Here is a 144,179-nt window from a genome sequence, read left to right on the forward strand (position 1 = left end):
AATTGTGCTAGTAATTGTGGCGTATAACCTGCATGGTTGAAAACCACAAGATTGGAATCAGTTGGATCGATTCCACCAATTATTGATAACAAATCCTTCTTTTGGGAGGGATAGTTCTGAAGCGCCTAGAGTGTCAACATAGCAGAAGGTGACTGAGCCAAATCTTCTACTATGTTATAGTTTTGTGTAGCTCGAGCTCGAGGTTTAAATGTCGATTTATGTACAACTCCCTTAGGTGGTTTTATTGTTAACTCTGGTGCAATAGGTGGTGGAATAGGATCATTTGAAGTTGAAGTCAAAGAGTTAGGTTGATCAGCCTAGTTATTTGACGATGATGGTTGATTTCCATAATCTTTACTTGGTGTTGACAAAAAAACTTCAATTTTAGGCTTAGAGGCAAATATCATAAGCACTTGGGAAGTGGAAGCATGGTATATAACAACCATATTTGTCTCCAGTTTTGGAAAAGGATCAGTCAATACCGCGGATGTATTAGAAGTATTCAGAAGCTTTGAGACTTCGGATTGGTGAGGACAATCTCATGTAAAATGTTCATCATTATAGATCAAACACGGGTAACGGGGTTTCCTAGCCGAAGGAGAGGAATCAGATGATTTCTCTTGAGGGGAATTATTTTGTTTCTTCTTGTTTTTCCCCTTCTTCTTACTTCCTGGTTGCTTTTCATTCTTGCCTTTGTCAGATGACACGACATTGATTTCGGAAGTAAGAGTGTTATTAGGCGCATTTGTAGTTTTATTAGAAATGGAAAGTATTTGACGAGATGGTCTACCTAACATTTGTGTGCTCGAAGAACCAATCACACCGTCACTGGCATGAGAGTCCTTACTCGATGGTGGAGGAGGAACAGTGAAAGCTGGTTGGGGTGCATTCAGGATCTTGTCATAGAGCGTGCCAGACTATGTATAAATCAAGTCCAAATATTGGGCATGAGAAATTACTTGCTCTTCAGTGACAACTCCACATTTTGCCACATCCTCAGTGATAGATGGCAACAAGGATTTTATAAACCACTCATCCAAAAGCTGATCAAGAACATAATTTTTAACCATTCGATGACGATGACGCCACTCATAAATATGATCAGAGATATGAGTAACGGTAGTCTATTTAAAGTTGGTTAATAGTTCCATTCTCGTTTCACATCATATGGGTAACTGGAAGTGGATTAAAAAAGTGGTAGCTAAGGCAATGAAGTTATCAAAAGAAGCTCGTGGTAACTCAATGTACCACTTCACAACCGGACTAGTAAGCGTTCTATGGAAAAGACATAGTCTAACTAAATCATCATTCAAGGAGTTTGATGAACACCATAAATGAAAATTCATGACATGGTTGGATGGGTCTTCTCCAGGGTTTCCATTTAATTTGGAATATCGAAAGGTAATTTATGATGAATCACCGACCACCAAGGTGCATAATGAATTGGGTCATTGGTGAGCCAGTTTAGATCTTGTAATTCAAATGTCGCAACGAAAGGCAACTGTCTATTGAGGTCAAGTTGAGCATATCCAGGGTAAGATGGGATTGCCTGGCAATAGGCCTTTGCATACCAGCATAAGGCATCTGCTACTGGTAACCTTGATAAGTGTAAGTTTGTTGAGAAAATCTGACATAAGGTTGTTGTTTAGCACTGTGATACATTTGTTGTTGTCCAAACCCAGCATATGCTTGTTGACTAGGACCTGGATAAGCTTGCTGCTGACCAAACCCAGCATAGGCTTGTTGACCAAGCCCAGGTTGAGGTTGGTATTGCTGGAATTGCTGCTGTTGATATTGGGGCTGCCAAGGCTGTTGAAGCAATTGTTGTTGTTGTTGATACAATGTTTTTTTATTTAACGGTTGTTTCCCACCAATGTAAGGTTGACTGGGTTGTGAATACAATAAACTAGTGTAAGTCTGAGTCATTCCTGTAAAAGGTAAACTAGCCTAAAGTTGTTGGGCTCCAGACACAAGTGGTTGTTGTAAAACTACCTGAGAAGGCTAGATCTATATACCTGAAACTTGGGGGTCTGAGGTTGAAGGGCCAGCTTGCACAGGTTGAGATAAAACAATCTGAGCTTGTGATTGCAGTAAAGTTGCAACGACAGGTGTTGTAGGTGTGGATGAGATAGATTGCATAGGTTGTGATGGATACACAAGCCTAGGTTGAACAAACATGGTTGGTTGCCATTGATAGACAATCATTCTAGGCTGACCTAAAGACGACGACATACCGACATATGGTTGCCCCATAGAAAATGGAGGATAAGGAGAATGTGCATATTTCTCTCCATATGGGGGTAGTCCAGTGTAAAGAGGATACATAGGATGGTAGCCAGATGAACCAGCTTGATGTGAACTTGATGGGTCCAGCTGTTCGGTATTTGTTAATGAGGAACCATATAAAATTTCACTAGACAATTGTGAAGACCAAGGGCTAGAAGAAACACCTGAATGGGTTCCCAATAAAGATTGGTAACCTGATGGGACAAATGAAACACCATACAAGTGTGACTAAGGTGTTGTAGTAAACATCGAAGAAGTTGTGAGAGAAGATTCTGCCATAGCTGTAACAGATGGTACGGTTTGGGATGTTGACTCTACCATAGTCAAATGTCCAAATAAATTTCCTAACAAATCAATGGGTGTCTGAAAGTAATCAAGATCAAAAGGAGAAGTAAAATGAGGAGTATGAGGATACAGATAAAGTCCAGTTCCAAAATGGAATGGAGTTCTGGGTGATTCTACCTCAGGTTCCTCTTCTATCAAAATCAAACCAGGTGGAAGAATTTCACCATCTGGTTTGTAATAGATTTTTGGTACTTATTGCTGAGATAAAGAGGAAGTCTCGATAGTTACGGATGTATGAGGATGTACCGGTAGATCTTCTTCTGGTAAGGTAACAACTTTTGATTGTTCATGTTATCACCCCAAGAAACTCACCTAGGTTGTATATCAGTGATGCTCGGGAACATTACAAACTCAACAATTTTTTGTTGGATAAAATGATGGATGAATGAAAGAAATGCTGCATATTCAAGCCAGATAACCACTCCTATTATGATTTACCCTAGACATGGGTGAACACCCCCAACTACAAGGCTTTTAACCACCAATTACTCATAGCTTAAGGATAAGATGATGATGGAGAAGATTGACCACACTAGTAGATGCACAGGACACTGTGATGGCCGGCTGCAACCAGTTAGGAGGTCTGTAAATCTATTATCTAATACACAGACAGGATGACAGCTCTTTGGTATTCAACAACAGACACCAGCAAGAAATTTCAATGATACAACTAAATTCTAACATAGAGGCGGGATGATGGCCCCTCTGATGCTAAACATTCACAGACCATCAAACACATGCAAAGCAGACACAACCTAGAACATAGAAGAAGTGAAAAGTGAGCAAGTAACAGAAAAAGAAACTTGTATTGATTGGAGATGGAGACCAGACACTGCAGGTCACATAGCAGTTATAGTCTCCAGAAGTTGAAACTCACAGCAAACTCACACTCAGCTAACACTCATCAAACTAATTACATCGGTTTTCTCAGTATATATAGAGTTTGTCTACAAAAAATCTCTGCTAGAGTATGCATGGAGGTGTCTTAATGGATCACCAACCACATTTATAATTTGATATGGGTTTTCTGATTCATTCTGATTGTTTTAATGGATGAAGATGGCCTTCTGCTGTTCTGCTGTACTTCTCAAGCAGGTGGAGTGGAATTCCATAACTGATAAATGTGCTGATATGCTCGAGGCTGGTCCTTTTTTTCCTTCAGCCATTCTGTCTTTAAATGCAGTTGGTGGGGAGTAATGGCGCAGATAGATAACCATCGTTGGATCACAGAGAACAACGGCGGAGATCGACTTGGAGGAAAATTTCAGGAGGAAATGGGAGCGAACAGACGAGAGCCGTCAGATCACTGGCGGATAGATCCGACAGCGGGGAAGCGATCGCAGTATCACATTGACGGAAGCCATGGGCATAGCCTTAACACAAATGGTTGCGATATGCGATAGCGATCACATTGCATCGCAACATAACATCACATCGCAACATCGCAACGTGGAGGGAGACAAAGGGCAGAGCCAAAAACACACACATAGATGCGATATGCGATAGCGATCAAATCGCATCGCAATATCGCATCGGAGAAGACACGGAGCGTAACGGAGAAAGTAGGGCACGGATGCGATTTGCGATAGCGATCAGATCGCATCGCAATATCGCATCGGCGGAAGACAAAGGGTGAAAGGAGGCAGCGGGGCTATATAATTTATGAAGGCAAGTAGTTATAAAGGGTTAATACTTTAGCGCCGGGGATTAAACGGGTTATTGGGGCTTATGAGGTTTATAAACATGAATGCCCAGGAGCTAGGAAAACAAGGGCTTTAGGTACTTTAGATGAAAATGATAGAATTTTATAGAGAAACAGAAATAACAGGGATTTAGAGAGTGTAAAAGAAACGAAGGGGGAAGGAAGAAAACACCGTTGCCAGCACCCATTTTAACACAAATCAACCACCAGTTCTGAACTCAACCTTTTAATCAGTAAGTCTATAGCAGGGCTAACACTGGCTCCTTCTGTGGACGAGATCCTCCCTGTGAGGTCTCAAGAACCTGTAGACCACTGCCTTCCTAGCTAAAAATACATTAGGCAAAATTACTAGTGTTCCATTGGGCATGGAGTCAACTTCGCCTGCAAAAACTGATAACAATAAAATATTTACAACTTTTAAGGCCATAGACCTTAAACAATATAGATTTTCAGAAAACGCCCATTGACTGGGCCATAAAAAAATGCTTCACCTCCCATACTTTTAAGTATGAAGGTATTGTCTCCTTGAATTTGTGAAATGATGAAAGGACCTTTCCAGAAAGCGTCAAATTTCCCATGATTGCCTTTCTTTTCCTTCAGTGCATCCCATTTTAAGACCAAGTCACCAATTTGAAAACTATTTGTTTTTGCCTTCTTGTCAAAGGCTTCCTTGGTCTTTCTTTGATGTGCTGCAGCTTTCTCAACCAACTGTTCTCTAATCTGATGCAATTCTGTCAAATCAGTGATTCTGTTTGCCATATCATCTTCAGCATCTTTCTCTTCTTGAAGGAATTTTGCCAGAGGGAGGGTAAGTTGAATTGGAAATACAACCTCAGTGCCATATACCAGCTTGAATGGAGAAATCCCTGTAGATCTCTTAATGGTCACTCTTTCAGCCCACAGTGCATACTTGAGCTTTGAATCCCAGTTCCTTTTATTGTCTTCTAACAGTTTTTTGATTATCCTGATCAGGATTTTATTAGAGGATTCCGCTAGACCATTTCCTTGTGGATAATAAGAGGTGGAATGAACTAGTTTAATGCCCATTGCATCACACATTTCCACCAACTCCTTTGCTCTGAAGGCTGCTGCATTATCTATGACTAATTTGTGTGGACAACCAAATCTGCTGAAGATATTATCTGTTAAAAACTTCATGACCACATTATGATCAGCCTTCCTTGTAGGGACTGCTTCAATCCATTTGGTAAAATAATCCGTGGCAACTAATATCCACCTGTGCTGGCCACTAGAATGCGGATTGATTTCACCAATGAAATCCAAACCCCACTGCTGAAAAGGTCCTTTTGCAATTATTGGCTTCAGGGGCAGGGATTTCAGCTGCTGCTTCCCTTCAAATCTTTGGCACCTGTCGCAAGCTTTAACAAAAACCAATACATCAGAAAATAATGTGGGCCAATAGTACCTAGCTCTGAGAATTTTCTGAGCTGTAGTTTTCCAATAATGATGCCCTCTACACTCGCTGGAGTGAAACTGCTGCATGACTTCTCTTCACTTCTCTTTGTCCAGACACCTTAGGAATATCTCGGATGGATCCATCCAATAGAGTAGGGTATTATTGATGCAATATTTTGCTGCCCTGAGTTTTAACGTTCTAGCTTGACTTGTGCTTAAGCTCGAAGGGATTTCTAGCTTCAACCAAAAACCAATTATTACAGCATATCAATTACATGAAGCTAGATTCTCGGCCACCGACTGTTTTTTTCTTGTTTCAGCTGCGCTTTCCTCTTCCTGTACTTGACCATCTTCTGCAATCGTGCCCAGGAGATCAATGTTTAAATGTTTGCAATTTTCTTCAGCCAACAACTTGGCAAGCCCCTGACCTCTTACCAGCTTGGTGGGCCTCAAGTCTATGTTAAACTCAATCATTTTTGCAATCCACTTAGCCCTTCTTCCATCAGCATCAGGTTGTGTTAGGACGTCTTTAATTGCAGCCGAAGGCACATATGCAATTATCTTTGAATGCAAGAAATAAAATCTGAAAGCTTTTAAGGATTTAATAAGAGCATATGCATGTTTCTCTATAATTTCATACCTTAGTTCAGCATCCCTCAAATTCTTGCTAAAAAATGCCACTGGATGGTCTGAACCTTCTTCATCTTGCTGCAACAGAATGACTGCAATGGTATCCTCAGAGGCAAATGAAAATAGGTGAAACTCCTTACTATAGTCAGGACTTATTAATGTGGGAGCTTCCATAATAGCCTTCTTGATGAACTCAAAAGATTTTCTTGCTGCTTCAGTCCATTTTACCTCTGATTCTTTTCTCAACATGGAGGTAACATGCTTTACTAGCTCAGCAAAATGAGGAATGAACCTTCTTACAAAGTTAATTTTGCCCAGAAAAGATTGAATATCTTTCTTTGATCTCGGTACAGTCAAAATTTGAATTGCCTTGACTCTTTCTAGGTCAATTTGAACACCTGCAGCAGACACAATATGTCATAACAACTTGCCTTCATGTAAGGCAAATTGTGATTTCTTTGGATTGACTGAAATCCCAAACTCCCTGCACTTTAAAAACACTTTTTTCAAATGCTGTAAGTGATCATGATGGCTGCTGGAATAAACAGTTATATCATCAATGTAGATGAGGACAAATTTGTCCTTCTCTCCCACAAACGCTATATCCATATCCCTCTGAAAAGTGGCTCCAGCATTCATCAATCCGAATGGAATTATGGCATACATGAAAGTACCCCAAGGAGTGGTAAATGTAGTCTTTTCTTGATCATCTGGGTGCACAACAATCTGATTAAAGCCTGAAAATCCATCTATGAAAGACATTACTTTGGTTCCTGAGACCTTTTGCAGCAAATGCTCCATCTTTGGCAAAGGATAATTGTCTTTTTTTGAGCATTTGTTCAAATTTCTAAAATCAACGCACAGTCTGATTTCTCCATTCTTCTTCCTTACCACCACCAAATTAGCTACCCATTTAGAATACCTGAGGGGCACTATGATCTTGGCAGCCAGTAATTTTTTAATTTCTTTTTCAATTAATGGAAGAAGCATTGGGTTTATTGGCCTCAGCCTCTGTTTAAAAGGAATTGAATCTTTCTCAAGACGGATTTTGTGCTGGATTATGTTCTCGTCATATGTTTTCAGATCACTATATTCCCAAGCAAACACATCAGCAAATTGCCTCATTAATTTGCAGTATTTAGAACTTTGGTCAGCTGACAAACGAGTGGACAAATTCACATACCTAGGCTGACCTGGGCTTCCTATATCATGCTTACAAACTGCAGATTGATCTTCTTTTTGAGCAGATTTGTAAGGCACATCATTTTGGTCAAACAGTCTCTCAAGAGGAATTAAACCTTTAGGAATATGGTTACTAGGAAGCTGGACAATATTACTTTTGCCAATCTTACTTCTAAGCTGGGACTGGGGATTTTCTAACAAGGCATCATTTTCTTGGTCAATTTGCATCTCAGAAAACTCATCAATGAATTGAAGAAATCTGTTAATCTCACCATCATCATCAAAAACTTCTAATGCAGGACATTGTCAGGCAGGGATGGTCTATATTTCATTTGTACTTCATACACTAGTTTGGGATGCATTGGGGGATTAAATAAACTAGCAGAAACAACAAGGGAATCAACGAGCTGATTTTGGCTTCTAGGAATATATGAGATACAGAAAAAATTGAAAGAATCTCTCATACTCCATACCTCATCTCTGTATGCTTTTAGCCTTGGGTGCTTTTCTTGAAATGTTCTATTGACTTGCTGGATTATCAAATCAACGTCTCCAAACACCTTCAAGTTCTTGATTCCTCTGTCTTTCGCTGCATTGAGGCCCAATAGCAGTGCTTCATATTCTGCTATATTTTTCGTCACTTGAAAAACTAGCTTAAAAGATAGCTATATGCTTTCTTGTTGTGGAGATACTAGCACCACCCCTGCTCCTGCAATATCCTTGGTACATGCTCCATCAAAGAACATCTCCCAAATTTGACTTCCTTGCTCTTGCTCAGCCTGAATAATTGGTTTCCTGATTTGCATCAAGGCCTTTTGAGATTCATCTATTTGGAGAATACATGCTCCAAAATCAGTGTCCACTGCATATATATGATGATTTGTAGGATTCTTCTCATCACTGATGATGTATGCCAATTGTGCTTCTCTATATAACCTCCTGCTTTCTCCTCCAAATACTGGGACAGTCGCATAAGATAGGTCATTCTATAATGTCCCACCTAGTCTCTTAATCCATCCTCTAGACAACAGCATGCCAAACTTAGGAGGGACATTTGCCACCACAATATCCATCATCATACTCTTCATATGCAGTTGGGTAAGGGTAATGGCTAGATCCTTAATTAATCCAAGAAATTTCACCTTCCTTGAATCAAAAGAAAATAAATCATGATAGGGTCTAGTGATATCAAGGCCTAACTCTTCCATGATAGTATTAGGCATTAAATTGTGGTTGGCCCCTGTGTCTAGTAGACAATTGTGGAGGATTTTATCATGGATGGTTAATGAAACATAGAAAGATGGAAAATTATTATCAGCAGGTTGAATCATGGGGCTAAGCACAACAACAAGCTTGTCATCTTGCAAATTGACTGAGTCAATGGAGGTTTGTTTGGTCTCTAGCTCAAGGGCTTCGAGGATAGGCTTTCTAAATAATTTACTCCTCACCAACTCAACCAGAGGCACAAATATCTTAAATTTTTGGACCTCTAACTCAAAGCTGAAAGAAGAAAATGATTTATCAACAATTTTTACCTCTTGAACTAGAGCTTTGAGGGTGACAGGATCAGATGCTGGTCTTCTTTGCCTGATCCTCTGCGGTTCTGCTTGGACGGCAGCACTTTGTGCAGGATCCTCCTTGGCATTTTTTACATTAGATCTTAGGTTATATCTCTGCTGTTGTTCACCAGATTGCAGAACAGCACCCCTGTCCCACATCTGACTGTTTTGCTCTTGCAGCAATGACTCTTCATATTCAGCCAATGTTAAAAATGCAGCGCTACCTTTATCTTCCATGCAGTGAATTTCATCTTCATCCTCTTCAAATTGTTGCTCCTCCATGACTACATTCTAGAAAGGAGCCTTAACATTCTGATCTTCTTTTGACTCTTCACCCCTTTGCATTATTTGTAACTGATCATTTACTCTTCTGAATGGATTTGGATTTCTTGGAACAAATGTGTTCTGCTGCCTTGTTTTTCCTGAATTCTGGTCAACCTTAAGCTTAGAAATTTCAGCATCCAACGACTCTATCACTTTATACGAGATGTTTTGGATTGAATGGGAATCTTTATTTGGACTGAGATTCAAAGGGGAACTAACTGAACAAGGGGCTGAACTAATCTTTGAAAGTTTCTGCTTATTAACAGTGCTGACTTGCAAGTCTTCAAGCTGTAATTCTTCAGCTACAATTCTATCTTTCAGAGATGAATTAGATTTCTTAGGCTTACCTGATCCTGATGCCCCTTTTTGTGAAGCTTTCTTCAATTTAGTAGTCCTTTCAGGTTCATGTACTGGTTCAGCCAGAGATTTCTGAGGATTTCTTCGAGTGTGTCTCATAAACTAAGCCAGAACTTCAATATGGAGTCGCCAGACAGATGATTACAACAGAAATACTGTGTTCAAACTTTGTCTGTCATCAAAGCTTGAAACTATGTCATTCTCCTAGGGAAGCTGAGCTTCGATTCTCCTCTCCCCGGCAACGACGCTAATTAATGTTATCACCCCAAGAAACTCACCTAGGTTGTATATCAGTGATGCTCGGGAACATTACAAACTCAACAATTGTTTTTGGATAAAATGATGGATGAATGAAAGAAATGCTGCATATTCAAGCCAGATAACCACTCCTATTATGATTTACCCTAGACATGGGTGAACACCCCCAAACTACAAGGCTTTTAACCACCAATTACTCACAGCTTAAGGATAAGGTGATGATGGAGAAGACTGACCACACCAGCAGATGCACAGGACACTGTGATGGCCGGCTGCAACCAGTTAGGAGGTCTGTAAATCTATTATCTAATACGTAGATAGGATGACAGCTCTCTAGTATTCAACAACATACACCTGCAAGCAATTTCAATGATACAACTAAATTCTAACATAGAGGCGGGATGATGGCCCCTCTGATGCTAAACATTCATAGACCATCAAACACATGCAAAGTAGACACAGCCTAGAACATAGAAGAAGTGAAAAGTGAGCAAGTAATAGCAAAAGAAACTTGTATTGATTGGAGATGGGGACCAGACGTTGCAGGTCACATAGCAGTTACAGTCTCCATAAGTTGAAACTCACAGTAAACTCACACTCAACTAACACTCATCAAATTGATTACATCGTTTCTCTCAGTATATATAGAGTTTGTCTACAAAAAATCTCTGCTAGAGTATGCGTGGAGGTGTCTTAATGGATCACCAATCACATTTATAATTTGATATGGGTTTTCTGATTCATTCTAATTGTTTTAATGGATGAAGATGGCCTTCTATTGTTCTGCTGTACTTCTCAAGCAGGTGGAGTGGAATTCCATAACTGATAAATGTGTTGATCTGCTCGACGATGGTCCTTTTTGTCCTTCAGCCATTCTGTCTTTAAATGCAGTTGGTGGGGAGTAATGGCGCAGATAGATAACCATCGTTGGATCACAGAGAACAATGGCGGAGATCGACTTGGAGGAAAATTTTAGGAGGAAATGGGAACGAACAGACGAGAGCCGTCAGATCACTAGCGGACAGATCTGACAGCAGGGAAGCGATCGCAGTATCGCATTGACGGAAGCCAAGGGCATAGCCTTAACACAAATGGTTGCGATATGAGATAGCGATCACATCGCATCGCAACATAACATCACATCGCAACATCACAACGCAGAGGGAGACAAAGGGCGGAGCCAAAAACACACACATAGATGCGATATGCGATAGCGATCAGATCGCATCGCAATATCGCATCAGAGAAGACACGGAGCGTAACGGAGAAAGCAGGGCACAGATGCGATTTGCGATAGCGATCAGATCGCATCGGCAGAAGACAAAGGGTGAAAGGAGGCGGCCGGGGCTATATAATTTATGAAGGAAGGTAGTTATAAAGGGTTAATACTTTAGCGCTGGGGATTAAATGGGTTATTGGGGCTTATGAGGTTTATAAACATGAATGCCCGGGAGCTAGGAAAACCAGGGCTTTAGGTACTTTAAATGAAAATGACAGAATTTTATAGAGAAACAGAAATAACAGGGATTTAGAGAGTGTAAAAGAAACGAAGGGGGAAGGAAGAAAATACCGCTGCCAGCACCCGTTTTAGCACAAATCAACCACCAGTTCTGAACTCAACCTTTTAATCAGTAAGTCTATAGCAGGGCTAACAGTTCAACCTCAAGATCCAAATTTTTTGGTTAAATAACATGTCTAGGTTGGGATTCGTGAATAACTTCTGGTTCAGAAGTAACTTCTGATTGAATAGTGATAGGTTCAGGATGAACTTCTAGTTGAACTGATTTGGGTTTAGAAGTAATTTCTTGTTGAAAAACTTCAGATTGAGAATCAACTTGTTGTTGAAAAACTTGGGTTACCGATTCACTAGATTCAATTCTAGTTTCCTCAGGTAATTGTGGAGATTCCACTTCAGTAACAAATGTACCAGTAATTGGAGACTGCAAAAGCCGGAGCTACGAAAGATGAACCCTACAGCCGCCGCCGCCGCAGCACCCTCGGCCTCCGTTTGGCCTCGGCTCACGGCCGTTGAAGGGGCAGATCCATTCCAGATAAGAAGGCCGGAGACGAATCAGGCATTGAGCAGAGTTACGGAGCCGAAACCCAACTGCGAAGATGCAGCCGCTGTCGCCTCCCTGTCCTCGGCCGCCGCTTGGCCTCTGCGTGGACCTGATGCTGAAAGGAGGGCTCGACTCAGGATCTATTGGAGGCGTGAACCCGAGTTGAAGCTCCATGCGGAGGTTGAGCCGAAGGAAAAGGCGAATGTCCATGCGTTGAGCTCAGGAGCGCATAGCCATGGCAGCTCTGGCCCCTCCATTGATCAGGGGCCTCTCCACAGATTGGTCGCCCTTCCCTTTGCAGCAGATCCGAGTTGGAGCAAAAGATACCTCAGGCAGAAGATCTCTTCTCTCCTGCTGCCTCCTTTGCGTCAAGAGATGGGAGACTCAAAAGATTCTGGCCCCGTGCTGCTCCAGAAATCTTTTGAAAATTCCTCTGCCCCCTTTCAGGTTCAAATAGCACAGATCTTTGGCAAGACCATTCTGCAATGGGTAAACCCTACAGATCTGGTGCAGAACCTCAAAGCAAATCTGGAGCACAGACTTGGGATCCCCTCAGCCCTACAGAGACTTATTTTCCAAGGTAAACAGCTCGAAGATCCTCTTCCTCTCTCTTTTTACAGCATAAAAAGCAACAGTTCTTTAGTGTTTTCCTTTCGCTTGAGAGGTGGAGCTGCAGGGCAATCCTCTTCTGCTCCTCCATACTCCTACAAAGCTGCAGTCCGCTCTGAGATACCCGCAACCCCGGAACCTCCCAAACCCAAGCCTTTTTTGGTTGACAAATTGGAGGAGGTTCCCTCTGTTGAGATCTCCTACTCTGACCTTGCAGACGACACCCAAAAATTTGTTGAAAGGGCCATCATCTGCAGATTCAATGGGCTCTGGCCACGCTCAAAGGATCTTTATGACTGGATCAATGACAACTGGACTGACCGTTGTAAGGTTTATTTCTATGCAAAGGGATATTTTATAGTGTTGTTCGATAACCCCGAGCACTACGAAAACACCTTAGAAGAAGGCCCTTGGTTCATGGGTTCAGCAGGCCTCTTCTTAACTCCATGGTTCCCAGACTTTGACCCAGCTTCCGCAGTCATCACTAAAGCCCCTGTATGGATCAGACTTCCAAATCTCCCAATACATCTGTGGCGCACAGAAGTATACAGGCAAATAGGCAACACCTTGGGTTGCTTTTTAATGGGAGATTACAAGAGGGAACAACAAGGTCTCTATACATATGCTAGAGTATGTGTGGAGCTAGATTTAAGCAAGGGATTGCCAGAGCAAATCAATCTCAAGATCAATGACTCTGTTTGGACCCAGTTTCTAGATTACGAAAACACTGCCTTCCGATGCCACCATTGCCACCTAACAGGGCACCTGCAGAACTCCTGCCCATCGCTGACAGCAAGAACGAAAAAGGGCATATTCGCAAAATCCAAACCCAAGCGTTGGGCTCCCTGTCCACTGCCGCCAGCTGGGAGCTCTAGCTCCCCAAGTATGGAGGATGAGGAAAGCGATTCAGAACCGGACCAAGCGCCTCAGCCGATGGTTCCGCCCACGGATACTATGGAGCACACCCATGTCACAGCAATCTCCCAGAAACGCGCCCATGAGACTTCCTCCTCTGAATCGGAAAAGGAGTTCCCGAAGATAGAGAATTCCAGTCTTCAAGTTGTTCTAGCTCATTCTCCCCATGATGGCTGGACAAAAGTCAACAAAAAGAAAGGGAAAAAACACTGTGTTGTAGTTTCTGACCCTCTGGGGTAAAAGTCTGTTAGTCAGTCTTTGCTCTCAAATTATTTGATGTAGCTCTGAAATTGAATCTTTCCTCCGGGACCGAGGTTGATGGATCCATCATTTCCGGTCTGCCGGTCTCTTGCTTCTCCTGATTGTACTATATTTTACTTAATAGATTTAGTCTTTATCGAAAAAAAAAAACAAATGTACCAGTAATTTTAGAAGTAATTGGGGTCACAACACTTACCGGAATAGGTGTTTCTGGTAATTCAGATGAAGAAACAGATGTTTGTGAAGTACTGGATCTAGTCAAATGAGACCGCTTTGACCGGATGGGTGTAGCTTCAGGTGGTAAAGACGGTTTACTTGCTGCTCTCCGCGAATGACAGGGTAAGGGTTGATTTTCCTCCACGACTTCTGATTGATTTTATTACAAAAAAGAAATAAACAAAAAGGGGTAAGTTAGGCAAAAATATTTACCAAGCAATTGTGAACTGAAAAATACCTCTTGGCGAACCAAGAAGTACGGGCAGGAAATCTCCCCGAATGTTGTGTTCGGTGTATCACAGTGTACAAGGTGGCCGACTCGATTACCTAAGGATGGATAGAAACCTAGTGTTGTCCTCCCATATATACCCAAAAGTACATGGAGGCCCAATCCGTATTAGCATTGTCTAATGCGAAACCGCACAGTGAGAGCATTCCCATATACTTTATGTATTGTAACACCGCCCTATATACCCGAAGGTCCGTGGACAAGCTACGATATACTCACATACATGGAATGAGGTATCACACTTGGAATGTATCACATACAAGTTAGCGACAGCTGCTATGTTTTACGACGCCAGAACACGTCTCTAGCCTAGAACCTCTAAATGTTTTGCGTTAGGTGACAATGCTCCATTAGGTTAATTGATGTTAATTTTAAGTTGATATTGATTAAGAATTTTCATTTCAGGGTTTGCCATGTGATGTATTTTGAATTCCTAGAATGCAACTAATATGATAAGCATCATTTTAATTCAATTTTGACAATGAAAACCTTAGCTAGTAGGGAAAGAGCAATCAGATTTTTGTAATCAAAGAAGAAAGAACACATCTAATGCAATTTTCCTAAACCATTCCTATGAGTACACACAAAATTTTCAATTCACAATGTAAGTTTCTCTTTTCAATTCCCTTAATTTTGTGATGAACAAAAAGAGACTAATGCACATACAATCAATCAATCTTTTTGCAAGAACGAAGACTTTACGACAATTCTGTTTCGAAAGAAATGAATACTTTTATGACACTTTCTTTTGAACAAAGATGAATCGACTATAAGCTAACTTTGACAATGCATTGATAATGATAAGGAAATAATTTAAGAAACACTAAACAATCAAGGACAAACTAGGGTTGGCAAAGGAAACACAAATTGATTTTAGAGACACAAGCATCATTGACCTTTCAACAAGCAGAAACAGAAGAATATTTGGAAAAAAATCAACTCAAACGAGGGATTTTTGTCCTAAGGAGGATCAACGCAGCCTTGAATGGGAGACAGTGTGCTTCAGAGCACTGTCCTCAAGCCAAGGGTGCTCTGTAGCACTCTGTCTCTAGACCAAACCTGTGCTGGTGCTAGAGAGGCCATCCTAGGGGCTTACAAGCACAATTTTCACCAAAAAACACTTCAAAAAGGTTGAAACAAGATCAATGGAGGAAAGTAAGGTTTACTAGAGTGTACTAGGATGAAGGTAAAATACCCGGAGTGAAGATCGTTCCCCAGTGGAGTCGCCAATTTGTTATGAGGAATTTTGCATCTACGGATAAATACTAATTCCCTAGGTAGGTAGTTATACCTAGAACAACAGATTTAAAGTGCTTATCCTTTTTCTATAGATGATAAATAAGACAAGGGAAACAAAGGACCTACTTGTTCTTTTGCTTTCCTTTTGTCTCCTTTGTATGGTTCCCGTCGCTCCTCTTCAAACTTAACTCGCTTAAAAAGTACCTGCAAGCATAAATAGAAGATAGAGAACCAATCAAAGCAAGAGATCTATCAGCTATAAGTAAATGGAATCGGATACATTCACACATATAAACATCATATATCAAGATAAGCATATGGAAAAAGGTGTAAATAGCTTTATTAAGTAGAAGGAGGAATTACAACCATGAAGTCCGATCCATTGTCACTCTTCCAGCTTGGGTTCCAACCAACATCACATCAATAACATAGCACTCTGGCAGCATAACAATACTTGCTTATAATCTCAATCCTCACACCAACAATATATCCTTACAAATTCTCAAAGTCCAGCCCCTGATCACTTAGATGAGTGCTCAATTTACAGGCAAATGGAGGAGGTTTGGTCATAAATGAGGGTATGGAATGGCCTTCCAAACTTAGAGTTAGTTTCCATGGAGGAAGGGATGAGAGGATAGGAGGTTACCTAACTCATTCCATATCCAATTTTGAGATCATAGGAGATGATAAGTGTGGGAATATTCTAGATGGATCCAGAAGATAAGAATATTCCCAAAACATTATGTGAATTTCGCTCAAGCTCGCCCAGCGTAGGTCAAAGTGGGCCTAAGTGCTTTGGAAAGCACCCTGACATGGGCCTACTTGCACTGAAGCACACTTACCCCTATCCAAGGCTGTGCTGGTCCCTCAAGGAGGCATTTTTGGAGGTATTCAGGCCAAGAAACTCTTAGGGAAGGAGGCATTCAAAGTGTTGACTTGTATAGGGCATGTAGCAACTAATTAGGGTTTGATGAGCCCCAATGGTACTAATCTCAATGATGGGAGTGATGTGCCCAAATGGATCTATAATAGGTTGGTGTTATTTGGAGGCCATCGTTAAACATTTTGAGGTGTCATATACCACCATCGACAGATCTGCCAATGACGCCGTCGGTCGGGTTCGATACCTGTCAGTGTTTATATATATATATATATATATATATATATATATATTCCCTCTGCCGGGTTGGTTGATGGGGTTTCACTGCTCATCGGTCGATGGGGTTTCACTCCTCATCGGTCGACGGGGTTTTACTACCCATCGATCGACGATCTGTATTTGATTTTTTGTTTTTGTTTTTTCTATTATTATTATAATAGCCCCAACAGTTCAAATCCCACCAAAATTTTTGGGGCTAATTAGAAAAATTAATCAAAAGAAAAATTGGTCGCCACCAAATTTCGTGAAGGTGCAAAATGTTACCTAGTTAAGAAAACTGACAAGTTACTCACTGGGTGCCATGTGGTGCATTCTGATTCATCTGTACTGCTAACTGGGTCGCTAACTATGCTATTTACATCACCTACCGTGTCATCTTCTGATTGGTTGCTCGTCGACCATACCACCATGTCAGCTTGTTGATTTTAGCAGACATACGACTGACATCAACATCCATATGGTTGACATTAGTATCCGTACTGTTGATGTCAGCACCACATCATCATTCATGTGGGTCTTGCTTGCAAACTTTTTAACTATTTCTTAAAAACTTCAGCGGGCCATAACTTTCTCATACGATGTCGGATTGAGGTGTCATTCATTCTGTTGGATTCATAATGACGATATCTTTGATTTGAGATTGTTTTCACTACATTTCAAGGACTTTGAAAATTTATCCTTTTAGGATCCTCCTGGATCATTCCTCCCCATTGAGGAGATTTTGGTCTAATATAGACATATTTGGGAACTTCAATCCCAATCTTATATGTTGATAAACTAGGGCTCTTTAACCCCTAAAATAGTTGTTTCATACTTTTTTCATACCCTAAAAGAACATGGTCATCTGATTACATCATTCCCCAAAAGTTCCACCTGAAAAACCATCTAGAATTGGCCTAAACTGGACCATATTGACTGCTCCACTGTCAAGGTACGATGCATACTGAGTTCTAAACTAGCCAAGTGTGATCCATACTAATGAGGCCTTCTATAGGGTGTGATGAGCAAGGATGGACAAATGTCCGGGACATTTTGCTAAGTGGATGGTCAAAGAATCTTCTAGAAACTTCCCCTCTGACACTTGCCTCTCTAAATTCACCCCAAAGATGAGTAAGAGATCTAAACTTCAGTTATCTCCCCTCTTGTGGAACCAAATGTAACAAGTGGAATGACACTAATCAAACCCCAGAGATGACTCACACCCTTGCACACATCTATAAATGGATCCCCCATCTAAGAGATCCAGAGGCTGGAATATTGTGAATTGCAAGTAGGTGCTGATAGTTTGAGGAAAGAGCATTGTATTGTTGGTGTGATCTTGCTATTTCATGAGATGAAGAGGGCTTGATGCTGGATCAGACAACTGGGTTGTAATTATCCCTTCTATTTAATAAAGTTCTTCGAGTTTTCTTCCATATAATTGTGCAATTGTGAATGTTATTATTTGTGAATGCCATTGTATGTTCATTATATTTCTGATTCCGTAATGATTATGATATAATAGATCAAGATGCTTTGACGGTTCTTTGTTACTGTGTTTCTACAAGTACTCTCCAAGTGGGATAGGTACAGAGAGGAGTTGCGAGTTCTGTCAAGGGGGAGAGAGATCAAGCAAGGAGTTAAGCGGAAGATCCAGGTTGGTTCCTTTGTCTTTCTCTTATCTATTATACATAGAAGAAATCATGAATTGCTTTAAACTATTATTTCTAGGACAACTGCCAAACCTAGAGGGCTAGTCGATCGAAAAGACACTAGTTTTCCCAGAAACAAATTGGCGACTCCACTGGGGGATCAAATAGATGTTTGTTTGTTGTTATTGTTTGTTTTATAAACTATAGACGGAGCCTGAAGTCAGCCAGGTAGCCTTCGAACTACTCTTGCTTTGCAATTGCATAGTAGATGAATGCTGCTTTAGTCAATCTTTAGTTTAGTTTATGAATTAAACATTTGACTTACAAGCATTCTAGATGCCCTTTTGGTAGCTCAGTAACCTCTCAAGACATTCCTCTGTACTTTTCTCTTTACTGTCCATCATAGCTCAGCTTAACTCACTAAAATCAGCTGCAAATTTGAGCCAAAACCCATTTCATTTGCGCTCCCTGGCCCATCGCACTGTCTGTCACTGTGAACCATTATGAATAGCACTTCCCGAGTGTAGCAGGTGTGATGCATCCGTGTTTCTGTGAAGCCCAGGTACAATGACTGATTGAACCTATTTCCATTCTTGAAATTTGGGGTTTTTGTCCTTGTTTTTAGTTCTGTTTAGTTGATTTGCTGCCTATGAACAATGCCTCCTTACTGAACCTTCCTTGCATCGCATAGATCAGCCTCCATTGATTAGGATTAGTAAATATTTTTATGTATTTTTCCATCATTTACAATCCTTTGTCGAAAAGTTGCTTAAATCGATCTGTCGTTTTGGTACAAAAAGTGTCGTAACTGTCGTTTTGTGTCAAAAAGAGAAGTGTTGTTGAGTCTTCCTTCCCTGGATAGTCGATTGAACTTTTGGTCATGTATTTGATTTGATTTGTTGATATTTGAAGTGTCGAAATCATTTTCTATTCGAAATTGAAAAGTGTCGTTTAGTCTTCCTTTCTATTTTGAAAAAAAAAATGTCGAAAATGTCCTTTGAAAGAAATATTTTAGATCTTTGCTATATTTAGTTTTCTTTTTTGGGCATTTTTCACATTAAAGAGAATGAAAACAAATACATGCATTTGCATTTGCATTTAGTTTGTGTGCGAAAAATGATTTAGGAAAATGCACTAGTGTGCGCTCTTCGCTCTTTGTTTGAAAGAATTGTAATCTTCTTTTCCTAGGAGCTAGGATTTTCATTGCTCAAAATAAACAATGATTGTTTATCATTGTAGATTGCATTTTTAGGAATTTCAAATTAACATCATGCAGTGAACCATTGAAAGGAAAACTTAGGGGGCATGCACCCTTATCTATTTGGCGGACGAACCTAGCTGAAAAGATAGGTTTCCCTGTAGGTTATGTGATTGGTTGTTAGGTCCCTATAATACTAGTGATTACCCCATTACTATTGTAGTTGTATCCCTTATTAATATTGTTGAGCCCCTATTGTCCCCATATTTTATTGTACCCCATAGAATCTCTCTATTAGGGTCCCACCCTAACCCCCTTATTTATGTAGTAGGATCGAGTCATAGTTATAGTTAAGTAAGGAGTCAATAAAGCCCATATTAATAATTGTAAGTGGTTAACCCGCAATTAATGACGGGACCACAATTAGTTGCAAATGGGCCATGATATTAGATAGATGGTATTAATAAGAACCATGGTATTGATCCATGGTATTGCATGTATGAGTCATATATAAAGGATAGAGAGTCCCTGCAAGGAGCATCGTGTCTTATTTTGTAATCGAGCTCTGCTCTATTGGAGGTTGCCCCCTCGAAGAGGCAAGTGAACATTGCTTTCTGAATAATAAAATACTTGCTGTTGTTTCTCACTATTCTATGTTCTAGGTATATTTCTTCACATATTCTGTATTTTGGTATCATCTTGCAGGTTAAGAGCATAACAAGTGGTATTAGAGCTCTTTCCAGGGCCGGTGGGATCTCCAATTCTTAGCAATTTTTTTTTTTTTGGCTAGAGACGTGCTCCGACATCTTTAAACCACGGGATCTGTCATTGAGCGCATAAACCTGTGGATTTGGGGAGGCATGCATGCAGGAAATAAAAGAGGTGGTCACGCTTGTTGGACTCCCTTGTAACCCCTATGGGTACCCCTTCGAGTAGTAGCGCATTAGATAGAAATGTGCACGGACTGTCTTCCAAGTACCCTCTGGGTATATCGAAAGCCCCCTAGCTCCTTTGAAACCTCGCCATAGATAAACCATCGACCGTCTTGCTGCTACAGTACACCGAGAACAACACTCGGAGAGATTACTCGCCCGTACGATAAGGTAGTTGGGTTGTACGACTAAGGGTACGGTTGATCCTCCTTAGTTAGAGCCTTGAAACATTGGGCCGAGTACTACTGTCAGACCCTTATGTAAATTGCGATTTGTAGCACCTGACACTCCTCGAGACCATAGTTCCCTTTTCTATCTCGGGATCACGTATAATCTCTGCCAGATCAGATCTCACAAGTGGGGTTGCAGCAGCAGCAGACATCAGTCCCGCAGTTTTGAGTTAGCGGACCAGCCTTTCCAATCCATCAGATCCACAGCAGCAATCGGTGCCGCCTCTCAGAGTTATCTGATCAGCCATTCAGATCTCTCAGATCCACCAGATCTGAGTAGTTGTGTGGGGTTCCTATACCGGGGCGTGATTTTCGCAAGACTTTTGGTAGCATTGACATTTTGGGGATTCGGCTACTGCAGTATTCCTAAGCAAGGAGTAAAACTCCGTTAGGAGTTTTCAGAAAAATAAATAAATAAATAAATAAATAGATAAATAAATAAATAAATAAATAAATGTCTGAGACCCCCTGGGGCGCTTATTGGTGATCTAGCCCATAAGAATCAGGACAACGAGCTGAGCAAGGTGGTACCACTCAATTGTTAGTGAAAAAAATTCGGGCGGTCCCAAATTTCAAGTACATCGGATCGGTGCATGGTAGAAACTAGAGCTCAAGCTATGGCCAATGAGAAGATAGACAAACTTGAACAATCCTTGCAAGCCATCCAAGCTCAGCTTGACAAACTAACTGACACACTCTCTAAGGGCAAGGAGGAAGCCCACAAGGAGGCGTATATTGGCAATGGACACAATGAGGGTGAGTCTAGCTGCTCTCTTCACCTCTGAGGCACCCACCAACAATCCCGCCCGCGACCTCCCAAGCTGGATATGCATAAATTTGATGGTTCTCACCTGGCCGCATGGATAGCACAAATGGAGCAGTATTTCAATCTGCATAACATCTTAGATAATGAAACTTAGCTTATGGTGAGGAGAATATACTTGGACAATGAAAGATGGCAATGGTGGGAATGGCATCGACGTTGCAATGGAAGTTTTATTACTTGGGCCACCTTCAAAAAAGCTCTTACAGAGCGCTTTGACCAGGAATCTTCTTTTCTGGGTCGTCTCACTAAGCTCCGACAGACTGGCACAATGGATGAATATGCTACAGCCTTTGAAGCCTTAGCTTTCCGCACTAGGGATCTCTCAGATGCGTTCTACACGGAATGTTTTACCAGCGGTCTTAAAGAGGCCATATAAGCCCACGTCCGACTACACCACCCTCCCACATGGTCGGAGGCTTTCAAGGTAGCTCGTAACGTGGAACGTGCATTAGCAGCCCAAGCCATTCACCCAAATTTCACCGCCAAGGGTCGCCCCCCACAGGCTCACAACACGACTCAAACACTTAAGGTTCAAAAGGTGTCACCTAGATAAATGGCCGAAAGAAGAAAACAGGGATTATGTTACTACTGTAATGAAAAATACTCCCCAGGTCATAAATGCAAGGAGCCTAAATTTTTTCAAATTGATGCCACTGATTGCAGCTCCTCGGAGGAAGCCCCACCACTTGAGGAACCGACGGAGGTAGAAGAGGACAACCATAAGGACAATTTCCCTGACGAACCAGTTATTTCGCTGCACGCTTTGGCAGGGATTTCTTCACCTCAAACTCTCAAAATCAGAGGTTTTATTAAACATCACCCAGTAGTAGTCTTGATTGATAGTGGAACTACACATAATTTCATCCATCAAAAAGTCGCGGAAGCAGTGCATTGTTTTGTACGAGCAGTTTCTAACTTCCAAGTCCAAATTGTGGATGGGGGAACAATGAAATGTGAAGGCTGCTGTGAAAATGTCAAACTTCAAATGGGGGATTATCAGTTGAAGACCCACATGTTTGCCATACACATGGGAGGGTGTGACATTGTCCTCGGTGCTGAATGGCTTCGCACTCTTGGGCCAATCACAATGGATTTCTAGGAGTTATATATGAGCTTTAAGCAGAACAACTCCACACATACCCTCCGTGGACTCCAGGTGGGAGCTCCCTCTATCATCAGCTCACATAGGATGGAAAAATTGCTAAAAAAGGGCCATCATGGAGTTATAGCTCAATTTAATGCCATCCAGGCCATCGAACCCAATTCTTTGCCGATTCATCCTGAGATGCAATAGATTTTAAATAACCATATGCCAGTCTTTGACAAGCTTCATGAGCTTCCACCCTCGCGAGGGGAACATGATCATAGCATCACCTTGGTTCCAGGGGCCCAACCCCCAAATGTGCACCCATACAGATATCCGTTCACCCAAAAGAATGAAATAGAAAAAATAATCAAGGAACTTTTGGAAGCAGGTGTCATTCGTCCCAACATTAGTCCTTATTCATCACTGGTGGTCATGCTGCTCAAGAAAGATGGGGAATGGTGGATGTGTCCAGACTTCAGGGCCCTCAATAAGTTGACAATCAAAGATAAATTTCCCATCCCTGTTGTTGATGATTTGCTAGATGAACTCAATGGAGCTCAATTCTTTACTAAGTTGGATCTTTGCTCAGGCTACTACCAAATTCGCATGAAGGAAGATGACATTCCAAAGACTGCTTTCAGAACTCATGAAGGACATTATGAGTTCCTGGTCATGCCATTCGTTCTTTGTAATGCCCCATCTACTTTTCAGAGCCTTATGAACCACCTTCTCAAACCATATCTCAGTAAATTTGTCCTTGTCTTCTTTGATGACATCCTCATCTATAGTTGCACTTGGGCCACACATCTTCAGCATGTAGATCTGCTCTTGCAACTGCTCCGCAAGCATAAATTATTTGTTAAGATTTCCAAATGTTCTTTTGGCATGGCTGAAGTTGAGTATTTGGGCCACATTGTGGGGCATGAAGGTGTCAAGGTGGACCCCAAAAGATCCAGGCAATGCAGGATTCGCATCAACCTAAGACCTTGAAGAGCATGAGAGGATTTTTGGGTCTCACAGGCTATTAACGCAAATTTTTCCGCAATTATGGTCGCATTGTGAAGCCCCTCACTCAACTCCTCAAGAAAAATTCATTCTTCTGGAATGATGATGCACAACAGGAATTTACAGCTCTAAAAAATTCCATGTGTTCCACTCCAGTCTTAGCACTACCTGATTTCACCAAATCTTTTGTCATTGAATGTGATGCTTCGGGTACAGGTATTGGGGCAGTCTTAATGCAGGAAGGTCAACCCTTGGCCTTCACAAGCCAACAACTAAGTGGGAGGAATCTGGGACAATCTACCTATGAGAAGGAAATGATGGCCATCTTACATGCAGTAGATACCTGGTGACCTTACTTACTAGGGCGACGTTTCCAAATCCGCACAGACCATCACAGTCTTAAATATTTTTTGGAGCAACGCCTATCCTCCCAAAAACAAAATAAATGGCTCGCCAAATTGCTGGGATATGATTATGAGATCATTTACAAGTAAGGGCACGAAAATAGTGTAGCAGATGCATTATCTCGCCAATTTGAGGAGGAAAGTACCTCGCTCGCAATTTCCCTTCCCATTCCAGAATGGATTAAAGAGGCTCGCAGGGAATGGTTTTCACATCCCTGGCTCTCCCAACTCATTACTCAATTGCAGGCGGATCCAAATTCCACCAAGGGCTACTCGTGGCAGGATGAGATTCTTCGCTACAAGGATAGAGTCGTAATATCACCAACATCCACCCTCAAAAGCCACATTTTGGCAGAATTGCACTCATCCCCCATTGCAGGACATTCAGGCTTTTAGAAGACATATGCTCGCATTAGAAGATCATTTTTTTGGACAGGCATGAAAAAGGACATCCTTACTTTTGTAGCGGAATGCGATGTCTGTCAACGCCACAAAGGGGAGATAGTTAAAGCACCAGGCACATTACAACCGTTGCCCATCCCGACATCTATATGGACGGAGGTTTCTATGGATTTCATTACAGGTCTTCCAAAGTCAGGAAACAAGTCAGTCATCATGGTGGTTTTGGACCGACTTTCTATGTATGCTCATTTCTGCGCCCTACCCCACCCGTTTACACTGACTTTGGTCGCTCAATCTTTCATGGATCAGATCCTCAAATTGCATGGCATGCCCACTTCTATTGTGTCTGATCGTGACCCGATCTTCACCAGTAATTTTTGACAGGAACTCTTCAGGCTACAAGGCACCCAACTAAAACTCAGTACTTCCTATCATCCACAAACGAATGGTCAAACTGAAGCCATCAACAAATGTCTGGAAACATATCTTAGGTGTTTCACTTCAAAAAAGCAACATCTATGGGTACAGTGGTTGCCTCTAGCTGAATGGTGGTATAACACCAACTATCATGCCACCACCAAAGTGACTCCCTATGAAGCAGTTTATGGTCAACTCCCTCCTTCCCCTACTTCTTATATCAAGGGGTGCTCCAAGGTACAAGCAGTGGATCAACTCCTACAAAACCGCACAACCATGCTCGCCCATCTTAGAGAGAATCTTCATCAAGCTCAAAACCACATGAAGCAACAGGTAGATCAAAATCACTTAGAGCGCCAATTTCAAGAAGGGGATCAGGTATTTTTGAGGCTGCAACCATATAAGCAAACTTCACTCAAAGACAAGGGTTGTCATAAACTATCTCCAAAATTCTACGGACCATATCAAGTACTTCAGCGCATTGGAGAAGTGGCCTACAAGCTAGCTTTGCCACCCACTGCAAAACTCCATCCAGTTTTCCATGTATCATGCCTCAAGAAAGTGATTGGGAACAATTGCAGAATTCAAACCAGTCTACCTGAATTGGATGAAGAAGGGTCAATCTGGCTCCAACCTGAACAGGTCCTAGACACACGAGAATGACACCTACGTGGCCGCATGATTAGGGAAGTCCTCGTCAAGTGGAAAGACACCTCTTCGGAAGATGCAACCTGGGAACCAGCCACTATTCTTCAGTAGTTTCCGCAGCTTCAGCCTTGAGGACAAGGCTATTCTTAAGGGGGAGGGCATGTTAGGATCCCACCCTAACCCGCTTATTTATGTAGTAGGATCAAGTCATAGTTATAGTTAAGTAAGGAGTCAATAAAGCCCATATTAATAATTGTAAGTGGTTAACTCGCAATTAATGACGGGACCACAGTTAGTTGCAAATGGGCCATGGTATTAGATAGATGGTATTAATAAGAACCATGGCATTGATCCATGGTATTGCATGTATGAGTCATATATAAAGGATAGAGTCTCCCTACGAGGAGCATCGTGTCTTATTTTGTAATCGAGCTCTGCTCTATTGGAGGTTGCCCCCTTGAAGAGGCAAGTGAACATTGCTTTCTGAATAATAAAATACTTGTTGTTGTTTCTCACTATTCTATGTTCTAGGTATATTTCTTCGCATATTTTGTATTCTGGTATCGTCTTGTAGGTTAAGAGCATAACACTCTCTATTGTTATTTTTGTGGCTTTATATTATTATTGTTAGGTCGGTTGGGTTATATTGTGACTCCATAGACTCCTATATATAGAAAGGAGGTTTTGTCATTTGAATTATCCAATAATTGTTCATTTGTGTAATGTAAAGGAGGTTGCCCCCTTGAAGAGGCTGAATTCTAAGGCGTTGATCTCTCTTTTCTATCTTTTTGTGAGCTAGTTTCATAACATTTGGTGTCAGAGCTTTGGATTCTAGGGTTTCGCTTCTCCAAATAAGTCATCGTGGAATTTTCACTATAAATTTTTTATGTGACGTTTCAGAAGCGGAAAAAAAACCCATTTGAGACGAAATTGCACTGAACCTTGGGTCCAAATTTCAGATCTTTTTGCACTATATTTGCGGAGATGTGATCTGAGGAAGTTGGTCTTTTTGCAGACTCCTAAATTACATTCCAAACAAGTGACCTGGGGAAAACCGTCATAACTTTCTCTCTGAGCATCGGATTGAGATTTTATAAGAAGGTATAGAAAGAGGACGGAATGTAGTTTCTTGTAGATATTTTTCAATGCCATAGGTTGAAACAGTGACACGTGGCACTTCATACAAGTTTGATCTTCTGGAAAGGTCTATAATTAGGTCATCTTGGGAGGTTGTGCATAACTCTTTCTTGGAGAACCCAATTTGGATAAGACTGGTGGCATTGGAAAGAGGACACAGAGGGCTACTACAAATCGAAATTTCAAAATTGGATGATCTGAAATTATAGAGATACATCAGATTCAATATCAAGCTCCTACAAATTGAAAAAAGGTGTGTAGTTTTTCTAAATTTTTGCTTAAGCTTGGTTTGAAAAATTAGTTTGAAGGAATTGAAAGGGCATATTAAAGCATTATTATCAGTAATTGATGCCCCGAGGAAAGAAAATGAAAACACCTAGTAAGCAACCTGAAAGCTCTAGCATGACTCATGAAGAAGAGGGAGAAATGCAACATGATATATCAAAATTACGAGACCAAGTGAAACAAGTGTCACTTGCACAAAAAGCAGCAGAATCTAATATGAAAGATGTAGAAGTTAAGATGGATGGTTTAAAGAAAGGTGTAGAAGCTAAGATGGATTGTTTAAAGAAAGGTGTAGAAGCTAAGATGGATGGCATGGAAGCTAAGATGAATGGTATGGATGCTAAAATGGATGGCATGGATGATAAGATGGAAGAATTGAAGATAAATATGAATAAGTTGCTACAATAAATGGTCACTAATGGTGAAAGGGTAGTAAAGGAAACTCATGATGAGAAAAAAAAAATGTTAATCATGATTCCATAGACTCTAATGTTGGATCGAAGACCCACCATATTCCAAAAATCGATATGAGGAAGTTTGATGGCAAGGATCCCGCAACATGGATATTATAGATGGAGAATTTTTTTTATCTCAATAATGTGCAAAACACACAAAAGGTACGTATTGCAACTTTATATTTAGAACCAAATCAGTTTGTATGGTATCAATGGCTTTTCTCTCGTAAAAAAATTATCACTTGGGAAATTTTTATGGAAGAATTGATAGCACATTATGAGGATACAAAAAGCAACACTTTTTTTAGCCAATTGATAAGTCTCAAACAAAAGGGTTCAATAATTGAGCATATTGAAGAGTTCCAAAAATTGAACATAAGGGTAAAAAATATTCCAGAGGAGCATATGATTGATGTGTTCATAGGGACTCTAAAGGATAATATCCAACATGATGTTTGCCTTTGGGAACCTAATTCATTAGAGAAGGCATTCAGGTTAGCAAGAAAATGGAAAGCAAAATTATGGCAACCAGGAAGCATACCAGTCACAACTATAAAGATGGAAGTGTTATTACCCCTAGCCTTCCACAACCTATAAGGTTGACACCACAACAATTGGAAGAAAAAGGAGCAAAGGGGCTTTGTTGCAGTTGTGATAGCAAATACACTAAAGGTCATAAGTGTGCTGAGAAGAAATTATTCTACATAGATTGTGAAGAGGAAGAAGAAAAGGAGCAAGAAAGGTCAAAGGAAGAGGATATACTCCAGGAACAAAGCCTAGATAAAGAATAAATGAATCCGACTATATCTTGTAACGCATTGGCTGGAATTACCACTCCTCAAACCATCAAGATAGAAGGACAAATCAAAAAGAAAAAGGTAATAGTGTTGATTGATTCAGGAAGTACCCACAATTTTATTCATTGTAAGGTAGCAAAAGAATTGAATTGCTTCATATCAAGCTATTCATGGGAGAATATGTGTTGAATAGCCCAATGCTTTCCATTCCAATGGGAGGTGCTGATGTTGTACTAGGAGTCCAATGGCTACAATCCTTGGGTACAATAGCTTTTAATTTTCAAGAACTTTTCATGAAATTTTCTTCCGAAGGAAAGGAAGTTGAATTAAGGGGTATTGCAGGGAAACCAGGAAAGATAATCAGCTCTAATGATATGACAAAGCTTCTAAAATAGGAACAAAAAGGTGTAATTGCTCAATTATGTTCGGTAAATGTTTCCACATCAGAATCATCTATTTCTCCAGATCTCAAAAACGTCTTGGAAAATCATTCCAAGGTATTTGAGACTCCCAAAGGTCTCCCACCTATTCGTGATCATGATCATGCTATTCATTTTATTCCAAGAAGTGTTCCTCCAAACATCAGGCCGTACAGATATCCCTATGCCAAAAAGAGTGAAATTGAACGTATGGTTGCAGAAATGCTAGAGGCTAGTATAATTCAACCTAGTCAAAGTTCTTTCTCTGCTCCAGTAGTATTGGTGCACAAGAAGGATGAATCATGGCGCATGTGTCCGGATTATAGGGAGCTCAACAAGCTCACTATTAAAGATAAGTTTCCCATTCCTGTCATTGATTAATTACTGGATGAATTGCATGGATCAATTTACTTCACCAAGTTGGATCTTTGTTTAGGATATCATCAAATCAGAATGAAGACTGAAGACATTCCGAAAGCAGCATTTAGTACTCATGAGGGTCATTATGAATTTTTGGTCATGCCTTTTGGCCTTACCAATGCACCTTCTACATTTCAAGGTTTGACGAATTCCATTTTCAAACCCTTCCTTTTAAAATTTGTGTTAGTATTTTTTGATGATATACTAATCTACAACAAGTCTTGGAAGGATCATGTTGAACATGTTGACAGGGTGCTACAACTATTGGAGGAGAAACAATTATATGCAAAAATATCAAAATGCTTCTTTGGAGTACAAGAGGTGGAATATTTGGGTCATATTGTATCTCATGAAGGAGTTAAGGTAGACCCTAGCAAAATTAAAGCCATTAAGGAATGGAAAATCCCCACATCCATAAAGCATCTGCGAGGATTTCTCTTGTTGACAAGGTATTATCGCAAGTTTGTTAAGAATTATGGGAGAATAGCAGCACCTCTAACAACATTATTGAAGAAAGATGCATTTTCATGGAATCCAGAAGCAACAAAGGCCTTCGAACATCTTAAAGAGGCAATGTGCCAAGCACCGGTCTTAGCTACACCATACTTCACAAAAACCTTTATTGTGGAATGTGATGCTTCAGGAAATGGAATTGGTGCTGTTTTAATGTAAGATGAAAGACCCATTGCTTTTGAAAGTCATCTAATCAAGGGAAAGTTTTTACACAAAGCTATTTATGAGAATAAATGTTGGAAATACTACATGCACTTAAGAAATGGATACCCTACCTAATGGGAAGACGCTTCAAGGTAAAAACGGATCATGATAGCCTTAAATAATTTCTAGAACAAAGATTATCCTCTGAAGAGAAACAAAAGTGGGTCACAAAGATGTTGGGTTATGACTTTGAAATCATCTACAAAAAAGGGAAGCAAAATGTGGTGGCAGATGCACTCTCAAGAAAGGATGAGGATGTGGAAGCATTGTTGTGCTCCATTTCTATTATCCAACCAGATTGGATAAACGAAGCAAGGGGGGAATGGAAGAATGATGAAGAAGTATGGGCACTTATTCAAAAGGTACAACAAGATTCCAGTACATCTGATACATTTAGCTGACAAAATGATTCGTTAGGTACAAAGATCACATATACCTCTGTAAGAATTCGCAACTCAAACAAAAAATTCTTATTCAATTGCACACTTCTCCCTTAGGAGGGCACTCAGGATTTTTAAAAAATTACCACAGGGTTAAGAAGGAATTTTTTTGGGATGGCCTTAAATCGGATATTCAAAAGTTTGTGGAGGAATCTTTGGTTTGCCAACAAAATAAAGTTGAAACAATTAAGACCCCGGGTCTATTACAACCTTTATCCATTCCCAGCCAACGTTGGGAGGAGGTTTCAATGGATTTTATCACAGGTTTACCCAAGTCTGAGGGAAAGAGTGTCATCATGGTGGTAGTTGAAAGACCTACCAAGTATGCACACTTTTGTGCATTATCACATCCATTTAAAGCCAGTACAGTTTCTACTGCATTTATGGAAACAATTCAAAAGCTACATGGAAACCCAAAGATTATTGTAAGTGACAGAGATACCATTTTCACTGGAAAATTCTGGACAGAATTATTTTCTTGTCTGGGTACTCAGTTAGCTCATAGCTCATCTTATCATCCTCAATCTGATGGGAAAACTGAGATAGTAAACAAATGTTTGGAAGGATATATTCATTGCTTTGTCACTTATAAATAGAAACAATGGGTCAAATGGTTGCCTCTGGTTGAATGGTGGTATAACACTTCCTTCCATACAACAACAAAAATGACCCCATTTATGGCACTTTATGGATATCAGCCAACATCCATCACATCATATTTAAGAGAAAATTCTAAGGTTCAAGCAGTGGAACATCACATTGAACATCAACAACAAGTCCTCCAACTCTTAAAGGATGACCTCGTGTTGGCACATAATAGAATGAAACAATAGGCAGAACAACATCGCAGCGAACGAAGTTTTGATGTAGGTGATTGGGTATTCCTACGGCTACAACCATATAAACAAATGTCCCTCAAGCAAGCTAAGAAGGATAATAAATTATCACCAAAGTATTATGGTCCGTACAAGGTGTTGCAAAAGATTGGTACTATGGCATACAAATTGGAGCTTCCTGCAACATCTCGAGTGCACCCAATTTTCCATGTTTCATGTTTAAAGAAGGTTATAGGCGACAAGTTCATAGTTTAAACAATATTGCCAGAACTTGACGAGGAAGGAAAAATTATATTGGAACTGGAAGCAGTCACAGAAACAAGAACTCGACAGCTACGAAATCGATCAATTTCGGAGTATCTCATCAAGTGGAAGAACTTATCCGCTGAAGATTCCACATGGGAGGATGAGAATTTGATACATAAGCATCCAGAACTACTCAAGTGTTGAGGACAACACTTTTTGAAGGAGAGGGGCATGTTAGGTCCCTATAATACTAGTGATTACCCCATTACTATTGTAGTTGTATCCCTTATTAATATTGTTGAGCCCCTATTGTCCCCATATTTTACTGTACCCCATAGAATCTCTCTATTATTATTTTTGTGGCTTTATATTATTATTGTTAGGTCGGCTGGGTTATATTGTGACTCCATAGACTCCTATATATAGAAAGGAGGTTTTTCATTTGAATTATCCAAGAATTGTTCATTTGTGTAATGTAAAGGAGGTTTCCCCCTCGAAGAGGCTGAATTCTAAGACGTTGATCTCTCTTTTCTATCTTTTTTTGAGCTGGTTTCATAACATTTGTCTGAGACACCATTCACCTTTGTCTGTGCCATAGACGAAGCCCAAGAAGTGTTTTGTCTACTCTGTGGACAAAACCATCCTCCCGTGTGAATTTCCCTGTAAGTGAAGTGATTGGTCCGACACACCATTCACCTTTGTCTATTTTGCGGACAAAGCCAAGGAAGTGTTTTGTCTGCTCTGTGGACAAAACAATCCTGCTTAACCACAGTGATTTCCATAGGGTTACTAGAGACTCTCCTTTTCATCATGCTGGGGGCATGCAAACCTTTTTCGTTTTCATTTTCTAGCTTTTTAGCTTTTTAACTTTTTAGTTTTGTCTTTTCTAGCTTTTTGTTTTGTCATTTTTTAAGCTTGCATAAAAAGAAAAACTAAAAACCAAGCATATGTTTGTTCGTTTCAAGCTTGTAAAAACAATGAAACCCACACCGAGCATAGTTCCCCCATGGTTCAAGCTCATTAAAAAATGAACCCGCCTTTAGTAAATAACCTCTGTGATTGCCATGTTATCAGCCTTTTGAGCCTTGGTTGTGTACCTCCCATCACCTCCATTCTTTTGGTTGATCATATGCTTCCACTTGGTTGTTTACTAGAGGAACAGTTGCGACGAGTGGTCCTGTTAGCCAACCTCTTCCTAGAAATCACCATTTTTGAGAAGTTCCAACTTACCCGAAACCAGTTGCTACCCTAAACACCACTCGTTCCTCAAAAAACGAGCCTTCTTTAAACCCTTTTCAGACTCGTTAAATATGAAAATATTGTCTAGTGATTGGCCTTTCCAGCACGTTAAAGTGATTGGAAGAGCCATCCCTCTTGTATATTTTAATATTTTTCGGACTTGAGGGATTATCTCACGAAAAAGTTCGAGCGCATGTCTTTTTCGGCTAGTTAAAGTGATCGAAAAGTCATCCCTTTTGTATTATTTTAACCTTTTTCAAACTTAAGGGATTTTCATACGAACCTTAAACTCGAGTTTGTTGTTAAACTCGTTAAAACAATAGCGACAAACTCGTCCAGGCGAGAAAAAGTTTCATTTTCGTCCCTTTTCAAACTCTCTAAACATGAAAAGGACCGAGTTATCTTTGTCGTTAAACTCGTTAAAACAATAGCGACAAACTTGTCCACCTAGACAAGAACGAGTTTCACTGTCGCTAGACTCGTTAAAACATAGCGACAGGTTTTCCCGAAGGGAAAATTATAGAACAAGCACATGTTATCCTCCTCAAGCTTGAAAAAAATAAAGAGGTACTGGTCAGCAATGACTGGGGAGAAAGGGAAGAAAACGTGAAAAATTTATGGTAGCAGGTCGCTCGTGAACATGAAACTTTCACTCCATCACCATGATTGAGTCGGGTTGGGTTATTCTATTCACCGGTCACTTCACCATTGGTCTTTCACACCATCCATTTTTGGGGTTAACGCTACCAATCCATCTCAGTGTCACCGATATGTTCAAGAGAAGTCATTTAGTTTAGAATTCACCATCCAGTTAATGCCTCATCCACTGCAATACCTTCAACCTCCATTTTTCATGACTGCCATTCCTAAACCTTGTGTTGTCAGATCGTTTTCTCCTCCAGAATATCATTTGCTTCGTTTCGTGTTGTAGATGTGGGATACATCAAGGCCCTCCTACGACGAGTCACTTCTTATTGACATCAGCTCATTATTGAATAAGTTGACTTAGAAACAACCCTTTCAGTGCTTTGAAGCTTGCATGCCTCAATGGCAAGTTTCTCACTTCCGGTGACAGGGTGACATCAATGGCCTTCGAGCGAAATATTTTGCATGGTGTTTGACATAAGATCATATATGCACACCACGTGAATTGTACTGTAGTACCTTGAGGGTCATTATCATTATCGGTGATTCCTCTCGTGTCTGTTAACAGCTAACATTATTGGCTGGTAATCAGGCGATGTTTTTCCATGTTCAAATTTAGAACATCTTTTCACATGGATTAACTTGTACATCGGGTGAAGATTGAACGAGTTTGAAGACCCCGGATCTAGTTTCATCCATCCAGGCTGCAATATATTCAGCAATATAAAGACATCAAATGTACACAGAAGCTGCACAGATGGTCATCCAAGCCAGGGATGATGACTCTACATATGAAGAATCACCAATTTGCAAATGCAGACGATTATCTGTTCTATGTACATGAAATGAATTTATAAAGCTAAGCATGGGAATTCCCACCTCAGCTAGATCATGAAAATTATATTATGATGATGTATTGTATTGTATCTTATACAGGTCACCTTCTAGTTACGAAACCTCAGATCCTCATGATAAAGCATTTCACTCGACATCAAAGATTTACGACTTCATGCTTTAGGGGGCAACTGTTATAGACATATTTGGGCACTTCAACCCCAATCTCATATGTCGATAAAATAGGGCTCTTTAACCCCTAAAAGATTTGTTTAATACCCTAAAAGAACATGGTCATCTGATTACATCATTCCCCAAAAGTTCCACCTAAAAAACCATCCAGAATTGGCCTAAACTGGACCATACTGACTGCTCCACTGTCAAGGTGCGATGCATACTGACTTCTACACTATCCAAGTGTGATGCATACTGATGAGGCCTTCTATAGGGTGCGATGAGCGAGGATGGACAAATGTTTGAGATAGTTTACTAAGTGGATGCTCATAGAATCTTCTAGAAACTTCCCCTCTGACACTTGCCTCTCTGAATTTGCCCCAAAGATGAGTAATAGATCTAAACTTTAGTTATCTCCCCTCTTGTGGAACCAAATGTAACAAGTGGAATGACACTAATGAAACCCAAGAGATGACTCACACCCTTGCACACATCTATAAATGGATCCCCCATCTAAGAGATCCAGAGGCTCGAACTTGCTACCATTCCTTCATCTGCACAACAAGTGCACTGTCAAGCCACATTTCCTTCTCCTTCACCTTTGTACTTCAAATCCATAAGTGACGAATCAACACATGCATTCTATGCAAACCTTTAGTACATGCTTTGTAAATTGTATACAAGACCATTCATGACTTCAACAACCCCCATACTTTCCAAGAGTTGATAACGCACTTTTTGGTCAAGTGTAAATCAAAATCACAACAGAAACAAATTACCAAGCTATCAACAAAAGGAAAAAAACATCATCATGTTGCATTCGTAAGTGATGGAAAATGCTTCATCACGTTTACAATCATTTCACAACATGTGATTTACAAAATGCAACCATGACAAGCTAATATATCTAATAGAACCATCTCTCACTCAACAAAGTGAATGGTTCATTTCCTTGTGGTTGATTCACTTATTGAACATCTTCACCATTTGGTTCCTTCATAGGTACTTTATGGTCATGGAGTATATGACATGTGGCTCTTTGATGTCCATCCTTGTTGTAGTGGCTACAATTATTCTTTCTCCTCCAAAATTTCTGGATCATCTTGGAACACTTATTCCTGGTACACCTCTGATGAGGAGAAATTCCTATGGAATCCTCACTATCACTAGAATGTGATGAGGTACTCCCATCATCTGTTGTTGATTGGTCACTGGTTGTCCTAGAGCATTCTCCAACCTCCTTTCTGAGATATCCAAGTCCTGCATAGCAAGGCAATTCCTGCACTTTTATGGGATTTACAATGCCCTAGCCATTAATGTCGAGGCCCATTCCTTGATACCCCATCTTCTTCAATAATTTTGATCGAATTCTTTTAGTATGTTTCTCAAAAGCAGCAAAATCATAATCATAAAAAGGACATGAAGTTGAAGAATCACTTTTTACCTCAGGCTTGTTATGCTGCAACCTTTCCAAGGCATCCTCCTTGGCTTGTAACTGACGTTGTAATCTCAGTTTCTCCTCCTATGCTTCTTGTAGGAGTTTCCTTAGTTCAACATTCTCTGCCCAAATTCTCTTGTTGATCTCCTCAAGTTCTTGGAGCCATGCAGTCTTTTGTGCCCTTCTCATCTCTGGCACAATATCTGCTGAAATCTTTGTCTCATCACCTGAAGCGGAACCTTTGCCAATAGGTCCATCTTCTACAATCCAAAGAGCTAAAATCTTCATCTCATCACTTGAGTCTGATGCTAGGTCAATTGGTCCAACACCTAAAAATCCTGCAGCTATGATCTTCTCGTCATCCTTTGATTCAAAATCTTGGTCTTGATGCACAATTGCAACTATCTTATGCTACTCCTTCCTGCCATTTCTCTCTGGCCTCATGTTGGGAACAGGTCCCCTGAGGTCAATTTTGGGATTAAAAGCCCAAATTTTGGGGCTAAAGGCCCAAGTTTTGTATAAAGAATGTAAAGTCTCCGCATTTTGTGGTCGCGGAGCACGAAGATGTAAATAGTCAAAAAGGGTTTCCACCCTTAGTTTATATAGTTTGTGTCAGCTTGATGAGATCTTCCCTTGGTCAATGGGCCATGGGAATGTATAAAAAGGGAGTCTTAGAAGAGTCTAAGGCAGTAGTTTGGTAGAGTTCTAAGTAAGTTTTTGGGTCTGTGAGAGATAAGACTGAAGAGTCTTAGTGTAGGTAGAGGCTCTATAGCTAAGTACGCAGAGGCCTAGGGTGGAAGTTTGCAGCTGAGTGCACGGACCCCTGCAGTTGTGTTCACAGGGAAGTTAGAGTATGTACTAGAGATCTGAACAACCAATAGAGAATTATTCTGGAGATATTTGTGTATGAGTTTTTTTACTTATGTTATGAATGTTTTCTATTATGTTATGTTGAATACTAGGTTTATGAGTTAATGTTATATTGATGCGCGAATCTATGTATTTTACTTTGTTATAATAATGCAAGTAAGAATATCTATTTATGTGAAGATAATCATAATTCATGTTGAAGTTAACCGATACTTAAGCTAATCAGGGTAGACGCAGAAGTAAGGATAATTACAGAGGCACACAAGTGTATGAATTGACTATTTAGGGTCCGTGAAGGATGAACGGAGACTTTCGCAGAGGATTAAAGGACGAATAAGAGAAGTCCATTGATAAGCCCTAAAGGGCTTATAGGTCTGTGCGAAGGAAGGGTTAGGGTATAAAACCGACATCACAACCATCTCAGGGTGCGGAAACTTGGTTCCTGCATCCCCCCATATTGCTTCGAGTAAGACTTCAGTCCACGCTCCGGGGATTGATGCTGAAAGGGCCATTAGTGTAGGGATTTTCTTGGCTAACTAACGTTGAACTTGGGTCAGGGCCCATCAAGCCAACAAATGGTTCCGTTGTTGGGACCGAGATTTGCATAACGAGATGTGTGATGTCGCATCATTGGAATCCAACTAAGAAAGAGATCAAAGATTGGTTGGATAGAAAGATCCATGAATTCGCGGTGCAAGAGAACAGGAATCCGCGATTGATGAAAGAAAAATGGTTGGACAGATACATGTACACAGAAATACACTTGATTTTTTTCTTTTCCTTCCTAGTCGAGCTGTATGAGTGGATCATGAAATTGGTAGATGACCAAGGAAGGTGGAGGCATGGTGGTTTAATAGTCTGGACCCCAGAATTAGTACGAAGAATAGAAGCCTTTGAAGATAAGATCGCGTGCGCTTTCAATCATTGGCTTGATCGTATCATAGGAGGGTTCATGACAGAGTTCACGGTCGATACCTCGGTTAGTTACAATGAAAAAGAGCACCGCTTCTTCAAGGGTCCATGAGATAAGTATTTAAAATCATTAAATTCATGGATTAAGATGCTCTTGTGTGAAAAGCGGGTTATGCAGCTACCTTGATGTTTGGGGCAACGCGAAGTGGAAGGACATTCAGGAACAAGGGAAGAACAGGCCCTGAATATAGCCCACTAATTGAACCCCCTCTATGTAATGACGAGGAAGCAACACAGGCATCTTCGCAGAGCATTGTTCAATTGATAAAGCAAGGGTTCTCGTGAATACCTCATCCACCCACACCACCTCCATCTTCACCTCTGCCGCATATGGCTTCGCCTACACCACCACCTCTGCCGCATATGGCTTCGCCTACACCACCACCTCTGCCCCTAGTCAATGTGGCAAACTCCTTAAAGCTACCTGTGTTCAAGGGAATAGGAAATGAAGATCCATACCAGTTTTGGTTAGTCGCAAAGGTTGTATGGGAAGCTCAGGGTATCACGGATGATCAAATGAAGAAAGCAACGTTGGTTAGTGCTTTGCAGGACTGCACACTAACATGGTACATTAAGTACTACACTGATAATCTGATGTCCATGTTGGAAGATATCCAGATTGCGTTGAATAAGGAATTCAGTAGACCAAAGTCTGAGGCACAATCAATTGTGGGATTCAAAGAGATCATGATGAAACTTGGTGAGACACCCCGGGATTTTGATTGGAGATTGAAGTGTACGATATACAAGGCTAACATGAACCTGACTGATGGGCAGCACCATGAATGGTTTGTGGCTTTGCTCCTACCTCATCTAAGGGTTGTGCTATCACAAGAGAAGATTGGGACGCAGGTGGAAGCTTTGGAAATCGGGATGACATTGCATGAGACACCAATGCAAGATTCTAATCTGGGGGTTAAGTAGATTCATGCACCATTGCAGAACCTTTGCATAGAAATGCAAAGTCTGAAGAAAGATAGAACAGCTTGGCCCGAGGCACGCAAAGAAGTTTGGTGCCTGAAGTGCAAAAGCCAGGGGCATGACAAATATCACTGCCCATATTTCAAAAATTATGTTGCAACAGTGGGGCCAATGCCTCTAAGGTCGGAAGCTCTAGCAGGCCAAGTCTAGGACCTGCACGATGATGTGCTATCTGTCAGACAGCTGGAAAACATGTGACAGACAATTGCCATTTTCTGCAAAAATTCGTACAGACACCGCAACAGCTCTTCTGTAACTTCTGTCAATCAGTGGGTCATGATGAGTGCAATTGCTGTAGTTATGAATTAATGATGGATAGAACACCTGCATACAGGGTGCAGGCAGAAACGTGACCTTTAGACTAGGGTGCTGGAGGAGTGCAAGGTGAGTATCAGGGGCGCAGATGAGGCCGAGGTGGAGGAGGACCTGGTAGAGGTCAAGGGAAGGTTATTTATTACAATTGTGGGGGACTAGGGCACTACAAGTGAGATTTCCCGAATTTGACACATCTGTCATTCTGCTATTGTACTCAGTTTGACCATGCAATGGAGGATTGCCCTATATTTTTGGCTAAGATACACGAAAAGGGGGCGTAGCCTCAGCAGCTGACTCAGAACCTGCAAATGATGAGGGTTGAGCCTCACGAGGAAAATCCTAAGGTAAATATTATGTTGCAGAGTGGAGCAACGACTAGTGAAGATAAGGGGAAGCAGCTTGAAGAAGGTGAGTGGGTCCACAAAGCACCAGAAAAGGAGACCGGGTTTGATCTAGAACACGCAAAAGAAATGTTTATGGAAGAGAAGAAAAGCTTTGCTGAGGCCTCTACCTTAGGGAGTTAGGAGAAGCCGACTGAAGAAATGGACCCATCCATGATTACCACGTTCTTGGAGACCTGCATGAAACTGCTACACAATAGTAAGGCTGTGAAGGGACTGTAGGAGCTAATCAATAGGTGTGCTGGGAAGGAAAATGCTACTGATGGACTGTGTGTAGTCAGAAAGATTGGCAGGAATAAGACGATAATGGGGCGTGAGATGAGGTTTACTGCACAGATAGGCGAATATGAGATGGATCAAGTTATTTTAGATTTGGGTTAGATGTGAATGTTTTGTTGAAATAGACGTGGGAGAGAATGGGGAGACCCACACTACAGTGGTCTCCAATTCAGGTAAGGATGGTGAATCAGCAGAAAATCATCCCAATGGGGAGGCTGCAGGGGTAACGGTTGATATTGTGGGTGTGAGCACAGTAGTTGATTTTGAAGTGATAGAGATTGTGGATAACAACAATCCATACCTCGCGCTCCTTAGGATTGAGTGGGCCATTGACATGAATGGGGTAATCAATTTGAAGAAGTAGAAGATGATATTTGAGAAGAAATCACTCCGTGTAGTGGTGCCACTGGATCTTGTAGAAGGACCGCGCTATACTGAACTGGTCCACGATTATGAAAGTAATGACAATTTGGACCAGATTTACTATATAACGCCGTGAGATCAAGATTGGGTGAATCCGATAGTAGACAGATGTATTGCATGGGACTGCGAAAGTTCCTGCACATCAGATTCAAACGAAGAACTGGAGCACTGGCAGAGTTGACTGCATGAAGTATCTACGCTGCATTGTAATATGGTGACCAAGTCATTGCGTTGTGTATCATCAGAGGTAAGAAATTTGCCTTACTATGATGGTTTAACTGATGTTGATCACTTTTTGCATGCACTTGAGAGAGAAGTGCTAGAGAAACATCGCTTCTAGGCCCTGGACTGGGCACTGCGCATTACACTTGCGAGATGGTGGGGCACACACAAGGAATTTTTTTATGATTGGAACGTATACAGAAAAATGATGAGAGTGCGGTTTGGTCACCCACAAGTGTGGCTAACAGAAAATTATGATGGGAGGAATGATCTATGCGACCATTTTGCCAAATGGACTGAAGTGTATGGAGTGAAGACTCAGCCAGAGTGGGTCCATCTATTTTGTCATACCTTGGATGTTATACCAATGAATTGGTACTTGGAGACAGTGTTGGAAATAATACTGAGAGGGGGGGGAGGGGGGGGGGGTGAATCAGTATTATCAGATCAATCAAACTTTTCAATTTCATACTCAGAAACATATACGCTACTTCAATTAAGTGAACCCGCGTGTACACGCTACTGTGTCTAATGAAACTCGCGTATATCCAGAGATCTTATAATTCAGTTAGCTTAATCTTCAGTAAATGCATCAGATCATTATTAAGCATATTAACAGTAAACAGGTGCAGAATAATAGAACAGAACATCACACAAGAGCCACACACATGAACACAAAGATATAAGGTGGAAACCCAATGTGGGTGAAAACCACCTGCTGCAAGTCATCTCAATCTTCTTCTTAATAAGAAAATCCTTTTACAATATTTGTACTGGTGCAGTCTTATACCAGTACGGGAGCTACAACCCCCTTTGCTCTTGTACTAGCCGATCCATTTACTAGTACGCAGGCTGCTACCTGCTACAATGCTCCAAAGATCTCCTTTAGCTTTTGTACTAGCTTAGATACTAGTACGTAGGTGCTTGCCTACAATCTTCTCACCTCCAGGTACCACGTTTCATCAATTTTCAGACTGGATACACTGAAGCACAACACATAATCTGTAAGGCCACTTTTCATCCAATTTTCATACTGGACCCATAACTATCATTGAAGCTCAAAACAATCATCAAACTCTGAATCACTGAAACCCTGTTAACAACAGTCACCAGAACACAGAGCAGACACAGAACTCTGTAATAACCATCAGATCCATCTGCAACTTCAAATATCAAGCTTTACAATGTATACGCTACTTCGATGAATCAAACCCGCGTGTATACGCGCTTTTACCAAAGACAACCCGCGTACAGATCTAAAAATAATTTCTCATAACTTGCAGCTGTACCAGACATCAGTCATACTCATAACACTTATAGAACAATACATGCGTCAGTATGTAGATCTAGAATAAGCATCATAAAGATAGTTCATTTCAAACCATTTGATCCCGATCTCTCCTTAGATCTAGTTCTCCATCAACCGGTGAGATCTCTCCTTAGCTCAGATCAAGCAATGCATCATCAACCCATAACCCTGCATACTGGATCTAATGCTTCATCAGATATTCAAGACATTTCAGATACCCTTGCCTAATGATTTCCTTCCCCTTATATAGTCTTAGGCCTTGTTAAATACCAAGAGCCAAAACCATAGAAATCCAATACCATCAACTTCAAAACTAGGGATCAACACGTCCGCCGAGACGCCAAGGTCCAAAACCATAGGCACAACTTCCGAGGAATAACTGCCATGGACCAAAGGTACTTTTCCACATACACGCTCGTTTGCTGAAGCCAACCTGCGTGTACACGCGACTTGGGCTTAATGAACCTGCGTGTATGAACTTTCTCTTCTTCTTATAGTCTGATCATCAATTCCTTGCTGTTGACCTTCTGTACTATGATTTGTCATCAGTGAGGTTTGCCATCAAGGACAACACTTATCTCATAATGCCAACAATCTCCCCCTTTGGACTTGATGGCAAAGCTAACTTGTCACACTTAGAACTATCATCTGATTCCTTTGAGCTGTCCTCCATCAGTCACATCTGATATCTCTTCTGAAGATTCATCATCTGATTCCTTCGAGCTGTCCTCCATCAGTCACATCTGATATCTCTTCTGAAGATTCACCCAGTTATACATAAGTGAGATATTCTTCTATGAGAGGGTTGCCATCAAGTACAACACATGCATCATAATGCCAACAATCTCCCCCTTTGGACTTGATGGCAACAACACCAAATCACTCTCCCCCTTTGACATCAAGGGCAAAGGGTGGACCAAGATATTCTCTTCCTTTGCTGAATCATTCCACTGTCCATACTCCCCCTGAGTACCTGCTGAAATCTCTGAATAATCTCCCCCTTTGTATATGCCAAGGTGTACCAATCTGTCCATGCTCCCTCTGAGTACATGCTGAATCTCTGTACCGCTGAAGTGTGTTGTTCATGCTCTTCCTGACTGTAGGCAAGATCTACAAAAGATGTTCTTCAAGAAGAACATGACTCTATACATCATAAAAGACCTTCCTATCACCAAAGACTCATACATACATCCATCTCTCAACTAAGTGAGGATATACAAACATTGACTCATCTACCCAACCAAGTGGGGATACATCAAAAGTTTACATATGACAACCAATCATATTGCATCAATCATCCCAGGCATAGTGGGGAAACCAAAATAGGCCGTTACATGACCTTGACACCATGAAAGAGATACCATAAAAGAGATACATGACATAGAGACAACAGATCTAGACCAAGACTTATGAAAACTGATATTGCCAGCATCTTATCAATCACCATTCAGATCAGCAACCAAGAGATCCTTTTGTTCTTCCTCTGACTTTGTTTCACTTGAAATCAACAACAACTTGTGAACTAGAACCAAAGGCTTCTAAGATAATGCCAACAATGCATCATTGGAAGATTATCTGCTCCCCCTGAACCTGTGCCAGATGATCTCTGTCAGACCTATATCAGACTTTCTGCAACCAACATCTGTCACTGCTGATTTCCTTAAAAACTCCATATACGCGTCTGTATACACATAAACAAGCGTATATACGCGGATATCCCTTACGCAACACGCGTACACCATATACGCGACTATCCCCTTGTAAAGCGGCGTATGCACGCGGATATCCTTTAAACAACACGCGTACACAAATTTCCATATCAGCAACCTGTAAATGTCCTGTAGAGAATAGGTCATCAACCTATAACAAGGTATGTCTGCATCAATTCATCCCTTTGAACAGAATTCAGAGTCATTCATGTTGTATCATGTGTGAAACCACCATAGCCATTTCATGAAGCTCTTCATGATCCAAGTATCATTACTTGGGAACATATGCATCAATTAACATATGTAAGTATAAACCTATCATCATATAGATAAGAACTCATCACCATGTCTCCAATAAAGCAACTTTGAGTAGTCATCCATGTATCAGCATTATGTATCTTGAGCTCAAGCTCATTTGACAAAACTTCTTGATATCATCAACAGCAACAATCCTTATCCACAAGAGTGCCTGCATCATAACTGTATGATTTTTATGCATATGACAACAGCAGTATATGAGTGACCCATCATCAAGTGAGGAAGATGTATATTCAAGCTTTGTACTTCTCCTTGTCCTTATGAAGATCACCATGTAAGCACCATATATGCATCATCAAAGAATCATCCATAAATCTGATCTGAACATCAACTATGTAACTCCAAGAATCAAATGAGAGTTTATCATAGACAACTCACAATAGCAAGATATATCATTTAGCCATATAAGAATCATCACCAAGGATTATTAACCATAATGCCAACAATGAATTACTAAAGGCATATGCTCCCCCTCAACTAGTGCCATCTGTTAGATCTGATCATGCATATATCAGCAATAAGCATCAAAACATCATCATCCTCAAGTTAGGATCAAAACACTTCTAGACATCATACAAGTAACAAAAAATTTCCACACATCCTCAACAGACTGTAACCAATAGAGCAAATAATAGACTGAATCATATCAGATCCTTTTTCTGATCCTGTCCCCACTGCTTTTCCTCAAACTGACATATACGCGACTTTGCAGTGTTTAACTCGCGTATATACGCGACTTCCCTTTAAGGAACTTGCGTATGAGATTCAGGACACTGAAGTTTTACACTTTCAGCTCCCTCTGAGTCTGATATGTCTGTGCTGTGCTGTGTCTCAGTACATTGTGCTGACTGTACTTCCTTCTTCCTCCATATCTTCAAGTGTGATGAGGTTTTCTTCTTTTGGTGTGATGTCCATCCTTTGTTCCTGCATTCCTTTGCTATATGTCCAAGCTTGTTACATGCATAACATCTAACATGTTTCATATTCCTCTTGTAGCAATCAGCAGCTTTGTGACCAAACATATTGCAAGCAAAGCAATATCCATTAAAGTACCTTGAGTGTGATGATCTTTCTGCATGATGGTCTTGAACCCTTCTTCTTCTACATCTAGCTGCAACATGTCCAAGATTATGATATACATAACATTCAACATTATTCATAGGAGGAGTAAAAGATTTTCTTTGAGGAGTCTCTTTCCTTGATTGTTGATGGGGTTGACCTTTCATCTCCTTGTTGATCATTTTAAATTTCTCTTTAGAGTTCCTTGCCTCACCTTGTGAACTAGATTCACCTTCAACAGATTCATGAAAACCAAGACCGGTCTTGATAGCAGGAGACCTTTGACTACTAAGAATATCATCCAAGACTTTAGAACTATCTTGAAATCGTAAAAGCTTATCCTTTTCTTCTAGTTTACCTTTCAAGATATTTACCTCAACCTGAAGCTGTTCTTCCTTTTCAAGAGATTGCTTTTTCAAATCTTCTTCATCTTTCCTTCCTTCTTCCATTTGTTCCCTTAGTTTGAGAATCTCCTTTTCTTGTTCTGCATTCAGATCCTGCTGCATTTGACGAACTCGGAAGGCACATTCTAGTTGAGATTTTAAGCTGATGACTTCATTTTCTTGTTTTTCAATTGCTTGATGTAGATCTTCATTTTGCTTCCTTGATTCTTCAAGATCTCCCTTTAGTGAGAGGATTGTAGCTTCAAGATTTTCATAGTAGCTGGATCTATCTTTGAGTTTCTTGATGGTTGTGCTTCTTTCGTTGACTTCTTTTCTTAATGATGTCACTTCATGCTGCAATTTTTGACATTGGTCTTCCTTGTCCTTGAGTAGCTTTCTTACCTTGTTTCCTTCTTCTAGTTGGGCCTTTAGTTTGGTAACTTCTTCTTTGAAAGCACATTCCCTTTTGTTCAATAGATCTTGTTGATCTTTAACTTTGTCTGTAAGCCTTCTAAATACTACCTCTATTTGATACTTTTCTTGCTCACCTATAAAAGCATGTTCAGTAGTTTCACTATCACTTCCATCACTTTCACAAGGAAATATAGCAGGAACATCAGAGGATAACATATTCATACCTGATAATGATTCTGAATCTGATTCTGAATCTGAAGAGCCTCTTATACCTAATCCCCAATCAATTCTCCCACTGTCATAGTCCTTCTGAGATGTTTTCTTCTTCTTATGAGCTTTCTTCTTAAGCTTCTTTCCCATTGTTCCATGGATCTCCTTCAAGCGATCAAGCTTCTATCAAAGGACCTGCTCTGATACCAATTGTTGGAAATAATACTGAGAGGGGGGGGGGGGGGGGGTGAATCAGTATTATCAGATCAATCAAACTTTTCAATTTCATACTCAGAAACATATACGCTACTTCAATTAAGTGAACCCGCGTGTACACGCTACTGTGTCTAATGAAACTCGCGTATATCCAGAGATCTTATAATTCAGTTAGCTTAATCTTCAGTAAATGCATCAGATCATTATTAAGCATATTAACAGTAAACAGGTGCAGAATAACAGAACAGAACATCACACAAGAGCCACACACATGAACACAAAGATATAAGGTGGAAACCCAATGTGGGTGAAAACCACCTGCTGCAAGTCATCTCAATCTTCTTCTTAATAAGAAAATCCTTTTACAATATTTGTACTGGTGCAGTCTTATACCAGTACGGGAGCTACAACCCCCTTTGCTCTTGTACTAGCCGATCCATTTACTAGTACGCAGGCTGCTACCTGCTACAATGCTCCAAAGATCTCCTTTAGCTTTTGTACTAGCTTAGATACTAGTACGTAGGTGCTTGCCTACAATCTTCTCACCTCCAGGTACCACGTTTCATCAATTTTCAGACTGGATACACTGAAGCACAACACATAATATGTAAGGCCACTTTTCATCCAATTTTCATACTGGACCCATAACTATCATTGAAGCTCAAAACAATCATCAAACTCTGAATCACTGAAACCCTGTTAACAACAGTCACCAGAACACAGAGCAGACACAGAACTCTGTAATAACCATCAGATCCATCTGCAACTTCAAATATCAAGCTTTACAATGTATACGCTACTTCGATGAATCAAACCCGCGTGTATACGCGCTTTTACCAAAGACAACCCGCGTACAGATCTAAAAATAATTTCTCATAACTTGCAGATGTACCAGACATTAGTCATACTCATAACACTTATAGAACAATACATGCGTCAGTATGTAGATCTAGAATAAGCATCATAAAGATAGTTCATTTCAAACCATTTGATCCCGATCTCTCCTTAGATCTAGTTCTCCATCAACCGGTGAGATCTCTCCTTAGCTCAGATCAAGCAATGCATCATCAACCCATAACCCTGCATACTGGATCTAATGCTTCATCAGATATTCAAGACATTTCAGATACCCTTGCCTAATGATTTCCTTCCCCTTATATAGCCTTAGGCCTTGTTAAATACCAAGAGCCAAAACCATAGAAATCCAATACCATCAACTTCAAAACTAGGGATCAACACGTCCGCCGAGACTCCAAGGTCCAAAACCATAGGCACAACTTCCGAGGAATAACTGCCATGGACCAAAGGTACTTTTCCACATACACGCTCGTTTGCTGAAGCCAACCTGCGTGTACACGCGACTTGGGCTTAATGAACCTGCGTGTATGAACTTTCTCTTCTTCTTATAGTCTGATCATCAATTCCTTGCTGCTGACCTTTTGTACTATGATTTGTCATCAGTGAGGTTTGCCATCAAGGACAACACTTATCTCATAATGCCAACAATCTCCCCCTTTGGACTTGATGGCAAAGCTAACTTGTCACACTTAGAACTATCATCTGATTCCTTTGAGCTGTCCTCCATCAGTCACATCTGATATCTCTTCTGAAGATTCATCATCTGATTCCTTCGAGCTGTCCTCCATCAGTCACATCTGATATCTCTTCTGAAGATTCACCCAGTTATACATAAGTGAGATATTCTTCTATGAGAGGGTTGCCATCAAGTACAACACATGCATCATAATGCCAACAGACAGAACTCCACCCTGGCACTGAAGAATGGGATGTGTTGCGCCAAGGATTTTTGATGACATTCAGCTTTGAGGATGGGTTTGAATGTATCGACGAAGTATTGTAGGAGGTTAACTCAACGATCTTCAAGATACCGCAAGATCCTCTAGATTTGATTCAACTTGATTAGACTACCCAACTGAGCCATGCACTAGAGTGCTACAATGTACCAGTGGAAGAAGAAGATGAAGACCCGAGGAAGATTAATATTCTAGAGACTGAAGGTCACCGCGAAGTTGAAGGACTGCAGCTAGAGAACCCAGACATAATCAAGCCACTCAAAACTAGACATGTGAACATTGGCACGGAGGTAGAGCTGAAGTTTGCAAAGATTGGGGACTACTGGGACTGTTAGGATTCAAGGAAACTCTCCTAGGTTGTAGCTCGGAGATGCCTGGTAACATATAAATTCAACTATTGTTGCAAGGTTTAATGGAAGGAATGATGGTTTGGTTCAAGCCAGATAACCACTTCTACTTTGTTTCACTCTAGACATGCATGAACACCCTCAGACTACAAGGCTTTAGACCACCAATCAGCTGCAACTAGTACAGAAACCTGCAAATATAATCTATTAATGTGAAGACAGGATGATAGCTCTCCTGCATTAGATAGAAAGAAACCTGAGCAACCTATTCAATGATGCATTCAAGATTCTAACATAGAGATAAGATGACAGTTATCTAGTGCTAAAATTCAACAGATCAAGAACACAACATATCAGGTACAAGCTTAGAACAGAGGAAAATGGATAGTGAGCAGTTAACAGCAAAAGAAGCTTGTATTTGCTGAAAATGAAGATGAGACGTTGCAAGTGACAAAATTTCTATAGTATCCAAAAGTTGAACCTTACATCAAATGCCAACCTTGATTACATCTTTCTTCTGGGTATTTATAAGTTTACATTACAATGGCACTTGGCCGTGTAGGTATGGAGGGGTCATAATTGACCACCAACTGCATTTAACCGCTGGATGGAGTCTTTGAATGAAGTTGCTTGTTTCAGTGGGTGAATCCGATCTGTTCAAGTCCTGTGCTTTCCTTTAGGCAGTTGGAGTGCTCATACCGGTGGAGTCCATGACTAATAAATTCAGTTATAGAGTCGTGCTGTGTCCTTTTCCCCTTTGGCCATGCTTTCGGTTTAACGTGGTTTTTGGAGATATCACTATAATTGATGCTGGTAGAGCTAGTCATCTCCTTCTTCGGGAAACAGAATGGTCATAGGATGTGGAATGCATGGGTACATGGACAGTTGGGATGAGAGAGAAGGATGACCGTCGGATCAGGGAAATGAACGGCGGAGATGGCTCAGCGGAGGCTATCGGTCGAGGTGGGAGTGGGGTATGTTAGGGCCGTTGGATCTTCAGTGGATAGATCAGACAGTCATCGAGTGATAGAGTTGTACGGGTGTTTAATGGGCAAGGGCGATTCGGTCGGGCGGTAATGGTTTATCGCACCGCTTTCAGGCGCTGAGTGGTAAATGCCTAGGGCCGAGCAATTCCATTCGATGATTGACACGTAGCAGCGGATGAGAGAGAAAAACTGCTCTCATCGCGTGCTATTGCTCGATCAAGCTGCCAACGCGATGTATGTGAAGACCGTCAGATCTTGGCGGAGGTGATCTAACGATGGAGAGTGGTAGAGCGGGTCGCCTTTATCGGGTGTGATGGGAGCCATTGGATCGGCGGGGGTGATCAATGGCGGGGATGCGGCGTGATGAGTTACGAACGCGCGAAGACATATGGTAGGGTTTTATGGGGGCTTTGGGGTTTTGCGCTTGGGGCTGAGGCCAAGGGAATTTTGTCAGGTTTTAGAAGGTTTGTTTAGGAAATGAGAAAGATTAAAGGTGAGAGGGGTGAGGAAAAAGGGAAAGTGACCAATGTAAGCTCCCTTTTGGACACAACCCATCAGACCAGATCTCTTTCCAGCATTAGAAAATCAGCGCTGCATAGCAGAGCTAACACTGGCTCCTTCTGGGGATGAAAGCCTCCCTGTGAGGTTTCAAGAACCGTAGACCACTGCCTTTCATACAAAAACAAGATCAAAAATATTTCCTAGTGTTCCATTAGGGATGGAGTCTAATTAAGCCTATACTATGACTTGAAAAATGAACATATTTACAATGCTGAGGCCTAAAGGCCTTAATTAACATAAACTTTCAAAAACCGCCCATTGACTGGGCCATCAAAAACTGTTTCTCCTTCCATACTTTGCAGCATGAAAGTGTTGTTCCCCTGGACCTGAGCAATGACAAAAGGTCCAGTCCACAGAGCATCGAACTTCCCATGATTGCCTTTCTTTTCCTTCAGCGCATCCCATTTAAGAACCAAGTCTCCAATTAGAAAATTTTCAATCTTTTCCTTTCTGTCAAAGGCTTCCTTGATCCTCTTTTGATGAGCTGCAGACTTTTCAATCAATTGTTCTCTGATTTGATGCACTTCAGCCAAGTCACTAATCCTCTTTGCCATGTCATTTTCCTCATTCTGCTCTTCCTGTAAGAACTTGGCCACAGGGAGGGTCAACTAGATTGGGAATACAACCTTAGTGCCATATACCAGCTTGAATGGAGAATTCCCTGTGGATTTCTTGGTGGTCACCCTGTCAGCCCACAATGCAAACTTCATTTTGGAATCCCAGTTCCTTTTGTTGTCTTCCATCAGCTTTTTGATTATCCTTATCAGGCTCTTATTGGATGATTATGTCGGACCATTACCTTGAGAGTAATATGATGTGGAATGCACTAGCTTAATGCCCATTGAGCCACACATGTCCACCAATTCTTTTGCCCTGAAGCCTGCTGCATTGTCTATAACCAATTTGTGTGGATAACCAAAACTGGTGAAAATATTTTCTGTCAAGAACTTCATGACAACATGGCGATCAGATTTCTTAGTAGGGATGACCTCAATCCATTTAGTGAAGTAATCAGTGGCTACTAAGATCCATTTGCGCTGGCCACTAGAATGTGGATTAATTTCCCCTATGAAATCCAAGCCCCACTGCTGGAAAGGGCCAGTAGCATGTATTGGCTTCAAGGGTAAGGAATTCAACTGTTGTTTTCCTTCAAACCTCTGGCATTTGTCACAGGACCTTACAAATCAAAAGACATCAGAAAACAGAGTGGGCCAATAATACCCAGCTCTGAGGATCTTGTGGGCTGTGGTTTTCCAATAGTGATGTCCTCCACAGATGCTAGAATGAAACTGATGCATGACCTCCACAGATTGTTCTTTGTCCAGACATCTTAAAAGGATTCCAGATGGATCCCTCCAATAAAGCAAGTTTTCATGAATACAGAACTTGGCTGCTTTTAGCTTAACGGCCCTGGCTTGGCTCGAACTAAGGCCTGGAGGAACTTCTAGTTTCAACAGAAAGTGAGCTATTTTATCATATCATTCACATGAAGCTATATTTTTAGCCAACAACCAATCATGTCCTTGTGCTGCTTTTTCTGTCTGTCCATCCTCTGAATTTGTACCCATGCAGTTTATGTCAAGAATTTTGCAATTTTCTTCAGCCATCAACTTGGCAAGGCCCTGGCCCTTGAAAAGCTTGGTGGGCTTCAATTCTATGCTGAATTCAATAAGCTTTGCAATCCATTTAGCCCTTCTTCCATCAACATCTGGTTGCTTTAGGACATCCTTTACTAAAGCAGAGGGCACATATGCAATTAACTTGGAGTGCAGAATGTAGATTCAGAAAGCCTTTAAAGATTTGATAAGAACATAAGCCCATTTTCGATAATATCATACCTTAGTTCAGCATCCCTTAAGGTTTTGCTGAAAAATGCCACTGGATGCTCTGAATCCCCATCATCTCTCTACAATAAAACTGCTACAAGGGTGTCACCAGAAGCAAAGGAGAAGATATGGAACTCCTTGTTATAGTCTGGGCTGATCAAAGTGGGAGCTTCCATAATATCTCTTTTGATGGCTTTAAAAGATCTTCTTGCTGCATCAGTCCATTTGATCTTTGATCCATTTTTCAGCATAGAGTGATGTGCTTTACCAATTTTGCAAAATTAGGAATAAACCTCACAAAATTTATTTTTCCCAGAAAGGATTGGATGTCCTTTTTTGATCTTGGGACAGACAAGGTTTGTATTGCTTTTACTCTCTCTGGGTCAATCTTGACACCTGCAGTAGAAACAATGTGTCCTAGAAGCTTGCCCTCTTCTAAAGCAAATTGTGACTTCTTAGGATTCACTGATATCCCAAACCTTCTGCACTTCAGAAACACTTTCTTCAAATGATACAAATGATCTTGATGGCTACTGGAGTATACTGTTATATCATCCAGGTAGACAAGGACAAACTTATCCTTTTCTCCTACAAACGCTATATCCATGGCTCTCTAAAAGGTAGCCCCAACATTCATTATCCCAAAGGGCATCTTAGAGTACATAAAAGTGCCCCAAGGAGTGGTGAAAGAAGTCTTTTCTTGGTCATCTGGATGTACAACAACTTGGTTATACCCTGAAAATCCATCCAGGAAAGACATAACTTTGGCTCCTGAAACTTTCTGTAGCAAATGTTCCATCTTTGGCATGGGATAGTTGTCCTTTCTTGAACATTTGTTCAGGTTCCTAAAATCAACACACAACTTGATTTCTCCACTTTTCTTCCTCACCACTACCAAGTTGGCTACCCACTTTGAATATCTCAGAGGAACTATGATTTTGGTAGCCAACAACTTCTTGATTTCTTTTTCAATCAGAGGGAGGAGCAAAGGATTTATGGGTCTCAGCTTTTGTTTGAAAGGAATGGTGTCTTTCTCCAATGGAATCTTATGTTGGATGATATTTTTGTCATAAGTTTTAAGGTCACTATATTCCCAGGCAAAGACATCAACAAATTGCTTCATTAAGGTGCAGTACTTAGAACTTTGGGCAGCAGACAAATGGGTGGACATATTTATATACTTTGGATGATCTGGGCTCCCTATGTTATGCCTATGGACTGCAAACTAATTTTCTTTTTGGGCAATCTTATGAGGCACATTGTTATGGTCAAATAGCTTCTCTAGAGGCACTAGCCCTTTAGGTATATGATTGCTAGGCAACTGTACAATGCTGTCTTGGCCAATTTTGTTCCTTAGCTGGGGCTGGGGACATTCCTCCAAGGTTTCATTCTCTTGATCAATTTGCATTTCAGAGAATTCATCAATGACTTGTAGAAACCTAGTTACTTCATCATCATCCTAAAAAACTTTCCAGTGTTGAACATTATCAGGCAAGGATGGTTTATATTTTACCTGGACTTGATAAGCCAATCTAGGGGGCATGGGAGGGATGAACATGCTAGTAGACACAACAAGGGAATCAGCAAGCTGATTTTTAACTCTAGGAATATATGAGATACAAAAGCTATTAAAAGATTCTTTGAGTCTCCATACCTCATCTCTGTATGATTTCAGCCTGGGGTGCCTTGCTTTGAATGTCTTGTTCACTTGTTGAATGATGAGATCAACATATCCAAACACCTTTATGTCTCTGATTCTCATGTATTTGGCAGCGTTTAAGCCCAATATCAGAGCCTCATACTTTGCTATATTGTTGGTGACCTGAAAAGTCAGTTTAAATGACAGATGTGTGCTTTCTTGGTTTAGAGACACCAGGACCACTCCTACTCCTGCAGTTTCCTTAGAACATGCCCCATCAAAGAACATATCCCAAGCCTGTGTCCCCTCCTCTTCCATGGCTTGGCATACTGGTTTCTTGAGCTACACCGGTGCCCTATAGGATTCTTCAATTTGGAGAATACATGCTCCAAAATCAGTGTCCACAACGTAAATGGGATGATTAGTGGGATTCTTCTCATCACTGATGATATAGGCCAGTTGAGCTTCCCCGTATAGTCTTCTACTTTCTCCTCCAAAAACTGGGACAGTAGCATAAGACAAGTCATTTTGCAATGTCCCACCCAACCTCTTAATCCACCCTCTGGAAAGTAGCATACCAAACTTAGGGGGGACATCTACTACCACAATATCCATCATCATGCTCTTCATGGGCAGCTGAGTTAGGGTGATAGCTAAGTCTTTAATTAACCCTAGACATTTTACCTTCCTCGAATCAAAGGAGAACAAGTCATGATAAGGTCTGGTTTTATCAAGGCCTAACTCTTCCATGCATGGAAAATTTTAGGGGCGAATTTTCGCCCTTAGGTGAAATTAAGTGGTTTTAAATTTTTAGTGGGCGAATATTTTGTATCATAGTACATTTTTACAAATCGCCTCAAATAGCCCACCTTATTTTAAGGGAGAGGGTAAAAAAGGTAAATTTAGCCCTTGAAATTAGGAGTTTTACAACCTTCCATTCGCCCTAATTTTCAAGAATAGGTTTTATTTAAGTGAATCTTATGGGTCAAACATTTTACAAATCGCCTCAAATAACCCACCTTATTTTAAGAGAGAGGGTAAAAAAGGTAAATTTAGCCCTTGAAATTAGGAGTTACAACCTTCCATTTGCCCTAATTTTCAAGAATAGGTTTTATTTAAGTGAATATTATGGGCCAAATACCATATTTATAAAAGAGGTATGGTAAATTAATAAAAATATAAATAAATGAGAGGTATGGTAAATAAATAAAAATATAAATAAACTAGACATATGGTAAATAAATAAAACCTCTTTTTATATTTAGTCCATAACTCTCTTTCTATTTATGAAGGCTAAAAAAAGAGGTTCTATTTAATTGAATCCTATGGGCCAAATACCATATTTGTAAAAGAGTTATGGTAAATTAATAAAAATACAAATAAACGAGAGGTATGGTAAACAAATAAAACATTTTTTTATATCTACTCCATAAGTCACCTTATATTTACGAACACTAAAAAATGTGTTATATTTAGGTGGAACCTATGGGCAAAATACTATGGGCCAAATGCCATGGGCTAGATTATTATTAATACCATGCAAAAAAAACATTACTAACCCTAATATTAGTATTAATAAAAATAAAAATGGCACATGGTATTGACCCATGGTATTCACGTGGAATGTAGCCTATTTAAATGGGGGAATTAAACCAGCTTAGATCCATCTTTACTCTGGATCTACTAAACCCTGAGAGGGATCAAATATTGTGATATGCAAACTAGCATAGAGTGAAAAAATATTTGATCCCTCTTGGGGCTTGGTGGATCAAGAGTAAAAATGAATTTTGTAATTTAATGTGTGTTAAACATTTTAAATTGGTTAAAATAAAAAATAAAATAAAAATCAATTATTAATTTTATTAATTTTTATAAATTACTAATAGTAATTTTTAAGCTCCAAGTTTGTGATAACCCATGGTAATACCATGGTATTCATGTGAGCATAGACTATTTAAAGGGGAAATTCTATCATCTTAGATCCATCTTAATTCTGGGTCTACCAAGTGCTCAGAGGGATAAATAGATTTCATTCCCCTAAGAGTGGTAGCTGTGGAGTTAAGATGGATATAGGTTGGTTTTTATGATAATGAAGATATTAAATAGACTTAGGAAATTATATTGTAAAAACATCTAAAGGTGAGTGGTTAAAGCTACATTTAGTCACTTCACAAAATTTAGTAAAAAATACCAATATCTCCATTAATATTGGTTTTTAACTTTTTCTGATTTAACAAAAAAAATTCAAAACAATTAAACCTTATCACTCTTTCCGCATCACCCTCGCAGAAGCTTTCTCACCATTTTTCAAACATTTTCAATATGATATCTTCATGAAAAAGTTTAGGTAGTGATGTTGGATTAGTTGTTTGAAAAATAAGCTGCTTTGTACAACCTTTCATCTTATGTGTTATTCTTAGTTTGTCCTAATGATCTGTAGGGGTTGGAGCCACTGCACCATATTTTCCTAAAAGGTGGAGATTGTTCACCAAAAAGGAAATTAATCTACATGTTACAATGCTGTTAAAAAATGACCTATGAGGGTAGTGAATTATGCTAATAAGCAATTTAGATTGGGAGAAATGTAACTAGATTTTATTATTTAATTGAAGATTTCCAATTAAAATAATAATAAATCTACATTTATATATTTATATATTGATTGGAAGGATTCTCACAATGGTCACTTCTTTCAATTAGATCCCCTTCAAGCCTTTGGGATACCTAATACTTTCTTATATAATATAGTTGAGGCTTGCTACTTGTTGGCGTGTTGGGGTAAACAAACTTGATGGGTTTTTTTATTTATTTTTCAGTTGGAGTCTATGGAATAAGAAAGAAATTTGATAACTTGAGAAAAGTGGTAGCTTGAAAAAAGTTGTAGAGAAAAGATTAATCTCTCCTACCTTGAAAGAACTCGTTGTCAATATCAACACCTACAAGAACTTTGTTGTGGAATATTATCAAAACTAATAGAAGGATATGAAAGAGTGTATTGTAAGAACCTTGACAAACACAGCCACTGAAACTTGGAACATTGTTTGTAGGAAGAGAAAATTATGTTTCTTTTTTCCAAACATGTATGTTAGTATATTACGGTTTAATGAATATGTTTTCTTATTATCATATATGGTTTCATACTTTAACAAAACATTCGCCAAGACTTCACAATGTTTTATTATTTAGTAAAAGATTTGCCAAGATCTTACAAGATTTTATAATTCAGTGAAAGATTCTCCATCACTGTACAAGATAATATAATCTGGTGAGAGATTCGCCAAAAAAATTATATATACATATTATATTATGGATAAAATTGCCTCCCATTTTTCCTATGTATCATGGGGATTAGCCCATTTATTATACATATAAATTTAGGGTGGTTCTTAAAATTTTCCCTGCTTCCACGACAGCTTTGGGCATCAGATTATGGCTGGCACCTATGTCCAGCAGGCAGTTATGGAGGATTTTGTCATGAATGGTCAAGGAGACATAAAATGATGGGGAATTGTCATCAACAAGTTTAGTCATTGGGCTAAGCACAACTGTAGGTTTATCATCTTATAAATTCACATAGTCATTGGATGTTTGTGAGGCTTTCAGCTCAAGGGAATCAAGGATGGGCTTCTTAAAGACCTCACTCTTTACAAGTTCTATCAGAGTCATAGAAATTTTTAACTTCTGGACTTCTTATTCAAAACTAAAAGGGGAAGGAGACTTGTTAAGGTCTCTCACCTCTTGAGCCAGTGTTTTGAGGATGATGGGATTGGTTGTTGGTCGCTTCTGGTTGCTGATCTGTTGCTTTGTGGGGACAACAACTCTTTGGGAATGATTTTCTTTGACATTACTCGTTCTTTACCTCAAGTTATATCTTTGTTGGTCTTCAGTTTGTAGAACAGCTTCTCTGTCCCACTCTTGACTGGTCTAGTCCCTGAGTAATGACTCCTTGTAGGCAGCTAATGTCAAAAAGGCAGCACTGCCCTTATCTTCCATGCAGTGAATCTCATCCTCTTCATCAAACTGCTCCTCCTCCATGACTACATTCTGGAAAGGAGTCTTAACCCTTTGTTCTTCACTGGCCTCTTTGCCCCTCTGAATGATCTGCAATTTTTCATTTTCTCTTCTGAATGGATTTGGATTTCTAGGAGCAAATGTATTAGGAAGCCTTGCTTTCCCAGAACTCTGCTCAACCTTCAGTTTGGATATTTCAGTAGCCAATGACTCTATCATTTTAGTCATTTTGTCTATTTTGGGTTTTGAAGATGAAGAAGAAGAGGAAGACTCACCTCTCTGCCTCCTTCTATCAGCATGTCCTTTGAGTTTCTCTGTAGCCATGATATTGGATTCCACCTCCAAGGTTGCATCTTGCATTTCAGCTAGAGAGGCACATCTTCTCTCTCTTAACAACAGGTAGAAATTAGAATCAAAGGCATTGGCATAGGTGAGTTTGGCAGAGGTGGGGGTAGGCTTCACTTTGGCTGGTATCTTGCTATACATACGATTGAATATTTTATTAAATTCAGACAATGACTCCCCATTTTCCCTTTTCAGGTTACCAAACTCAGTATGGTAGTATAGCAGGTCTTTCTTATCTCCCAAATGCTTTAAAAACACATCATCTAAAGCTTCAATGTCTGCTATAGACCTAGGAGTCAGTTCTTTGAACCACTTTCTAGCCTCTCCATCAAGGCTTTGGACAAATACTCTCATCCACACATCATCTTCACTGATATCTAGGTTATCGGGATAGCTGTAAAAGGACTCAAGGTGTTCTTCAGCTGTTACTCACTCTGTACCAGTGAACTTAGTCATGTATTTATGATATTCTCTTACAGGCATGGCATTCAAAGGAATAGGTAGGACCAGGGGTCCATACCTAGCAACTATGATTTTTTCCATTTTGGTGGGTGCTTGTGGGCCTCCCATGACCGGGGTATATGGAAGGGTGCTGGTAGTTTGAAAGGTAGGGAGTTGAGAAATGACTGACAGGGCTAAAGGAATCTGATGGACTGGAAGGGAGGCTTCCTTTGGATTGAGATCCAAAGGGTAACTTATTGAACAAGGAGCTTTATGAATCTTTGAGAGTATTTCTTCATTGATAGTGCTAGGCTCTATATTTTCGACATGTGCATGCTCAGTTACAAGCCTTTCTTGCAGAGATACATAAGATTGTTTAGGCTTACCTGATCCTGATGCTCCTTTTCGTGATGTCTTTCTCTGCTTGACAATCTTCTCAGGGTCAAGTACTGGGTCAGCTGGTGATTTTTGAGGATTTCTTCGAGTATGTCTCACAAACTGAGCCAGAACTATGATGTGGAGTCGCCAAAAGGTTAGTCCTCCAGTAGAGTCGCCAGATAGATGATTACAACAAAAAATGTGTCCAGATTTTGTCTATCATCAAAGCTGGATCTATGTCATTCTCCCAGGGAAGCTGAGCTTCAATCTCCTCTCCCCGGCAATGGCGCCAATTATGTTAGGATTCTAGGAAACTCTCCTAGGTTTTAGCTCGGAGATGCCTAGTAACATATAAATTCAACTATTGTTGCAAGGTTTAATGGAAGGAATGATGGTTTGGTTCAATCCAAATAACCACTTCTACTTTGTTTCACTCTAGACATGCATGAACACCCTCAGACTACAAGGTTTTAGACCACCAATGCTCACAGTTTTAGATATTAGATGAATATGGAGAATACTAACCACACCAGCAGATACACAAGACCATGTGATGGCCAACTTCAACTAGTACAAAAAACTACAAATCTAATCTACTAATGCAAGGACAGGATGATAGCTCTCCTGCATTAGATAGAAAGAAACCTGAGCAACCTATTCAGTGATGCATTCAAGATTCTAACACAGAGATACGATGACGGTTATCTAGTACTAAACATCAAGAGATCAACACAACGTATCAGGTACAAGCTTAGAAAATAGGAAAATGGACAGTGAGCAGTTAAAAACAAAAGAAGCTTGTATTTGCTGAAAATGAAGATGAGACGCTGCAAGTGACAAAATGTCTACAGTCTCCAGAAGTTGAACCTTACATCAAATACCAACCTTGGTTACATCCTTCTTCTGGGTATTTATAAGTTTACATTATAATGGCACCTAGCCCGAACGTATGGAGGGGTCATAATTGACTACCAACTACATTTAACCACCTGATGGAGTCTCTGAACGAAGTTGCTTGTTTTAGTGGGTGAATCCAATCTGTTCAGGTGCTGTGCTGTCCTTTAGGCGATTGGAGTGCTCGTACTGGTGGAGTACATGACTGATAAATTTAGTTACAGAGTTGTGCTGTGTCCTTTTCTCCTTTGGCCATGCTTTAGGTTTAATGAATTTGTTGGAGAGATTACTGTAACTGATGTTGGCAGAGCTAGTCATCTCCTTCTTCGGGCAAAAAAATGATCATAGGACATGGAATGCATGGGTAGATGGATAGTTGGGATGAGAGAGAAGGATGACTGTCGGATCGGGGAAATGAACAGTGGAGATGGCTCGGTGGAGGCTATCGGTCGAGGTGGGAGCGAGGTGTGTTAGGGCCGTTGGATCTTTAGTGGATAGATCGGACGGTCATTGGGTGACGGAGTTGCACGGGCGTTTAACGGGCAAGGGTGATTTGGTCGGGCGGTAATGGTTTATCGCACCGCTTTCAGGTGCTGAGTGGTAAATGCCTGGGGCCGAGCAATTCCATTCAATGATCGACACATAGTAGCGGATGAGAGAGAAAAACTGCTCTCATCGTGTGCTATCGCTCGATCAAGTTGCCAACGTGATGAATGTGAAGACCGTCAGATCTTGGCGGAGGTGATTTGACGGTGGAGAGTGGTAGAGCGGGTCGCCTTTATTGGGTGCGACAAGAGTTGTTGGATCGGCGGGGGTGATCAACGACGGGGATGCGACGTGATAAGTTACGAACGTGTGAAGACATATGGTAGGGTTTTATGGGGGCTTTTGGGTTTTGTGCTTGGGGCTGAGGCCAAGGGAATTTTGTCGAGTTTTAGAAGGTTTGTTTAGGAAACGAGAAAGATTAAAGGTGAGAGGGGTGAGGAAAAATGGAAAGTTACCAATGTGAGCTCCCTTTTGGACACAACCCATCAGACCAGATCCCTTTCCAGCATTAGAAAATCAGTGCTGCATAGTAGAGCTAATAGGGACGATGCGACAGTAGATAAGGTTGTAGAATTACTCCGCGAATATCAGAATCTGTTCCCCATGAAATCTTTAGATTTGAAAGGGATAATAGGAGACTTGGGTGTCATGAAGATCACAATAAAATTGGACACGAAGTCAGTTAAGCAAAGACCTTACCACCTCAATCCGAAGTATAAAGAGAGGGTCCATTTGGAGTTGGATAAAATGCTTGCAGTAGCTATCATTGAACTAGTCGGGGAGTCTAATTAGGTAAGCCCAATGGTATTTCAGGACAAGAAATAGAAGGATGAGATATGGATATGTGTAGATCTCTGAAAGTTGAATGAAACCTGTGTGCATGATCCCTTCCCAACTCCATTCACCGACGAGGTGTTGGATAATGTTGGTAGCCAAGAAGCATATTTGTTTACTGATGGGTTCTCAGGGTACCATCAGATCAAGATCGCGCCAGAGGATAGGTGTAAGACGACCTTCATGACTGAATGGGGATGCTTCTAGTGTACTGTGATGCCTTTTGGGCTAAAGAACATGTTGGCAATCTTCTCGCACGTAGTCATCGCAACGTTCAAAGATTTCATTCACAAGTTTCTGGTGGTATAATTTGACAATTGGGCAGTGTTTGGACTGGTAAAGCACCATGTAGAAATTTTGCGCTTGATGCTAGATACATGCCAGAGGTACCAGATTACACTCAATCTAAAGAAATGTTTGTTCCGCGTCCCTTTTGGGATCTTGCTGGGTCACGTGGTATGCAGATAAGGCTTGATGGTAGACCCGATGAAGTTCGCGGTTATAATCAATTTGGACGATCAAGAAGTGTGAAACAACTGCGTGCAACGTTGGGGCATACACGATACTATAAAAAGTCCATCAAAAGCTATGCCCAGATCGTTGCGCTGATGGAGAAACTATTAAAACAGGATGCTACATTCTGTTGGAATGAGGAATGTCATAAGAGCTTGTATGTGCTCAAAGAGAAGATGGTCACTGCGCCGATCCTAGTCTTCTTGGATTAGAAGGAGTTTCATGTGCATGTGGACACGTCATGTATTGCACTGGGAGCAGTACTGACATAGGCTGGTGAGGGAGAATTGGATCATCCCATAGCGTTCGCAAGTAGGAAGCTATCTAAAGCTGAGAAGAATTATTCAACGACAGAGCACGAAGGTCTGGCTATGGTATATGTGCTCTAGAAGTTTAGGCACTACTTTCTAGGCAGACACTTTAAGATGTATACAGACCATTCTACATTGAAGTACTTGGTGAACAAGCCTGTGTTGGGGGGGAAATATGTAGATGGTTGTTGTTGTTTCAAGAATATGATTTTGAAGTTATTGTGAAGCTAGGACGATTGAATGCTGGGCTAGATCATCTGTTGCGCATTGAAATAGGAGAGGAGCCTACTAATTTGGAGGAAGGACTACCTGATGCACAGCTCTTTACGGTGTGCATGGTGAACAATCAATTTGAAGATATTATACACTTCCTGGTGACGCGAACTACTCTAGAAGGATATATTAGCCAACAAAAGAAGGAATTGGTGGTGCACGTGCCATACTTTTATGTCATTGCAGGACACTTGTACAAAATGGGATCAGATGAAATACTGCGACGTTATGTGCCAGAATTTGAATGAAGCAGCATCCTCATTGAGGCTCATGGAGGAGCTGCAGGAGGACATTATATGAGTAAAGCAATAGCGCAGAAGATTCTATGCGCTGGGTTGTGGTGGCCGACATTGCATAAGGATTCAAAGTGTATTTTAGGGCATGCGATGCATGCCAAAGGACTGGAAAACCATCGGGGAGGGATGAGTTGTCATTGAATCTGCAAATATCATTACAACCCTTCGAGAAGTGGGAAATTAACTTTGTGGGACCAATTCAGCCTCCAGGAAAGAAGACGGGTGTGCAGTACATCATCATCGCGACTGAGTAGTTAACCAGATGGGCAATGGCGTAACCTGTGAAGGATTGTACAAGTGCAACAGTAGCAAAATTCATATTTGAGTATGTGCTGACAAGGTTTAGCTGTCTAAAAAATTTAATGACCGACTGTGGTACGCATTTTCTTAATGAGAAGATCAACACGATGATAGAGGAATTTCAGGTTTACCATCAGAAGAGCACGCCATATCACCCACAGGCTAATGGAATGGTAGAAGCATTTAATAAGATTCTAGAGAACATGTTGATGAAGGTTTGCAATACACAAAGAAACGACTGGGATGTGCATGTACCCGCGGTGCTATGGGCTTATAAATCAACTTGTAATAAGTTGATTGGACAAATACCTTTCAGGCTGGTTTATGGCATTGAAGTTATGATGCCAATGGAATACATTGTACCTAGTCTATGCATCATGATGTTCACAGGAATGGTTGATCGTGGAGCCATGGAAGAAAGGCTCGCACAACTGGCAGAACTGGAAGAATATAGGTTTCTGGTTGGATTACATCAGCAAGTTCAAAAGGAACACAAAAAGGCATGGCACGATCGACATATCAAATTGCACATCTTCATGGTAAATAATTTAGTGTTATTATATGATGGCAAGTTTGATAAATTTCCAAGAAAATTTTGGGTGCATTGGCTGGGGCCCTATGTCATCAAGGAGACTACTGATGGTGGAGTAGTTTAGTTGGTAAATTTGAATGGAGAGTCATTCCTAGGGAGGGTGAATGGTAGCTGATTGAAGACATACACCAGGGATTTGGCCAGCTGACTATATGGTGGAAGCACAGTGTTAGCACTCCAGGTAGCTGAAAGGAGGCGAGGGACTATAAACTACATTGCCTGGTTTGTAGATTTGCGTGATTGGGGTACTGCGTGGAATGGAGGATTGTCATAGTGTACTGCAGCCAGAAAGTGATCGTTATGGTCACTGTTCATGACTTGACAGTGGTAAAATGGCTAAATAGAGTGAGGGGGTGGAAATTAAGTTGGAATTTTCAAAAGCAAGATCTTTGAAAATCTGCGCCACTCTTGCATTTATGAACCGATTTTGGGGGGAACGGTTGGATTCAAATTCGAAATTGCCTATAAATTACAGATGGCCGACCAATGAAAAACACTTGGAATTTTGAGAATTGAGGTGTTGAGCTATCAGGTGCGCATGAACCTTGATTATTTCGAGGCTTTGGTAGTGAGTGCAGTGTTTGAGAAATTGCTGAAGGAGACTCAAGAGCTTTTAATTGGCATTATGTCAGCACCCATGGAGACTGCAAGTGTTGGGGAAGCCATGGCAGCTGAAGGAGCTTCCCTGGAGGTAGCGAGTGCAGAGGTACCTGTAGAAGTACCCAAATCGCCAAGGTCACCTAGGCCAAGGCCTACGCCACCCAAAGAAGGTCCCAAGATGAAGAAGGATAAGCAGAAAGCAACACAGTCGGTGTGTGAGTCGCCAAGGAAACACCAGAAGAAAGACAAGGCTACTGCATAAGAGAAGGCCAAGGTAGTAGACCTGGAACCTGACGAGGACATAAAGGATGTTGGTGTGGGCGTAGAAGACGTTGACACGGGTACACAAGGCGTTGACGTTGAGGGGGCAGACCCTATCTCCAATCTAACACCATATATCCCTTTGCACTGAGGCAAGGTGAAGGTACCAAAGGACATTGACAAGAACAAAATCACATTGTTCACCCCGTTGCTGCCAAACAAAATCACATTTGAAGGACTGCGCTTGGCGTGTATCCCCCTTTTGAAGCTGGACGACTGGGATTTAGTAGATACAGAGCGTTTCCGCACTTGGCGACTGATACATTCATGCACCGCGTCTTCTATAAAGACTCTGGTGTGACCGCGCTAGAGCCAAGACCAAGATTGTTGAACCTGCTATGGGTATCACATTACAACCGCATGCCCATAACTTTGATAGTGATCAAGCAACTGTTATGCTTGGTGCACGATGGGTGCCTGTGGTTAGGAGTTTCGATACCAATCACTTACATGTTGATCCATAGGATCAGCTTGCTCCTGCACTCAGGTGTGAACCCGACCATGGCATTTGGCGGAAAGTTGGGTGAGCGCGACCTCACCGAACGAATGAAGAACAAGTTTAAGCTTGCCAATAAGCCATGTGGCTACTCCATCTCTAGCATAACCGATCCTGCTGTTAAAGTATCCACTCAAATTTTGGCGGGGAAGATTATGAGGAAGTGTCGCGTAGATGAAGTACTGGCACCAGTGGTTTATTTAGCAGCCCAGTGCACGAAGGGCATACAATTTAACTGAGCATGCTACCTCTGCAGCGAGTTCCTTGCGAACTGTCTAGAAGCACAAGATCAAAGCAAGACTTTCCACTATGCATGGCTGCTGCTATCTATTGTACTGGTTGCATGGGACTTACAGGGGGACAGTCAGTTTCCTCTGATTACACCAGAGATGCTAGAAACAACGAAGTTCTCTTTGCTCTGGGCCATGGAGGACCGCCAAAGGATCAAGGATAGTAAGATATTCTAGATTCTCATGGAATCAAGCATTTGCGCCACCATCAACCGCAAGCAGTGGCTCTCACTAACTGTCTTTGAGCAGTTGTCTGACTATGTGGAGTTCAAGGTGAACTTCCACTGTGTGTCCATCAAAGCGTGGAAGGACCCCGCACAGAAATGGTATGATCTTCCATACCTAGCGATGGATGATGCAATCACTGCAGTTCAACAGAGTTGGCTTGTAGAGTTTCGTAAGGCCTCAAACTTATCAGCTGGGACTACTAAGTATGCTGTGAAGCAGAAGAAGGAAGATGCTAGGTTAAAAATGGAGTAGTTGGCCGAAAAACGAAGGAAGGAAGCTGAGGATAAAGCCACAACATAGCGCACAACCAAAACAACGGAAGAAGAGGAGGAGGAAGAGGATGACTATGACTCTAATAGGAGTCAGTAGTCACCTTCTCCATAGACAGACGAGAAGGAGCAGCGCTCAGAGCAAGGAGGAGAGGACCCAGAGACTACTCCATTCTGGTTTAAGTGCACACAGGAGAACGAGAAAGTAGGGCCGCAGAAGAAGTCCAAGGCCAGCAAATCATCATTGGACCTAATAACCTTGATAGAGGGTGATTTGAATGATATCAGTGATATAGTGAGGGACACGACTGTGGAACTGCTCCAGCAGTTTGAGCAGCAGTAGAAACAACCCTTGGTCACCATTCAAATGGGTCTGCACGATCTGTAGATCTAGGTGACTCAAGTGTAGACCACTGTAGGGTGGGGCAGCGCGACGTCAAGCAATTTTTCATCGGGAATCTCAGATACAACAGAGATGGTTCGTACAATGGATCCTCGAGCTATGAACTATCGGATGGAGCATTGACCATAGAAGTAGAGGTTGATAGGGCCAATGCCAGCGCCATCAAACAAGTCAGGTTAAAATTGGTCGCGCTTCCAAGTGAAGCCCTTCACACCCTGCTAGATGGTGTGATCACATAAATAAGAGCTCGAGAACAATGCGCTTTGAATGTTATCAGTGAGCAGAAGGTGAACAATGCACAGATGTTCACCGAAAAAATCATCCACGATTGATCTTCTTAAGAAGATCACAAAAAATAATGAGTGCACAAGAACTGTGGTGGTTGAGGCATGCCGAACTGTTCCAGAGTTGAACATCCCTGAAGATGCATCAGTCGACGCAAGGATCCGAAAGCTCACTGCAGGTGTGCGCGAGGCACGAACAAAGTTGGCTAAGGTTCAGTTTGAGTTGAACCTTAAGATCATGGAACTTGAGTTGAGGGCCCAGCCCTCGACTCCACGATAAGTCAGAGAGAAACGCGCAACTGTTGTAAAAGATGTTGTTGCAGCTATTGAAACCGCAGTGAAGGATTGCACTACGCTCTTTGAGCAGGCACTCAAAGTAGTGACTAATATGTAGGAAGATCCCAACCTGAAAAGACTAAAAACTGAGGCATGGGAGTTGTAGTAGAAGTATGATGAGGTCAAAGTGATGACAAGCATAATCGCCATCACACAGAGGTTGGAAAAGTTGCAGGAAGCGAAAGCATTAAAGGAACAGGTGGATGCAACTCAGCGCAAGGAGGCAGTACTGAAGGCTAGATTGGGGCCTTGGCTGGAGGAAGCCTATGTACTCACTTCCTCCATTGAAGGGAAATTAGCCAGTCTGTAGGTGACACAACATAAAATACAGGTAGATAGCGTAGAACCAACGATGGAACAACTAGTCAAGTAGGTTAAGCAGGTAGCGACGCAGTGTACTGCCAAGGTTGTAGTCGTATCGGTGGAACTCAGAGGTCTTTGCGATAAGATCTCTAAACTGGCCAAGTGACCCGGGATGAGTCACCAGATTTGTGTTGGGGGCCTCTTGGGAATGGTTCCCCTGGGGTTAATTTTGGGGTTAAAAGCCCAAGTTTTGGGGCTAAAGGCCCAATATTTGAGGCTAAAGGACCAAGTTTTGTATAAAGAATGTAAAGTCTCCGCATTTTGTGGTCGCAGAGCATGAATATGAAAACAGTCAAAAAGGGTTTCTGCCCTTAGTTTAGATAGTTTGTGTCGGCTTGATGAGATCCGCCCTTGGTCTACAGGCCATGGGAATGTATAGAAAGGGAGTATTAGAAGAGTCTAAGGCAGTAGTTCGGTAGAGTTATAAGTAAGTTTGTGGGTCTGTGAGAGCTAAAAGAGAAGAGTCTTAGTGTAGATAGAGGGTCTCCAATTGAGTGCACATAGGCTTAAGGTAGAATCCTGCAACTGAGTGCACAGACCCCTGTAGTTGTGTGCACAGGGAAGTTAGAGTTTGTACTGGAGATCTGAACCACCAATAAAGATAATTATTCTTGAGATATCTGTGTATGATTTATTTTACTTCTATTATGAATGTTTGTGATTATATTAAGTTGAATATTGGGTTTATGATTTAATGCTATATTGATGCGCAAATATATGTATTTTACTTTGTCATATGAACGCAAGTAAGAATATCTATTTACGCAAAGATAATCATAATGCATGTTGAAGTTAACCGGTACTTAAGCTAATCGGGGTAGACACAGAAGTAAGGATAATTACAGAGGCATGTAAGCATCTGAATTGACTATTTAGGGTCCGTGAAGGAGAATCAGAGACTTTCTCAGAGGATTCAAGGACAAATAAGAGATGTCCATTGACAAGCCCTAAAGGGATTATAGGTCTGCCTGAAGGAAGGGTTAGGGTATAAAACCAACATCAAACCATCTTAGGGTGCAGAAACTTGGTTCCTGCATACCCCATACTACTTCGAGTGAGACTTTAGTCCGTGCTCTGCGGATTGATGCTGAAAGGGCTAGTAGTGTAGGGATTTTCTTGGCTAACTAATGTTGAACCTAGGTCAGGATCCATAGATCCAACACCTCAATTCCAGATGCAGTTTCCAGTAATGTTCCTCGTCATGCCCTTCTTTCTCACAATGAGTACAAGAGGGTTTTTCTTCTCTCCTCTTAGTTGTTGCTTCCCTCTTTGGATGGTCATCTTGCTCATGCTTCCCCCTGATTTCAACATGTGCAACCTTCACACTAGCTTCATCAAGAGTTTTAGGTTCAAATAATAACAATGAATGACACAAATAACCATGCAATGAGCCAATGTATTTCATCAATGTTTGAGGAGAGTCCAGTGGAACATTTAATGGTAATGCGTGTTTCATAAATTCTTCTGTAAAATTTTGAACATTTTGACCTTTACTGTGTTTCAAATGTTGTCATTCCATCATGTCCTTCATAATGTAGCCAAATGGGTAAAATTGTCCTCTTAAAGAAGAAACAAACTCAGACCAAGATGAAAGAAATTTACAACTATTCTTACCACCTTTATGCAACTTTCCTTCCCATCATACAAGAGTAGTGCCACTCAATTGAAGGGATGCTAGCTAGATGTTGGCCTCATATTCTTTGATTTGTTGTATGATACTTCAATCTCTATGATCCAATTTTCTAGCTTTTCTGCATTAGCTCCTCCACTAAAGGTAAGAAAATCAAACTTGACATCGAGCTTGAAAAATGGATTTTATGAGCTTTTCTACCTTTAGAATGATGAGAATAGGAAGAAGAAGAACTTTCACTAGAAGATGGAGAGGGAGGTTCAGGAGGCTCTTCTCCTCCTCCTTCATGATTCACCGAGGCATGATCATCTAGTCCTTCCTTCTTCTCTAGTTTCGCCATTGTCTTCTCATACTTTGCAAACAATTTGCCCACTTTTTCTTCCATGGTGTAGAAATCCTTACGATAATTTCTCTCTTCCTCCAATCAAGCATCTTCATCTGCCATTTTCCTTCTTCGTGTTGCACACCCTGCTTCTGGATCAAAGGACTTAAGTTTTCCTTCACCTCTTTGGAGCTTTTCCTTGGTTATCATACACTTGCAATTCACATCAACAAGAAAACTGCTCTGATACCAAACTTGATCCTGATCTTTTCACTTCAAAGATGAATACATAATTTCATTTAAAAGGGAATGTTACCATAAGATGCATACACATAAAAGAAGCAAAAATAAATGTCAACCATGAGAAGCAAAGACACAAACAAGTTGATAAGAAAGTTCACTCAGGGTGGGATGTTTCCGGGCCCTACTCAAAGTGGGGATACCTTTTTCATTAATATTCATTGCAATCAAATTAGATGCATGTACAAGAGACACCTTATACCTCCACTTATGGGAATGGCATGAAAATGCACACCTCTGCTAAAGAAAATTACTGCACCATTGAATTCCTCGCGGAAAATCATGAAAAATGACTATAAACTCGACCCCTTTCTGCTTCGGTCAAAAGTTGGACCCCCCCGAATCTTAAAGATTCCTTCTCGTGGGTTGACTAGAATTTGGCTGCTCAAATGAAGAATCTGATCACATCATCATGTTCTTGGCGAAAAACTAAGAAAAATGAGTATAAGTTCAACTTGGTTATGAAATTGTCAAATTCAGACCTCCATGGAATATTTCAGATTCCATGTAGATTCATATGTCAAGGTTTCACCTTCATGGTTCTGCCATCAATAGTATGTCTCTGGAAAATCTGCTGCTAAAATCATTAAACCATATGCACCATGAGACTCCTAGAGAATTTCTAAGTAATTTGAATATAAAGTTGGCATAATCTTGATACTGTGAAAATTCGCCTCCAAGGGAACCTTTTAGATTCTTGTAGAATCTCGGTGGAATATTCCAAAGAATATTCTCTAGATTATCTTCTTGAAATTCGTGCCTGGGCAGGTCCCCCGATGCATAGTTTCAGCATTGCACAGTTCCATCAACGCCTCACTGAAATTATTCCACACAACCTCTCTCCCAGTGCCCTTCGGCAACATTGCTTAAATATATGTACATGGGTGGACTTATTAATGTGTGTTACCTATGGCCCATTGGTAACACTTCGGATTTGGTACCGGATGACCCGGGTTCAAACTCATGGAAATTTATTTTATAACTATTTTGGTTGGTGGTTGGGGTTATTTGGAGGTTGTTGTTAAACGTTTTGAGGTGTTATATAGCACGACCGACGAATTGGACGACGACCTCGCCAGGTGGGTCTGACACCCGCTGATGTTTTTGTAGAAATGAATGTGTAGATTCAATATTTCTCATGAAATTTGCTAAATCACAAGACTTGATGCCACTTTACTGATCTGCGGAAGTTAATTCACCATTTAAAATAAGAATCATAAACATGCAAAAGGAAACATCACACATGCATAGAGATTTATCTAGGGGAAAGCAATTGCTCAAAACCCCTTACTATCTATATTGCATTAATGAGAGAATATAGAAGAAAGACAATGCTTGCTCAAGCCTGAGCACACCCTGCAAGTGTATAGTCTATCCCTCTGCTTGACTAACTCAACGTGGCCCAACACATAGCCAATTTCAAGCCTTCCCAAGCTCCTACTTCCTTGCATTGTACCTTTGGGAAATTGCCCCTATTTTTTAGGAATTTCACACCAAGGAATTGTGCAATAGCCTTAGGTCCATCTTTGACTACATGCAATACCTGTGCACATGGGAATATGCTACAACTGATAGTACACTACCTTGAAATATCCATCTCAATCGGGTAACTGTAATTCTTAGAATGCAAAAATTATTTTGGGTTGATTGATCAGTTAACTAGTTGATCACTAAGTGTGTTTGAAGTTCCACTTCCACAACTTGACCTCCAATAGTTCTTCTGAAATTTAGAACTAGTTAAACTGACAATAACTCAAAGTAACTGTAATAGATTTCTACAAATTAGAAATCAATCATGTAGAACTGAACTCAAGCTTCTCCAACTCGAGTTTACTGAGTTAACTAAGTGATAAGATCCATTTCACCCCAATTAACTACCTCCAAGTATTCTACTGAAATAGAAATTCAAATTTTAATCTAGTTTGACCAAGGCAAAGTCAAAACTAGATTTTCTTGCTTCATTTTCAACATGATCTCTCAGCAAGAAATGGATTATCAGATACCCAAATCTTGCTTCTACGGAACATGAATTTTCCTCTTAACAAAGCCTTTGTCAAAATGTCTGCATCTTGTTCCTTTGTCAGAATGTACTACAACAACATAATCTACCTCTAAACACAATCCCGTAGATTGTGACACCATATATCAATATGCTTGGATCGGTCATGAAATACATGATTCTCAGGGAGTTTTATATAAATCTAATTATCATATTAAATCACAGTAGGATCCACCATTTGAGCAAATAACCCAAAAATATTTTTTCACATCTAGATTGCCTCACATGTAGCTTGAATTGCAGCCATGTACTCTGCTTCTGTTTAGATGAGTTCCATAAATCTCTACTTCTTGTTGTACCAAGAAACTGTTGCTGACCCAACACTGAAAATTCCTCCTGATGTTCTCTTACTGTCTAATGGATTCCCCACCCAATCTGCATCCCTGAGTACTTACAACTTCACTTCCTATGTCCGTCTGTACCAAATAACAAACTGAGTAGTACCTCTGAGGTATCCCAGCACATGCTATGCTACCTCCCAATATAGTATGGTTGGCTAAACCATTGCTTGAATAATTTGGTTAATATGTTTGGTTGTGTGTTCACCAAATACATAAGTGAACCCACAAACTGCCTGTAAATGGTAGCCTCCACTATTTCACTTGAAGTATCATCCTCTTTCCTCCAGTTTCCTACTAGAGAAGTCTCCATGGGTTTGCAGCTGTCCATGCAAAACCTTTGAAGTATCTTGCTGGCATACTTACCTTGAGAGACAAATAGTCCTCCATCACCTTGCCATACTTCCAATCCAAGAAAGTAATGCAAGAGTCCCATGTTCTTCATTGAGAATTCTCTTGCAAGATCCTCTTTGAAAGATTTTATCAACTTCTCATCACCGGTTAAAATTAAATCATCGACATATAGCACAATAATCAATAATTTACCTTCAACCATAATGTGATAAAGGTTTACATCTACTTCACTTTTGGTGAAGCCCAACCCAGTGAGATATTTTTCATTCCTCGTGTACCAATCACGAGGTGATTTCTTGAGTCCATACAATGCTCAATTGAATTTTGAAACATGTGACTCTCTTTTGAAGGTATCAAACCCCTTCGGCTGCTCAATATATACCTCCTCCTCAATAACTCCATTGAGGAATATTGTCTTCACATCGATCTAGTGGATCTTCCACCCCATCTATGCTGACAGTGATAGAATTGACCTAATGGATGAGTACCTTGCTACTGGAGCAAAGGTCTCCTCATATTCAATTCCCTCAACCTAAGAGAACCCCTTGGCCACAAATTTGGCCTTGTGGCTCTTTATGATTTCGCCTGTTGCATGCTTTACCTTGAAAATTCATATCAAACCAATCATTAATTTGTGTGCTGCTAGTGGGACCACTTCCCAAACACTGTTTCTGACAATGGAATCATATTCATGTACCATAGCATCAACCCATATATGTTTCTCTACAAATTCCTCGAATGGGGATGCTTCAGTCTCTACAAGCTCACTCATTAGAGCCATGTAGCCAATGTACCAATTCAGTGACCTCCTCTTCCTGTGCTATGATGTGGGTGCTCCCACATTCTCTCTAGAATCCTGCAATAATTTTTTAGTTTCCTTTGTTCACCTCCTTCCTACTCTGGATGTATTTGCTTGAGTGGATGTCTCCACTCTCTGTTCCTCTGCTTGTGGCTGCTCTACAACTTCCCGAGGTTATTCCTTGGATCCAAAAGCTCCAAATCACGATGCAACTGAAGCTCCCTCTCAAGAGAACACCTCATCGCCTTCTCCTCCTCAAATTCCACATCCCTTCTAACCATTGTCATCTTGAGGGATGGAAAGTACACACGTAGTTATGAGGTGTTTTTGTGTACCCCACAAATATGCCCAACTCTACTATCGACTCTAGATTTTTCCTTTCTTCCTTGGAAACATGAGAGTAAACTGATGATCCAAAGATATTGAAGTGTGAAACATTTGGTTTGTTCCCTAAAAAAGCTTCATCTGGTGTACTCATGCCAAGAATCCTGTGAGGAATTTAGTTATGAAAATAGACCGTTGTGTTGCATGCTTCAACCGACAAGTGTAGTGGTAGGCCTTGGTCATGCAACATTGCCCATGCTACTCCCACAATACTTTTGTTCTTCCTCTCATCCACCCCATTCTGTTGTCGGTTATGGGGTGTTGTCAACACCTATCGAATGCCTTCATTAGCGCATAAACTTTTAAACTCATTCGACACATACTCACCTTCATTATCACTCTTAGGATAACAAGTGCTGGCACAACTACCAAGTTTCGTGATGAACTTGGTCAAGTTGGTGTTACTGTGACAAGTGCTTTAAATTCAACGAATTTGGAGAATGTGTGGTCTTTGTTTTGCATGTAGTAGATCCAACACTTCTGTGAGAAATCATCTACAAATATAAAATAATACCTGTGCTTGGTAGTGGAGTTTGTCGAGAAAGTTCCATAGACATCAGGATGAATCCTTTCAAGGAATGCATGTGCCTTGTTGTCTTGATCATTGAAGGTGGATTTGTGTACTTCCCCATCATACACCATTTACATGTATCCCACTACTCTAGTGCTCCTTTGGGGAGGTCTATAGAAATCTGCTACATGATCTTCAAAGCGCCATGATGCAAATGGCCAAGTATTCTATGCCATATTTCACTGACATCTCGGCTCTACACCTTCTCTGCTTTTGTGCTCATTGTCGCATAATATTCCACATCTAATTTGTAGAGGCTCTTCACTTGAACCCCGAGCTGCTTCACTTGTCCTGTGGCGATGTGTCTCAGGAAATGTTTCCCTTTGCTGAATATAACATCATAACCATGCTCTTCCAACACAGCTACCGAAACTAGATTCTTCTTTAGACCCGGTATAAACATCACATCCTTGAGCCTTAGAGGGGAGCCAGAATCCCTCTGAAAATTAATTGTATCGATACCAGTTGTACTATACCTTCCATCATCTCCCATCTCGATGTGCATCTGGAGATCCTTCTCCTCCAAGTCATTGAAAAATTATTTGTTCCCCATCATGTGGAATGAGGCACCACTATCCAGATACCAAAAACTACCCATCATTGTGCTTGACATGCATGCACTGAGGGTAAAATCAAGCTCAACTTTGAAGCTAAGGCTTCACCTGTTGTTCCTCCTGTAGTCTTCTTTCTTGCATTGTGTGGACACTTCGTTGCATAGTGCCTGAATTCGTGACAGTGAAAGCACTTGATTCTGGAAAAGTATCTCTTCTTGCTCCCTTGACTCGAATATGATTTGGATTGGGAAACTTTTCCCTTTCCCTTTATTTTCCTTTCCAACCAAGGCACAGTTCTCCTCATCCTCACCCTTGGATGAGGTCTCATATATATTGTTCTACCTTATCTCCTCTTGTACCAAATTAGAACAAAAGAGTTCCCAATTTGGTAGCTTCTCCATCCAGTTCATTGAAACCTTGTAGTTGTGCCAGCTCTTGGGAAGGCCTAGGAGGGCTAGGCTCATCAAATCATCCTTTTCTACAGTAATGCCAAATTGACCAAGTTCATCATGACAGTGTGTGAACCTACTCAAGTACTGTGGAATGGTCTCGTTCCTTTGCATCTTGATATTTTGAAGCTTGTCCTTGAGTGCCAATTCTTGTGCTCACTAATATTCTAGAACAAATTTGTCAGTTCTTGCCACATTTCATACAAAGTCTCTTTCATGTAGATATTGGATACAACATGGTCTCATACTCCTTCCAATATGATCCTCCTCGCCTTGGCAACACACTTCTTCCAATCTGCTAGATTCAATGCATCAACTGTTGTTGGTTTCAGAATATCATTATAAATGAATTCCTTCAACTTGTTATCCTCTAGTATTGCATCCATGTGATCCTTCCATGTAACATAATTCGAGCTTCCCACAAGGGCATATTTGAACCTTAGTCCATTGAAAACCATCTTCTCAGTCCAGAAGAAAACTTGCAACCTGATCTGCAACCTCGAACCTCCTGCAATGACAACTTCGAAATCTTTGCTTAGAGCGATTCTAGGTCTGATACCATGTAGAAATTAATGTGTATATTAAATACTTTTGATCAAAATTTTCTAAATCATGAGACTTGAAGCTACTCTACTAATCTACAAAATTTAATTCACCATCTAAAACAAGAATCATAGACATGCAAAAGGAAACATCACACATGCACATAGATTTATCTAGGGGAAAGAAACTGCTCAAAACCCCTTACTATCTATATTACTTTAATTAGAGAATAGAGAAGAAATACAATGCTTTCTCAAGCTTGAGCACACCCTGCAAGTGTATAATCTATCCCTCTGCTTGCCTGACTGAACCTGGCCCAATACATAGCCAATTTCAAGCCTTCCCAAGCTCCTATTTCCTTGCGTTGTAACCTTGGGAAATTTCCCCTATTTTTTAGGAATTTCACACCAAGGAATTTTGCAATAGCCTTAGGTCCATATATAACTTAATGCACCACCTATACACATGGGAATATGCTACAACTGATAATACACTGCCTTGGAATCTCCATCTCAACTAGCCAACTTGAATTCTCTGCATGCAACAATTATTTTGGGTTGATTGATCAATTGACTAGTTGATCATTGAGTGTGGTTGAAGTTCCACTTCCACAACTTGACCTCCACTAGTTCTTCTGACAGTTAGCACTAATTAAATTGGCAATAACTCATATTAACAGAAATATATTGCTACAAATTAGAAATCAATCATGTAGAACTGAACTCAAGCTTCTCCAAATCAAATTTACTGAGTTAACTGAGTGACAACAGATATGTCACCTCAGTTAACTACCTCCAAGTATTCTGCTGAAATAGAAATTCAAATTGTAATCTAGTTTGACCAAGGCAAAGTCAAAAGCTAGATTTTCTTGCTGCATATATATATATATATATATATATATATATATATATATATATATATATATATATATATATATATATATATATATATATATATCTATATATATATATATATATATATATATATATATATATATATATACATATACACACATATACACACATATATACACATATATATACATATATACACATATATATACATATACATATACACATACACATACACATACACATACACATACACATACACATACACATACACATACACATACACACACACACACACACACACACACACACACACACGGATATCTATATATATATATATATATATATATATATATATATATAAACTCCCTTCGTTGGGCTAACCGAAGATCTCTATTTTGTTTATTATTATTATTATTATTATTATTATTATAGCACCAATGGTTCAAATTCACGTCGAAATTTTTGGGGGTTATTAGACAAATTAATCAGGCGACAATTTGGTCACCACCAACTATCGTGAAGGTGGAAAATGTCACCTAGTTAAGAAAATTGGAAAGTTGCTGACTAGGCATTCCATGGAATATTATGATTCATTTGTATTGCTGACTGGGTTGCTAACATCATACCAACGTCACTTGCCACATGTTGTCTTTTGATTGGCTACTCACTGACCATACCTCCATGTTACCTTGCGGACGTCAGCAATTTTACAACTAAAATTATCATCAGTACGACTGATGTCATCATCCATACTGCTGATGTCAGTGCCACATCATCATCCATGTAGGTCTTACCTGCAAAATTTTTAGTCGTTTCCTAAAAACTTCAACGAATCATAACTATGTCATACGATGTCGAATTGAGGTGTCATTCATGTCATTCGATTTAAAATGGTGAGCTCTTCGATTTGAGTTTGGTTTCACTACATTTTAAGGATTTTGAAAATTTGGCCTTTTAGGATCCTCCTGGATCAATAACCTTCCACACACATGTTATATAGACCAATCCATAGCCTCAAGATTAATTACAAGAATAAACCATTTCTAAAGGAAAACATTCAAGAGCATTTCTACACAGGAATTCACATTTCATATTGTTAACATGAGCCATTGTTTAACATAGTGAATAGATATACCAACAGGTCCAAGAGAAAAATTATTCATTAACATAGATTTCAATCTCCTCATGCTCATGAATTTTGAGGTTACTTTCAAGAACAGAATATCAATAGGAAAATGAATCATTACATAATTTTGTACATAATATAGTGACATTACTTATTCATACAGGAAATAACACTCCTCAACATTAACTTAGCATTGATTCAACACAATAAACAGAGACATAATTCTCATAATCACAAAACATAAGAGTATACTTATCTTATAAAAGATATGGAAATTGAGAGTGGGACTCTAACTCTCCACCCAACCATAGACAAGCTACAACCATAGTTTCTTGTAGTTGTCACTCTCGAACTAGATTTTGGTTCTTGAGGTGGAGTGATTTCGAGGGGAAAATTTAGCCAATATGGACAACTAAAATTAGATGTCACAAGGCCACTCTACCTTCATCCACTACCCTCACAAGCTTCCACTAAATATTTCTAGATTCTTTAGACAAAATTAACATCCATGGAGGATACCACAACATAGAGAGTCTCAACTCACTTTCAGGAGAAGAGAATCCACATCAAGTAAAGTTCATCCATGTATAAGCCACTGATGGGAAAAGAATTCACCTCTCCAGGTGGTTCATCAATGAGTCAAGCACAAAAGCTTAAGCCCCAAGGTAACTCTTGGTGGTTCATCAACCCTCACAAGCACCTGTGTGTCTATTCCCAATCCAATAGGTTCATTAATCCACAAGCTTCTAGTGGGTTCTTTAGCCTTACAGGCAAGCCACTACTCTTTAAAATATTTTCACCCATTAAGCCTATGCGAGAGTTATTTAGATGGTTACTTTCTCCATATATTTATTTATATGGATCTTGACCACTGCTCTCTTTGTGTTTTCACCTATGCCCTTGGAACAATTTTTCCCACGATGCTCTACCCAATTTCTCCACTGTGTATGTGTTTTTTTTCCAAAAGGAGTTATCCTCCATTCACTATATATGTGCTTCCCTTCCTTTTTTTCTCTACAACCCATGTGTGCGTTCTTCAGCCTGTCACCAGTGATCAAATATTCTCTTACAAGTTGTTAGGGTGTCAAGTCAAATTTTTGTCATTTCAGCGAGTCTTCAAATAGAAATTTGGTCACCGGTTTTTGTGTCTAGGTCACTGTTGCTCCCTTAAATTACTCATGCTCTTCATCACTCATCATGGTCATTTTATTCTTCAAGGTATATTATCTTCATTTTAAGTGTCTTGGGTCATGAAATGGTTAAATTCCTCATTTTAGGTCATGGTCTAGGGTTTCACTCCATGTGTCATCATGATGCCATATGTAAAAAAAAAACATGTCCATCATGTGAGTCAGTGGGTAAAGGGATTTAGCATATTAGGGAAATAAAAATAAAGGTAAAGGTAATGTTTTATTTCAAATAAAACAAAGTTGCAGTACACTACCTCGTCTCATCATTTCTCTCAGGGACAATTTTTCTTCAAAATATGTTTCTGACCAAACGAAGAAGAATTTTACAAAAGTGAAAGAGGTTTTTCTTAAATATAGGCCAAGGAACAAAAACCTCCTTCAGTTTATGTACATGTGTTATGATTTGAGAGACATGCCCAAACTACACTTGCTATAGGAGAGTTGCTGCACTTCTGGACAATTTGACTTTAAGACAATTTTTCATGTATTTGGAGCAGGTGCTTGCGGTGCTTAAGGACTCTATTATGTATCAGACATCTTGATCATTCCAATGATAACTTAATATAGTGATTTGGATTATTGGAAGGCATCCAAAAGTGCGATGGAAGTTGGCGTTGTGCTTTTGTCAGAGACATGCTGTGTTTTTGGAGTGACCTTAGGAAAATCAATTTTTATCCTTGATGGAGTGTCCAAATTACATTCTTGAGGAGTCCATCTTTTAGCATACTTCAATAGATTTCCAATGAGCTATCAAGTTCTCAATTCAGAGTAGTTTAAGGCCTCCAAAAGAAGGTTGCAATTTGGCATTATTCTTTTGTGAACTGCACTATGCTTCTGGAGGTGGTGTTGTGCTTCCATGAACTGTGCTACGCTTCTGCTAACTGCACTGTGCTTGTGACATAGTAGCCCAAAAATCAACCAAACTCACCCAAATTTAGAATTTGAGCTTGCATTCCTACTTCTTGCTATTCTAATCCTATTCACAAGTAAGTATCATCCTTTTACTCACCTTTTTCCTTTGGCAAGATAAATGCTAATGCAAGTTTTCTTCATCTAGGGTTTAGGTGAAATTTTCATGCTGCAAGCACTAGTGTAACTGATGGATTTGGTTAGTTATGACATTGAAAACATGTAAATTTTTCACCTCATACCTCTGTACATGTATAAATCACCCTATCATTCACTAATCAACTCATCTACCCTCAGATTACCTCACCTTTACACAAATCGTGGCTCATACCTATCATTTTGGGCAAATTTCCTAGCAAGATTGTTTTTTGAATTCTCCTACTCAACTCTCTCTCTCTCATTTCACTCCTATAAAACTTCCTAAGTTTTCTACCACCCCTATCCATCTCCCAAAATTCCCCTATCATCATCTCTCTTCCCTAACTCCCTCATTTCATCATTTCCTTCCTTGAGCTAGAAAATAGTCAGCGTAAGACTAAACAACTGATCATGGAGAAAGAGCAATCTAAGGTGCTGCAACAAGGAGGTAAAGGTAAAGCAATGTTAGATCCAGGTGAACATGATGAATAGGAAAAAAAAGTTGCAAAGAAGAAACCAAGGACCAAAGGACTCAAAAGGGCATTGAAGGAGGAGAAAGAACATAACCTACTAGATGAAGACTTAGACATTGAAGACAGAATTGCCTTGGAGATCAATGAAGATAGAGAGTATTGGCTAAGTAAGGTCAATGACCACGTATAATCCCTTCTTTACAAGGCCAATATGGATAATCATCTATTGAGACACATGGCCCATCATTATCAGGCCAGAAACATGATATGCAACATCAAGCTCAAGTAGTTGAAAAATAAGCTAAAGGAAACCCTAAAGGACAAAAATGAGAGGGATAACTTGGAGATTCTTGATGAAGCATTCATGAGGGCTTGAACTACCATATTTTTCACTTCATGACCAATTTTGAAGGTTTTCTGAGCATTTTTGGTTTTTTTAGAATTTTGGTGCCAAATTCAAAAATTGGGCTAGTCACAGAAGCGTAGTGCCTTGGCGTTGTGCTTTTTCCTTAGAGATCCAAATGAAAAGTGGCTTACATTTTTTGAAATATAATGACCTCCTCTCAAAACCCATTTCATCATATTTCTTAGACAAGGCTCAAATTTTGAGAAAAAGGAGAAAAATGGGTCAAAAATCATCATTCTGCCACTCTTTTTGACAGGTGTTGCACTTCTAGCTACACCTTGGGGGAATGAATTTTTGGAGGCCTTCCCATTGGTAATTTTAAAATATTCAAGGTGTTATGTAAAATATAAAGGAAAATATAGTTGACCATTCTCTCAAATCACAATTTGGACTTCAGGAAGGCACCTTAAAGTGGGCTCAATGTTGGTGTTGCGCTTGTGCAGATTTCTGAGTTTTTATTTAAAATTTCACTTTGTAATTTCCTAGTTTTTTAGTTTGACTTGTTCAAAGTGATTCAGTAGTTCAAGGATTATATTACGTAATCACGAATAAATAGACATGATAGGTTGTTTTTATGGTTAATTAGGCCTCATAAAGGAAGCAAAACTCAAAACGAAGTCTAAGAGAAGAGTTTGTATTTGACCTTCTCACTCTCACCTGTTAGTTGGGAGAATCTTGGAAAATGTTTCACCACTTAGGAATTTGACTCTTGAAGGTGGGGAAGCTATTTGATTGAGTCTATATGTATCATTTTTCATTCAGAGAGAAGGGTTGGACTTTTGTGGAGAAGTATTGCATGTTTATGTTCTCTTCAGCTAATACAGGAACAGTTGTAGTTGTCTTTCAGGAACTCTAGTTTAGCGAGTCTATGGTGTTTGTTTACTCTTTCTATCAGTTTATAATGGATAAATCATCTCTCTTTACATGCTTGATCTTATTCCTATGAATTTCCTTGCAGTTATATAGACAAGAATCTTGAATTTAAGAGTTGTTTATGTGCAATTCATACTTGTGTTTCCTTTCTTCTAAAGCTAATGAATTCATGCTTTCACATGCTCATTAGTTTCTTTTAAGCTCACAAATCTATACTACATTGACAAACACTCCAATTTCACAATAACACACTGATATCTAGCTCCTATTTATACTTGTCTCTGCATACTTGAAGCCTAGACCTAATTACCTACTCAAAACCCTAGTTCAACAAATCTTAAAACTTAAATTCACAAGAACTAAAAAAAAACATATATATCTAGCCTAATACTTGTCTCTTCACATATATTCATTCACAAATCCTTTGAGGGATCCCTCTCTGGCTTAGTAGGGCTAGTTATTGAGCTGAACGTGGTTTGAGGTTACCTCTTTCGATCTCCTCCTCAGCCTAGGAAATTGTAGAGGATAACATGCGTGAAAAAAAAGAGGGGTGTTTCCTCTACTTAGAATAGGCATTCTTGACTTTTCTTTCCCCCTCATAGACTTAATTTTGTGCCTACCTAATAGACCAAAAATCTGTCGTTTTCCACAATGGCACACAGTCAACTGCCTTGACAACCATCCCATGCTTGTCTTTAATGTTTTGTCCTCTTATTACTTGTTGTTAGAGCTAAAGGACACTATGTATGTACATCATTTTTCTAGTTAATTTATGGCACATTCATCCCATTTAAATCACTCAGCCAACCCAAGGCTGATATTTAAAACAACCAATCTCTCAAGCAATCTCCTTCCTCAAGCAATCTGGAATTTGTGTCCCTTTCTCTCATCCCTTTAAATTAATTAAAATTATTTACAATGAGGTTATATTAACCAAGGGATGTCACTCTTTACATTATAAAATACACTAAATTCTACAACATTAGATGAAATTGTTTTTCAGATTTGTGTGGCAGAATAAGTGTGTGCAATAAAAAATATAAGTGTGTTGTGATGTTCCACACTTCTGCATGCATTCTATCTCTGTGCATTTCTCCCACATACCTTAGTGAAATAATCTTTCATTATGCGAAGTGCAAAGGTTTCCTTATAAACATGGTACTCTAGATCTTTCATGACACATCAATCCCACATAATGCATGCCATCTTCCTCCACAATGAATTATTGATCCATATCTCTGTATTCTGAATTTTTCTTCCATAATGTTTCGTACTTCTGCATGCATTCTCCCTCTACACAATTCTCCCACACACCTTCCTTCTGCACAATACTAATTCTTAAATTATTGAAGCCAACAAAACTACATCTTAGTTCAAAACACATTAGCACATCTCTCAAAGAAAATATTGTTGAAACAAATAACTCCACTATTCTCCCTCCAAATTTGTATAAGGCCCTTCACATTATCAAATGAATTAAACACTAGATATCGTACTTCCGCATAGTGTGTTATTAAGGCTATATCTCTTTATTAATCAAATAATTAGTGTTGAACAAAGGATTACCATAAGACATTAGTGTTTATAATATATTATATTACGTAACCATTCTAATGATAAAAGGTAATGTAAAAATTGTTAAAATAATTTATTATTAGAGCATGCAAGAAAAGACAAGTGTGCATCACAACCATCTATGGAAAACTTGTGCTGAGATAGAAATGTTTTTGAAGATGCATGCACTTCGAGTGATGGATATTGATTACACTATGAATGAGTTCACACTTAGCATTGAAGAATTAATTAATGCTTAGTTGTACTATTAATATCTATTCAATGAATCGATACACAATGACATTATCACTTACGTGATTAATGGAATTTACTATGATGCATTGTGTAATGATTATTGGCTGCAAACTTATCAATAAAATTGTATCTATCAATATTATAAAATACTCTTTTAAAAATTTATTCTGTTAATCGACGCGTAATCAACACATTGTTTAAGTGCTTAATAGCTTAAACACTATTTTTTAAAAACACAAGAATACGCACAGGTTTCCACAACCAGTATGCCTCATAGAAAATTGAAGCGATGTGCAGATCTCCTTTGTACACTTATATTTGTATATTTATTTTCACAATGGAAGCTTCCTCCTCGTCTTCACACTCCACACATGTATAATGATTATTGGTCATAAACATATCAAGAAGAATGTATTTATTGATATTATAAAATAGTCTTTTCGAAATTTATGGAGTGAATCGACATGTAATCAAAATACTTGTTTTCTTTGCACACTTCTTGAACACATTACCTTGTTTGCTGACAAAAATTTAGCGACTATTGGGTATAGAAGAATAATTGATATGTAATAAGGACATTGTAAAACCCTAATTAATATTTAATTCTATGATTTCTAAATATATTTTAAGATATTAATAGCAGGTACTATTGATACCATAAGCATCTGTAGCAGAGTAATGATAAAATCATTATATGTTTAGATCTTATGTGAATTCAAGTATATTGAATTTTGCTAATGGTTTTTATTTCTTGATTCTTGTTTATTCGTGCTACAGAATATTCACATTTTTACATTGTTTAGAGTATGATTAAATTGTAACAGATACCTCTAGTCATGTTATTTGTCCAAATTGTAACAAAATCACAATGAATATAATAAAGAATCTACTGTTATTTGTCCAAATTGCATGAATTACGGACTTTGTTCTCATTCCATGTATTTCAGTTACTGCTTACTAATTTTCCTATTAACAACAAAACATGAATCTTAGAATGATTTAATCAATTAATACCACATCTTTGCACTCCACAAATTGCAATGTGAGGCATAACGATTGCACTATTATCCTTAGTTAAGTTTTTAATATTCAATAATTTGTGTTCCAGAAAATTTGTATGTGCAGATGGGTATCGATACGAAAGTGTAAAAAAGAATGAATGAAGGTTATGTCACACATACTTCCACTCTGTTAGAATGGAAATTGGTAGCGGAGCAATGTTTATGCATGGATTCATTGAATAAATGCTGAAAATAATATTTTATAATATTGATCAGTTTTTTAAAAAGAAATAATCATTATATAATTTCAATTTACCGAATAAATGGTTATGTTTACCGCAAAGGGAAATAGAAAAATATGCAAATTAAGTTATGGAAATATTTTAAAATTAGGGAAATATTTTTTGGTCTGCAAAAAATTGGGAAAATAATATTTTAAACCCAAAGTAGAGAAATGGCTAAATCAACAACGATCTACATTAACATAAGGTATAGCCAATGGATTAAAGAGATGCATATAGATAAATTTCATGAATGGAAATTAAATGTTGCTTATATAGAAAATATGATTATATGTTATTCATTTTCGAATTTGATGACGAACTAAGGTGGAATGCTTATATGCTTTGGTTTCAGTATTTTTTGTTATTATTAGCTCCTATTATGTAACTTTTCTTTTGCAGTCTGTGACTATTCATTTAAATAATTTCTTTTGGAACTAAGTCCTAGTTAATTGCAATGCAAGGCTAAGTGGGTTGTTGGTGTGATTAGCTGATATGCTATTTTGTTTAATTTAGAATATTTATTTAGTTTATCTCATTCATATCATTATTATATTCATATCTTTAATGTTTTTTGGTAAAAAACAAGATGCCACGCAAATGAGGTAGAGTGAGGCATGGAGTTGGTGAATGAGCAGAGTCAAGTCAATGCCATCATGAGAGCATTGGTTAGGGGGACATTATAGATCCTAGATCTGTCAATATATCTTATTTTAATGACTCTACATTTGAGTAACACGACATTGGTAATGATCTTGCATATCTCAAAATTCTTTTGGAAGGATTCCTAAGAAATCAACATGATGAACACAATATTATTATCTCATTCATGAATGATCTCCAACGTAACTAGTGGTAGAAACATGTACACTGTGAGTTTCAGCTTCCACCGTCAACAGGTTTAGAAACAAAGAATCTTGTTCCATAAATACCCCTCATAGTTAATAGCTTTTGGGTATGTATCGATCCTAAAAGTTTTTTGGATCTATGTTTATTTTCCTTTTTTGGCAGTGAAGAAACTTTTCATTAAATTGTTATTGACACTGTAATCCTCTTTTTTTTTCATAAATTAATACTTAGTTTCATTTACAATTGCTTCTAAACTGATACTTTATTTAAAATTTGATGAGATGACCATTTATCTCTGTGTACTTGAATTCATTTTTAGTCTTTAATATCTTATGATTCACACTTTATTTATCTTTAGCGACTGCTTCGATGGATTACAAATATTTTTTGTTTCGCATATTGCACAACATCGTGATCAAATGTTTAAAAAGGAAAAAAAAGGTTTAAAATGAAAGCTTCTTCTGGATTAGTAGCGATCTCAATTATAACAATGTCAGGGAACTCAATAACAAAATAGCCATTCACAAAATTAACTTAGATTTGTGTGCACTACGGGGGAAGAAAACACAATTCGATATAGTCCATGCTCCTTAACAAACTCCTCCACCCTTAATTTCTGCATACAAACTTTCTACCGCACTTCCCCCACAGCCTTTCTCCTTTCTCCAAAAATTAATTACAAAGAGTAATTTAGCATTAACTATTGCAAAATGAAATATGGATTTTTTCAAAATGCTTTGAAAAATAAAACCCATAATTTAATGTATTATGAGATCCTATTTTCAACTTTAGCAAAATAATTTATTACATCATAAGTCCCTGTTGTTTTTAGAAATTGATAAAAACGTATTATTAAATTAATTTGATTTGGTCATAAAGTTAAAGTTAAATTTGATTTGTTCATAGTCAATGTTTCATTGTGAGGAGCTTTCCTTGTGTGAAGCGACTTGGTTTGAGTGAAACATCATTGCCTTTTAGCCAATTGAAAGCAATGTTAAAATACACGAACAAATAGATAAATATTTCTAAACACATGTTTATTTGGATATTTTATATCAATTTATTTAATTAAATAAATACAAATTTTGATGAACTGTATTATTAAAATTTGGAAAACCGCAAAATATCTAAACAATATATGCAAAGTGTGACAAAGCCTTTATTATGCTTCATCCACATTATCACATATATGCATTACGAAAATTACAATGTCAAGTATAACCATTTCATTATTAAAACAATATAAGCACAATTACAAAAACTAATTGTGAAGATAAAGTAATTGCTAGTTTTGTTTTACCATTATTGTTGAACAAGAAAATGTGTATCAAATAATGTAAAAGTTGATGATTTGCAGTTTGCAAAAGAAACATAAGGAGGAGGAATTTGATTTTAAATATTTTATTGAGTATTTTGCGACGTTTTATCTATTGTGTGAATTTGAGTGGGCTAATATATTTTATGCATGGATTTTTTGGTTGTGCAAACTTTGAAATCTCCACACTTACTTTGTATCAAGACTGAAGTCTAAATATTGGCACCGAATATGTCACATGTAGAAATATATATGAACATATGGGACATTGTGTGGTAAATTCTTTATTCCTTGCTTCACATAGTTATTTTCCTACACATCTGTTTCGGTATATGGACAAAATCTATGCAGAGATTGTCGCAATAATTGTGTTTGAGAGTGCACTAGAAAGTGTATGCAAAGAGAGCATGTGTGAAGTAAGGAACACAAATAGCTCTACACATGCTACCTTTGCATTTTTTGATAAACACACATCAGTTACAATGTAAATTATAGTTGCAATGTTCAATTTCAGAAACTGCTAATGTCTAATCCATTCAGAATAGTAAAATTTTTCAATTTGATTTTCAAATTTAGTTTTTTGATAGCAGAGATTCATTGTGTGTAGATTTCTTTGTGCGGAGCTTACAATGAAGGATTTCATTGTGTAGAGGAATATTATAATAGTTTTGGAATGCTAGTTTTAACTTACCGTATAATGGTAGAAACTATATCGAGTCACAAATTGTTACTTAATTGACTTATTTGTACGATGGTTCGTATATCCATTTTCCCTCGCAACATTTCTTCCTCACAAGGATTGAAAACACAGTTCATTTAATATTGGATAATATGAGTTCAATTAATAAACGTGAAATCACTAATGCACTTAGTATTCGGTAAACATCAATACCAAGGTTTGTTCACTCTATTTTTGTGGCGAAAATTGACCGACAGAAAAATAAGTTAATAGAGCAAATTTCCTGAATACACATTATTCATTGAATAATTAAAAAACGACTTGTATTTATTACCATGAGAGTTTTAGTTAATCAAAATAGAATGAGATTTGGGATATTAATGGAACAACATGTTGATATCGATTTCTAAAGTGCATTAAACAGAGCAATCATGAAATGTAATCATTTCAATTGGACTATCTTGAGTTGGAATTTAAGAAAAATAGATATGATTTAAAGTAATTGATAACATAACAATATTTACTGATTACAAACTAGGAAAATTAGTACTAGCCAAATTGATGATGGTCATTGGTTAATGAATACCATTGAAATTGATAGTAGTTAAATGTCCTTTCAAAACTTTGATCTCAATTCGTGATTTACATGACTTATCACCTTTGACGCATTATATGTAGGCTTGTTGGCTCTGAACTAGTTTCTAATAGCTTTAGGAAAGAAATTTTCCAATGTTTATCTTGTTGTAGACTCGTTAGTATTGAATTCTCCATTAAAAGTTCTAGGAAACTGACGTGCTTTGTTTCTTCTGAAATTGATAAGTGTTTTCAGGATTTGCTTTATCATTTGTATATTTGTTTTTGAATTGTATACCAAAAATGAAACTAATGGCCCTAAGAAACAATGGCAGAAGAGGTATATGTAGAGAGCCAAGATATCTTAATGCTTAACCAAGATATGTTAATGTTTAACAAACATAGTTTAAAGCTAATGGATAAGATATTGGAGGTTCCAAAAATTCTTAGGCAACTTGAAGATGAACTAGACATTGTAAGAACATTTTTAGAAGATCTCTTGCAAAACATTAATGGAGCAATCAAACCTCCATTTTTGCAGCATAATTGGCAGAAGCATTAACCTCTAAGAGCAATGGTTGATTAATAAAGAACTATTTACCAAATTTTGCCACTTGCTCAACCAATTTTGAAAGTCAGTATATGTTAAAGAATATATATTGTAATCTTATGGGCACAATAAAAAAAACATATTGGAACATTATGGAATATACACATATGTATACATGAAAAATATTTTCTAAGTTATGGCATAGTCTTGGTTATTCGTTTTACAAATTTGATAAATCAATAAAATAGTGTAAGAAATCACATTGGAAAGAAGCACACACAACATAGGACAATGAAAAACATAGTAAATAATGTTAGTAAATAACATAGTACAAACATCAATAGTTGATAGTGTGGGTGAAGTGGGGGCGAGGGGGGGTTAGGAGAGCATTATGCGGAGTATGAACAAAAAAGAGACTAGGTGGGTGGGAGAAAAAATATTCCTCTACACAATGTATCAACATAAAAAATTCTATGAACTGCGTAAAAGAAAATTCTGGAATATTGTTGAATATATGCATATGTATACATACAAAGTATTTTGTAAGTGATGTAGTACTCTTCCATAGGTCATTTCTTCAAAGAAACATTTGATTTTTGTATGATAATGGTTCGTTTAGAAATTTGTTTAAATTTTACGTGACAAACACTTTTTGATAGAAATTAGCTATAATAACAAGTTATTATAAATATGTAAATGTATTACAAACAAATGGAAATGCATTTTCTAATATTGTTTGATTAGTTCTAGGATTTACAATTTTGATAAATTAATAAAACAATTTCTGATTTCAAGCTTTTGTGATCCATATTGAATAATTAAGAAAGAAAAAAATCGGTGGAAATCACATAGGAGAATTTTTGTCAACGTGTTTCAAACCATCCTGTGTGGTTTATCTTCAGGAAAAGATCAAGAGGAAAATCATGGCACCAACTTAAATAGATAGAAATGTAGAGACGCTTAGTTAAGGTAATGGTTATAATAAATGACTAGTTTATCTCTCTCTCTCTCTCTCTCTCTCTCTCTCTCTCTCTCTCTATATATATATATATATATATCAATTATTAGGATCAAATTATATTAAATAAAATATAATAATAGGTTATGGTTCAAAATATAGTTGAATAAATAGAGTAAAAATAATCATAATTTCAAAGTCAAACCTCAAACAAGGTGCGAAGTCCAAAAAATAATAAAAGGAGTCAACACCCTATTAATAAATAATAATATAATAAATGGAGCCAAGGCCCTATTAATAAATAATAATAATTTATTGAAAAAACATAATTAAAAAATATTCACTCAATGTAAATAAAAACAAACTAAAAATAATATAAATAAAATCCAAACTAAAAATAATAAAAATAAGAAAGACTAATGAATCAAGGTCAAACATAAAATAAGGGCCTAAGGCCCTACAAATAATTCAAGGAGCCAAGAAAAATTAAAATAATCAAAGACTACACTTGAACTCTAAAATATTGTGACCAACATGATAACAAGTTGTGGAAATACACAGATTAGGTCTGATAATAATTTTATGTTTCATTATCAGTTGAGATGAGCTATGCTAGGGTTGTTGCCTACAAACCCTGAATCATGCCTGAAGTGATGTTTTCTCCCTGATTGGTCGGCTTGTCATTTGACACGTTGTTGACAGTGAGGAATGTGCATGCTTGTGGGGAGGGGAGAGATCCCCTCCTATAGGAATATTGTTGTTGGGGAATCAGGTGCTTAAGGCATAGCAATGACTGCAGGCAGTCTAGATGGAGGTGGTAAGGGCACCCCAGTTTTGGGTGCTTAATGGAAAGCACAGATGAGAGGCCAATTCCTCCTGAGAGCAGTCAAAACGCTGAGAGTTGTAATCCCTAATAACAAATTGGAGACGTACAGAAAGTTTATGAAAGATCATGCTTTGATCTGCAATTTTATCGGGGTTTCGCCCATTAAACGGGATTTGGTGAAATGGATTCAACTCAAATGGCATCCAAAAGGACATATTGAACTAAAGCTGGGTGTTATAAGCTTTTTCACCATGATTTTTACCAGTTTGGAAGATAAGGAGAGGGTTTTTGAAAATGGGCCTTATTTTTTCTATAATGTTGGGCTCTTCATATGCCATTGGGAAGAGTGCTACAACCTGAACCAAGAGAAATTCATGGCAACCCCAGTGTGGGTTCGGTTATTTTCTTTTCCGGTAGATTTTTGGGATCCAGAAATACTGGAAGGAATCGGGAACTCTATAGGGAGCTTTGTGAAAGTTGCAGATTCAACCCACCGAGGAAGGTATACTTCCTATGCCATGATTTGTGTATACATGAATATAACAGAGCTGCTACTAGAATTTATTGAGCTAGAATACCAAGATGAGCTATGGCAACAACCCCTAGATTACGACCACATTCCCTTTCGGTGCCGAGGATGCCATGAGTATGGACATCTGTATCGTGACTGCCCATTGAACCAGCCAGAACTCCAGGAGTTTCAAGTAGCCAAAGGCTCAACCAAGCCTTGGGAAGATGCAAAGGGTTTCCAGGAAGTCCAAAGGAAAAAGTGCAATCTATAGAACCCCCAGACTTCGACTTAGCCACAACCCCGAAAAGGCCTGAATAATACCAACAAATATGTTGTTATGACAGAGGAAGGAGAAACCCTAGGAGAATCGATTAGTCAACCAAGCAAGGGAAATCAAACAAATCCGTAGAAGGGAGGAAACAAAACCAAAAGAAAGGTAGAAGATGAATCGTAGGAGAAAGAAGCCCTGACCCATTCAATTGTTGGGGCCTTCGTTTTGATTTTGAAAAGATTTTGATTATTTGGCTTGCCAAAGGACGAGGAGGAAACGAGTGGTGGCAGCAATGATTAGGTTGCGTGAGGACAATTGGACAGTAAAGCAAGAACAGGAAGTTATAGAGGGGTTGTGAAAAAACAACAGTAGAAGACAGAGGCAACCAAGCGGATAGGAAGGAGGAGTGGCAGCCGAGGGAAAGAGAAGCTGAGTGGGAACTAGCAATCCAGGTGGCAGGGGAAATACAAAAGGAGAAGGCCCGTAAGGAAGAGGGTTTGGTTGGTTGGTTATTGTTGTTGGAATTGCAGATGGGATAGTTGGTTGTGGCAGGACAAAACTAGAATGCAGGGACATGGCTAACGAGGACCCCTGAGTTAGAGAATGAGCCTATGATTCTATAAATGGGTATTCCTTGTAATCATCTGTGGCGAATGTCAATATTTCATGTTATAGTCTACTACTGAATTAATATGAAGTAAAGTCCAAACTGGTTGCTTAGCATGATGCGTATGGTTGTTCATGATTTGGTGACCCATTTAAAATTTTAAATATCTTGTAAGATTCATGCATGTGGTAGTTTCTTAGTATTGGATGGTACGTTGTTATCTTGTTTATGTATGTGATGCTACTTATATATTAACGGTTGACACATCCTTGATTCCATGACAAACCCTTCTTAGTTCTGGTCACGGCACGCCTTGGGTGAGACTCCTTACCCCTTGGGTAGGGTGAAAATATGGCGTTGTCCTAGGCTATAATGATCCATTGTTGGCTCTCCGTGCTTTAACCTAAGGTCTTCTCCCCTGATGAATATTTTGTGCCAACACCAATGGAACAAACTAACATGGAGATTTATGGACATAAGGAGGATCTCAATACAGAGGAACATGTTATGCGAAGGTTGTTGAATGAATGGCTCCATCTGGATGAAAGGTTCATCCCAGAGGATCAAAAGCTACTATACAGAGAGACCTTTCAATAGAATAAATGCAAACAAGGGGCGATAACTATAGACCAGCCTGACCAATTGGGTTCCCAACTAAGTCAGGGGGTTGATCCAAGTCTCCATGGAAAATGAGAGAAAAAACGAGGAAGAAATAATTTGCATGAATCCATTCAGATGGTAGGCGAGATGTTGGTTAAATCGGGAAGGGTGGTACCACTATCTACAGTGTTCCACCAACTTAACAAATATTATCAATGATAATTACATCCTGCAATGTATGAGGCCTCAATAATAGAGGAAAACATTGGTGCCTGAAATATAGGCTCAAAAGAGATAAACCAAGTATCATGATGATTCAAGAAACTAAAATTTCGAAAGCCAGACTAAAGGATATTGTCAAGGGTTTTAAACCCCAATATGAGGTAGTAACTCAAGATGCCAGGGAAGTACTGGGGGTCTAGCCATTCTTTGGGCCCTACTTTCTCGAGTTTATGGGCCTCACATTCCAGGAGAAAAAGGGGTTTTTCTTCAAAACCTCGGTAAAATTAGAAGGGTATATCTAGAAGAAATATGGATTGTGGGTGGAGACTTCAACATAATCCCATCTCTTGATGACAAAAAAGAGGGTATCGACTGACTAGATGTAGACACGAAGGCATTCAGATATACCATCTCAGACCCACACCTAGTGGACATGAAAACGAACAATGGAATCTACACTTGGAATAACATGAGGGGGGCGCACATCAGATTACCTCACGCCTAGATTGCTTCATGATCTCTAAGAAGGTGATCAGTTGTGACATTTTCTTGAGGCCTCTATCCTTTCTTACATGGGATCAAACCATTGACTGATCAAATTGTAGATTGACTTCAAAATCAACTGTAAGAACCTCCCCTTCATATTTGAATCCTTTTGGTTAAGGGACTCCACACTAATGAAGAAAGTTGAAAGCTGGTAGGAAGAAAGTGATGTGAAAGGAAGAAATTACATGCATACTTTCCAGCTTAAGCTGGAGAATCTCAAGAATCAGATTAGGAAATTGAATCAGGAAGAGTTTGGTCACATCATGAAAGACCAACATTAGTTGAACAATAAAATCAAATAAATTCAACAGAAGATCATCAATCACGGAAGATCTAAAGAACTAGTGGAGGAGGAAGGGAGAGTAGTTGACAAGCTAGAAGAAAGACGAAAACAAGAAGAGATCTTGTGGAACCATAAATAAATAGTTTAATGGATTTGAGAAGGGGAACGAAACACCCGCTTCTTCCACAAAGCCATGATTCAACATCGAAAACACAACATGACTTTCTCTCTTAAAGATGAAGCGAGGAATATATTGGTTCAACACAAGGAAATGGAATATTTAATAGACAATCACTTCCAATTCTTGCTCTCTAAACCTACTCAGGATAGATCAGAGGCCATCTAGAGAATCGCATGTAACATCCCTCAGCTTATATTCAGAGATCAAAACCTTGCCATCATGCAGGAAGTTACTTTGGAGGAAATAAAGGATGTTGTCAAGGGCATGGAAAAAACTAAAGCTCATGGATCAGATGGCTTCATGACTGAATTTTACCAAGCTTCTTGGATTTTCATTAGGAAATATATCCTGGAAGTGGTGGAGGAATCACATCGTAACTAAAAGTTGTGTCCTATCCTTAATGCTACTTTCATTGCTTTAATTCCTAAAACGTCTAAATCCAAAGATCCCCAAGGGTTTCAATCAATCATGCTATGTAATATCATATATAAGGTTATTTCCATGGTCATTGTTAAGTGCCTGAAGCCCATGCTCCCAAACCTTATCTCTCTTGAAAAAATAAGCTTTGTGAATAAAAGATATCTTGCATGATTTTATGGAAGCCTCAGTTACCCTGATTAGTAATGCCAATTCTTGCATTTTCTTTTTCAACACTCTAGTGAACACCCAACCCTTTTTGGCTTGGGTGTTGGGCTTTGGAATTGGGTCCCTTCCCACCAAATATATTGGCATGTCATTGGCATTTAACTCCTTAAAAACCTCCCCCTGGAAGCCTCTGCTCCAAAAGATTCAACTGAAGCTTAGCAACTGGGATTTTAGGAACTTCAATTTAGGTGCTTGAACTGTCCTCTTAAATTTTTTTCTTCAATCCATTCTGATTTACCAGCTCTCAAGGATGACTGCTCCAAAGACTTCTTGTGTAAAGATGATTGAAAATTTAATAAAAATATTATGGGGAGGGCTACATCAGTTGAATAAATGGTCATTAGTTTCTTGGTCTAATCTCACAAAGCCTAAGATGGAGGGGGGCCTTGGTCTCCGAAACCCTTACTCCTTGAATCAAGTTATGGGAGTTAAAATCTGGTGGCGACAGATAAAAGGAGGCCCAGAATTATGGAAACAAATCTAGACCAAAAAATATGGTATGTCTATATGGACTGAAGATATCCTTAAATATCGAGATCCCCCAAAGGTTCTTCAATATGGAACCTGGCAGCACAGAATAGTGATCTCATATTAGAACATTTTTTTTGGGAAATCATAAACGGAAGAACAACCCTGTTCTAGTAGGACTCTTAGAAACTAAGAGAAGGGATGTTTGGTAGACAAGATCTGGGTGAACTCTTCCTGTATACAAATAGATCAAACTTTTGTACTGTTGACCAATTTCGGAAAGCCACTCCAGCAGGAAACAAATGGAGACAATGGAAAGAACCCAGGGACTAGCCAAACCCTCCCAATTTAGAGCAATGGAAGCAACTGGATTGAGAGCTACAATCTAGGAAGCTCACAATTTAGGAAGGAATAGATATCCTCAAGTGGGGATACAACACAAGGGGTATTTTCAATATCAAGGAAGCTTACAACCTCCAGGCTGGCTGGGGTCAAAATCATCTTAATCCAATTTGGAATAATATCTAGAATGGTGGTTTGTGGACAAAAGTAGCTTACTTTCTATGGTTGTGTGCAAAGGTTTAATACTCACTTGGGATCAACTTTAGAAGGGATGTATTCGTGGACCTTCCTATTGTTTCTTATGTGGACACTACAATTAGGATCTAGAACACCTCCTAAACTTGTGTGCTTTTGTTGATCAAAAGTGGAGATAGTTAGAGGACCTTTTTGGTCGTCTTAATAGAGACCATAAAAGCATTAAAGAAACTATTCTCCTATGGCATACAGGGGTTTTCTCAAGTCTAGTTCTTAATAGAGCTTGGGGATTAGCTCTTGGATTCCTTCTCTAGACTATATGGTGTTAGTGTCAATTAGTTCAGCCTATTACCAGTGATCAAATATTCTCTTACAAGTTGTTGTTAGGGTGTCAAGTAAAATTTTTGTCATTTCAGCCAGTCTTCAAATAACAATTTTGTCACTGGTTGTTGTGTCTAGGTAACTGCTACTCCCTTCACTTACTCATGGTCTTCATTACTCATCATGGTCATTGTATTCTTCGAGGTATCATATCTTCATTTAAATTTCTTGGGTCATGACATGGTTAAATTCCTTAGTTTAGGTCATGGTCTAGGGTTTCACTCCATGTGTCGTCATGATACCATATGTAAAAAAAAAACATGTCCATCAGTTAATTAAGTGGGTAAATGGAGTTAGCAGCTTAGGGAAATCAAAATAAAGGTAAAAGTAATATTTAATTTCCAATAAGACAATGTTGCAGTACACTACCTTGCCTCATCATTCCTCATAGGGACATATTTGCTTCAATATATGTTTATGACAAAATGGAAAATAGTTGTACAAAATTTAAAGAGGTTTTTGTCCATTATACTCCAAGGAACAAAATACAATTGCTATGGGAGAGTTTTTACACTTCTCAACAGCTTGAATTCAAGACAATTTTTTATGGGTTTAGAGCAGGTTTTGGAAGTTTTTGAGGCCTCTATTACGTAGCCAACATCCTAATCTTTCCAATGGTACCTTCAGATTGTGATTTAGATTAGTGGAAGGAATCCAAAAGTGCTCTACAAGTTGGCACTGTGCTTTTGTTAGAGAAACCCTGAGTTTTTAGAGTGACCTTGGGAAAATCATTTTTTCTCCCTCATGGAGTGTCCAAATTACATGCTTGAGGTGTCCATCTTATAGCAGACTTCACGAGCTTTAAAAAAGCTATCAAACTATCAATTTGGAGCAGCTTAAGGCCTCCAAAGGTGGTTTGGAAGACCGGAGCTGCACTTAGGAACAAAGCGCTGCGCTAAGAAGAACTGTGTTGCGCTTTGGCACTGCGTTCAGGACAGAGTGCCCAAAAATCCTTCAAAAATCTCCCAAATCTCAAATTTTCACTTGCAAGCTTGATTTTATTGACTTCTAATCCAAGGGACAAATCACTCTTCCACTATTTCTTCACTCATTTTCATCAGCTTCCAAAGTTCATATCCACCTTTTTCAAACCTCCTCTATCATTTTGTCAAAATCCACCTTCATATCACTTCATTTCCATTCATACCTCACAGTTTATTTTTCATTCAAATGGAGGTGGGGTCCTCTAGCAAATCAGCAGAGAAAACTCAAGTACCTAAGCCTGAGGTGACTAAAGTGTACAAGAAGGGGAAGAGGCTTGTGTTTTCTTCTCGCAGAGAGAAAGGGGCCAAGCCTTCTTCATCAACAAAGCAGGAATCAACATCAAAAGAGAAAGACACAGTTGAGCATGATTTGAACTAATTTATCTAGAGACAGAGGATCAGACCACAAACATGTGAAGGAGATAGCAATCAATTTGGAAATGCCAAAGTATGTTATATCATTCCTTGAACAAGAAAACAGTCAACTCAAAGCAAAGGAGTTGATCCTCGAAAAGGAAGAAGCCAAGTTATTGCAGCAAGTTGGAAAAGGTAAGGAAATCATGGAATCAAGTGAGCTTGAAGAATCAAAGGGGAGAGGAAAAAGGAAAACACCAAGAACAAGAGGCCTCAAGAAAGCAAGAGGAGCAAGAACAAATTCTGCTAAATGAGGACCTTGTAGAAATTTTGAATAATTTAACACATATTCAACAGAGATTATCCTGATCATGTACTATTGCGGAATACATACACAATACATAAGCTCCTCTACGTTGATCATCAATATAGCAGCATCAATAAAAATAAAACATCAAGAGCATTCACACATTAACACAGTATGTAACCCGAGGAAAGCATCTCGCTAAAAACCCCACACTATGTGTATATTAATGATTGAGACCATGTAACATTACAAAGTACAATGCTTATCACAAGCAATCCAGTACTAGCTCCACCTGTTACACACAATACAGCTAAGATCTGATCTCCAAATCTATTCCACTGCTTGCCTGCCTCCACTGCTCAATACCTGCTCAAGAATTGAATGAGAATGGTCTACCAAACTCGTATGTCACCTCCAAAGAATCACTCACAATGTGTAAGACGTGAGCAGAAGCTACAAACTGGGCAAATACATGAGCAAACTCATTGGCATACTCAATCCCTTGATTGTGCAAGATCTGATGCACAACTATAGTCACAACTGATAGCAATCTGATTCTCTAACACCTGTCCCTGCTGAACTGAACATGCACTGACATGCAACTGAGTTAACTGATGTATTATATAGTTGTATTATGAGTTAATAATTAGTTTAACAACTCATCATTAGTCTATTTGCAGTTAGACTAACTACAACTAGTTTAACCAAGTCAAACTGAACACAACTCCATCAACTCCACAATCAACTCCACCAAACTCAACTGATTGAGTTCTAACTGAAGTCATGCATGCAACAACTCAACTGACTCATAAGAAAAGCGTACTTCCTTCTGACGGTTGCATGGGCCACATCTGTAGCTCAAACTGAAGTGCTCCAAGAGAATAAGATCAAGTTTATAGTCCAAATATTATTATGAGACAATAATATTTGACTTTTCTATTTTTGACAACTAGTCTAAAAATAGACTTTGATCACCCACACTGTGATCACTCACACTGTGGTCACCCACACTATGGTCACCCACACTGTGATCACTCACACTGTGATCAAAAATAGAACTTGCGCCATAATTTTCCTGCGGGCCCACTTAGTGAAGGCGACTCTTTTCACTAAGCTCCATCATCTTGTTGCAATCTCAACACTCCCTCTCAACAAGATATGGATTATCAGCAACCCCTATCCTGCCTCGTTGGTACTCGAATTTGCTCCTGGTGAGAGCCTTCATCAGAATATCAGCATCCTGATCCTCCGTTGGAATGTATGAAAGCAACATGATCCTCCGCTGCACACAATCTCTGATATGATGGTACCTGATGTCAATATGCTTAGATCTATCATGAAATACAGGATTAGCCGAGAGTTTAATGCAACTCTGGTTATCACAGTAAATAACAGTAGGATCCAAATGAGAACCGAACAAACCAACCAGGATCTTCCTCATCCATATAGCCTCGCATGCAACCAAACTTGCTGCCGTATACTCGGCCTCCGCTGAACTGAGTGCCATGGATCTCTGCTTCCTGCTGTACCAAGAAACTACTGTCGATCCAATACTGAAGACCCCTCCTGATGTGCTCTTTCTGTCTGTTGGGCTCCCTGCCCAATCTGCATCCGTGAAGCCACATAGCTTCACCTCATCCTCCTGTCTGTACCACAAACCATATCCCTATGTGCCTCTCAAGTAGCGCAATACATGCTTGCCCGCCTTCCAAAAGAGCTTGGTAGGCTTAACCATAGCTTGTGAAAGCTGGTTAACTGCATAGCATATATCAGGTCGTGTATTGACCAAATACATCAGCGACCCCACCAACTGTCAATAAACAGTGGCATCCACTTCTTCTCCGGAAGTGGCATCCTCCTTCCTCCAACCTCCAGGAAGAGGAGTATCAACAGGCTTGCAGCCATGCATGTTGAACTTCTCTAGTATCTCCCGAGCATACTTGCCCTGAGAAACAAACAGTCCACCACTGCACTGCCATATTTCCAATCCTAGGAAATAGTGAAGGAGGCCCAAGTCCTTCATCTCAAACTCTGTAGCAAGATCCTTCTTGCATGACAGTATCAACAGCCCATCACCCGTTAGAATCAAATCATCAACATACAGTACAATGATAAGCAACTTACCCTCCACCACAATCTGGTATAGGTTAGGATCCGCCTCGCTCTTGGAGAATCCAAGTCCTGTGAAATAGCTGTCTATCCGTGTGTACCAAGCACGTGGTGCTTGCTTCAACCCATACAGCGCTCTCTTGAGCCTGCACACATGCGACTCGCTGCTGAAGACCTCAAAGCCTTCGGGCTGCTCAATGTACACCTCCTCCTCAATGACTCCATTGAGGAACGCAGTCTTCACATCCATCTGATGAATGTGCCATCCCATCTGCGCTGAGAGAGCAAGAATCGTCCGTATGGAAGAATACCTTGCGACAGGTGCAAAGGTCTCCTCATAATCAATCCCCTCTATCTGTGAAAAGCCTCGGGCAACAAATCTTTCCTTGTACTTCTCCACACTCCCGTCAGATGCCTGCTTGACCTTGTAGATCCATCTCGAACCCACCACTGATTTCCCTTCCGGTCTAGGAACAATCTCCCATGCACTGTTTCTGACAATAGAATCATACTCTTCCACCATGGCGTCTACCCATGCGGGATCCTCCACAGCTTCCTCGAAAGAGGATGGCTCAGTCACAACACACTTGCTCATCAGAGCCATGTATCCAGTGTACCGATCAGGTGACTGTCTCTGCCTGCATTGGGCTGTAGGTGGTCCTACAACTTTCTCTGCATCTTGTGCCAGTCGCTCAGCTTCTGTCAAGTGCTTTCACCCTCTGATGGTTGGCGCTGCATGAGTGGTCTCTTCCACTCCATGAACCTCGTCCTGTGGCTGATCCAGGTCCTGAAGCTCATCCTTAGGAACTAATAGCTCCTCATCTGCATGCAAGTGTAGCTCCCTCTCAAGCGAACACTTCATGGCTTTCTCCTCCTGAAATTTTATATCCCGTCGCACAACAGTTTTACCACTGTCTGGCAAATACACACGATAGTTGTGGGGCGTATCAGTGTACCCCACAAATATCCCAACCTCTGCGGTCAGCTCCAACTTCTTCCTGGCATCCTTCATCACATGCATGTAAACGTTAGCACCAAAAATCCTCAAATGAGAAAGATCAGGCTTCTTACCAGAATAAGTCTCCTCAAGTGTACTCATGCCAAGTATCCTATGAGGACAACGGTTCTGCACATAAACTGCTGTATTGCATGCTTCCACCCACAAGTGAAGGGGTAGGCCCTAATCATGCAACATTGCCCGTGCAGCACCCACAATCGTTCTGTTCTTCCGCTCAGCTACCCCGTTCTGCTATGGGTTATGGGGAGCTATGAGCTCTCTACGAATCCCTTCTTCCTTGCAGAAATCCATGAACTCGTTCGAGATGTATTCACCACCATTATCACTCCTAAGAGCCTTCACCTTCTTCCTTGACTCCTTCTCGACCAGTGATTTGAATTCACAGAACTTTGAATATGTCTCGCTCTTCTTCTGCATGAAGAAGATCCAACACTTACGAGAGAAATCATCAACAAAAATCACATAATACCTGTGTTTTTCTGTCGAAGCAACTAAGGAAGGTCCACACACGTCTGTGTGAATTCTCTCAAGGATCGTCGTGGCGCGACTATCCTTCTTGTGAAAGGTGGCTTTCACAAACTTCCCCAAAGTACACCCCTTGCACTGATTTGACTGCGCAAGTGTGCCTTTAGGAAGCCCTGTAGTGATCTGCTGTAGTATCTTCAAGGCTCCATGGTGAAGGTGACCCAATCTCCTGTACCACAACTCGCCATCATCCCGGCTCACCAATCCTTCTGCCTTGCCCGCCATTGCTACGCATCCATCTACATGCAACTGATAAAGGTTCCTCACTTGAACCCCTATCTTCTGGGTCTCACCAATTGTCTTGCTACGCAGGAAAGCCTTTCCCTCGCTGAAAACAACATCATACCCCTTGTCTTCTAACATCGCCACTGAGATGAGATTCTTCGTCAATCCTGGAACATGCATGACTTCCTTCAATACGAAGGGTTTACCAGACTCCCTCTCAAAGGAAATGGTACCAATACCGGTCGCACCGTATCTACCATCATCGCCCATCTCGATGTGCACTCCAAGATCTTTGTCCTCCAGATCAGAGAACAAATCTCTATCTCCCTTCATGTGAAAAGACGCACCACTATCCAAGAACCACATTGATCCCATCACACTTGAAACCAAGCATGCGATCAATGAAAAATCAAGCTCAAACTGTGAGGCTAGAGCCTCTCCTGCTGAAGATCCAGCAACCTGCTTGTTCTTCTTCTTCTGCGAACAATTAGTGGCATAGTGTCCGTGCTGGTGATAGTGAAAACACTTCACCTTGGACATATCCTGCTTCTTGCCTTTCGCACCAGACTGAGAAGCTTTCTTGCTCTTCCCTTTCTTTGCTTTGGCAGCCAAAGCACAATTCTCTTCATCAGATACCTTTGATGAAGATCCATTCTCACCTTTATTGTTTCTGAGTTTATCCTTGAGCGCCAGGTCGCTCTTGCTTTGGAATAACATTTGCAATCCGTTGAAAGGCATTTCAACAACAGTGCTGCAAATTCGAATTCCACCAGCTCCAACTCAACTACCTCGGATCTAAGATTCGTGAGAACACAATATTTCTCGTACAGAGATTGACTGTATGGGCATTCACCGGATATCTCACCTTCCAAAGGAAGGATGAATCCAGAGGCTACCTGGCCCGATTACAGACTCTGCCTGAAGAAATAGAATGTAAACACTTCTTGAATAGTAGATCTGATGATCAATCCTCGCTTGATATCCTGTAAAAATCTCTTCTACAAATCAAGCAGCTCTGATACCATGTAGAAACTTTTTCTACAATTATCTAGCTCGCTCCGATACCATGTAGAAATTTTGAATAATTTAACACATATTCAATAGAGATTATCCTAATCATGTACTATTGCGGAATACGTACACAATACATAAGCTCCTCTATGTTGATCATCAATATAGCAACATTAATAAAAATAAAACATCAAGAGCATTCACACATTAACACAGTATGTAACCCGAGGAAAGCATCTTGCTAAAAACCCCACACTATCTATATATTAATGATTGAGACCATGTAACATTACAAATTACAATGCTTATCACAAGCAATCTAGTACCAGCTCCACCTGTTACACACAATACAGCTAAGATCTGATCTCCAAATCTATTCCACTGCTTGCCTGCCTCCACTGCTCAATACCTGCTCAAGAATTGAATGAGAATGGTCTACCAAACTCGTATGTCACCTCCAAAGAATCACTCACAATGTGTAAGACGTGAGCAGAAGCTACAAACTAGGAAAATACATGAGCAAACTCATTGGCATACTCAATCCCTTGATTGTGCAAGATCTGATGCACAACTATAGCCACAACTGATAGCAATCTGATTCTCTAACACCTGTCCCTGCTGAACTGAACATGCACTGACATGAAACTGAGTTAACTGATGTATTCTATAGTTGTATTATGAGTTAATAATTAGTTTAACAACTCATCATTAGTCTATTTGCAATTAGACTAACTACAACTAGTTTAACCAAGTCAAACTGAACACAACTCCATCAACTCCACAATCAACTCCACCAAACTCAACTGATTGAGTTCTAACTGAAGTCATGCATGCAACAACTCAACTGACTCATAAGAAAAGCGTACTTCCTTCTGACAGTTGCATGGGCCACATCTGTAGCTCAAACTGAAGTGCTCCAAGAGAATAAGATCAAGTTTATAGTCCAAATATTATTATGAGACAATAATATTTGACTTTTCTATTTTTGACAACCAGTCTAAAAATAGACTTTGATCACCCACACTGTGATCACTCACACTGTGGTCCCCCACACTATGCTCACCCACACTGCGATCACTCACACTGTGATAAAAAATAGAACTTGCGCCATAATTTGCCTGTGGGCCCACTTAGTGAAGGCGACTCTTTTCACTAAGCTCCATCAACTTGTTGCAATCTCAACAGACCTTGACCTAGAGGATAGGATTGCCCTTGAGGTTCATCAAGATAAAAAATATTGGCTAAATAGGGTAAATGAACCTTGGATAAGCTCCTTGAGAAGGAAAATAGGGATAATCAGTTGCTCAGACACATGGCACATCACTATCAAGCTTAAAACATGATCGCTAATGTCAAAGTAAAACAACTTGAAAATAAGCTCAAGGAGGCCAAAAAAGACCAAAAGTATGAGGGAAACTTGGAGATGCTTGCTGAAGCATCTATGACGGTTTAACAAACATATTTTTACACCTTCCCTCCAATTTTGAGCAAATTCTGATCATTTTGAGTTTTTTGTGAAATTTTGGTCCAAGTTCAGAAAATCAGCTTCTCCAGTCCTCAGGCCTCTATTTGAGGAAATATCTACAATTTTTGAAATCTATTGTCATCCTCTAAAGACCCATTTTCTCATATTTTGCAGAGGTGGATTAGTTTTGAAGGAAAAGGCAAAAAAGTGGCAAAAAACTAATTCTGGACCATTTTTTGATAGGCATTGTGCTTTTGGAGCGACGTTGGGAGAATGGATTTTGAAGGTCTTCCCATGCTCTAAATTCTGAAATTCAAACTCTTTTGGAAACTAGACTTGAAGTGCGAGTTTACCATTCTCTCAGATTTTAATTTTGACCTTTGGAAGGCACCTACAAATCATCTCAAAGTCGGTGCTGCGCTTCTGCACTTTTCTGTGTTTCAAATTGTAAATTTCAGTGTGTAAATTTCTAGTTTCTAGTTTGACTTAGTCAAAGTCAAGATTCTCTATGTAATGACACTATTTACGAGGGTAGGTGATGTAGGAATGAATAAATTTATATCATAGGTAGTTTTTTATGCTTATTAGGCCTCATAAAAGAAGCAAACTCCTAAAAAAACTCTTCATGAAGTGTTTGAGTTGCACCTTCTCACTCTCACCTATTGGTTGAGAGAATCTTGGAGTCAGTTACTCCACCAAGGAATTTGACTCTTGAAGATGGGAAAGTGATCTAGGAGATTCTATATGTATCATTTCACTTCAGGAGAAGAAGGTGGAACGTTTTGTGAAGGAAGCTTGCATGTAAACATCTTTTCAGCTAATACAAAGACATGTTGCAACTATTTTGAAGGAACTCTAGCCCAGTGCGTTCATGGTGCTTGTACTTCATTCATTTTGTTTTATCATGGTCTAAATATATTTATCTACATTATATCTCTTCTTTCTATGAATTCATTATAATGAAATACTCATAATTCTTGTTTCTCAAGCTCTGTTATCTAGTTTTCATAGTTATGTGCATGTCTTCCTAAGCTAATGAAATCATGTTTATTTATGCTCATTGGTTTCTTAAACACTATATCCTCTATACTACATTGAAAAATACTCAAATTACACCACGGCTTCTAATATCTAGGTCCTTCTTATGTTTCCTCCTACACTCCCACAGCCTAGACCTACTTGTGGCTCCAAACCCTAAGTTCAACAAACCCTAAAAACCAACTTTTCACAAACAAACAAACAAATACACATATATAGCCTAAAATTCATTTTCTTTAAAGTCATATCACTAATAAGAGACTTAGATAGATCCCTCTCATGCTTAGTAGGGCTAGCTATTGCGCTGAAGTGGTTTGAGGTTACCCTTCTCGATTTCCTTTTCAGCCTAGGAGATTATAAGGACTAATATTTTTGGTGTCATTGCTGGGGAACGAAAGATCATATCTTCCCTGGGAAAGTATAGATCTGATTGTTGATGGTGAACAGTGATCAGACAGAAGAAAGGTTGTGCATCTTTCACCCGGCGACTCCAGTGTCGAAGAATCCAAAGGTTCATAATTTTCATGGCGACTCCACTTTTCAAAAACTGGTAGTTTGAAGAACTTCTTGGTGTCTTAATTGTTTTCAAGATGGATTCAACTGCTCGAAGGTATCCTCCTATGAATCGAGCTCATATTCCTGGTTTTACGAATCAAATTCCTTGCATAGATTGGAAAACTAATTTTCCCAAATTCATAGATGGAAACAAGGATGAGGCTATTCTACATCTAATCAAATTTCATTGACATATACATAAGCTTAGGATTAAGTTTCATGAGGATTATTTGATGAAAATGTTTATGGCTACCCTAGAAGGGAAAGCAAGATCATGGTATGAAGGATTGAAGCCATGTAGCTTATTCTCTCTTAAATAATTCCACACAACACTCTTTGAGTTTTATGTAAAATATCATCATTCATTCTTGTTGTTAGAAGATTGTTGTGAATCCTATGAAAACTTCATTCAATACATTGAAGAAACTTTTGGTGATGAAGAATGTCTAGATTATGAGATCATAGAGGCCCTTTATGAATATTCTTCCCAAAAAAAACCAGATATTAGCTGCTTTGATACAAAGGATCATTCACAAGACACATCAACTCCTTCTTTGCTTGAACATGAAACAAATATACATCCTAACAGTGAAGAAGAAATTGGTCCAAGTGAGAATTATGAAATTGCATGTACAAACAAATTAAGCAGTGAACCATCTAATGACAATGATCATCTACTTTTGCAAGGAAATAGTGAACAAGAAGTTGTTTCCCTTGATTCTTGTGGTAGTCAAATTGATAGTCTTCCTGTTGAAGCACATGAGGAATTAAATATACTTGAAGTAGTGGTTGCATTTAAAGTTTTCCATGAGCATCCAAAACCATGTTTTTTGGATGAGAGGTATGAAGATAGTCATCCACTTGTTCTTTCAGATTGTTCTTTCTCTGAGGTTTTATTTCAAGATCAGGTTTGGGAAGACTAAGATGAGGTTTCTGATGAAATGTATGAACAAGGATCTCTAGACATTCACCGCTCATATGTCTCCCCAGCTCATCCATTTTCTGAAGCACTATTTCAAGGGAAGATTCATGCAAATCATAATTTTAAATTGACTAGTGTGAAGGTTTTGGACAATGTAATTATGGCAGAGAATAATCATCAAACATTACAAGCAGATTATGAAGAGGAAAGCAATGATAAAGAAGATGTTGTTTTAGAGCTACTTGCACATGATGATCTTCCTCCAGATTTAGAAAATGAAGACTGTGCTTGATTTCTTATGACTTTCAATATATGCTAATGTTCCAAATTATTATAGACCCTATTGCCAATTTGTTACAGCCATCTGGAAAGATGAATTTTCTTGTATTTATGGATCATGAGCACACATTCAGTGGACACTTATAGTTTCCTAGCTTTTGTTTGTTCTACCTACTCAAGGAAAGTACAAGAAGAATTCAAGTAAGAAGCCACTTGCTGGATTGGTTACACTGGAGGGATCATTACACATGATTGTATATACATATTTAGCAGGTGGGCAGTTATCATTAGGATTTGAAGCCCAACATGAAGGCCCTACAATCCCAATGGTCTGCTGCCATAAGTAAGTTCAGTAAGTATGTTTTTTGTAGTCAAGTTAGTTAGTTTTCAGTTTGAGTTTAGTCTTTGCATGTTGACTCCATTGCCCAATGAATAAGGCTACTTGGTCTACAATGTTCTTGACACCTCCAAAGAGCTGCCATCGCCAGTTGGAGCTAATGTTAGTGTCAGTCAATTCAGCTTGTCACCAGTGTTCAAATATGCTCTTACAAGGTGTTGTTAGGGTGTCAAGTCAATTTTTTGTCATTTCAGTGAGTCTTCAAATAAAAATTTGGTCATTGGCTCATTTCACTTACTCATGGTCTTCATTACTCATCATGGTCATTGTATTCTTCGAGGTATCATATCTTCATTTAAATGGCTTGGGTCATGAAATGGTTAAATTCCTCATTTTAGGTCATGGTCTAGGGTTTCACTCCATGTGTTGTCATGATACCATATGTCAAAAAGAAACATGTCCATCAGTTAATTCAGTGGGTAAATGGAGTTAGACGCTTAGGGAAATCAAAATAAAGGTAAAGATAATATTTAATTTCAAGTAAGACAATGTTACAGTACACTACCTCACCTCATCATTCCTCATAGGGACATATTTGCTTCAAAATATGTTTCTGACAAAATGGAGAATAGTTGTACAAAATTGAAAGAGGTTTTTGTCCATTATAGTCCAAGCAAAAAAAACCTCCTTCCGTTGTTGCACAGGTGTTATGATTTAAAATAAATGCACAAAATAAAATTGCTATAGGAGGGTTGCTGCACTTCTCGACATCTTGACTTCAAGACAGTTTTTTAGGGGTTTGGAGTAGGTTTTGGAAGTTTTTGAGGCCTCTGTTGCATAGCAGATGTTATCACTAAACAAATTTCAAAGGAAAAGGGTAAGGTAAGAAAGATTTGTTCTTGGTTATTGTCATGCTCCTTTCATGCATAAGAAGCACTTGGCAAACTCAGGGTCAGCATACATAAAAGTTCTTTGAAGGCTCAAGCAAGGCAAGAAAGTTTCAAGGCAGATGAGAAGGACATTTCAAGATAAAGAAGCTCAAGACAGTCAAATTTGGCATGTAAGCTGTGTTTTTGAAATTACAAAGCAGTTTCGTAGCGCGCTACGAAACTGCTGTAAGTGATGCCTAATGCACAACAGTTTCGTAGTGCACTACGAAACTGCTGTAGCTACATATTGTGATTTTATGGACCATTTTTGTAAGACAAAGGGAAATATTATTTGAAGAGGAGGGTCTGAAACGGAGCATTCACAAAGTATAAGTGTCTAGCAAAGGCAAAACAAGGAAAGGAAAGACTTTTATGAACTCCAAAGTTTTATGTTATGAAAAGAGCAGTCGACTTCCAAGGGGATTAACAAGCAGTTAAAAACTCATCTCTGAAAAGTGAAAGAGTTTTTCATTCCTAAGATTCTCAAGTACAAAAACCTCTTCCACTTTCTTCAAATCCATTATTATTTGAGAGAAATGAATGATCAAACTTGTGCTACGAAACTGCTGTAGGTGCAGTTTTTTCACAGGCATATTTCTCTGTTTGACACCTGTTTTTCAAAGAAATATTCTGGACGGTAGGAAATGTGTTTCAAAAAACCAAGAGAGGTTTTTGTTAAGCATGTATTGGTTCACAAAAGCCTCCTTCAGTTGTTCAAAATACATTGTTTATGAGAAGTTATGAGCTCTGTCCCAAGACCTATTTTTCAGCCAGAACAGAGCAAGGGACAGTTTCCTAGTTTCTAGGAACAACAAAAGGATGAGTCATCAAGGGCCAACTGGAAGGTTATGGGCTTCATCAAATTCGACTTCATGGAGTTTTATGTGTCAAAAGGAGTTTTTAATGCTTAGATAAGGTTGTTGTAATCATGATAAGGAGTTACACTCCTAGTTGTATTAGGTCTCTACGACTGCTAGTTAGGTGTCATTTGCATTTAATAGTTAGTTTTGAGTGTCATTAGGTGTCAGGTCAGGTAGAATTCGAATTTTCCTCATCCTAGAAGAGGAATCTAAGTTGTGTAAAGAGCTCTATATATAGCAGAAGAGCTGATGTACAAGGGGTTGGAAAATTTTATGGAAAAGCTTGTATTTGGCCTATGTAAGACTCATTTTCAGTAATACATGCTTGACTTTACTTCTCAGGATTCATGAAGGATTTTTTATGTTCAGAATATGTGATGTTGTCCTTTTCTTAATTCTTACAGTGGTATGGATGTATAATCACTCAGAATTCACTGAATGTGCTCTGACTTCCTGTATACATTTATAAACTGTGTGGTCCCATATGAGTTTATGTTCTGAATGTTTAAATGCTGAATGCCCTGACTTCCATGTAGGGTTGAGTTCATTGTTATATTGAGGTGTTGTTGACTCCATAAGCCCAATGGATAGTTTTGTTTAATGTGTTTCCACCATTCATATTTTTCACAATTGTTCTATAAGAGTTAGCCATCTTATCTTTAATCAAAATCATTAATCCATCAAGAGAGAGCCCTCTCAGGTTGAGGAGGCTAAGCCTCAGCCTAAAGTAGGTTGAAATAGTTACTTAGAGTCAACCTGACCAGCAGCCTATCAGGATCTGATTTTGAGATAACAGCAGACATCCTAATCTTTCCAATGGTACCTTCAGCTTGTGATTTGGATTATTAGAAGGCATCCAAAAGTGCTCTACAAGTTGGCGCTGCGTTTTTGTCAGAGAAACCCTAAGTTTTTGGAGTGACCTTGGGAAAATCAATTTTTCTTCCTCATGGAGTGTCAAAATTACATGCTTGAGGTGCCCATCTTATAGTAGACTTCACGAGATTTTCAACGAGCTATAAAGCTCTCAATTGGAGCAGCTTAAGGCCTCCAAATGTGGTTTGCAACACTGGCACTGCGCTTAGGAGGCCGGTGCTGCGCTCAGAAGAATTGCGCTGCACTTTGGCACTGCGCTGCGCACAGGACAGAGTGCCCAAAAATCCTTCAAAACTCTCCCAAATCTCAATTTTTCACTTGCAAGCTTGATTTTATTGACTTCTAATCCAAGGGAAAAATCACTCTTCCACTGTCTCTTCACTCATTTTCATCATCTTCCAAAGTTCATAGCCACCTTTTTCAAACCTCCTCTATCATTTTGTCGAAATCCACCTTCACATCACTTCATTTCCATTCATACCTCATAGTTTATTTTTCATTAAAATGGAGGTGGGGTCCTCTAGCAAATTAGTGGAGAAAACTCAAGTACCTAAGCCCGAGGTGACTAAAGTGTACAAGAAGGGGCAGAGGCTTGTGTTTTCTTCTCACAGCGAGAAAGGGGCCAAGCCTTCTTCATCAACAAAGTAGGAACCGACATCAAAAGAGAAAGACACAGTTGAGCATGAGTTTGAACTAATTGATCCAGAGACTGAGGATCAGACCACAAACATGCAACAGACTATCAAGGATAATGATTACGAGATCAAGGAAATAGAAATCAATTTGGAAAGGGCAAAGTATGTTATATCATTCCTTGAATAGGAAAACAGTCAACTCAAAGCAAAGGAGTTGATCCTAGAAAAGGAAAAAGCCAAGCTATTGCAGCAAGTTGGAAAAGGTAAGGAAATCATGGAATCAAGTGAGCTTGAAGCATCAAAGGGGAGAGGAAAAAGGAAAAGACCAAGAACAAGAGGCCTCAAGAATGCTTTGCATGAGGAGTAAGAACAGATTCTGCTGACTGAGGACCTTGACCTAGAGGATAGGATTGCCCTTGAGGTTCATCAAGATAAAGAATATTGGCTAAATAGGGTAAATGAACAATTGGAGAAGCTCCTTGAGAAGTCAAACATGGATAATCAGTTGCTTAGACACATGACACATCACTATCAAGTTCAAAACGTGATCGTCAATGTCAAAGTAAAGCAACTTGAAAATAAGCTCAAGGAGGCCAAAAAAGACTGAAAGGATGAGGGAAACTTGGATATGCTTGCTGAAGCATCTATGAAGGTTTAAAAAACATATTTTTACACCTTCCCTCCAATTTTGAGCAAATTTTGATCATTTTTAGTTTTTTGAGAAATTTTGGTCCAAGTTCAGAAAATCAGCTGCTCCAGAAGCGCGACACCTTGGCGCTGTGCTTTTTCCTCAGGCCTCCGTTTGAGGAAAGGTCTACATTTTTGGAAAGCTTTTTCCATTTTCTAAAAACCCATTTTCTCATATTTTGTAGAGGTGGCGTAGTTTTGGAGAAAACGGCAGGAAAGTGGCAAAAAACTATCATTCTGGACCATTTTTTGACAGGTGCTATGTTTCAGGAGTGACCTTGGGAGAATGGATTTTGGAAGGTCTTCCCATGCTCCAAATTCAAAAATTCAAACTGTTCTAGAAACTAGACTTGAAGGGAGAGTTGAATATTCTCTCAGATTTTCATTTTGACCCCTGGCAGGCACCTAAAAATCAGCTCAAAGTCGACACTGCGCTTTTTCCATTTTCTATGTTTCAAATTGTAAATTTCACTGTGTAAATTTCTAGTTTCTAGTTTGACTTAGTCAAAGTCGAGATTCTCTATGTAATGGCACTAGTTACGAGGCTAGGTGATGAAGGCATGAATAAATTTACATCATATGTAGTTTTTTTATGTTTATTAGGCCTCATAAAAAAAGCAAACTCCTAAACAAACTCTTCATGAAGTGTTTGAATTTCACCTTCTCACTCTCACTTGTTGGTTGAGAGAATATTTGAGTCAGTTCCTCCACCAAGGAATTCCACTCTTGAAGATGGAAAAGTGGTCTAGGTCAGTCTATATGTATCATTTCACTTCAGGAGAAGAAGGTGGAACTTTTTGTGAAGGAAGCCTGCATGTAATCATCTTTTCAGCTAATACATAGACAGGTTGCAGCTATTTTGAAGGAACTCTAACCCAGTGAGTTCAAGGTGCTTTTACTTCATTCATTTTGTTTTATCATGGTCCAAACATATTTATCTACATTATGTCTCTTCTTTCTATGAATTCCTTATAATAAAATACTCATAATTCTTGTTTTTCAAGCTCTGTTATCTGGTTTTCATAGTTTAATGTATGTCTTCCTAAGCTAATGAAATCATGTTTATTTATGCTCATTAGTTTCTTCCACACTATATCCTCTATACTACACTGAAAAATACTCAAATTACACCACGGATTTTGATATCTATGTCCTTCTTATGTTGCTCCTACACTCCCACAGCCTAGACCTACTTGTGGCTCCAAACCCTAAGTTCAACAAACCCTAAAAACCAATTTTTCACAAACAAACAAACAAATACACATATCTAGCCTAAAATTAATTTTCTTTAAAGTCATATCACTGATAAGAGACTTAGAGAGATCCCTCTCATGCTCAGTAGGGCTAGCTACTGAGCTGAAGTGGTTTGAGGTTACCCTTCTTGATTTCCTTTTTAGCTTAAGAGATTGTAAGGACTAACATATGGAAGGAGAGGAACAAAAGTATTGTAATTCCCTCCTCCCACATCCACCCAAGCAACTGACTAGCCGAAGTAAACATGCGATGAGAGGCCACTATGATATGGTTTGACCTCCTAAGTCACATTAAGGAAGTGGAACCGATAGAAACACACCATAAGAATATCCAACATCATAAACTGAACCCTCAAAGGACAAGTCAACCACTTAGACAACCTGTCCTTGGGTCCCATTGTTGTTTTAGGTCTCTTGGGCAATAGTCGCTCTCATGCTATGAGTAAGGAAGCGACTAGAAACCTAAAGTCACTCTCATAGGCCTGCCTCCCAGTGACTGTGGACCGGAATTTCCAGTGTTGTGCCAACGACCCTGGGATTTAAGCTACCTTTTTAGGCTTAGAGCCCAGGTCACTTCCCAGAATTTATCCATCTCTTCAATTCAGTAAGATAACATGGAAATGATAGTACTAAAGAAAACACTTGTTCAAGACCTTGAGTGGACCCCTACTAGCCATGACAGGAATTTCATCAAACATATTTCAAATGTGTAATCCATAGGTGTAACTCACAGTTCTGAGCATAAGGGTCTCATAATTAGCTGAGAATCGCTAGGAACCATTGATTCCTCTATGCATCAACTGCCATTCCATCCATTAGGTCATAGGTACATTGAATATTCAATTATAAGTAAAAACATGATGAGAGACACACATGGTTGTTGTCATAAAACACATACATAACCAACATAATAGTAGCATAAAATACTCATGAAAGTACAACCATATAGACCACATATAATCCATCAAGGTGCTCATATAAATACAGGGAGAAATAACCTTTCATTAATGATGAAAATCCAAACCTGGGATGGGAATTCCACGTTCCACCTGACCGTAGAATCGTTGAGCCAAATCTCTCTTCAGCCATTCACCCCCTTACCATATTCCAAGCATGAATGTAGGATCTCATATAACACATCAATCAGAACTTAGCTAGGGCTTCCAGAGGCCATCCACCTCAACCCATCAAATAGTGATTCCACCTCATGGTTGAAAATCACAAAACCATCATGAGATTGGTCTTCATCCAAGCCTTCTAGGGATTCTAGAGCGTTTGTTCCAACCAAGGCTTCCTAGGCTAGTAACTCAACCCACAGCTTCCGTTGGGTTTCAAGAGCGTTTTTCCAACCAAGGCTTCCAGGACTAGTAACTCAACCCACCAAGGGCTTCCAGAGCATTTTTCCAACCAAGGATTCCAGGACTAGTAACTCAACCCAAGCTGTTACAAGGCTTCTAGAGTGTTTGTCCAACTAGGACTTCCAGGAACTAATAACTCAACCCAAGCTAAGGAAACATGAGAACCAGCCAAAAGCAAACAATGAAAATAAACCCACAATCACCATGGCTATCTAGGAAATGGAAAGGCTAGGTAATCCACTTTCAATCTAGACAATCCTCCATGCCAATGACATATCACAACCAAGAAACCACATGCATGTGCCATGCATGCCAAAACTAGTGAAGAAATCATACATGCAACTCAGTACCTGCAAGAAAATCCGATGTAACTACTGATCCTAATGCCTCCTTGCGCTTTCCTACTTTTCCTTTTCTTCCTTTCTCCAAAAATCCAAGTATGCCACACCCTCCAAGAGTGGTCCATGAAAAGTCTCAGTGTCCAAGAGTGTGAGAGAGGGAATAATGAGAGAGAGCTCCAACACTGAACTGACCAAAGGTTACCAACTGATCCTTAGAAGCATTTTTATGGGTGAGGCCTCTATTTTCTTCATTTTCCATTATTTTCCTTCATTTTCCTCCTCACATGCAACCTGTGACCTTTCACCTCCCTTTTCTCATAATTTCCATTATTTTCATAAATAAATGTGCCAAAAATTCCAATTTTCCTTTCCAAAGCCTTAACCATTTCCTTTTCCAGTTTTCTTAGCCATAAACAACCAAACGAACACCCCCTAGGATGTCTTGCCCAACATTCATCTTGGAATAAGTGTCCCATCGACCGTGGTTATTGTTTTTAACTTTTATTACATGGAATTTTCACCAGGGCTGTTACAGAACCCTCCACCTTGGGGGACACTGTCCTCAGTGTTCAATCACACGTATACATCAACGACCCATTGAAAGAAGACATACTGCTCATGGATATTTTTCCACAGTTCGATGCAATATTTACAATGAAAGGTCTAATCAAGAGAAAAACATCATTACAACATGACAACATACCACATAGTGGAGCTTTATAGCACATCTCATTATGGTATTTACAATGATCATCCTATTGAGTGCCAACTCATATGTCATCATAACATCATGATAACATAACCACATGATAACATAATAACATGACACCCATACCACATAGTGGAGCTTTATAACATAGCTCATTATGGTATTTACATCCATACACGAGTGTACATATAGCAACATAATCAAAATAAAGATACCAAAACATATGCTAAATCATATACCAAAGCATATATCAAAACATATACTAAACACCATGTCTAAGAATATATCAAAGCATCATATAGCATATATCAAACCATAATAAAGAAAATATCAACCACCATAAAGCAAATACTAAACCATGATAAAGCATATACGAAGCCACCATAAAGAAACTACCAAACCACCATAAGAAAATACCAAACCACCATGTCAAGTTGCTTTGCCTCAATTAGAAAACAAGGAAGGATACATAGCCCACATCTGATCTGCCATCTCCCATGTAGCTTCATCGGTCCCAAAGTGCTTCCATTGCACTTTAACTTTCTCTATTGCTTGGTTCCAAAGCATGAGCATCTTTTTCTGCAATACACATTGAGGCTCTAGCTGGAATTCTCCATCTGGTTCCACCTGCAATACAAACCAGTCAATTACATGATCAACATTTTTAACATACTTATTAACCAATGAGACATGGAAAACATCATGAACTTTCACTATTAGAGGCAGTGCAAGTCAATAGGCTATTGGCCCAATCCTCTCAAAGATACTAAAGGATCCACAAAATTGTGGTGCCAGCTTGGCACATGAGCCAATTTGCAAGGAGCTCTTCTTTGGTTTGATGCGCAAGTACACTTGTTCCCCAACCTAAAATTCCTTGAACAACCTGTTCCTATCTGCATAACTCTTCTTCCTATCTTGTGATACCTTTAGATTCTTCTTGATTACCTGCATTTCTTGTTCCATGTCTACCAATGTATTTGCTCCAATCAATACCCTCTTAACCGGATCACTCCAACTGGTATCTGGTCCTCATTTTTAGAATATACCAGTATATCATCAATGAACACAATAACAAACTTATCCAAATATGGACGCAATACATTATTCATCAAGCACATGAATGTAGTTGGAGCATTAGTTAAGCCAAATGGAACTACAACAAACTCATAATGCCCATACCTAGTCCTGAACGCAGTCTTGTAAATGTCTTCTTCCTTGATGCGTACCTGATGATATCCAGATCTCAAGTCAATCTTTGAGAACAATGTTGCTCCCTTTATTTGATAGAACAAGTCATCACTCCTTAGAAAATGGTACCTATTCTTGATAGTCACTTTGTTCAATTGCCTATAATCAATGCATAATCTGAGATTACCATCTTTCTTCCTCACAAACAAGACCGGTGTGCCCCATGGTGATACACTTGGCCTAATGTATCCTTTGTCCAACATTTCCTTCAACTATAGCTTCAGTTTTACCAACTCAAGTGTGCTCATCCTGTATGGTGCTTTTGATGTTGGAGGTGCCCCTACCAATAACTCAATAGAAAAGTCTACCTCTTTGTGAGGTGGCAACTCCGTAATGTCCTTAGGAAATACATCCCCGAACTACTGTAAAACTAGGTACTTGTTCAACATATCTGCATTCTCAACCTCCTTACCCTTATCACTATAAATGTGCATTGCAAATTGTTGAAGTTTCTAATTTTACTTAGTTAGAAACCCTCCAGACACTTTATGTTAGGCCCCTATACTACTAGTGTAACCCCTTATTGTTATTAGTACAAACCCCTTATTATATTGTTGTACCCATGTAGTCCCCATAGAAGCCCACTATTGTTATTATTGTGCCCTTACATTATTATTGTTATATAGGCTCTGATTATATTATGAACCCTTAAACTCCTATATATAGAAAGGAGGTCTTGTCATTTCTATCATCTAAGAATTGTTCATTTGTGTAATGTAAAGGAGGTTGCCCCCTCGAAGAGGTTGATTCCTAAGGCGTTCATCTATATTTTCTATCTTTTTGTGAGCTGGTTTCATAACACTTTATCTGACTTATTCCTACCTACTTGTTATTTTCCTTAACAAGTTATTTTCAATGTAAATATTGAAAATAAACACTAGTGCATGATCAACATATTAAAGATCATCAACTAAAAGAAACACACCATATGACACCATTATTTTTGGAGTAATGTCCCCAGAAAAACCAAATGTGGGAAAACCGATGGAACTATATGAGGGTTTTCTTATTAAGAAATATTAGAGTACAATTTAGGTGCCGAAACTGGCCTACCTAACAGAGAATTTCCTTGGTAGTAATACCTCTCAGTTTGAGACAAATCTCTTGGCTGAAACCTCGGATAAACATTTCAGCAGCTCCTCAGCACAAATCTGCCCTGGAAAACCTAGCATCAGCCTTCCTTGGACTATGTCAGCCCCTCTCTACCCAGCACCTACCCTGCATCACCCCAAATGGGTCTGAATCAGCCTTAGGAGGCCCTGCATCAACCCTCTAGCCCTCTGCATTAGCAACACTGACCTCTCTGAGGCTCTGCGCAACACCTGTCTACCTTTGCATGGCCCTACGTGAGCCCTAGCTGGCTCTGCGTCACTCTCCCTGGCTATTGCTCTACTCTCCTAGCACTATCTCTACCTCTCTATCTCTCTATACTCAATGCCCCTCAGCTGCAAATCTCGATCACTAATTCTATATCTCTTAGCAAACCTACTCTAGAGAATAGAATGACTGATCACTCTGGTGTATTCTCCAAGTGACCCTCAAGCCTCCTCTTATACTTTTCCTGTTGACATATCAACGACCAAGATTAAGTCCCTAATCAACGACTAAGATTAAGTCCCTAATCAACGACTAAGATTAGATCTGACTTGATCCATGTCTTTTGGACCAATCTAACACAGATTCATATTAAAACACATTAATATTTTATTTTGCCTAAGTTTAGACTTAGCGACTCCATTAAAAATATTAATTATTTTAATATCTCCTGATCTATTTAGAATCTGCCGAAACCCTTTCTGGTTATTGGAGATCTCATGTGTCCCAACACCAAATTTCATGGCTAGAGCACATCCGATGCTACCTCAAATCAACACTCCCTCTTAGCAAGGATTGTGCTTTAGAAATACTCCTCACTGAGTATTACGCTGATCATCCAGCATTGGTACCTATGTTGATGCTAGGCCTTCCTACCCAACATCCTCTGCACTATTGCATCCTAAACTACTACCCATTACTGCTTCATCTATATGAAAACTCCCTTTGCATTTGTGCTCTTGTTGGTCCTTTCTCCCAACACTTCATCTGCACTGCACCTCCTCTCATCATGTTGCATCGTGCTACCCACTATTGCACTATAACTCAATTACTGAGAAGTAAGTAACTGATCTCCCAACTGACCTCCCTGTTGGGCTAGAGACACCCACTATTGCTGAAGCTCCCTCTATCACTGACAAGTGCTCCCTCTCTGACCTCTGCATTGCTGCAGCAACTCCTTGCATCTCGTACCTTTGCACACCTCCCTGTGCCATCTTACATTGGTGCAACACTCCTGTGCCTCTTACACTGCTGTAGCCTGCTAGCCTTGTGCTATCTTGGGACTTCTGCACTGTAGCTATCTCTGCTACTCCATACGCATCCGTCTCTACCCACTCAACCAGTCTTGCTACTCCTCGTCGGGGTTCCCTTAGCAAGGACTAATCCAAGAGGCTGGGTACCTCAAGGATCCTACCCCTCATCTCCTGTATTCCACTTGACTACAGCTTGATGTCTCCCCACTTCCACTCAAGTGGTTCCTGTGCACTCATGGCATAGTCATCATCTGACAAAACTTCCTTCTCTGTGCGTGTTGGTGTTGCCTTAGTCTTGGAAGACTCTCCCTTACTCTTCTTCCTTGGACACTGGGTCGCATAATGACCCAACTCCCCATAGTGGAAGCACTTGATCTTGGAGAGATCTTTCTTCTTCCGCTTCTCCTACTTTCCCTCAAATGCTAGGGCCATGTCTTCCTCCTCTTGCTTGACTTTGATCCCCTTACTGCTGCTACCCAACTTTGACTGTCGTCTGATCTCTTCTTAGCGAAGAGCAGCCCACATCTCATCACAAGGTGGGAGTGTCCCTCTGCACAGTATACTCTGGAAAAATACCTCCTGGTCTTCTGAGACTGCATTCAGGGCTATCCTTACCATCAGCTCTTGCTCTGGCATGGCTTCTATAGAATTCAAATGATCTCGGATCTCATTCAGTCCTCCGAGGAAGGTGTCAATAAGTTCTCCATTCTTCATTTGATACGACCTCACTTGATTCTCAAGCAACATTCTTCTTTGCACAAAAGTATGTTGGTACAATTTCTTGAGAGTCTCCCACATTTCATATGTTGTTTCCTTCTCGGCAATGTGTGGTACTACATGGTCCTTGACCCCATCAAGGATGATGCTCTTGGCCATTGCCATTGCCTCTTCATACTTGTCGTTATCATTGGGGTCAACTGGGATAGCTATAACCTTCAAGGTGAAGTTCTTGAGACGATTTCTGTCAAGTACAGATAAGATTTTTTCCTTCAAGATTGCGAAGTTTGACGCTCCGTCCATTCTATTCTGGTCTCTTACTCCATGTAGTGCTATGATGCTCTTCTACTTCACTCCTAGAAGTTCTCTGTTTAACTCCTCTGAGTCTCTACTTCCCATCTGGAAGTTCTCTTCCGGACTCCTTCTGAGTCCTGCTTTCCCTCCTGGAAATCCTTCTGTCGTTGTTGAGATTCCCCCTACTCTGATCGTCTTATGCAACCGTACCATTGATTCGGGTTCCTTGGTTAGAAACCCTCAGTAGTAACTCCCTCCATTTGGCCTTTCTCTGTCAAGTACTGTTCTGACTACAGTACCTCACCAGCTCCACTCTGCAATATTCCCACAGCCTTCTAAACCCCAGTAACCTGAAGGTGAGAGCTCCTATGCTCTACGCAATCTCAACATCAGCAATCCGGCCTCCCCAGCCAACTATGTCAGCCCTCCCAGTTTCTGTGTGGCTTCGCATGAGGCTCCCTTTGCCTTCGTTAGCCTCTGCGTTGCCTCTTCCCGGCTCACCCTTGGCAATGCAGGCACTGCACCATCTTTCCCTTATTGATGCTCTGCTAGAAAAAACTTTTGTCACCTCGGGACAACTGTTTTCTACTGCTATTGCTCCGCTTGGTCTATGTCCTCAGTCCTCCTGTGATCTGCAGACACGCTCTGATACCATGTTGAAGTTTCTAATTTTACTTAGTTAGAAACCCCCCATGCACTTTATTTGATTTATTCCTACCGACTTGTTATTTTCCTTAACAAGTTATTTACAATGTAAACACTGAAAATAAACACTAGTGCATGCTCAACATATTACAGATCAACAACTAAAAGAAACACACCATATGACACCATTATTGTTGGACTATTGTCCTTGAAAAAACCAAATGTGGGAAAATCAGTGCAACTATCTAAGGGTTTTCTTATTAAGAAATACCAGAGTACAATCTGGGTGCCGAAACTGGCCTACCCAATAGAGAATTTCCTTGGCAGTAATACCTCTAAGTCTGAGACAAATCTCCTGGCTGAAACCCCAGATAATCCTTACGGCAGCTCCTTAGCACAAATCTTCCCCAGAAGCCCCATCATCAGCCTTCTCTGGACTGTGTTAGCCCCTCTCTGCCCAGCGCTAGCCTTGCGTCACCTTGGATGGGTCTGCATTAGCCTTAGAAGGCCCCGTGTCAGCCATCTGGCCCTTTGCGTCAGCAACGCTAGCCTCTTTGAGGCTCTGCGCAGCTCCTGGCTACCTCTATGTGGCCCTGCATCACTCTCCCGGGCTATTGCGCTGCTCTCCCGGCACTATCTCTGGCTACCTCTATGTGGCCCTGCATCACTCTCCTGGGCTATTGCGCTGCTCTCCTGACACTATCTTTGCCTCTCTTTATCTCTGTACTCAATGCCCCTCAGCTGCAACTCTCGATCACGAATTCTATCTCTCTTAGCAAACCCCGCTCTAGAGAATAGAATGACTGATCACTCTAGTGTATTCTCCAAGTGACCCTCAAGCCTCCTCTTATACTTTTCCTATTGACATATCAACGGCCGAGTTTAAGTCCCTAATCAATGGCTAAGATTAGATCTAGCTTGATCCATGTCTTTTGGACCAATCTAACACAAATTCATATTAATACACATTAATATTTTATTTTCCCTAATTTTAGACTTAGGGACTCCATTAAAAATATTAATTATTTTAATATCTCCTGATCTGCTTAGAATCTGCCCAAACCCTTTCTGGGTATTAGATATCTCACATGCCCCAACCTCTCCACCAAATGTCATGGCTAGAGCACATCTGATGCTACCCCAAATAAACATGAATAGCTTGCACCCTTTCCCGCAGCTACGCTTTGCTTGCATAGCTTTCACCATCCTAACCGATGTGGCCTTATTCTTACCTTGTAAGACTCTTGGTTCTCCATTTTCATCAACACACTCAATAGATTTGTCATAGTAGTCAACCTTGGTTCTATGTAGATACAACCAATCCATGCCCAATAACATATTGTATGAACCCAATGATAATTTTTTTAAATGTGTTGTTGTAGGCATACCATTTAAGTCAAATGTGCAAGCTCTTACCCAATGATGCACTCGCTTCTTTGTACCTGTAGCTAGCTACACTAACTAAGACTCTATATACAACTCCTTATTCAAACCACACTTATCCACCAAGTTAGGAATAACATAGCTATAGTCAGATCCAAGGTCAATCAAAATAGAAAAAACTTGATCACAAATCTTACCATCCATCTCAATGATAGATGCCTGATGTTCTGCCTGTTTGTTATCCAAAGCTACATAGATATGTGGAATACTATGACCAACATCTCCAATAGTCTTCACCTCTTGTGCATTGTATATTTGAGGTCTACCACCCTGATTCTGCATATAATCTCTCCTACGATGATCTTTGCCACAAGCCCAAGACTTTATAGGCTTCCAACCTCCATCCTTATTCTTTTATTCAGCTCGATGTCCTTGTCCTCTATCTAATTCATTGAACCTCTTAGGTGGTGCAACATTCTCCTTGTTACCTTAATCCTATGGTCTTTCTCACTTCTTGTCCCATTTTCCTTCGTTCTTTACATTACCTCTCCAGCTTAGCTTAGTTTTAGTGTTGCGCTTCGATTGTTCATAGCAATGCTTTAGATTTCGAATGGCCTCCTCCAAAGATCTAGGCTCATCGAACTCAATCCTATCTTTAAATGCAACCGGTAACCCACTAATGAACCTATGAATCTTGGCCTTCTCCTCTGTGTGGTAAGGCACATATGTTAATAACTCCAAGAACTTACTAGTGTACTCATCATCTATCATGGAACCCATCTTTAGTTCATAAAATTATTTTTCCTTGTCATCAAAGTACCTTTTTGACAAGTACTTCTTCTTAAATAGCTGCTCAAACTCACTCCAAGAAAAATCTTCTTCATGAATACACCTGACATTCTTCACATATTCCTACCAAATGTCTGCTTTACCTTTGAGACAGAAGGTATCTAATCTATCTTTCATGTTCTTTGAATAATCATGCAACTTGAAGAACTTCCTCATTCCAAGCAACCATGCTTATGCATCCTGTGATTTCTTCATTTCCCCATCAAAATTAGGTGGCTTCACTTTCTTAAATTCATCCAAAAAGTATCCCCTATCACTCCTCCTATAAGGATGATACCGATGACGATCATAGTTCCTATCTGAAACAAAACTAGAATCATACATGTGTCTGTCCCTTCTCCTCTCTGAAGTGTCCAACAATATTCCATCTCGGATTGTGTCCTTTATATCTTATCGATGAACTCCATGTGATCTACTACCATATGCCCCATTAGTTTTTTTCTCTTGCTCATGATTGATCCAAAGCAGCCCCTATTGCTGCAAATCCGACAAGCTTTGAAGTATGACTTCATTTACCTCTGCTAACTTTTCCTATGACTGTATGATTTTGTCATTATCTGCCTTACAACTCATTATCGATTAATTTAAGCTTCTCAGTGTCATTTCCAGATCAGAAGAGTTCCCAACACCATAATGCTCTTCGGATTCATAGGTAGAGTCTTTGTAGTCAACCATCTTGCTAGCCATTTGAAATTTCTTCCTGCAAGGTATATCATGTCAGCTAAACCAAAAATCACAATAAACCAACGTACCTTAGTATAGCTAAGGGAGGATACCTTTTCTGCAAGATCAACATATTCGTATGATACATGCATAACATAATCATAACAATATATAAAAATAGTACATAAGCATATAACTATGGAACTCTCATTCTAGTTAGGGTCCAGTCATCAATGCATGACCTTAACATGTCACACACTACAACCTCATGCATGAAAACATCCACTACATCATGGTACACTTGACCACATGAAAACATGAAAATGCATAAGAATTACATAACCATACATACCATGACATTATGCATGATGACATAAACTGTAACATTGTATGTGGACCATGCACAACCGCATTGTAGACAATACACTAGCCTACATGCGGATAGTACTCAAGCATGATTATGGGCCATTCCCACACATAACACATATAATCAAGCATAGATGAACAACACTCATTTGTAGCGTCATGTAATGCAATAAACAAGAATGATACATATGACCAAACATACAATAATGTAACCAAGCAACCACATGATACATGTAAGTGATATATAACAACACATCACCAATCATATACTCACAGCGATGCATCCCACAAAAGCACACTAAGTTCCACATGACGACATCACCACAACAATGATAAACACCATGCAATTGTAACAACATATGGAATGAAAGTGTGAGAGACACACATGCAACCTACATTTATGCATGCCCAACACATAACCCATTCAGTCTGAGGGGTGAACTATGCTTTGATACCACTCTGTAACACCCTCCTCCCACATATACCCAAGCAACCAACCAGTCGGGGTAAACATTAGACGAGAGGCCACTATGATATGATTCGACCTCCTAAGTCACATTAAGGAAGTGGAACTGATGGAAACACACCATACAGACATCAAACATCATCAAAAAAACCCTTAGAGGAAAAGTCAACCACTCGGATAGCTGGTCTGTTGGGCCATAGTCACTCTCATGCTATGGGCAAGGGAGCGACCAACAACCTAAAGTCGCTCTCACAGTCCTACCTTCCAGTGACTGTGGACCAAATTTACCACTGTTGTATCATTGACCCAGGGATTTAAGCCACCTTTTTAGGCTCAAAGCCCAGGTCACCACCCATAATTGATCCATCTTTTCAAATCAGTAAGGTAACATGGAAATGATAGTACTAAAGCAAATACTTGTTCAAGACCTTGACTGGACCCCTACTAGCCATGACAGACATTTCATCAAACATATTGCAAATGTGTAATCTACAAGTGTAACTCACAATTATGAGCATAAGAGTCTCATACTTAGCCGAGAATTGCTAATAACCATTGATGCATCAATGCATCAACTGTCATTCCATCCATTAGGTCATAGATACATTGATCATTCAATTATAAGTAAAAACATGATGAGAGCCACACATGGTTGTTGTCATAAAACACATACATAACCAACATAATAGAAATAGAAAATACTCATGAAAGTATAGTCATATAGACCACATATAATCCATCAATATTCTCATATAAATACAAGGAGAAAAAACCTTTCATTAATGATGAAAAATCCAAACCTAGGATGGGACTTCCATGTTCCACCCGACCATAGAATGGCTGAGCCAAATCTATCTTCATCCATTCACCCCCGTGCCATATTCCAAGCATGAATGTGGGATCTCATAGAACACATCAATCAAAACTTATCTAGGGCTTCTAGAGGCCATCCACCTCAACCAATCAAACAATGATTCCACCTCACGGTCGGACATCACAAAACCATCATTAGATTGGTCTCCATCCAAGCCTTCCAGGTCTTCCAGAGAATTTGTTCCAACCGAGGCTTCCAGGACTAGTAACTCAACCCATAGCTGTCGACGGGCTTCCAGAGCATTTGTCCAACCAAGGCTTCCGGGACTAGTAACTCAAACTAAGCCTTTACTAGGCTTCTAGAGCATTTTTCCAACCATGGCTTCTAGGAACTAATAACTCAACCCACTCTAAGGAAACATGAGAACCAACCAAAAACAAAAAATGAAAATTAACCTACAATCACCATGGTTATCCAGGAAATGGAAAGGCTAGGCAATCCACTATCAATCCAGGCAATCCTCCATGCCAATGACATATCACATACAAGAAACCACTTGCATGTGCCATGCATGCCAAAACTAGTGAAGAAATCATACATGCAACTCGATCCCTATAAGAAAATATAATGTAGTTACTAATCTCAATGCCTCCTTGCGCTTTCTTGCTTTTCCTTTGCTTCCTTTCTCCAAAAATCGAAGTATGCCACACCCTCCAAGGGTGCTCCAAGAAAACTCTCAGTGTCCAAGAGTATGAGAGAGAGAATAATGAGACAGAGCTCCAACACTGAACTCACCAAAGGTTACCAACTGATCCTCAAAAGCCTTTTTATGGGTGAGGCCTCCATTTTCTTCATTTTCCTCCTCACATGCAACCTGTGACCTTTCACCTCCCTTTTCTCCTAATTTCCATTATTTTCATAAATAAATGTGCCAAAAGTGCCATTTTTCCTTTCCGAAGCCTTAGCCATTGTCTTTGGAAATTTCCTTAGCCTTAAGCAACCAAATGAACACCCCCTAGGATGTCTTTCCCAACATTCAGCTTGGAATAAGTGTCCCGTTGACCATGGTTATTTTTGTAACTTTTGTTACATGGAATTTTCACCGGGGCTATTACAAGTATCTTTAAGAATTGCTATAAATCACAAGAAGAATTATGGAAGGGAGTAACTTAGAATGTCTGGGAAATAATCCTGGCAGAAAAATGGCACCTGAACAATTGCCAAGTAGCTCCTCATGAATCTAGAATCCTTTAACATCTAAATCTCTCTCCCACAATGATAGCCCTTAATTATTGGAAGCTTATGGTAGTTCCCATACCCTCACCGCAGCATTTGTCAGTTCCCCTGGAGGGTTTCATCAAGTTGATTTTTGACAGAGCCTCGAAAGACAACCTGGGTCTTGCGGGTTTTGGGGGGATATTCTAAGATTCAAGAGTGAGAACTCGACTGATATATGCATCAGGTTGTAGCTATGTGAGTGACAACGAATAAGAATTCACAACAGTCAGACAGTGTCTCATTACGACTATTAAGTTGGGTTAGAAGAAGATAGTAGTTCAAGGGGACTCAAAATTAGTGATTGACACTGCCAAGAAGCTGAGTCAAGGTGCCAATGGGACAAGCTCAACAACAGTTGGCGAACAACTAGACTGGTGCAAGAGGTAGGAGACCTCCTTCTCAAATTTGACTATGTCATCACCTCACATGTTCCAAGGGAAGGAAATAAAGACACAAATTTCCTAGCTAATTGGAGTTGCAATCACCAAAACAAACCAACAAAGCTAGCTTGGCCTCCACAACCCCCATAAGTCGATTTGAATCCCTTAACTATGCTCCTAGAGTAATATATGAGGGATAGTAACCAGAGAACTCAAGCTCCTAAGCCTAAACCATGATCGAGGTGTGAGTTGGACAACACTATCACGGTGGGTGATTAATGGGGGTATTTTCGAGGCAACCCCCTGCCACCCTCCACATGCATAAGGCATATGGAGTGGTGTCTCTATGCATGCAAAGAGTAATTATCATAGTGGAAGGTAGCAAAGGCTTCAGTGTTTGGAAGAATTTCAGAACCTCTGGGTGTGAGTTTGGCAGTTTTCTGGTTGGTGAGAGCAGTGCAAGTTCAACTCGCAAAGGGTCTCTGGACGTGGCTCCAGTCTCGGCTTCTCCTCGCTTTGGTAAACAAGTATGTGGTCTGCTCTCTTTACAGTGCCCCCATGCATCAATATTATTACCAGTTGACCTCTGGTTTGTCTGATTTTAAGTCGTCAAAGTATAAAAGGAGGATGGTTTTTGAGAAAATGTATGTATCTGTATGGAATTTGAAGCATGTATTAAGGTTTCCTGGTTTCCATGTGTTTGTTGGTGGTCTCTTTCTGGGTTATGTCTCAGTGGTTCTACTCTATCCCACCCTCGAGATCGGTTACTGTATCTGTGGGTTGGTGGTCTAATGACTGTACCCTTGGGGCTTTACCAAAAGGTTGTGTCAGTCGATAAAAAGGCACGCCAAATCCTTGAGAGGATGGGGTGCCCTAATGGCTTAATGGGGTTAATGTATCTATTTTTGTTTGCCTGTAACATAAGTAGATTTGGATAAGGCATGGGGCGACTCTCTGGGTTTCATTCTGGAAGTATTTGGCTCACTTATGTCTTCTGGCAGGTTTGCGGCTCGGTAGCATCCCCTTGAAGTCAGGTGCTTTTGGGTTTTGGCTACCATCTTAGCCGATTAAAAGTTTGGTTTTAGTTTATCTAGGAAATTTCAGGTCCAAGAGGATGGCTCATTCAGCTGGTAAAGGTGGCCCAAGCTGGAGGGGTCACGAGAAAAGAACTATGGAGTCTCTGGTGCCTAGCCAACCCAACTCATCTAGGGGACGAGCTCGAGGCCACAAACCGGTCTCAAGTATCATAAATGATGTGGCCATGACATATCATGAGGGAACTTCGAAAGAGATTCGCTAGTTAATTGAAGAATGGGAAGAGGATTTGAACAAGTAGGCAGGCATGATGGACATAGATGTGGAGGACTAGCAGGTCTTGGTGCCAGATTTAGGGCACACCCGAGGCTAAACCACACATTTTAAGTAGACTTTGTTCTTGTACTGGTCAATGAAAAGTATTCTAGCGAAAGCCTTGGAGAAGATCTCCGCTAGAAATGCAACGAAAGTTCACGAATTTCCTGATTATTAAAAGGAGTTTCAAAAACTCTAGTCCCAATGGTAAAAGAAAGATGGCAAGCTACGTCGCATTGAAGAGAGTATCCCATGCATACCATAGACAGAGCTTCCGGGTTCCACTTCTAAGGACCCAGCTCCGGTGGAGTTTGCTGATGATGATGACTAGTTTGATAACTATGCCCATAGTTTTTCCTTTCTTGTATGCCGGAAGACTTTAAATTTCAGTATGTTGTTAGTTATGTTTTCAAGTATCTAAAGTATAATAAGTTTAAAGACAATCATACATATTTGGCATGGTTGGATAGTCTTATTATTTTTTGTTTCTAGATTGTTTATCACACCATTAGGTGTTCAACAGACTTGGTTTCCCTCTCGGCAAGTTGAGGCCACCTAACTATTTTCATGTGGATGTAACTTTCCTTTTTGAAATTAATGAAAAAGAAAGGACCTGCCAAGCTTACAAAAAAATAATAATCAAAGACTAACATAAAATAAGGCCTTACAAATACTTAAACGAGCCAAGAATAACCAAGATGATAAAAAAAATATTTGATGAAAAACCAATCAAAAAATTATCAAAAACCTTTGAAAAACAAGTAAAAAAAAAAGATATAAAGAAGATACAAATACCTATATAGATAAATAAAATAGGATAAATTCGAATAAAAATCTCAAGAAAATAAATATTCAATAAAAGAAACTTATAAAATTAGGAAGACAGGACGGGAACCCAATATCTGCTAATTTTCCAACCATCATCTCTATTCAAATTATTGGGCCTTTTTTCGATTTCTAGGGCCTCCTTGAATTTTCGATGATGGAAATGACTAATCTTGGCAATGACTTGGGCCTCTTCAATGCAAATGTGATGCTTATTTTTTTCTGCATGTTCTGCCAAAGTAGAGGAGCGGGTCCTTCCATGCTTGGGTTTTCATCAAATAAGTTTTTTATCATCTTGATTATTCTTGGCTCCTTTAAGTATTTGTAGGGCTTTATTTTATGTTAGTCTTTGATTATTTTGATTTTTCTTGGCTCCATGAATTATTTGTAGGGCCTTAGCCCCTTATTTTATGTTTGACCTTGATTCATTAGTCTTTCTTATTTTGATTATTTTTAGTTTGGATTTTATTTATAGTATTTTTAGTTTGTTTTTATTTACATTGTGTGAATATTTTTTTATTATGTTTTTTCAATAAATTATTATTATTTATTAATAGGGTCTTGACTCCTTTTATTATTTTTTGGACTTCACTCCTTCTTTGAGGTTTGACTTTGAAATTTTGATTCATTTTACTCTATTTATTCAACTATATTTCTAACCATAACCTATTATTAGATTTTATTTAATATAATTTGATCCTAATAATTGATGTTATATTTAAAAAAAATATTATTCATAAACTAGCAGTTTATTATAGCCGTTAACTTAACTAAGGGTCTCTACATTTCTCTCTATTTAAGTTGGTGTCATGATCTACCTCTTCATCTTGTCTTGAAGATGCACACTGGATCGTTCGAAACGCGTTAGAAAAAATTCTCCTATGTGATTTCTACCAAGAGTTTTTTTCTTAATTATTTGATAAAACAATGCAAAATGCCACATCACAAAAAACAAGACATGACATAGGACAATGAACTAGTTACACATTAGAATCAAAGCATAGTAAATGATGTTAGTAAATAGCGTAGTCTAAACATTAATACTTGAAGGGTAGAGGGGGAGGTGTGAGGGGCGAGATTGTATGGAGTACGAAAGAAAAAACGACTAGGTGGATGGGGGAACAAATCCTACTTCACACCTCCACACAATGTATCTACGTTAATAGTTCCATGAACTATGCAAGTGTCTCAAAACGATAAGTCATCTTCTAAATGTACTCATAGCCTTGGAAATGTAAAAACCGAGTTTCAAATATAGTTAAGTGCCACATAAATCACATCGCAAATAAGCAGACATGACATAGGACAATGAACTAGTTACACATTATAATCAAGACATAGTAAATAATGTTAGTAAATTTCATAGTACAAACATCAATACTTGAGGGGCAAAGCAAGGGTCATTGTGCATAGTGCGTAACAAAAAATGACCAAGTGGGAAGGGGAACAAATCCTCCTTCGCACCTTCAAAGAATATATCAGTGTTAACATTTCCACGAACTATGCAAATGTATTAAAACAAGAAGGCATATTGTAACTGTACACATGGCCTTGGAAATGTAAAAATCAAGTTTTAAACACAGTGTGTTAAACTAAAAAATTGGATCATTGTTGTCAAATATTATTAAACAAAATTTTTTCTTTCTAGAGACATCAAACACATTTTAAGGATCCACACAATATTTAAATCTTGAAATGTATAAACTCCTCACATGGTTTGTAATATTGTTTGACTAATTATAGAATTTGAAAATTTGATAAATCAATAAAACAATATAAGAAATCAGCCTATAAGAAAGTAGACATGACATAGCACAATGAACCAACTACACATTACAATCAAAACATAGTAAATAATCTTAGTAAATAGAATAATACAAAACATAAAACTTGAACAAATAAATTCATTGAAATACATTTTTGTACAATGTAATTAGATGCCACTTCCCTGTTAAAAATTCTTCAACAATGCTCAAATTATTGAACCCAAAAGTAGAAGATGATGTTAATATTGGAAGTACAAATATGTGGAAGCACATAAATGTGGTAGACACCCTATCCCTCGCAAGTATTGAATAGTAGATTGCTTGATAATGCAAGAAAAGAGAATTATAGATCAACTAATCATAACATGAAATCAGATCCCAATCATCCAACAAATTGAAAAAGTTGTATGACAATAGTCAAATTCTTCAAGCAAAAAGTATACGGTAATGTTAATATTTCTTAATAATGCAATGAGAACCATACTGTCACTATATTCCTTGACAATGTAAACAAAGAGAACCATCATTGTATATGTATAATCATGTGTTGATGGTTTATTCTAATGTGTCGTGTGTCTCGAAACTGGAAATGACGCCCGTAAAATATTTGCTGTAGGGGGGGTCTAGGGGGGGCGGCTGCGACCTTTGGGAGCCCCCCCCTGGCGGGGGGTTTCGGGGGCAGCGCCCTCGAAGCTAAAAATAGCTGTAAAATTGCCTTGTAAAAGTATAGTAATTTCTAGTCAATCTGGGCCGTTCATTAGGCGGATGATCTGACGGTAGAACTTATGTTTAGTTTAGGGTTTTTTGCCCTAGAAGGCAACCCCTCTCTTTGTATGAGGGTATTGTATTTTGAGGCTGTGTGATAGATGTGTATTCTGTGAGCGAGAAACAGAGAGGTGAGAATGTGAGAGAAAACAGAGGATATTACAGCTGATTTGTTGTAGGTTGTGTCTCTTCATTTTGCTGGATAATAGAAAGGAAGGACTGGCTGTTCGGGGTGGACGTAGCCCAAACTGGGTGAACCACGTATATCTGTGTCTCTCTTGTTTTGTGTGTTTTCTGTGTTTATATTTCTGCAATATTTTATGTGTTCCATTGCTCTGTAATATATAATTTTCTAACAACAGTATTTCTCATAAGAAATTTTTCATAGTTCAGGTAATACTTTCTCTAGTTCTGCGCCTCTTAGAACAAAATGTAGTTTAGTCTTGTCATTTGCATGTATGATATAGTGTAATTGATTTGAATTAATGAAGCAACGATCCTTGTTGCAAATGGTACAATAAAGCATAATTTCATTCATAGTTCTAATAGTTGTAATTAGATTATTTCAGTTCACATATACTGTCTCAAATGGATTCATATATGCACTAGCCATTGTTAGGTGATCTTGAAAGTGTTGTAAAATTGATATAGAAAATTGATCTGTAAACTGTCATGGATATTCCACTAGATAGTTTGTCACAATAGATCTGATAATATTAAAGATCTAAGATTCTACACTATGATAGTTTTATTTAATTTCTAGATCTGTAAAATTAATTGTAATTAGTACATGCATGTAAAATTAAAGCAATTAGAAAAGTATAGAATGGAAAAATAAGATCACACACACATAGTACACAAGATATGCTCTCCGAGAAACCCTTTCAGGAGAAAACCCAGCTGGAAGGTGAGGTTGTTTCGCTCTCTTTCTCTGTCTGGAAATATGGTTGCAGGTACAAAGAAGTAGTCTTTGTGGCTCGTGGGCTGCTACAGTGCACATATCCTCTCTGTGTGCTCTACCTCCTATCTCTCCTGGCTATATTTTCTCAACTATGGAACAAAATTCTCTCAAAAGAATTGAATGCCTCTTCCTCCTAGTGGCCTGGTTATAACACAACCCGATAGCCTACTAGTGGTTAAGTTTGACTACATAAACTCTTAACTAGAGTTACAAAATAAACTCTTATAGATTCTTTTACATCAAAAACACGTGGCTATCCCCCTTTCCATGAATAATGGGGGTTGATTCGGCCTCCTCTCGAACTATAGGTGTGAAAACAGGAAGGTCAACTGCTGAGTGGCATAACTTTTGCATACGGACTCCGGTTGACGCACTTCTTGCATTGTTGGAAAGATTTATGTGTGTAGAATACCATGAAAAAATGTTAATCTTAAGAAACAAAGTTTTACCCCTAAAAAACATCATTTTATGCCTCAAAACGCTCCCATGAGCTGATTCCTCCACTTTTCCACTCCAAATGCATCGAGATGGATGAAAAACAATATAATGATCCAATTTGGATCACACCTCCCCATTTTGGGAGGCTTTTGATCTCCAAAATATTTTACTAAATGAGGTGAGGACATTTTTCCTCCACCTTCTCTCTGGTGTACCATTTAGCTTTTCCTAGAAGTTGTCCCTTCAACCCAGTCTGCCAAAGGTCTTGTTACCCTTGTCTTGTAGCTTTCGACATCTTCTGCAAAACAGTATCTTCTGTCAACTCTGCCTAAGCGTCTGATGCCAAATCCTCCATAGAAGGTAGGACATGTTCCTCTTCCTGATCTAGCATGGAAGGCTCATAGAGTTTCAAATTCTCTACATTTACAACTGAGTAAATGCACATATATAGTGGTAAACTGAGTCAATAAGCATTATCACCTACCTTTTCCAGTATTTTAAGGGACCATACCTTAGAGCCTTGATTTTCTTACTTGGCCCTTGTAGCCTCTCCTTGTTCAACTATAGCCATATTCTATCTCCCACCTTGAATGTTTTCTGTGTTCTGTGCTGATCATGCTTGGCCTTATACTTCACTTGCAACTTCTGTAGTGTTTCCTATACTTGTAGATGGATCTGCCTGATCTTCTCTATAAAATTTTCAGCCCTCAAAGCATCTCTTGTAAGGTCTTCCTTCACTCCTCCTTGTTTCCCATATGAAATATCCAAAGGTGAAGGTGGAAAATATCCAAAACAAGTTTCAAATGGGAACTTTCCTATAGAAGTGTGGACTGCTATGTTATAAGAATGATGTATATACCATATTTTCATGTCGGGTCTTCAGATGCTTATGGTTGTAACCTCTCAGAAGCTCCACCAAAGTCTTGTTGACTACTTCTGTCTTCCCATATGTTTTTGGATGGAATGTTGTAGATCTCTTCAACTTTGTGTCTATCTTCTCCCACAATGTAGTCCAGAATGCACTGATAAATCTTGTATCCCTCTGTGAAATGATGCTCCTTGGTATCCCAAAGTGTACCCAGACTGTCCAAAGAACCAATTTCTTTCTTCTTATCTGTTGATGGTCTTTTTACGTGGCATCAGAACACACATCTGGTTGAACCTGTCAACTACCATGAATAGGTAGTCATGTCCCTTCATGGTTGTTCGCAAACCTCCCACAAAGTCCATGGAAATGCTTTCCTAAGGATGAGTAGGTACAGGTAAGGGATGATACATACCCTATTTCATGTTGTTAGGCTTGCTGGTACAACAAAGCATGCATCCTCTTATGAACCTAGCTACTTTCTCTTGCATCTTGGGTCAATACACATACCTCTGCAAGTTAGCCATGGTCTTCCCTACACCAAAGTGCCCTGCAACCTTGGAGGTGTGAGCCTCTCTAATCAGATGCAAACACTCACCTTTAGGAACACATAACATATCTATCATGTAGAGTAACCCATCCTAGAGATGGTAGTCAACGGTGTTGTTGCCATCATGCACATGACTCTTACTCTGCAACTACTAATACACCTCCTTGAAGTCCTCATCTTCTGAATATGCCTCTCTGCATGCATCATGGGTGAATGGCTCCATGTGCATAAGAGTCCCCAAAGCTATAATATTTAATGTGGGTGGACTTGAAAGCATATCAGCCAACTTGTTTGTGCTTCCCTTCTTATACTTGATCACCAAATGAAACTTTTGTAAAAACCCCATCCACTTGTAATGCCTATTCTATTATAGCTTATTTTGGTCTTGTAGGTACTGTAACAGCTGGTGATATGTGTGGATTATTGTCTCATATCCCATCAGATAATGCTTCCACTTCTTCACAGCTTGCACCATGGCATAGATCTCCTTACCGTAGGTCGGGTAGTTAAGAACTACCCCATGAAATACTTCAGAATGGTAGCAAACGATCCTTCCTCCTTAGATCAAGAAAAATCCCATAGCATACCCACTTTCATCTGTCTCCACTTCAAAGGGTTGTTGCAAGTTTAGTAATGCCAAAACTAGTACTTCATTGATCTGCTTCTTTAACTCATCGAAAGCTTTTTGTTTCCCTTTCCCCACTCAAAAATCTTGCCACTTGCTTTTATGGCATGGAGTAGCGCTGCTACTACTAAAAACGAGGCTATGAATTTCCTCAGGTACTATGCTGCTCCAATGAAACTCCTAACCTCAGTAGCAATAGTAGGTACCAACCATTTCATGATGGCCTCCATCTTGGAAATATCTATATTTAATTCTCCTCCACTAATCACACATCCCAAATATACCAAGGACTGTTGTGCAAACTCGCACTTCTTGATATTTACTAGCAACTGGCACTTCTTCAATGTTTCCAACACCTATGTCAAATGTGAAATATTCTCCTCCCAGGTAGCACTGTGTACTATTATATCATCCAAATAGACAATAACAAATGAATCTGTAAAATAGCTCAGTGCATCATTCATTAATATCATAAATGTAGCCAGTGCATTACATAGGTCAAATGGCATAAATAACCAATCATACAAACCTTGCTTGGTTTTGAAGGTGGTCTTCCATATATCTTCTTCTTTGAATCGAACTTGGTGATATCTAGACTTCAAGTCCATATTGGTGAAATGCTTTGCTTGCTACAACTAATCTAGCAAATCGTCTATCCTAGGTAGGGGTATTTGTTCTTGAGCATGATTTTATTCAACGCCCTGTAATCTATACACATTTGCCAAGTCCCATCCTTCTTTGGCACAATGATGATGGGTGACCCACATGGTGATGTACTCGACCAAATGGCACCCTAATCTAGTAGTTGTTGCAATTGTTTCTTCACCTCACTTGCTTCAATAACAGACTACCTGTACAACCCAAGATTTGGCAATGGGGAGTCTGTCAATAGCTGGATCTCGTGCTCCACTTCTCTCTTAGGGGGTAGCCCTTTAGGCTCTTGGAACACATCCTTATATACTTGTAACAATTCCTCCAATTTTTGTTTTTGTTTCTTAGTACACCCCTCTAGGGATGCCTTACCTCTTATTAACTCCTCTACTGACTGATTTTCTATTAAAAACAATAAAACATACTTCTTGTTGGCACTGATCAATTTCTTCGCTTGGTTGGCAATTACCAATGAAATTTTCGACTTGCATTTGTGCACGTTGATGATGAATTAATTTCCATCCTTGATGAGTCAGTACTGGTTAGATCTCCTCATGAATATTACATCACGCGTGTACATGTATCGACTCACAAACACAACTCCACATACATCAAGGGGAACTACATCTAGATCTACTTCATCAATAAAATCAGCACTGATAGCAAATCTAATTCTACATTGTTTTGTTACCTTGAGCTCTGCATCCTTATGTACCCATCCCAGTGGATATGTGTTTGGATGATCACACACTTCCAGCCCCAACTTCTTGACTAGATCTGCTGCAAAGAAATTTTCCTTTGATCCTAAGTCAAACAAAGCATCAATTTTCGTCTTCTTTCTCTTCCTGTTGCTGAAGGCTACTTAGATTAACCTCCTTCTACACTAATGTACAGATGGTCTTGTCATCCATGTATGAGCATATTTCAACTTGGTTTCTCAATTTAGTGGCCATAAGATTCTTCTTCTTGTTATATTTCTTCTTGTTCTTCGAGTTTAGATTTGGATCCAACTTCCAGTACTTCTCCTCTGTATGGAAATCAATGTTGCAGTGGTTGTAGTGGTTGCTAGGAGCTTTGCACTGATGTGTTGTGGCTGCTCTCTTTTTATCTTTCCCCCTTTTTTCTTCTTCTTCGCATCCTTGGAAGCGTCGTGTTTCTCCTTTTTCTTTGATCCACTTGATTGTGCTCTTTTCAGGCCTATGTTCTTTAGGTACTATACCTATACACAAACCTTGTCCACTGTTTTGGGCTTGAACAACATCACTTTTTCACACAGATGGTGGTACAGATCCCCCAAATACTTGAGGAGTACATCTGGGTTCTTTAGAGAGATACCCAACATTATAGCCATCTTTATGAATTATTTGGTGTACTCCTGCATGCTTTGGCCCGACTTTTGCCTGAAATAATGCTATGGATCCACTGGTCTTCCACATACCCAATGGGATAAAACTATGACTTAATGAGGGTTTTGAAATTCTCCCATTTAGTCACTGGAGGTTCTCTCTCGAACCTCAGGGTTTCGTGTGGCTCTCCCATCAATTCAGTGCATGGACCTCCAATTTCAGCCACACGAATGAGATCTTTTTCCCTTCCTCGATCTGATGGACACTTGAATAAACTTATAGTTTCAATAAATAGTGGTTTAGCTTCAGAGTATCGATCTCGCCGTGATATGGCTTGATATCGAATTTTTCTTCCACTTTAAACAAGGATTGGTTCACAACACTCGAACTGGGTTGATCTTTTTCGGGTTCTTTCTTCGGCTGGTTACCTGCGTCTTCCCGATCTCCTGATCCCCCTTCTGAATTTTCCTCTGCATTCGAACCCCCTTCTTCTCCAAATATCCCCAACTTATTTCTTAGGGCCACCATGAGGAGGTTGACACTGCAGTTTATATCCGCGACTTGTTCTTTAAGCCATGAAAACCTCACCTTTGCAGTATCACAAGGTTTGTTTACAGAATCGTCGCCCATGGTTAGGGTTTTACGATTTTCGGCCTTACCGATCTAGATCCCTACAATCACCACAAAATACCCAAAGAAACCCGCTTTGATACCAAATTATTCGTAAACTTCTGTGTATATTCCACTAGATAGTTCATCACAACAGATCTGATAATATTATATTAAAATTTTGAGATTCTACACTATTACAATTTTATTTAATTTATAGATCTGTAAAATTAATTGTAATTATTGCATGCTTGTAAAAGTAAATCAAGCATAAAAGTAGAGAACTACAAAATAATCTCACACACACATAATACACAAGATATTCTCTCTGGGAAACCATTTTGGGATAAAACCCAGCTGGAAGGTGAGGCCGCTTTACTCTCTTTATCTGTCTAGAAATGTGGCTACAGATACAAAGAAGTAATGTTTGTGGCTCATGGGATACTATAGTGCACAAATCCTCTCTATGTGATCTACCTCCTATCTCTCCTGGCTAACTTTTCTCAACTATGAAACAAAATGCTCTCGAAAGAATGGAATGCCTCTTCCTCCCAGTGGCCTGGTTATAACACAATATGATAGCCTACTAGTGGTTAAGTTTGACTACATAAAATCTTAACTAGAGTTATAAAATAGACTCTTCTAGAGTATTTTACATCACAAACATGTGGTTATCCCATTTTCCATGAATAATGGGGTTTGACGCAGCATCCTCCCGAAATATAGGTGTGAAAACAGGAAGGTCAACTTCCAAGTGGCATAATGTTTTCATATAGACTCCAATTAATGCAAATCTTGCACTGTTGGAAAGATTTTTGTGTGTAGAATAAAATGAAAAGATGATACGCCTAGGTGGAAAAATTTTAGCCCCCAAAAAACCATTGTTTGATTCCTCAAAACGCTCCTGGAAGGTTTCAGATGTTGTTTCGCCAAATTGGGTCTCGCCGGTAAAAACAATCCTGTGAGTTGATTCCTCCACTTTTTCCACTCTAAATGCATCGAAATGGATGAAAAAAAATATAATGATCCAATTCAGATGCAATTGAGACTTAGAAACTTGAAATAAAATGCCTTTCAATCCTTTTTTTATTTATATATACACATAATAGCTATAATATAATCAAGTTTATTGTGCATATTCCACTCACGAAAGAAAGTTTTTTCTTATATTTTCAAATAACTTTCCTATTTTCAATGGAAATATGAATGTTGATTTTGAATTTTGGAAAAACCTTGTTGAGAAATCTAGGGCATTAGTATTAGTTGATCTCTCTTCTATTATTGATTGCTTGTGAATTTTTTTTACTTTCTTAGATTAGGATCTTCTTTACGTTAGATTCTTAGTGTTCTTCTTCATCAAATAGTAACCAATGCATGAAAATAAATAAACAAGAGACACAACATGTAGGCTATGAGCCAGGTCCAAAACCTCTCACTCTTTGAGAGGAAAACCCACACAAATTCTTCTTCTAGAGATTCCAATTGACGAATACTAAGACCAAGACCCTTGACCTATTAGCCACTCCAAGACTAGGCCATAAGTCCTCTTGATTGTCTTGTCTTCTCTTGACTCATTTTCCTCTTTGATCTTTTGAGAATTGACATCACTTAGATCTCATCTAAATTTCCTATCGTGGGACCTTCTTACTGTCATCATCAATGAACTGAAGATGTCCTAGCTGTCTCTACTTTCTCTATCCGAGTTTCATCTCCTATACTGAACCCATGCACCTGAACTATACTCAAGAGGGATATGAATTCCCTTTGACACAGAATTGTAGCCTTCTTCATGGAGTAGGAGATCTAAAAAATAGGGGATCTAATTTTTCCTTGCTACCACTGATTATTAGGCCTCTTCGTTGTACCTTCATTAATTTCTTATTGCTCCTTCCAATTGAGTTTAACTCTATTTGGAGATCTAAATTGATCTCTGTAATACCCAACCAAAATTCAAAAAGGTGCGAAGATCTGAACTTCCCTTCACTGCCTTTTGTTCTCTAAAATCACAAAAAGACCACCAAGCTTCTTCGCTACCTTTGTTCACCCAAAATCTCAGAGGGATGTCCAAAATTCACTACTTCTATGGAACAGGTCGAGGTCCCTTTATATAGTTTTTAACCTATGTATATAAGTTGACATGATCTAGTGAAGTGACGTGTCTCCAAAATAAGCAAGTTGACATGTGTTTTTATTTCTTCTTAAGGCCGACATGAAGAGGATAGCTTGTGCTTGTCATTGGAGGGCTTTTTAGACATCTTATAAACTCATACCCATTTTACATATACTCAAGAAGAGCTCTTCATACATGACATTAATTCTTTGACCTTAATTAAATATCCTAAGGCTCTCAATGTGAGCCACCTAAAATAAAATCACTTGCTCATGAAACCCATGAAGCAAGCCTTACAAAAATAATTTTATTTCCTTTATTACAAAAGTCACAATTACATGTCATTATGAAGACCACACCTAAGGAGGTATTCATAATGGTACGTGGTCATTCTCAATCTAAATAATTTCTCATAAGAAGAATTCAGATTTGTAACTCATTTGTATAGCATCATATCAACCAACATTTTTATATAGCAAGGCCTTGACCAACAACTCTATCTCTCCACAAGATCATAGCACAATGTTGGCGAGACCAATTATTTACATACTCATCATTATCTCTCTAGTAACATACCCCACCCGGGTTCACTCAGTATATGCTCCATAAGGACTATTTCCTTCTTGGACTCCGTAGTCCCACAAAGAATATCGGTCCTCCACGACTATTCTTACTGTTGGATGCCCTATCTCATCCTCAAAGAGAATTGGATGCCAAATGATTACACAATCCTCCATTTTGTCTTCCTAGGTTAAGAACAAAACAACTTGTCTATCTATCCTTTTTAAACCAGGAGGACATTTCCATTAAAGGAATGTACTCATTCCTATCACAAAGGAATGTACATAAGCTCCCTCCTTAGGAATTTTCCAAGTTTCTTCCAAGTAAGAAACTTATTTTCAGGCTCCCTCTTAACTAGGGACCTATCACAACTCCTCATGTGGAGATCCTAAAACAACCAGTTGCTTGAAGAGATCCTTCCTTCCATGTCATGAATTTCTTCTTCTTCAAGGAGTCTTCATCTTTGGGAACTTCTACATAGGGCACATCTCATCCATAACTTTTATCCATGAGTTAGTCATGTTCTTAACTCATCAGAAAGTGATCCATTAGATTTTCCATCTAGATTTGCTTCGTGTCATTCTGATTTCATGCCATATTTTTCAGAAGGACATTACATATTTCTATATGGTATGCTTGGAAGTCATTCACAGATATTCCCTTTTATAGTAAGTTGTAGTGGCTACAACCACCCTCCAAAATTTTTCCTTAGCTTCATTTTGGAGCCTCCCTACCAACCATCCTTAGCATCATGTCGTGCACTGTCAAGTACATAGGCTTCAGCTGAGTTTCAGTGGCTTGCAGCCTGTGCATGTCAACTTGTTTGTCTCCTACCCACAGGCTATCCTTCTAGACTTAGACAATTTTCTAGCTGAGATGCTCCCCCTAAAAATTGCGCAATCCTGTTGGGCTTCCTGCTGGGCTCTAGAATTGCGTAATCTAGCTAGGCAAGCTTCCCTCCATAAATTGCGCAATCCAGCCCAAAACTGGGCTTCAGCTTAGAAATTGCACAATTCTGGGAGGCAGTGACCTACTGGCTCCAAAAATTGTGTAATGCCTGAGGGGCAACCAACCTTGCTCAGGCCAAATACTTCACAAATTACATCCCTAAGCTTGCATGTTGTTGCATGTGATGGTAAGTTAATTGGTCCCCTCCAGGACTGAGCAAGCCTGATTTGCATGCATGGCTTGTTTTTATCGAAAAAGAAAAAGGAAAAGCATCCCTAGATTTTAGGGATCTATTTTTAGCATATCGAGGTTACATGCAAATATCATTTTAAAAACCTCCTGTCAACTGTCGCTTTTCCCTAGATTTGTTGCATGCGCGTCATAACCTCGATATTATCAAAACTCATTTGCCAGATGCTACAAAGCTCATTCCTCACATTGATCTTGTAGTTCTGACATCCCACATCGCATCTAGGAATCTTTGGCACATTCAACTCAGCTTTCTCAGGGTAATTCTACTTTTCATGTCTTGTGTTGCGTTTCTATCGCTTTTTGTATTCCTCTTTGTGTAAGTGTTGTCTGCTTGATTCCAATGAATGCTTGTTGTCATTTTTATGCATGTTAGCTTGTAGAAGCACAGTTTCAGTTTTTATTTGCATTTCATTGTTGTTGCATGAATGAAGTTGTTTTTGCACTGATGGTCGTCGTCACAGCGACTTGCTTCACACACATGCTCACTTTCCCATTTTTGAAATCTTGCCCTCATTTTTTGCATGAATGATCATTCACTCTTGTTTTCACTCAGCTTTGTGATGCATTCAGACTTCTCATGCTTTCAGTCGCCCATCAATGGGTCTAGGATACGTTGGCCTAGACCTTGCCTTTCCTGAATAGAAAATGTTCATTTCTAGAAGTGAAGGCTTTGCCTTCCCTCCAGAAATTGCACAAATCCGGCCCAACAATGGCCTCCAAGCTTGCATTGTGCAATTCTAGGAGGTAGTGCCTTGCTGGCTCCAAAAAATGCTAAATGCAGTTTGCTGGTTTGCATGTCACTGCTCATTGAAATTTTTCATTGCGCAGTTTCAGTCCTCGGCAGGCCAGGCTCGACTGTACATTGTGCAGTTCCAAATGTCAGTCAGCCTCCTCACAGCCTGGACTGTGACTTGTGTAGTTTTGGCAGTCAGTCTCCTAGCCTCCTAGTGAAAATTGCGGAATCTTCACAATCAGTCACACATGTATGTTGCATGTCAGTCCTCCAATTTGTTTTAGTTTTCAATTGACAGATTCCTTGCCATGAGTGTTTCTATGTCTCCAAATATCACCAGTGTCTATCTTCCTCTCAGTAATATAGGTACAATGGCCTCCCAGAGAGCAAGGTCAAAGGACACCATTGAGAGTGCAACTGGAGATGCAATTGAGCGAGTGTCGATTAGCTTCCCTATCTATGAAGACACCAAGCTGTTGATGAACCCAAATATTAAGATGAAATGATAGCAACATCGCAGAGAGAAGCTCCATCAACAACAATAGAGGGTAGCAGACCTTCACATGACCAAGGCAGAAGGAAGGTTGTTAACAACAAAGAGGCAGAGAAAATCCGCAAGTTCAAAGCAGACCCACTTGTGATGAAATCAGCTTTGGAGATTGAGGCTAAGAGGTGGCAGCATGACAAGAGGATCGCACAAAGGCAAAGAGAGAAACAAAGGATCAAGGAAATAGAGAAGGAGTTGGACGAGTTGAAGCGACAACTCAGGGGAAAACATGAGTTGTGCAGGGGAGAGAAGGAAGCGCAATAAGAACAGGTACAGCAGCAGGTGCAACATGCACATACTGATGAAACTACACCCATGCAGGATATAGACCCATCCCAGCAGCTGGCACAGAGCAAAAATGGTGAGCAATGTTGTCGATCGCATGCATGGGTGTTCAGGAGCATGGATGTGAGTGTGTGCATTCATGCGATCCCATCCATTGGCACACTCATCGAAGTGAAGACAAAGAACCAAGTCCAACTGGAGCTAGACATGTACTTTGACGAGTTGATGTGCACAGCCACCAACACACACTTAGAGATTAGCAAAGACACTATGCATCAGTATGTTGTTGGCCAGGCCACACTCAGGACTATGATGCACATGTTATCAGACAAGTTGGATAGAGGAACCAAAGCAGTGTACCCTGGTGCAATGGAGGCAAGAGTTCACTTCCATAAGGATGTCACCATAGAGTACATGGACACCATCATGGACTACCAAGCTTGGCATCGGTTCACCACCATCGACCATCATGACGATGTCGAAGATTTGGTCTTCCCACAATTGTCCGAGTCTTAGTGATGTCTTGCATGGCTTACTCAAGCCTATTTTGTCTCACATGGGTACATGTGCAGATTGTAATGTAACATCTTGTAAAAATGAAAGACCAAGTGTCGATGGTTGAATGTAACAGTCATGTAGTAGTCTAAGAGTCACGAGGGTAGGTGAAGAGTCACAAAGGGGAATGTCAAGGATGGCCCCACCCTTTGCTATCTATAGAACCTCATAACTCATTGTATGGGAACCAAACTTCCCATAGGTGTATCTTAAAGAAAGCATGGAGTGTATTGTAACGAGCCTTGGCTTCTCTATGGTGTTGAGCTAATATATATATTTGGAGGAGCAGGCGGCAGTAACTGTAATGTTCCATTGTCGCAAATAGTGGTTGGTCATGGTTGCATTGTATGATTGGGTCTTTCACTCTTAATATAACAGAGCCATCACGTTTCATGCATATGTTGTTATTGTATTTCAGCTAGCTTGGTTAGTCCAATAATATATGTAGCTATTTGCTTATGCATGTATGTATGGAATATTTATATACATGTATGTATGAATCTTACTAAGATGTGTTGTTGGTTCAACCATCACTTTGGATTGTTGGTTTCCCTTCCTTCCATCTTGTGATGTATCTTTTATCGTGTGTTCCCTTTCAAGCTGCGTGTTTCCACAGGTTTCTAAGGGGCGCACTCATTCCCATTTCGTTGTGTTAGAACCCTTCATGCACCTTCCTTGGCTTGCTGCACTAGTCACACCCTTGATACCAACTAAGACATCTTGCTTGCCTCTCCACGTAACTGCAGTCAAGGCAATACCATATGACCCACTGTCGAGACTTGTACACCAAATGGTCTGAGGTCTAGTTGCAAATTATTACTGGGGAGATCCCCTGACATGTTGGTGGGTCTAGCACCATCAACATTTTGGTTCTAGAAGGAGGGCCAAATGACAAGCTTAGTCCTCACAAGCTGTTTTGAATCTCTGCATACGTCAGGCGGAAAGAGTCGATTGTGCGGACACAACCAACCTCCCTAGGAGCCTAAGACTCTCTAGTGACAAACAAGACAAACAACAGCAATCCTTCTCTAAACATGCATTTACTATACGGGAAATCAAGTGTTTAGATCCTACCTGTAATCCAACACTGTTGTAGCAGTCCAGCTCCGCTGATCCGGATGAGCTCCTCCTTCACTTTGAAACCTGCATACACTAACAATCAAACGATTAAATAGCACTTGATAATCTCATAGAATAAAACATATTTAACACATAGACCAAGGAGTACATGAAACAACTCATAAATAACAAGTTATTGAGAAGAATGGACTCATTTGCATTAATAGGTAACAAAAGGAACAAATACAACCTGAGCCTTGGTGTTGTGCAAGTCCCTCCCAGGGTCCATCAAGAGTTCTCCTTTACTTTGACAAAGCTCACCCACTTCCAAATAGAACAAGCAAAGATGGCAATCTCTCCTCACAAGCTTCTAAATGGGAGTCCTAATTCCTGCAGCATTTACCCTTAGAAATGTATAGCTTTCAACCTCCCCTCCTTCTGGCCCAATGCCTGTATTTATAGTGCTCAAGAGGAAGTTAATCAGGTCCACCATCAATGGGATAATCCCCTCTTTGGATGGGATAGCTCCCTTATTGATGGGATAAGTTCCTCTTTGGTAGGAGTGCATGAACCATCTGGAGGCGCTCAATACACGTCGAACAACCTTCTAGAATGCTCTAGAAATGACCACAAGTGACTTTTTAAAGATGAAACTTGCGCATTTTAACCTTTACAGGGGGACGCACCTGCCCCTTTACATACAGAGCGTCCAAAGACGCAGCTTTTGTGAACATTGGGTGCGTACCCGCAGGTAAGGTTGAGAGAACCTGCGTCCCCAGAGATAAATACATTTAGAAAGACTTTCTCTCTTTTTTGGAGTTTGACATGGAGAGCAGAGGCATAAGACTTGCCTAAGAGGGTAGCATGACTGTTGATAGAGCCATACTAACTGTAAATAGTCATGGTGACATTTTTTAGTGTAACAGATTGCCCCCTAAAGTGCGAAGCCTGAAATAGATTAGGGTTTTGTATTATCTAGGAAGGGTGAAGCGCTTTATCATTTCAAGGATTATCTCGTGGAGAGCCTGGTCAGAACCTGCAATTTTCAACACAAAATACATGTATAAGATTATATCATCACTGAGGTAGGCATTCCCATACTCAGATTAAAACTTTAACTAACAGACTAACTACTCTGATACAGGAATGATCTTGCAGTACATCATAATCATAGACTTTTGTAGACACAGTATGGGCGCAGCCATCTGTTTATGATTAGTCTACTTAGATAATGAATACAAAACTCCTCGCAGCCTGGATGGTGGAAACTAGATCCAGGGTCTTCATTTCTACTCCTCGAATTGGTACGATTCTAGCCATGCGAATAAATGAGTTGATGTCGAACATGGTAGAAACCACTTGATTACCAGTCGATGATGTAAACTGTTAACAAGCGTGAGAGAGACCACCAGTAATGTCAATGGTTCTCAAAGTACCCAGTACAATCCATGAGATGTGAATGAATGAGTTGATGTCGAACATTTCACGGAATCCTTCGATCGAAAGTCAATGATGTAAACTGACGTCAAAGGCGAGAAACCT

The sequence above is a fragment of the Pinus tabuliformis genome, chromosome 6, assembly GCF_031772625.1.
Source record: "Pinus tabuliformis cultivar Carrire ecotype Pingquan chromosome 6, CPIR1, whole genome shotgun sequence".
NCBI lineage: Eukaryota > Viridiplantae > Streptophyta > Pinopsida > Pinales > Pinaceae > Pinus > Pinus tabuliformis.